At 33.0% G+C, this 144,179-nt stretch overlaps 3 protein-coding genes across 3 annotated transcripts; 1 reads left to right on the top strand and 2 right to left on the bottom strand.

The window, feature by feature from the left end:
- The first annotated feature begins 35,144 nt into the window (after positions 1-35,144).
- On the top strand, positions 35,145-119,129 carry dimm (basic helix-loop-helix family member dimmed). Its single transcript, XM_075295398.1, has 4 exons — positions 35,145-35,598; positions 83,164-83,449; positions 100,453-100,701; positions 117,651-119,129. The coding sequence occupies exons 2-4, from the start codon at positions 83,189-83,191 to the stop codon at positions 118,254-118,256; spliced, it is 1,116 nt and encodes a 371-aa protein (XP_075151513.1). The 5' UTR covers positions 35,145-35,598; positions 83,164-83,188; the 3' UTR covers positions 118,257-119,129.
- Positions 119,130-129,517: 10,388 nt separating this feature from the next.
- Positions 129,518-132,567, bottom strand: LOC142224697 (uncharacterized). The gene is made up of 2 exons (XM_075294482.1): positions 130,941-132,567; positions 129,518-130,890 (listed from the first exon to the last, which is right to left on the bottom strand). Exons 1-2 carry the CDS (start codon positions 132,565-132,567, stop codon positions 129,518-129,520), a joined length of 3,000 nt encoding a protein of 999 aa, XP_075150597.1.
- An 18-nt stretch (positions 132,568-132,585) lies between these two features.
- On the bottom strand, positions 132,586-134,508 carry LOC142224696 (uncharacterized). Its single transcript, XM_075294480.1, has 2 exons — positions 133,449-134,508; positions 132,586-133,328 (listed from the first exon to the last, which is right to left on the bottom strand). Exons 1-2 carry the CDS (start codon positions 134,506-134,508, stop codon positions 132,586-132,588), a joined length of 1,803 nt encoding a protein of 600 aa, XP_075150595.1.
- Between the last annotated feature and the right edge of the window lie 9,671 nt (positions 134,509-144,179).

The following is a 144,179-nucleotide window of genomic DNA, read 5'->3' as shown; positions in this document are numbered from 1 at the left end:
ATTCTGGATGACAGTGTTTAGAAGAAGTTTCTACGCAATCCATGATGGAGGGTACATAAGCTTCGGCCTGGCCGAACTTACGGCCGTATATACTTGTTTTTAATATATTTTTTATACCCTCCACCATAGGATGGGGGGTATATTAACTTTGCCATTCCGTTTGTAACACATCGAAATATTGCTCTAAGACCCCATAAAGTATATATATTCTGGGTCGTGGTGAAATTCTGAAATGATCTGAGCATGTCCGTCCGTCCGTCTGTTGAAATCACGCTAACTTGCGAACGAAACAAGCTATCGACTTGAAACTTGGCACAAGTAGTTGTTATTGATGTAGGTCGGATGGTATTGCAAATGGGCCAAATTTGGAAGCAAAATTCATCCGATCTGCTCGAAATTTGGTACGCGGTGATCGTATTTCATCCGAGTGAGTTGAAATTTGGTACATTGTGCTAGTATATGGTCGTTAACAACCATGACTAACTAGGTCCATATCGGTCTATAGTTATATATATCCCTCAGATAAATCGATTTCCAATCACACAAAAATTGGTCCATATCAAGTTCATAATTGTATATAGCCCCCATATGAGCGACCCCCATATTTCAATTCTGGCTCTTTAGGTACCGTGCAAAAAGTCCATATCGATTCGTAATTATTTGTAGACTTAACTATACATAACTGTTTTGTCTAATATATACCACGTATGGACTAACTCACAATTTAGAAAACGATGTTAAGAAGTTTTAATATACCACAACCCAAGTATTTCGATTGTGGATGACAGTCTTTCATAGAAGTTTCTACGCAATCCATGGTGGAGGGTACATAAGATTCGGCCTGGCCGAACTTACGGCCGTATATACTTGTTATTTACTTCAATTTGTTACAATTCATAAATTCTATGTTGCCCCAGCGCCCTAATGACTTTATAGGAGCTAACCTTATCAGTACCTATAGACGTGTTATGAATATTTACTTTTTATATAACAAATTCATTTACGATTAAAAATTGTTTTACATTAAAAATTCGAAATAATTTAGTTTAATTTACATGAAAACCATTTTTATATCAGAAGCATTTCCATATCACGTAATAAAAATGATTTTATTTCTCTTTTAAATGTAGAAATTCTTGATATATTCTTCAAAGTATCGGGAATTCGGTTAAATGCTACACATCCACTAGGCTCGATTCCCTGTTTAGACACTTCTAGACAACATCGTTTTACTTTTAAATTTGTATTATTTCTGGTATTGAATGCAGTTTGATTTATGAGAAATTGTATTGATCTCAGTCCGATATTATTAGTAGCCTTGAACATATATGTCAATAATTGAAATTTGTATACGTCATACACTGGTAAAATTGTTTTAGCAATATTGCTGTATAACTCCAAAGTAGGGTATAATATCGGTCAATTGAAAACAATTTTGAGTGCCTTATTCTGTGTTCTTTGCCATGATCTCAAATGAAAGTTATTTTTGTGAGCATATATTATTGCCAAGTTATTTAAATGGCTTTGAATCAAAGAATTATATAGTAAAAGTTTTGTCTTTACATTAAAAACATTACGAAATTTATGCATCATGCCAATAGCAAGCGACACTTTTTTCTTCAACTCTTCCATATGCATATTACACGCTAAGTTGTTTTGTAAATTAATACCAAGATATTTCATTGATTTACATTCAGAGATCCGTACACCTCCAATCGTTATATTAAATGTTTCCTCAACTGGCGGACATCGAGGTCGAAAACGCATTAATTTTGTCTTGTTCGGGTTAATTATAAGTTTGTTAATTCTGCAAAATTCCGAAATAATATTAGCATCATGTTCCATTTGTCCTTTCAATATAGCCTCATGGTTATACGGGTATAATGGTTAGGTTAGGTTATGTGGCAGCCCGATGTATCAGGCTCACTTAGACTATTCAGTCCATTGTGATACCACAGTGGTGAACTTCTCTCTTATCACTGAGTGCTGCCCGATTCCATGTTAAGCTCAATGACAAGGGACCTCCTTTTAATAGGCGAGTCCGAACGGCGTTCCACATTGCAGTGAGACCACTTAGAGAAGCTTTGAAACCCTCAGAAATGTCACCAGCATTACTGAGGTGGGATAATCCACCGCTGAAATACTTTTTGGTGTTTGGTCGTAGCAGGAATCGAATCCACGACCTTGTGTATGCAAGGCGGGCATGCTAACCATTGCACCACGGTGGCTCCCGGGTATAATAGAGCAATATCATCAGCATACATAATTAATTGGCCATTGAGATTTAAATTACAAATATCGTTAAGGTATACTGTAAACAACAGCGGTCCCAAAACACTTCCCTGTGGTACCCCATGTTCAACAGTTCCTGTGTCTCCTCTTGTTCCATTAATTTCGACATATTGTTTTCTGTGTACCACTGCCTTTTTTAAATCCAAATTGTTTAGGATATAATTGTCCAGTCAGTTCGAAATAAGTTGACAGTTGTTTATGTAATAACTTTTCATATATTTTATCAAATAATGGTAATAATGCTATTGGCATAAAATCAGGAGCTTTTTCGGCATTGGCAGATTTTGGTATTGGTACTATTTTAGCCAGCTTTAGTACTTCGGGATATGTAGATTTATTTATCATTCTATTGAATATATATGACAGATGCTCAGAAATAAAACTCCTTGACACATTCAATACCTTTCCCGAGATTCCATCATGACCTGGACTTTTAGCGCAGTTCATATTTCTAATTAAATCCATAATATCATTGATGCTTATCATTAAAAGAAAATCTTGACAAACATTGTTTTAGCGTTCCGAATTTGTTGACGTTGTCATCATCATCATAAACTATATTTTGTTTTAAAATTTTTGGAATATTTAATAAATATTCGTTAAAAATATTGCATTTCAGCTTATCATCCACTATTAATCCATTTGAATCAGTTTTTAATTTAATGGCTTAATTTTCATTTGCTTTACCCAGCAAAAAAAGCGTCGCCAAAAAAGTAATGGAAATATTCTTTTTGGATCCGGAAGTGGTGCAAAATTGACGCAGAAGCGATGAATTTAACATGGGCTTGTCATAGGACGGAAGTCCTCCATTTTAACAGCCGTTACAGTGAATTTGCATCACTTCTTTAGGTGTGATCCGAATTCAATGTTTTGGATGTAAATTGAACAATTCTGCGATATTTTGTCAAATAAATAATTTTTATTATTTTTTATAATTTTTAATGGATTCTAACGCTTGTCGGAAACGTTTGACCTCAAATATTTTCAAAAATTCACAATTTTTTCAGAATGGATTTAGCATTTTTTTGGACAAAATTTAAATGATTTGTACCATTTTATGAATTCTTACACTGTTTTTAACCAATTTGAAACAAAAATGTTTAAAATACCCATTAAATATATGAAAAAAACATGTTATAAAAAAATGAATGAAAAGAACTTCCTGTATAGTTAAAATAAAGAATATCATTGGGAGTACATCTTTTGGAAGTGCTTTTAAAGTTGTGCCTTTGGAAGAACTTCCAAATTTTTTTGCTGGGTACTAATAAATAATTTCTTTACAATAAAAATAAATTAAATTTAGCGTTAGTTTAACTACGGATTATAATGAAACATATTGTATAATGGAATTCATCTATTTAATTTCTCAAACTTATTTTCTATACAATTTGTATAGAACTAAAAATTGAAAGTTTGATATGGTGATACATTTACATGAATTCTGCAAGTGTATTTCTGTGGTTATTTTATTTGGGAAAAATTGCAAAAAAATAGGTCTTTTATAAGAAAAGATCGCACAATTTATAGGCATTGACATATAATGATATACGAAGTAACATAAAACAAGTGAAAAATTAATTGGTATTGTCAAAAATAGTATTTTACAATTTTATCAAAGAGTTACAGAAAGGTACATTCTACGCCCTCAAGAAATCGATAGCCGTAACCAATAATTCTTTATTTGAAGAGATGTGCATACATAGTGTTTGCACACGTGTTTCTCAAAGGAAAACCTTTCCGCCATTAAGTGAAACTAAATACATGTACAGAAATTCCGAGTTTTTGATTCCTTTCCACTGTCTTCCAAGTGTGATCTATTTTATTTCAAAATGTGTCGATTTAATTACAACCCAAAGCACGAAAATCCCGTAAAAGGGTTAATAAAAATGTTGTTTAGTAGAAGTTCGAACTACGAGTTCATATTTTGTTCTAACATATGAAGCAAAAATCATCAAATTTTTTGCCATACCTTTTCAGCAGCTATTATACACAAATCCCTTATTGGCTTGCAGGACACGATAGACTTACGTTTATTGGTTTTATTCTTTATACCAGTTGATCAACTTTTATAATTTATATGTAAATATAAGATGGACAGTTTTGTTAGAAAAATTCTAACATTTTTTTCTAATTTGTATTCATTTAGAGATTCAGGATAAATTTTGTTTCGCGGCAGGTGATAATCGTTGACAACTTATCTACGCGTAATAATTACATTACCATTTTTGAATAATAACCAATAAGATGTGATTACCCATGGTGAGTCAAAGATATTCTCGTGGAAGATTTTTGAATCTTAATTAATCGAATATTGTTATCCCATTTTCTTCTAATTATAGAATATAATTTTAATATACAAGATTTAATTTATAAATGCCAAAATGTTTACCATCAATTTTATGAAGGGCATCATTTTAAGACATGCAATTAATGACTACAATGTGACTACAATGCGAGCCTCATATGAGACATACTGTTTAACTCTAAAAATATTCGTCACATTGACGATCTAGTTTCGTTTATGAGACGAAATTATTTTCTTCCCGATTCAGGGAAAGTTAACCAAAATTAAGTAAGTATAAAAATTTTAAGTGTTTTATTTCCATGATGTATCAAGGATGCTAGTTTTCGTCAATGCGATGAAACAATCTTCAAATTGATGAAACACACTTTTCTCTGAAATATGTGTCGAAAAAATCTCAAATACTTAATAAAACGGTATACGGTATATATAGTATATGGATTATTGCAATTTATATGTTTCCATTAGTACTAAAGTGAAACACCTAAAAGTCGAATCAATCGTCAATGTGACGAAACAGTGTTCAATGCGATGATAAAATTCATACGTTCTGTACACACAAAAAATTATCACCAACATTTTTCAATTAAACACGTAATTCAATTTGGAAACGGATTCAATTAATTATTTCATCAAATCCGAATAAAAACCATTTAAAAAATGATTGATATTTGTTGACATAAGTTTCCAATTAAAATATTAAAATATTAAATTTATTAACATAAGTTTCCAATTAAAATATTAAATTTAATCAATTTGTTAATCAATTCGGAAATATTTTTCAATTACAAACGTGATTGAAAATTTTTTCGTTTCCAATTACACATATGATTGATCCAATCACCTTTGTGATTGAAATTGAATAATTTTGAGTGATGGAAAGAGCGAAAAGAGGACAAGGGAGTAGGTATTTATTCAACAACGTATGATGGAGAAATCAGTCTGTGGAAGTAACTCGTAGCGAACTGTTGGGTTTTTGTTTTTCGTGTAAATTGAAATAAATAAAGTGCACACAGAGAAGGGATTGGTTGGAAATCGGTTGTAATAATGAACATTCCGATTATACAACAAAATATCAAAATATCAACAAATATTCTGTATTTATCACATTGGTTCTATTAGACCATCTGGGAGCGATTACAAGAAAAATTTTTTTATGGAAATAGAAAAATGATTGAGTTAACCAAATGTATATACTGTGAATAATTTTATTGGAAATTGGTAGGTAGAACCTACTAAGAAAACATTTTGCAACTTTCATTCAATACTCATCATAATGATTCGGTTGCACAAAACGAATTTTATTTGAAATACTTTTAATTGTCAATTTAATTATTTGTCAAAGAAAAAAATTTATATGTATTTGGCATCGAGAAAAAATAAAACTTAAACGTAGTTCTTAAAATCAAACCAAAACTTTTTTATATACCATATTTGTTTTAATAATTTCGGGGTGAAACATTGCTGGAGGAACGACATTTTGAATTTGGAGGAAGTAATAGTCAAGATTTGGTTAAATAAGGCACATAGTATTGGTAAATTTGTATGACCAAACTGCTGCAAAATTCACTGATATTTATTCCTTTCCAGACTGCTTTCCTTTCCAGAATTGCAAAATTTTGAGTTTGATGCTTCCTCATAGCATATTGACAAAGAGATGCGCTAAACTTGGTCGGTGTAAATCGCCATTTTATTGACACACGTAAGAAATTTAAAGCGGAGTTTTACTTTTCAAACTCCACACTAATTTTCTACATGCAAAATTTCCTAAATGCGGGCTATTATGGTTTACCACTAAGTGCTCAACTGTGGACGACTTTGTTTACGAGTACATACACTGAAGAATGCAAAGTTACCAGTTACCGCCACCGTGGTGCAATGGTTACCATGCCCGCCTTTCATACACAAGGTCGTGGGTTCGATTCCTGCTACGACCGAACACCAAAAAGTTTTTCAGCGGTGGATTATCCCACCTCAGTAATGCTGGTGACATTTCTGAGGGTTTCAAAGCTTCTCTAAGTGGTTTCACTGGAATGTAGAACGCCGTTCGGACTCGGCTATAAAAAGGAGGTCCCTTGTCATTGATCTTAACATGGAATCGGGCAGCACTCAGTGATAAGAGAGAAGTTCACCACTGTGGTATCACAATGGACTGAATAGTCTAAGTAAGCCTGATACATCGGGCTGCCACATAACCTAACCTACCAGTTACCGCGTTGGCCGTTCATTCTACAATCAATGCTGATTGCTATGTGAGCTTCATCTAAAACCGTCTCAGATACATAAATGTTTAAAGGTATCATGTTTTGATTGCCATTAATGTATTGTATTTAGTTATAATAATTTTATTTATTTTTTATATATATATTTTATTCTATCAATATAACATATATAAGCATTTTTAAATAAAATACAATACTTTGCGAAAACGACATTAATTTGCAATTTGATTTTGGAAGCTGTTTAGGTTGGGTAATACAATCGAATTGAGAAGGGAGTAACGACCAATTTCATTGGTTGATACAACCATTTCCATATGTAGTATTAGTTGCATCTCCCATAATTCGATTGAGTTGACCGAATCAGTTGGGTGACATAACTACCAACAGATAGTTGCTGCAACTTCCAAAATGAGGTTGGCAATAAATTCGGTTATCACAACCAATCTGTATTTTCTGTGTGTGCAACAACAAATGGCCACGTGGTAAAGGTTTGAAAAAATATATGGCAGAACGCATTTGAAATTGCCTGTGTTTGTGGTATTGTAAAAACGGAAAACAATCTACGTTTATTGAAGGTAAGCAATTGTAAAATGTGAATACCATTTAAGCCTGTTTACATAAACGGACTAAAATAATATATTTTTATTCATTTCTTTTAGTAAGCAATTTTATTTCGTGAAATTGACCAATCAATCCCATCAACTCCATCATTTTACCAAATATATAAGAATATGCACGCAAAGAAAAAAATGTTTGGAAAACGTGTACCGAAAACGTTTTTTTTTGTTAGAGTTTTTTGAATTGCTTCGAAAAGTATACACTTTTATCAACAAAAAAATTTCGTTTGTAACAAAATGTTTATTTTTTTAATAAAAAAAATTATTTTTGAACCAACAACACAGTCCATTTCGTTTATATCAAACACTGTTCTTTTCCGACTTTAGGTTTTTAATAAGACACATTTTACAGTTCATAGTAAAAATTTAATATAGTAGAATGTAATGTTGAAAATTTTTTCGGAATCTTCCGACCATATCTGGAATATATGTAAAAAAAAAACTTTGGTCAAAGCAGGGATCGAACCCACGACCCTTGGCATGCAAGTCGGACGTAGCAACCACTGCTCCACGGTGCCAAACTAAATGTTTGTTTCTGTTAAATAAACTTTGTTTATTCGGTTCGTGGGCGCCGCAAGTTATGCTATATAAATATAACTTATATGGATAATTATCTATTGATGACCATAACAGGTACATAGCTCAGTGGATAGTGTGTTGGCTTACAAATTGCATGGTCCGCGGTTCGATTCTCCGTCCAGGCGAAAGGTAAAAAAAATTTTAAAAATTTATAAAATCGTATAATTTCTTCTACATTGTTTGTATTACAGAAAAAGGTGCTAAGAACTAAAAAACTTCGTGGAAGTGAGAAAGATGTGAGGGAAAGTGCAATTAGCCAGATAAAAAATTTTTGAGTTAGTCTTTATGAAATTGTTTTTACATCCTGGAAAAGAATAAACGTTTATCACAAAAAGTATATACTCTTCTTCCAAATACACTTCCTTTCAACGAAAAGCAAATGAGAAACGAACTTTGTTTGTCTAAAATTTCATTTGGGAGGAAAGAATATTTTTTTGCGTTTGTTGGCAATCAAAAGGTGGGTAACGTATTGATCTTTTAAAATTATAAATTTTTTTCACTCTTAGTTTTCTTAAAACCAGGAGCGGTATGGGTTTGTTGGAAGATTCACCTTGAAGTTGCAAAGTAGCGTTGGCATTAAATTGCAGTTTTGTTTTTTTTCGGACAATTTATTGTTTTACAAACATTTATATGTTATTTGTTTATGGAAGTATTTCTAAATTTACAGATAATTGCCGCAACATTTTTCGTTCCGTGAAAACTGAATATGGTTTTAAACTGAAATTAAAGGAGAAAGACGAATTGAATGAACAAAAAATTCAAAAGAAAAAGGGTGAATTAAATTTTGTTCAAAATTCTACTAGTATCGACAATATTTTACAATAACTCAAAATATCAATTTTTAAATTCTTCTTTATAAATTTTTTACTCCACATGCTGAACCCAAAAAACTTTTCATCCTTGCTATTAAGGTAACAGCATGTTTGTGTATTTTGATGGTCAATTTTTGTCGAAATCGGAAAAACATATATATGGAAGCTATATCTAAATCTGAACCGATTTCAACCAAATTTGTCACGCATAGCAACAATGCTAATTCTACTCCCTGTGCAAAATTTCAACTAAATCGGAGTTAAAAATTGGCCTCTGTGGTCATATGAGTGTAAATCGGGCGAACGGTATATATGGGAGCTATATATTAATCTGAAGCGATTTCAATAAAATTTGGCACACTTGACTATACTACTAATTGTACACCTAGTGCAAAATTTCAACCAAATTGGGGTAAAACTCTGGCTTCTGGGACCGTATTAGTCCATATCGGGCGATAGATATATATGGGATCTATATCTAAATCTGAGCTGATTTCAATAAAATTTGGCACACTTGACTATAGTACTAATTGTTCTTCTTGTGCAAAATTTTAAGGAAATTAGGGTAAAACTCTGGCTTCTGAGGCCATATAAGTCCATATCGGGCGAAATATATAAATGGGAGCTATATCTAAATCTGAACCGATTTCTTCCAAAATCAATATGGATCTATTCTGAGCCAAAACACATACTTGTGCCAAATTTGAAGTCGATTGGACTAAAACTGCGACCTAGACTTTGATTACAAAAATGTGTTCACGGACAGACGGACATCGCTATATCGGCTCAAGAGCCCACCCTGAGCATTTTTGCCAAAGACACCATGTGTCTATCTCGTATCCTTCTGGGTGTTGCACACATATGCACTAACTTATAATACCCTGTTCCACAGTGTGGCGCAGGGTATAAAAACAATATTTCTTATAACCTATTTATCAATTTAATGTAATCTATTCACCATATAAGTCAAATTTGTGATAAGGACGGAAATTATCTAGTGGACTTATATTCGTCCATTCAATAATATAAATTTCTCCTCATTACCACAAAATTGACTTATATTGATGAATATGGTACATCAAATTTATGAGCGGTTTACATCATATTAATGAATCGATTACATCAAATGGATGAATCGATTACATCATATTGATGAATGGATTACGTCAAATTTAGGAAAAGCATTCATCGCTGTGACGATCGCGTTTGTAGCGACGATGAAGGAGAATCGTACTTTTGAAAAATTTCATCATCGCATGGATGAAAGAGAATAATCGCAGAATTATTATGCTTCCAAACATTTAGTATTTTTTAGGCCAATGTGCTTCCAAACTTCACATAAAACAAACATCATAATGTTTCGGCAAAATTGATATACTATGCTACGCAAAAATTGAAATTGTAATTTAAAGGCATAAAATCTTTGTGCTTATGACAATATTTCTTCCAGTGTGGAGGCAATTCAGAAACTCTCCTCAATCACTAAGTTTCCACTAGGTAACCTATCGCTATCGGCGTATATGACTTAGAGGTATGCACGTGATTTTGCTTACGCTCACGCACACTCAAGACGGAGAAATCTTATTCACGCACGATATTTTTGGTAGGACTCACGCACGCTCACAAAAAGAAAATTTGTACTCACGCACGAAAATCTTTTAAATGTCGTGACTCACGAAAAACCCCGTCACTCACGAATAATTTTATGTAACTCGTAAGCATTTTATTATTTCAACTCGTAAGCATTTTATGTTCGTAAGCGGGATTATTTTCGTGAGCGTGTTTTTCCGAAATACTCACGCACACTCACGACGATATTAAATTTTCGTGAGTCACGACAATTTCGTGTCACGTGCACACCTCTAATATGACTTTAGTAAATAAATATGATGTCCTACACTAAAAAAACATGCCCGGTTCCAAAGATTTGTCTTTATACTAATGATTTTGGTATTGATTCCGAGCCAAAGAATCGGAGAATTCAGATAAGGATACGTTTAAAACAGATTTTTCTTTAAATTTATGTTTTGCGTACTTGATTCTAGGTAGAAAATTTTGCTTTATTCGGTTTTTCTACTTTTTCTGCATGTGCAATTAAAGTCCTTTAAAAACGTGTTAACAACAACAACTTAAATTTTCAAATTCAGATTCGATTATGCTATGTCTCAAGTAAAAGTCATCTTTAAAATAAAGTGTTTAAACGCATTTTTCTTTATATCAGAGAAATGCGTTTTTTGTGCTAAGCAAAAAACGTTTTCGTATTTTAAGGATATGCAATCTTTGGCCTCACGACAATAATTTTTTCTGTGTAATCGAAATAATATAGATCACTTTGTGGAAAAGTATTTCACAACATTTTCGGTTGAATCATGTCGTGGTTACTGGCATAGTGGAATGTGTTATTGAACACTTAATAACAAGTTGTGAAAAATCCTTATAATTTTATTGCGATGGCCAGAACATTTCTCATCCTGTTCATTATAGTCCAAAGTAAAGCCACATTAAAATGTCCCTTTGGGTAATATTTCCATGTGATAGTTACTTGGAATTATTTTTTTGAAATATCCTTTCAATCTCAAGGCAATGTAAGTTTGTTGTTTCATAATGTTCGAGTATTATGTCAATATCGACAGCTTAGCCCTGCATTGGCATCTTCCGCTTGGATGGGTCTCTAGCAGTGCAAAAGGCTGCTGTCTACTTCATTCACTTCCCTCATCAAATGCAGCTTTGTTAGTTGAAGAAGTTGAGAATAGGCTGTAGAGGGCATGTGGAGCAAGTGTGGTGGCAAACACAAAGTGAGGGTGAAAAATGTTTTGTTGGTGCCACACAGCAAATTGCAGGACACAATGTGCAAATATAATGAAATTCGAAACAAATGCCACAAAATGTAATATGCAACATTTATTATTGGGTTCCTTGGAATACATTCATTCCATGCTAGATCCATCCAATCCCATTCGCATGTTAGCCACCCACGAATATCGTCAGCAGTATCGTGTCGATGACAATTGCCATAGCCAGCAATCGTTCGTTCCATTGCTTGAAGAAGGCCATTATGTAAATATTTGCTGGTTAAGCTGCAGGATTTGCCCGATTCGAAGTTTCCTTAGCCACTCCATTGCATATTGTTTTGGGTTTGCTATGACTGTGAGTACTGCCTTAAGGAGTTATCAATGAAGGAAGATGGAGCTTGACATTGAATGGAAAACAATCATCTGCAAACATTCTATGCGCCAAGATGTGGGGCTTTAAGTATTTGATTTGATTGCCATAAAGCTGTTAGCCTCTTGTCTACAGGAATGTGGTAGAATCCTCCACAACCGATTGTTTGGTCTTGTATAACATATTAAACCGATCATTATTATCGACAACTTGTTGGAGAACTCGATTTGCAAATGATGTCATGTTAAGTACTGCTGGTCACAACTGAAGCCTGCGTCTTGTGGTAGCGTGCCACGGAATACAAGTGGCAATTGAATATAATACAATTTTTTTCTATCAACATTCACAAACAAATCTTAGAATAATAAAATTATGTTAACTTATGTTTATTGCAAAAAATATGTTTCATTTTGAAAAATTTGTTAAGTTTTTTTTATTTTTTAAGAAAATTTCCCAAGCCAAATGTAATTTTATTTATTCCACCTATGTCGCAACAATTTTATAAATAATCGTGCACGTACAGAAAAAAACATGTTTGGACATGCATTCAAAAAAAGTTTACTTGGATCCAAAGATTTTGACCTTCCCTTAAGCATTTTGGTATTGATTCCGAGATCCAGGACCAATAAAATTAAAATTAGGATACAGATCTCATCTATCAAATTTTCATTCTCTTTTCGCGGTTTAGTAATAAATGTACTCACGTACAAACAAATGCCAGTTTAAAAATCCAAATTATAGCGGATACTTCAAAGTAAAAAATGTTTTCTTAATTCCACAAAAAAACTTCAAACCAAAGACGCTAAATCCTCCAAATAAATCTTAGCCTATATTTAAAGCGTTTTATCTTAAATCTAAAGTTTCAATATTTCAGTTAATTTAAGGACAATTTCTTTAAATCACTAACACTAACACACTAACTTCCGAACGAAACAAGCTATCGACTTGAAACTTGGCACAAGCAGTTGTTATTGATGTAGGTCGGATGGTATTGCAAATGGTCCATATCGGTCCACTTTTACGTATAGCCCCCATATAAACGGACCCCCAAATTTGGCTTGCGATTGCTCTAAGAGAAGCAAATTTCATCCGATCCGGCTGAAATTTGGTACATGGTGTTAGTATATGATATCTAACAACCATGCAGAAATTGGTCCATATCGGTCCATAATTACATATAGCCCCCATATAAACCGATCCCCAGATTTGAACTCCGGTGCCTCTTAGAGGTGCAAAAGTCATCCGATCCGATTGAAATTTGGTACGTGGTGTTAGTATATTGTCTCTAACAATCACGCCAAAATTGGTCCATATCGGTCCATAATTATATATAGCCCCCATATAAGCCGATCCCCAGATTTGACCTCCGGAGCCTCTTAAAGGAGCAAAATTCATCCGATCCGGTTGAAATTTTGTACGTGGTGTTAGTATATGGTATCCAACAACCATGCAAAAATTGGTCCATATCGGTCCATAATTATATATAGCCCCCATATAAATCGATCCCCAGAGTTGGCTTGCGGAGCCTCTAAGAGAAGCAAATTGCATCCGATCCGGTTGAAATTTGGTACGTGGTGTCAGCATATGATATCGGTTCATAATCACCCCCCGGTTCTCGGGGGGTGAGAAATTCCAAGTCAGGGTGATGGTACTAAGTCAGTATAGTAAAACCCTGAAAGGGTTTGGCGTTCGTATGTGTCAGTTTTTTATGACCTTTTTAATTTTTTCCTTATCTTGATGTTTTTTCGCTTAGTTGTAACATTTTGGCAAAAACATAGTTTAACATAAATCGAGAACCACTTGTACGATTTTGATGAAACAAATTTAGAAAAAATAAGAATTACAATTTCTCTAATCTGTTTTTATACCGTTTTCCTATATGTGTAACACTTTCGAAGTTAAAAATGAATGTATGAGTAAGAAGAGTAAGCTTGTGCGGCAAGACAAGGATGATCTTGATGATAAAGAATTTTCAGGATATGCAGAAGGGCCAACTGATGATAGCGATGAATGCGATGCCACTAGTCCCGAACAACCACCATCGAAAAAGTCTAGACAATATTTATTGAAATAAATAAAAATAAAATATATAAAAAAGGCGATAAATGACACTTTTTTGAATAAAAACAAATATCAATATTCTTGTAAAAATGGGATACCTTCTTAATTGTAAATAAAAGCAGAACGCGTTAATCGATTTCTATGATCTATGTGGCATTTTGTTTATAGGTTATGTGACCTTACATGAAATTAATAACACTTGATCCTTTTTTGCCGTTTTGGATTTTTTTTTATGAATTAAAAAAAATTAATTTTTAGGCAAAAATGTATGTTTACCGGCTGTTGATTATAAAGAAAAACGGATTAAAGAAATTGTAATTCTAAATTTTTTTGAGTTTGTTTCATCAAAATCGTACAAGTGGTTCTCGAGTTATGTTAATCCTTCGTTGCATGATTTAATTTGAGCAAGGATAAAAATTATTTAGTATGTTAGAATTGTTGTATATGGAGTTATGATACCGTAAACCAATTTTCGTTCGATTCTGATCACTGAAGCAAAAGTTACGTAACATTGCATATATGCAATTTCATGCAGATAATCAATTTCTTTAGTCCACGTTGTTATCTCTATATATCACAGGTAGAGGAGAAAAGCGATGAGATCAAAAATGTTTTAAGTGAAAAATTTTATTGATGGATGGGGAAAATGGAACATTTTTACTAAAAAAATTGTTTTCTCGCCAAACATAAAATGTTTGCCATAATCAGATAGCATGGTTGCGTCAAACATGTTACATGTTCCCCATCGAAAACTAACATTTTACTTCTGAAACATGTTTGAGGTGATCATATTCCTCCTCTGGGTGCAATATGTTCCACGTAGAACAGTGCAATGGTCGGAGGGGCGACGAAACTTCTAACATAGGGAGTGACCCAAACAAGAAAAAGACTGGAGAACTACCATGCTTAAAGAAAAGAGGAACAGAAACGTCATATCAATCATTACCTGATACCTAGAGTTGGAGCCACATCTGTGCCGAGTAAGAGCAGCGGATGCTTGTGTATGTCGAAAAAGAGACTTTGGAACTCTGTTTATGTCAAATTCTACGCTTATGAATCGGATGATGGAACAAAGAAGTTGGAGCGTACCACATGCTGAAAACTGGTTTTGGTATATACCAGCCTCCCTCGAGGACCCTCGTTTTTACTTAGGGTAGGTATAATGGCGACTTTTCAGTTAATTATGATACCACAATATTGACCTTCTGTTTATCACTGAGTGTAGTTCGATTCAATATTAAGCTCTATAGTTCCGAGTTCGAACGGTCTTCCACCATGAGGAAGCTTTTAAACACCTAAAATTGTCACCAACATATTGACAGGGGATAGACCACCGCAAAAAAATGTTGAACCCATTTAACCTATCTATCACGATGATATACGTGTAACAATTACAACCCAGCAGCTTGTATGTTATACGATTCTCCAACGATGTAGGGCAAGGATCAACTCGAATCTTCTTCTACGACCTCGATTTATACCAAACTCGGTGTTTAAATCCCCATCATCATCAAAATACTCGTCTTTATATTCATATTCGTCGTTAAGTGTCCTAGTAGTAACAAAAATTGATTGAATGCATGACATTGCACATATGCAATTATATGGCATATATGCAATGACAGTTCATATCGGCTCAAACGCATGAAATTGCAGATATGATATCATTCATTGTAGAGCACTTGCAAATATAATTTGTATTATAAAACTATATACGTAGCGTTTAGAATAGAGTAAACTTTTCATTTTATATTTACATTTAAAACAATTTTAAGAAAGTTTCATAATATTAAAACAAATAAGTAAAATTTTTCGAGGTACTCAAAATGCTTATTTTAATTTCGCTTTATTTAAATGAAATTGTTACGATACTGGACAAAATCCTTATCAAATATAATCTAGGGTTTCCAAAATGAGAATAACAAAAAAAATTATGGTAAAGTATGTAAAAGAATAGGAGCTAGACAGGCAAGAAACTTGCATATATGCAATGTCATGCAACGAAGGGTTAAACTAAGTTTTTGCCAAAATGTTACAACTAAAGGTGGGTACTAAGTTCGAGATTAGCCGCTAAAATCTCTAAAGTGAAAACTAAATCAGTAAAAACAAGTGTATACGGCCGTAAGTTCGGCCAGGCCGAATCTTATGTACCCTCCACCATGGATTGCGTAGAAACTTCTACGAAAGACTGTCATCCACAATCGAAATACTTGGGTTGTGGTATCTTAAAACTTCTTAACATCGTTTTCTAAATTGTGAGTTAGTCCATACGTGGTATATATTAGACAAAAATGTAATGTATAGTTAAGTCTACAAATAATTACGAATCGATATGGACTTTTTGCACGGTACGTAGAGAGCCAGAATTGAAATATTGGGGTCGCTTATATGGGGGCTATATACAATTATGAGCTTGATATGGACCAATTTTTGTGTGAGGGATATATATAACTGTAGACCGATATGGCATGGTTCTTAACGACCATATACTAGCACAATGTACCAAATTTCAACTGACTCGGATGAAATTTGCTCCTCCAAGAGGCTCCAAAACCAAATCTCGGGATCGGTTTATATGGGGCTATATATAATTATGGACCGATGTCAACCAATTGTTGCATGGTTGTTAGAGACCACATACTAACACCATGTACCAAATTTCAGCCGGATCGGATGAAATTTGCTTCTCTTAGAGGTCTCGCAAGCCAAGTCGGGGGGATCGGTTTATATGGGGGCTATATATAATTATGAACCGATGTGGACCAATTTTTGCATGGTTATTAGAGACCACATACTAACACCATGTACCAAATTTCAGCCGGATCGGATGAAATTTGCTTCTCTTAGAGGTCTCGCAAGCCAAGTCGGGGGGATCGGTTTATATGGGGGCTATATATAATTATCAACCGATGTGGACCAATTTTTGCATGGTCGTTAGAGACCGTATACTGACACCATATACCAAATTTCAGCCGGATCGGATGAAATTTGCTTCTCTTAGAGGCCTCGCAAGCCAAATCGGGGGATCGGTTTATATGGAGGCTATATATAATTATGGACCGATTCGGACCAATTTTTGCATGGTTGTTAAAGACCACATACTAACACCATGTACCAAATTTCAGCCGGATCGGATGAAATTTGCTTCTCTTAGAGGCCTCGCAAACCAAATTTGGGGGTCCGTTTATATGGGGGCTATACGTAAAAGTGGACCGATATGGCCCATTTGCAATACCATCCGACCTACATCAATAACAACTACTTGTGCCAAGTTTCAAGTCGATAGCTTGTTTCGTTCGAAAGTTAGCGTGATTTCAACAGACGGACGGACATGCTCAGATCGACTCAGAATTTCACCACGACCCAGAATATATATACTTTATGGGGTCTTAGAGCAATATTTCGATGTGTTACAAACGGAATGACAAAGTTAATATACCCCCCATCCTATGGTGGAGGGTATAAAAAGGCATAAAATTATACATATTTGTTGCAAATTTTTTTATAACTTGATGGTGAAAAGCCCAAAGCAAATTTTCACAAAGTTTGTATTCCTTAAAATGGATTATTAAAGAAAAGTAATCATGAAAAAATGACGATTTTAGCGGCTAAACTCGAACTTAATACCCACCTTAAGCGAAAAAACATCAAGATAAGGAAAAAATTAAAAAGGTCATAAAAAAACTGACACATACGAACGCCAAACCCTTTGAGGGTTTTACTATACTGACCTAGTACCATCACCCTGACTTGGAATTTCCCACCACCCAGAAAAAGTCCCTCGATTTGTGGCACAGTGTTATTCAATTCTATTTTCATAAAAAAATGTACGCAAATCTTTTATATTTGCATTCGAGCCTTATTTATTTTTACTATTGTTTTTGTTAAATACTACAATTTACTAACATCAAATTCTAATCTGTTGTGAATAGCTAAATAATGGGAGTTGTTATCGTTGCGATAATGGTTTGTGATATCCATATAGATTGATAAAAACGATTTTGTTATCAACTCAAAACACAGTGGCGTAAATTGAAGTTTCCAAATTTCATATTTCACTGAAGTATATATAACATACATACATTTTCTAACATAATCTATCCAAAAATACCTGTATTGACAATAATTTATTTGACTATGTCCTACTTTTGAACAGACTTGACTCTTTCAGAAACTAATGCAGATAAAATTATTCACACATAAAATAATTCAATTATTCACACAAAAAAAAAATCAGATTCAATCACGAAATTAATTGATCCAATTAATTTGTTAATTGAAATGTATTCATATCGAAAATGATAGTATCAATCACAGTTTTAATTGGACATAAAAAAAATGCTTTGATTAAAAATTAATTGATTTTATTAGAAAGTTTCAATTCAATTAAAAAATTAATTGATGTTGATTGCAAACCTCAATTAATTTTTTAATTGATTCAATCAAAAGTTTAATTGATGTCGGTTGCAAAACTCAATTAATTTTTTAATTGATTCAATTAATTATTTAGTTAAACTTCAATCCAATTTACAATTAAATTTTTAATTGAATCAGTTTAAAAATTAATTGAACTTTTTTGATTAAATCAATTAATTTTTAATTGAATCAATTAAGAAATTAACTGGGTTTTGGCACTATTTTCAATTAAATTGTTAGCGTTTGCGGTTATTGAAGTAATTTAAAAAATTTAGAAGTTTTTTGATTTACTTAAAATTCCATATCTCAAAAACTGCTTGATATATTTGTAAAATTATTTTTTGACTTTAAAATTAAATTTTCAAATATTTTTCTTGTGTCGCTTTTTTATTTGTGCTTTTTTAACTTTCCAAAAAAACAATCGTAAAATTGTTAAAAATACAGCGAACAAAATTTAGAGAAGGTGGTGAATATTTTGAACAATTTGGTGAATAAATAAGGCCCATAACATGATAAGTATGAGGAATATGGAAATACTATAATTACATACAAAAATGTACATTTGATCTCGCAACTTTGTCATTGCGTAAATATACTATTTGTAGAACGGAGCTTTTTTTCTGTGTACACCCAGAAAAAAGTAACCCCTTCTTTAAGTTAAAATGAACTCATTGTGAAGAAAGTTGAACTTCGTATAGCGCCAAAGACATTTTTATTTCTTTGAACGATATGATTTTCATAGAAATTAGGTAGAATTTCATTCCATATATTAATTAACATTTTCCTATATTTATGTACCACTATATTACAGACTGAAAAAATTTAACTGAATTGAATTCATATATGGAATGATTTTATTGAACTTTTTCATTCATTTTGACAAATCTTACATATTTGTGGTAAACCATTTACTTCAGAATTAGAACTGCTTACCTTCGTTTTTAAATACAATTGTATGTATTTATATAAGCTATTTTTCTTCAATAAAAGACATGTTTTATTAATATATTAAATATATTTATTTAGAATCAACAGCATCGACTGGCTTGAAATATTAAAACACATTTTTTCTTCTTCTAGTACCTTTCACTTTTAAAAAGTTGCTGCCTACCGATTTTGTCCCCCTTTTACAATTTCAATACCTACAAATATAAACAAAAAAACCTAAACCAATTTTTTCAGAAAAGGATAGCGTCACTGAATATTAACTGATAACACATGGGAACAGTGATTCTGTTGATTATATATGCTCTTGGTTTTTTTTTCTATCAGCTCGATTTTTCGAAATATACCGTTATGTTCAAAATTAAGGCAAAATTAGGAATAAGTTGAAAACGGTTCAACATATTAAATTAAGAAAAATATCAGAAAATCCCTTACAATATTCTCTTTAAGCCGTCTTTACATTGTTTCAATTTTCTAAGCAGTTTTAGAGATATCGTTTAAGTTTTGAAAAAAAAAATTAAATTAAAAAAATTGTTTTTTAAAATTCCTAAAAAAATCAAAATGTGACAAAAATCACAGCTTTGGTCCAGAAACAGTTAGTTAAATATTTTTTTTTATATATTTTGAATAAAATGAGCTTTATTTCATTACATTCGGTGCAAAACTTTTGATTTTGTTCACGATTTACTGAATTGATATAAATAGCGATTTCCGTACAACAATAACATTTTCTAATGGGTAAGTGTTTATATGTAATAAGTTAGTTTTTTTATGGTTCTGTTGATTAAGAACTGAATATTGTTTTTAAGGTTGTTTTTTTTTTCTATCAGCTCGACTTTTCGAGATATATCGTTATGTTCCAAAGTAAGTTTTGAAAGGATTGAATAATTCTTAGTCTTTATGTTCCAAATTAAGTTTTGAAAGGATTGAATACTTCTTAGTACGAATGAACTAAAAAAATTTTCCATGCCAAGTGTTATTCGTATGTATGATAAGCTTTCTATAATAAAGGAAGTCAGAATTATCATTTTATAAGAAATTTTACTATATTTGAGGAAACTTGGGTTTAGTTCAGTTTTTGTTTGTTTTTACGAATGCTTTGTTATTAGTGAATAAAATTTTCTCGTTCAGTAGTAAATTCTTATACCCAGCGAAGAAAACAGTATTAGTAAAATTCCATGCTTTACTCTAGTTATTGAACTATTCCTAACTGCCTTCACTTTAGGATTTTTTTTTACTGAAATAACTAAATTTTACTATTTCACACAAAAATTTAACTTAATGGAAATAAAATGGCTAAACTAAATTGATGAACATCTTTTGCTTTAGTATCGAAGGATTTTTTCTGGGTGTATGTAATTTTATTCGATTGATAAACTTGAATTGAAGAGTATGGCGATTAAAAAAATCTTTAAAGATAAATGCTGTGGAGGGAGATACACATTTTCTGCGGAGGGTCTTGGCCCCCTTGCTGAGCCAATATAGACCGATCATCCAATTCTTGCATGACTCAAAGTGGCGGTTTCCATTCGGTTATTTAAGAACTGTTTTGATAAAGTCCCCACTACATATAACGTTCAAAGAACATTTTAAGTAAATCGGTATTTCTATTATATGTTACACTGATATATTTGCGTGGTATTAAAGATTACGCAACCTATTCTTAAGGATGCGCAATTTACAAAATATTTAAGACAAATTTCTTTAAAATAATGAAATTATTCTTAAAATAATGTTTAAAATCTTTGCTTCAATTTTTTGCTCCGATTTAGTTGAAATTTTGCATAGGGAGTAGAATTAGCATTGTAAGTATGCGTGCCAAATTTGGTTGAAATCGGTTCAGATTTAGATATATCTCCCATATATAGCTTTCGCCCAATTTACACTCATATGACCACAGAGGCCAATTTTTAACTCCGATTTAGTTGAAATTTTGCACAGGAAGTAGAATTAACATTGTAGCTAGCTATGCGTGCCAAATTTGGTTGACATCGGTTCAGATTTAGATATAGCTCCCATATATATGTTTTTCTGATTTCGACAAAAATGGTCAAAATACCAACATTAAAATCGCCACTGCTTAGTCGAAAAGTTGTAAAAATTACTCTAATTTTCCTAAATCATAAATAAACTTTTGCGAAGTTTCCTTAAAATTGCTTCAGACTTAAATGTTTCCAATATTATACCCTCCATCATAGGATGGGGGTATATTAACTTTGTCATTCTGTTTGTAACACATCGAAATATTGCTCTAAGACCCCATAAAGTATATATATTCTGGGTCGTGGTGAAATTCTGAGTCGATCTAAGCATGTCCGTCCGTCCGTCCGTCCGTCTGTTGAAATCACGCTAACTTCCGAACGAAACAAGCTATCGACTTGAAACTTGGCACAAGTAGTTGTTATCGATGTAGGTCGGATGGTATTGAAAATGGGCCATATCGGTCCACTTTTACGTATAGCTCCCATATAAAGGGACCCTCAGATTTGGCTTGTGGAGCCTCTAACAGAAGCATATTTCATCCGATCCGGCTGAAATTTGGTACATGGTGTTTTTATATGGTATCTAACAATCGGGCAAAAATTGGTCCACATCGGTCCATAATTATATATAGCCCCCATATAAACCGATCCCCAGATTTGGCTTGCGGAGCCTAAAAGAGAAGAAAATTTCATCCGATCCGCCTGAAATTTGGTACATGGTGTTGGTATATGGTCCCAAACAACCATGCAAAAATTGGTCCACATCGGTCCATAATTATATATAGCCCCCATATAAACCCATCCCCAGATTTGGCTTGTGAAGCCTCTAAGAGAAGCATATTTCATCCGATCCGGCTGAAATTTGGTACATGGTGTTGGTATATGGTCTCTAACAATCATACAAAAATTGGTCCACATCGGTCCATAATTATATATAGCCCCCATATAAACCGATCCCCAGATTTGGCTTGCGGAGCCTCAAAGTGAAGCAAATTTCATCCGATCCGGCTGAAATTTGGTACATGATGTTGGTATATGGTCTCTAACAACCATGCAAAAATTGGTCCACATCGGTCCATAATTATATATAGACCCCATATAAACCGATCTCCAGATTTGGCTTGCGAAGCCTCAAAGAGAAGCAAATTGCATCCGATCCGGCTGAAATTTGGTACATGGTATTGGTATATGATCTCTAGCAACCGTGCAAAAATTGGTCTACATCGGTCCATAATTATATATAGCGCCCATATAAACCGATCTCCAGATTTGGGTTACGGTGCGTCAAAGAGAAACAAATTTCATCCGATCCACCTGAAATTTGGTACATGATGTTTGTATATGGTCTCTAACAACCATGCAAAAATTGGTCCACATCGGTTCATTATTATATATAGCCCCCATATAAACCGATCCCCAGATTTGGCTTGCGAAGTCTCCAAGAGAAGAAAATTTCATCCAATCTGGTTGTAATTTGGAACATGGTGTTAGTATATGATCTTTAAAAACCGTGCCACAATTGGTCCATATCGGCCCATAATTATATATAGCCCCCATATAAAACGTTCTCCAGATTTGACCTCCGGATCCTCTTGGAGGAGCAAAATTCATCCGATCCGGTTAAAATTAGGAACGTCGTGTTAGTATATGGTCGCTGACAACCATGCCAAAATTGGTCCAATCACACAAAAATTGGTCCATATCGGTTCATAATCATGGTTGCCCTAGAGCCAAAAATAATCTACCAAAATTTTATTTCTATAGAAAATTTTGTCAAAATTTTATTTCTATAGAAAATTTTATTTCTAGAGAAAATTTTGTTAAAATTTTATTCGGTTCATAATAAAATTTTCATCATTGTCAAAATTTTATTTCTATAGAAAATTTTGTCAAAATTTTATTTCTATAGAAAATTTTGTTCAAATTTTATTCGGTTCATAATCATGGTTGCCACTCGAGCCAAAAATAATCTACCAAGATTTTATTTCTATAGGAAATTTTGTCAAAAGTTTATTTCTATAGAAAATTTTGTTAAAATTTTATTTCTGTAGAAATTTTTGTCAAAATTTTCTTTCTATAGAAAATTTTGTCAAAATTTTTATTTCTATAGAAAATTTTGTCAAAATTTTATTTCTATAGAAAATTTTGTTAAAATTTTATTTCTGTAGAAAATGTTGTCAAAATTGTATGTCTACTTTGTCAAACTGAATTATATACGTATTGGATCGATCTTTTTTGATTTAATGTATAACACGTATGGACTTACATACAATTTAGAAGATGGTGTTAGGAGGTTTTAAGATACCTTGCCATCGGAATTACTTAAGTTGCGTTACCGCAACTTAAGTAATTCGATTGTGGATGGCAATGTTTAGAAGAAGTTTCTACGCAATCCATGATGGAGGGTACACTGAAAAAACAGTGAACCCACCAGGAAAGATAACTTTCGATTAATTTTAGAAAATTTGGAACTTTTTTAGAAAATTTTAACTAAACGGTATTACAAGCGCTGGCATCACTCCGATATGGCAAAAAAAAGTAAATATTTTTCGACAAATTCAAGAAAATTTATTAGACATAACTAAATTTTTTCAGTAGTTAAAGAAAATTTTGTAGTTTTAAGAGAAATCTTGGAGTTCAAAATTGCAAGAATGTCTTTAGTGACATACGAAGTTCATGATGGACACATTTTTGGTAAAATTTACAAATTTAAAGAAATAATGTACTATTTTGTAAGAAATACGAAATTAGGAAATCTTTATGCTTTATTTGTCCATAACTTTTTCCCGTTTTTTAGTTCATTTAACTAAAATACGCAAAAAATTATTTGACTAAAATAAACTTTTTCCAAACATAATGATTCTATGAACTAATATAAAGTTAATACGGCTTTAGTGAAATAGAGAGTTCACTTTTTTTTGAGTGTACATAAGCTTCGGCCTGGCCGAACTTACGGCCGTATATACTTGTTTTTTTTTTACTAAAATTGTGTTCCTAGTGCATTAGCCAACTTAAATTTTGAGTCTATAGATTTTGTAAAAGTCTATCAAATTCTGTCCAAATCGAGTGATATTTAAATGTATGTACTTGGAACAAACCTTTATATATAGCACCCAACACATTTGACGGATGTGATATGGTATCGAAAATTTAGATCTACAAAGTGGTGCAGGGTATAATATAGTCGGCCTAGCCCGACTTTAGACTTTCCTTACTTGTTTTTATTAAATTTAGAACATAAATTTTGGAAATGTGCATCCCTCCGTTAAAGTCGTATGTCTTTGAACTAATGCACTAATTCCTTACAGTAAAGAAACACATTTTTGATTTAAAGAAATCGTCCTTAAATTAACTGAAATATTGAATCTTTAGGTTTAAGATAAAAACCCTTCAAATATAGGCTAAGACATATTTTGACGATTTAGCATCTGTGGTTAAAATTTTTTTTTTAAGTAAATTTTGTTGCTTTGAAGTACACTCAAAAAAAGTTTACTTGGATCCAAAGATTTTTACCTTCCTTCAAGGATTTTGGTATTGATTCCGAGCCAAAGTTGCGGGTTTTTTAAAATATTTTTTGCGACCTATCTGGCTTTCAATCTAGGATCTATACAGGTTAATCTGTAACCTCATTTATCGAATTTTCATTCCAATTTTCTAGTATATTAATGAAGCTATTCAGGTACAAACAAATGCCAGTTTAAAAATCGAAATTATGACGGATACTTCGAAGTAAAAAATATTTTCTTAATTCAAAAAAAAAAAAAAATTTAACCAAATTGATTCCGATCCAAAGATGCGGCTCCTTTAAAATCAAGACATTTTTTAGCTACCTATCTTGCATTAAATCTGGGATCAATAAAATAATATTAATGGGGATATATCTAGATTGAGTTTATGGTAGGACTAGTTGCAAATGTTTTGAACGGTTGTTACAAAGTAATTCATAAATTAAATTTAAATTCTTCTGTGAGACTGTATCTACACTGAAAAAAAAGCATGCCCGGTTCCATAGATTTTGTCTTTACTTTAAAAATTGGTATTGATTCCGAGCCAAAGAAGCGGAGAATACAAGTAAAGATACTTTTAAGACACAATTATCTTTTAAATTTGGGTTTTGTGTATTTGCTTTTCTAGGAAGAAAATTTTAATTTTTCGCTTTTTCAGCTTTTTTCTTCATATTTTATCAAAGTCCTTTAAAAACTAGTTAACGACAACTTTATTTTCAAAATTAAGACTCGACTTCCAGTAGTAATTATGTTATGTTACAAGTAAAAAGCGTCTTTAAAATGAAGTGTTGAAAAACTTTGAACGATTTTTTGCTTTGTAGTCAAGATGCAAAAAGACAACAAATTTAAAGACAATTTCATTAAATTTAAAGAATTTTTCTGAATTATTAAAGTCAAGTTGACCTTAGCCCTAACTTTTTTCTTTCATGTTATGATACCCATTTTTAAGTGAAATCACTTAATTATAAGGATAATACGACTTCATTGAAAAGTTTATCGACTTTTGGACAAGGAAAAAAACTTTATATTAGAGAAATGCGTCTTCTACGCTAAGCAAAATTTGCATTCGTATTTTAAAGACATGAAATCTTTGACCCCACGACAATATTTTTTTCAGTGTAAGTCATATTAACTCCGTTTGCGTACTCGCTACATTTCACACACAAACTTTTACTGGAAGTCCTTCGCTTACACCAAAAAGAACATATTTCCCAGTAAAAACTAGCAGGAGGTAGCACGCTACAAGCAGCTGGTTTTAATCATCAAAAAATCCAATATGCCATATATTGCACAATGTCATATAGAAGTGTATTACAAAATATCAATATGTTTCGTTTTAATTGTTTTAAAACCGCTGAATTAATGATAAATTGATGAAAGTGTACATTTTTTGCTAATTTTACCATGAGATTAAAACTCATTCTTACTGCCTTGCATGTTTATACTGAATAACTTTTATTGGAAAATTACGAAAACAAACTTATTTTTGTCCAATTGTTGTAAATGTAATTCCATTCCATTAACAATCTGCATATTTTTTGTTTTTAGCACACGTATAATAATGTATTGATCATATCAATATGATATTTTTTATTGTATATTTTGTTGTTAAAAAAATAATAGCACATTCAAAACTTTATTTCCTTCATTTTTTGGCATGTCCGCTTCCAAAGATTTTGTCTTTACGCTAATGATTTTGGTATTGATTCCGAGTCAAATTTGAATTTATTCATTTTTTTCAGCTTTTTCTTCTTTTTTAAACGCTTTTTTGCTTTGTGGTCAAGACACAAAAAGTTCACAAATTTAAAGACGATTTCATTAATTTTAAGAATTTTTTAGTCCAACAAAATTTTCTTTCATCTAAAGATACTCATTTTAAGTTCAATCACTTTACTACAAGAACAAAACGACTTCAGTGACAAGTTTGTAGACTTTTGGACAAAGAAAAAACTTTACATAAGAGAAATGCACAAATGCTATGCTAAGCAAATTCGTGTTCGTATTTTAAGGACATGAAATCTTTGGCCTAACGACAATATCAGTGTTTCAGTGTCACATCGCACATCTAATTTGTTAACTGAGCATTAAAATAATAACTTGCTAATATTATAATAACATAATAAGTACACCATAAACGAGTCAAAAACTTTACAAGAAGGTGTGAGCTATTTGCTGCAAAAATTCCCCGCACACTGAAAAAAAATATTTACGTGATATTAAAGATTACGGAACCTCAATTTTAGGATGCGCAATTTACACACTATTAAGGACAAATTTCTTTAAAATAATGAAATTTTAATTAAAAGAAAGTTTATAATCTTTGCTTCAAAAATTTTTTTCATTAAATTTAGGACACACATGAAAATTTGCGTCCCTTCGATAAAGTTGCATGACTTTAAACTAACGCAAATTTTCGTTAAAGTAAAGAAACACATTTTTGATTTAAAGTAACCGTCCCTAAATTAACTGAAATATTGAATCTTTAGATTTAAGATAAAAACGCTTCAAATGTAGGCTAAGACTTATTTTGAGGATTTAGCATCTTTGGTTTAAAGTTTTTTTTTTTGGAATTAAGAAAATATTTTTTACTTCGAAATATCTGTCACAATTTGGATTTTTAAACTGGCCTTTGTTTGTACGTGAATAGCTTTATTAATATACCGGAAAAATAGAATGAAAATTCGATAAATGAGATCTGTATCCTAATTTTAATTTTATAGATCCTAGATTTAAAGCCAGATAGGTCGCAAAAAATGTCCTTATTTTAAAGAACCCGCATCTTTGGCTCGGAATCAATACCAAAATCCTTAATGGAAGGTCAAAATCTTTGGATCCAAATAAACTTTTTTGAGTGCATAATGGCGGGAATCATTGTTAATGTTTCTATTAAGCTTTGAAAATTGTGGAAAAACATTATTCTGGCAGCAAGGCTTCGATAAAAACGCAGTTTTGTCCATATTTCAATAGTAACATGTCGAAATTAAAAAAGATAAAAATCGCTAAAAGGGCCATGAAAAAAGCTAAATGCATTTTTTCCTGCTAAACGACTTAAAAAAAAGATTTAGCGGGAAAATATCTAAATTAGCAACGCTGATATGAAGACTAAGCTCAGTGAGAGCTTCTCTCCTTCTGTATAAAATCTATGTGTATCCTTCGCTTCAGATACTACTACTTAACCCTGGAAAGACATTCTTAGTTTTTGTACACTAACGTCATCCTTCGTCATTGTGACTACGGCTTTTTTAAGACGCTATAATTTGTATCGTGAGCAAAAATGGAATCCAAAATTGAGTTTTTTTTTTATTATTCAATTTGTTTTTAATTAGTATAAACCAAAATTTCATAAAATGGTTGCATTAACATAGTATAACTTAAATTTATTATTTCCTAATCGACCAAAATTCATTTAAGATCGAAAATGAAATAACGCGTTGTCATTTTGACGAAGGATGACTGTCTAGGGTTAAAGCTACCAAAAATTTGAATTTGGATATGTTAATTGATTCAATTAATTATTTAATCAAATCCGAATAAAAACCAATTAAAAAATGGTTGATATTTGTTACGTTTCCTATTAAAATATTAATGATTCAATTAATTTGTTAATCAATTCGGAAATAAATTTCAACTAAAAACGTGATTGAAAATTGTTCCGTTTCCAATTACACGCATAATGGAGAGATCAGTCTGTGAAAGTAACTCGTAACGAACGGTTGGGTTTTTGTTTTTGCGAAATGCTTAGTACTAAGTTCGTTTCTGCGAAAAACGAATATCTTCATATATATCCATAAATAGGGCCTCAAACCCAGGGATGTTAACTTATTTTTGCGAAATAATATACCTTCCAATTTTTTCATGCGAAAAATCCAGGGTTGTATAAATATGTGTTTGAAAATGCTCAAAACAAAGATTTCGCATTTATTCCGCGCTAACGTTTTTTATATGGAGTATAATAGTTTTTCGTGCGAAAACGTGATCTTAGTACTAGGCTTAAATTGAAAAACATAATTGGCGACATTCTATCTGCTGCGTGCGAAATGTGTGCATAAATGCATTGAACGCAACAACAAATCATAGCAAAGGGTTGAAATAAATAAAGTGTGCAACAATAAATGGCCACGTGCACTGAAAAAAGCATGCCCGATTCCAAAGATTTAGTCTTTACTTTAAAAATTTTGGTATTGATTCCGAGCCAAAGAAGCGGAGAATACAAGTTAGGATACTTTTAAGACACAATAATCTTTAAAATTTGGGTTTTGTGTACTTGTTTCTAGTAAGCAAATTTTAATTTTTCGCTTTTTTGGCGTTTTTCTTCATATTCTATCAAAGTCCTTTAACCCTGGAAAGTCATCCTTATTTTTTTTACACTAACGTCATCCTTCGTCATTTTGACTACGGCCTATTTAAAGGCTCTATTAACTGCATCGTGGACAAAAATTATAACCAAAATTTAGTTTACTATGTCACTCAGTTTATTTTAAATTAATAATAAACAAAACTTCATAATTTGATTGAATTAGTCAAAGATTATCTGATTTCCCAAGATGTCTAAATTCTTCCCCTTTTTTTCTAATAGGCTCATGAGTTTAAGTTCATACATGTATGAGAGAGTTGAAAATAATGGGTATGATGTTACGAATCTAAAAAAGAAAAGAAAATGAAGAATTTTCAATTTGGTTAATAGGCCTGTTTCTGCACTCTTTTCATTCAACATTTATGCCAAAAGAAATTACTTCAAGTAAATTGTGTTTATTTTTATTTTGTTGTGTATTTATTGGTACCGTATCTTTACAAATTACATTGCCATATAAAGGCCGGTACTATGTTCATTCTTGCGAAAAATTTTTATGGAAACCATTTTTTCGCACATAGAAAGCGGCGTTTTTTTAGGTAGCTTGGAGCGCTATTTTACAGGGAGCGATATTGGATTAAGTTGGTGGTTGTTGCTTGTTTTTACAAAATAACACTTTATTTTTCCTTGGGCAATTGATCTGCTATTCCTTTGATCCTTTGTATAGTTTCGGAACAAAAATATGGTCCGTGTTTGATTTATAAACCCGCACAAATAGTTTTTAATAAATAAATTATTTCTTAATTCACATTGCAAATGGCGCCGTGCTATAAACGTCAGTTTTTCAACACGAAAAAACAAAGTATCACAAATGGAAAAAATTTCGCAAATTTTTCGCATTTTTTGGTTTTGTATGGAGTTTCAACGCGAAAACCGAACAGAGTACCGGCCTTAAGACATAATGACTAATATTGTTTATTTATAATTATATGACGATAAAAATGGCAATTTTAACGGCTAAACTGGAACTTAATACCCACCTTAAGTCATTAAATCATTAAGATATGTCTATTATGCTCCCTGGTGTTCTTTCTACGTTAAGTTTTCTACAGTTTTTCTGAGAAAATAGGAATTTTTACTTTACAGTTTTAATTTTGGAAACACGCCCGTAGTAGCGGTCAATTCAAAATGTTTCCCTCTTTTAACTTCTTTATTAGTCAATTGTTGTTTTTTTATCTCTTTTTGTTCGTGTTTTTGTCTAAACGAAAAATTGTAGAGTCACAAATTATTATACATTATTGGTCCCCCGAACACAGCTATTAAGACACATGATTGTTACGAATACAATTTTAAAGAGGAATTGGAGAAAATGTTGCAAAGAAACCTTCCAACAAGCAAAATAGATAACGAACGTGTGTGAACTTAAAGTCGTGCACTTTTATCTAATCAAGAACAAGAGGCAATTTGGACATCTTGTTATAATTACAAAGTCTTTGGAATTAGTATAATTAAATTTATCATTTTCCAAACGACCAAAACACACATTACGTCGAACATAAAATTTATCGTCGTCATTTTGACGAAGGATGACTGTCTAGGGTTAAAAACGAGTCAACGACAATCTTATTTTTCAAATTAAGACTCGACTTCCAGTAGAAATTATGCTATGTTTCACGTAAAAAACGTCTTTAAAATAAAGTGTTGAAAAACATGTCCTATATTTGAACGATTTTTTGCTTTGTAGTCAAGATGCAAAAAGACAACAAATTTAAAGACAATTTCATTAAAGTTAAAGAATTTTTCTGAATTATTAAAGTCAACGTGACCTTAGCCCAAACATTTTTTCTTTCATTTTATGATACACATTTTTAAGTCAAATCACTTAATTATAAGGACAGTACGACTTCATTGAAAAGTTTATCGGCTTTTGGATAAGGAAAAAGACTTTATATTAGAGAAATGCGTCTTCTATGTTAAGCAAAATTTGCATTCGTATTTTAAAGACATGAAATTTTTGACCTCATGACAATTTTTTTTTTCAGTGTGGTAAAGGTTATATATGGCAGAACGCATTTGAAATTACCTGTGTTTGTGGTATTGTAAAAATGTAAAACAATCTATGTTTATTGAAGGTAAGCAATTATGAAATGTGAATACCGTTTTCCATTGAAGCGTGTTTATATCATGTCTTTTAGTTCGTGAAATTGACCAATCAATCCCATCAACTCAATCACTTTATCAAATATATAGTAATATAAGAATATGTTTGCAATCACAATGTGGGTACCGTATTGATCTTTTAAAATTGTAAAAATGTTTCACTCCTAGTTTTCTTAAAACCAAGAGCGGTATGGGTTTGTTGGAAGATTCACCTTGAATTTGAAGTAGCGTTGGCATTAAACTGAATTTTTGTTTTACCTGCCTTTTTCAGTTTGAACCCAAGTAGAGAGCAGTATATCTGATATATAAACTAATGAGCTGAATTATGTAATGGTAAAAAAGTACTTTCTTTTGGATTTAAAAATATGAAAAATATTCGAAAATAATGCAAATATGTATTTCCCATTTATATTTTTTCTATTTCCAGAATTTGCAAAGTACCATCAATATAATACCAAATATTAATATTATTAAGAAAAATATAATTGTCCTCATCTAAAATGTTATTATATTGATAAAAAGAATTTTGTTTGAATGAAAAGACAATGGTCACGATTTAAAATGTTATGGTATTCATTAAAAATGTTTTTCTTCTAGTTAAAAGAACATGGTCACAACCTAAAATGTTTTGATCTTTATGAAAAACTTTTTTCGTCGTCGAAAAAAGGACGCCACTTGAGAAAAGAAAACACAAAATTAACTTTATTTATTTGTTTTTATTTATTTATAAACTAATTCATTGTTTATTTGTATTTATAATGCCGTTCAAACAAATCACATATTTTTACAAACTCTATTTTACACACTCTATTTAATTTTTTTCTTTTTGTTTTAAAAATATGAAAAATATTCGAAAATAATACAAATATGTATTTCCCATTTATTTTTTTTTTTCTATTTCCAGAATTTGCAAAGTACCATCAATATAACACCAAATATTACATTGTTTTGCCATTATTTTTGTCTTTGATTGGTTCAAAGTTTAATAGACGATTTCAATGTGTAGAAATTTTGGAAAGGAATTGTTACTAAAATTAAATTACCTTTTTATGCTAAACTCCTACAACTGCAAAAGAATAATATAAATCTACAACCTGGAACTAAGTATTGAGCTTGATATCCTATGCAGGTAATGTTTAACAAAATTAACTTTTAATTGAACAAAATTAAATTCGAATTATTTTGTTTTCTTTCAGAAAAACTAATTTAGCTTACAGGCTGCTGATTTATTGGAAATCTAGGCACATCTGCATCCCAGCAAAAAAAGCTTCGCCAAAAAAGTAATGAAAATGTTCTTTTTGGATCCGGAAGTGGTGCAAAATTGACGCAGAAGCGATGAATTTAACATGGACTTGTCATAGGACGGAAGTCGTCCATTTCAACAGCCGTTGCACTGAATTTGCATCACTTCTTTAGTTGTGATCCGAATTCAATGTTTTGGATGTAAATTAAAAATTTCTGTGATATTTTGTCAAAATAAATAATTTTTATAATTTTTTATAATTTTTAATGGATTCTAACGCTTATCTGAATCGTTTGACATCAAATATTTTCAAAAATTCGGAATTTTTCAGATTGGATTTAGCATTTTTTTTTTCAAAAAATTTTAAATAATTTGTACCATTTTATGAATTCTTACTCTGTTTTTAACCTATTTGAAACAAAAAAGTTGATATTACCCATTAAAAGTATGAAAAAAGCAAGTTATAAAAAATTGAATTAAAAGAACTTCCTGTGTAGTTAAAATAAAGAACATCATTGAGAGTACATCTTCTGGAAGTGATTTTAAAGTTGTTCCTCTGGAAGAACTTCCAAATTTTTTTGCTGGGATATTAGAAGGAATATGCTGACATGATTATTATGATAAGGAAGATAATGATTTATATAGTTTATTTTTTAACCCTTTAGTTGTTATTGATCATAATTCTAAGTTATTTTATTATTATTATTATATTTATTATTATTTTGTCTAAGGTATTTTAGAACAAACACACAAATAACAAAAATCAAATTCTTTAGTCTTTAGCATAATTCAGAAAAATAAAATATTGAAGATGTTTTATAAGAAACAAATATTTTCTTTTATTTCAAGTAAAACTAAATAAGATTTTGGGGGCGCAATATATACATTTTTTGATTGAAATTTATTGCCAATATCAATTATTAATTTAATTGAATAAATTAACCCTCTAATGCCCCAATTATTTTGCCAGCTGATTAAATTTTCAATGTTAAAGACACAAAAGCAAGAAAACTACGCAAGAAAAATGTATACGGTAAAATTCAGCATGTGTTGCAAAGCCTCTTGAATAGTTTCAAATAAGTTTTCTTTTTATTTTGCCCATTTTTGTTGTCTTAAGGTGTGTTTTACTAAAAGCTTCCTTGGGCATTAAAACTTCAATCACACAATTAATTGATTCCGTGACAAAATTCAATTAAATTTTTAATTGAAAATCGTATTGGTTTTCAATCAAAATGGGTGACTGATACTATCATTTTCGTGATTGAAGACATTTCAATTGATGTTTCAATAGAAAAATGTAATTTTTGGACTGGGAATGTTATGTTTGGCGAGAAAACAACATTTTTTTTTTGTCACAAAAATGTTCCATGTTCCCCGTCCAAACATAACATTTAGCTCTTGAAGCATGTTTGAGGTGAACATATTCCTTCTATGTGTGTACTTGACATTGTACAATATATCGCACATATGATTTGTTTATGACCAATAAAATTTTGTGACAGTGTTCAAAATTTATAGGGTACGCAAACGGAGCTAATATGATATTAATATTGTCATAGTATGACAAAGGTATTATTAAAAGTAATGTAATTTAATTAATATGCATATTATTGACATTGATTTGTTTTATAATACATTTTCTGAAACATTTAATAGATAGACTTAATTAAGATTCAATTATAATCTGTTCTCTCATGAGTACAAGCTCTGCTGTCGACTGTCATAATTTGATAAAAGAAAAAGGAGTTACACTAAGAACATCACTACCCTAATACACGGATTATTATTATCAATATCAAATGGAGAACTGTGTATATATGTGTATTGACATTACCCACATTTATTCTTTTATACTAGAATGTGCGTGCGTGTGAGCCAATATGTGTGGATATGTATTTTTACCCATAAAACATAAATAAAAATTCATCGAACAAAAATGCAACTACCCTACGTCCCAGTTATCATCAGCATGGCGTTGCTTTGCTCCAAACTGTGTTGTTGGTTAGATCAACGCATTTGTCAACCTACGATGACACCACAATTGCCACCTCCATCCATCGCTATCAGCCGCCTGCCATCAGCGTCATCGGGGTGGCCACCATGTGGGTGCTTCTTGTGCGATAAGAGGAATTGTTACCATCACTCAATTTAATCCTACTCAAGGCAAACAACGAATCACTCGCTACTTTGAGTTTTCACTCAGTCATGGAATTCGGTTAACCATTGCCTTGGGTAATTTCTGGACATGCGCGCTGCTGGGGAAAGCCTTTGAACACACTAATGTGGGTTGTTGGGACCAACCCATTTTGGCCTCAAATTTCGCTTCTCCGGTCCTGAGTGCGTAAGTCAACCAAGCTGAAGCAACAGTTGAGTAAGAACCACTCACACATACGGGACATTGGACTTGTTGCTCACACACGTTTATCTGTCGGCAAGGGCTCGTGTCATTTCGGCATTTTTCGTTCAGTATCATTTGTAAATCGTCACTTGTTGCTTACCGGCCTATTGCGATTTGCAATGGTTGGCAGTCCTGTGTTAATCTACAAGTGGCAGATGTTTACACTTCCGGTAATGTTGCCAGCCGTTTAGTTCGAATAGTCAGTTAGCGGAAGTTGGTTGTTTAATTTAACCCTCATTTTAAAATAAATTTTAAGTTTTCTGTTGTCTGCTAATATCAATGGTGAAAACGAAAAGAAAAAGAAAAACAAGGAAATAGTGTGAAATCAGTGATATCAAATACGTACTACAATTACAATAAATTTTAGAGAGAGAGAGAGAGAGAGAGAAAAAAATATATTTGGTAAAGAAATAAAACGAAAGTATTCGTTAAACAAAAAGTAAAAATATTTCAATTGCGTTAACCAAAAAGAAAAAATATTTCAATTTCAACCAACACTAGCACAAAATAATTAAATCTTTAATTGTTAAAATAAACATGTGGCACACCTCTTCCTAACCCTAAATAGGTGAAAATAGATCCCAAAATTATAATTTTTTCTCAACACCACGTAAGTAATATTAAATTATCAGATAAATTCAAGGTGAATTCATATTGAATTTTAAACTTCAGATGATTTTCAAGTGCAAAGATTCTTTGACGATTTCGACAAATAATTTTCGACATTTTTTTTTCATAGAAATTTATTTTGTATTTACTTAATCCCAAGCACGTCAATATTATTTATTCCTTGGATTAGAGAATAAAGTAAAATATTGTGATTTATTTAATTGTCTACTTTATACACGCAGAGAAGAAACATGATTGTCACAATCATATTCGAAGAGCAAAATAATATGATAGGAGCTATTTTTGCGACGACCATGTAACATTTTAACCTGCAACCATGTTGGCGCAGTGAACATGGTTCTAAAAAAAATATAATTGTCCTCATCTAAAATGTTATTATACTGATAAAAAGAATTTTGTTTGAATGAAAAGACAATGGTCACGATTTAAAATGTTATGGTATTCATGAAAAATGTTTTTCTTCTAGTTAAAAGAACATGGTCACAACCTAAAATGTTTTGATCTTTATGAAAAAACTTTTTTCATCGTCGAAAAAAGGACGCCACTTGAGAAAAGAAAACACAAAATTAACATTATTTATTTATTTATTTATAAACTAATTCAATGTTTATTTGTATTTATAATGCCGTTCAAACAAACCACATATTTTTACACACTCTATTTTATTTCAATTTCAACAATAAGTAATTATTTCATATTTACATCGTGCCCATCAAATGTACAAACGCAGACATCGCGTAACTGCAAATAAAAATAAATGATACCACATAGCAAACTGCAGAACAAAAAACAGGTACATTTTTCCAATTACACTTCCCTTTTTTGTGTTCATATAAAACCATATAAAACGTGCCACTTCTGAATAAATAAATGAACACAAAACACAGTAAATCCTTATTCTTCGTCCATTCCAAGAAACAATCAACACACGACTGACGCGCAAAATGAAAATCGTGTGTACCTGCTCAATGTTTTTATAAAATTCTTTTTGCTGCAAAAAAGTTAAAAAATTAAATGGTCACGAAAAAAATGTAAATGGTCTTTATAGCCATTTAATGGTTCTAGACATGTCTATACGTAACCTAAACAAATACTTTTTTTCCCTTCAAAAAAGTAAAAAAAAAAATTGAATGGTCAGGTACATGATTTTCCTGATCATGTAATGGTCTCAAATTCTATCATTTAAATAATAAAACCTGTTTGCGGCATCTGAGGACCATTTAAATGCTTATTGCCAACATATATTTTTTTTCTCCGCTCGAAAATTATTTTTACAAAGACAAAATACATGGTTTTCGCGACAATTACATACTCTAGATAAGCATTAAATGGATGCGCAATAATGTCCAAACATGGTTTTCCTGTGCGTGTACGGACGTGTCGACGAGGATTTTAGTTAATTGAATCGTGTATAAACATAAAATTTTTGTTTTTCGTTGATCGATCTCTGAAAAATGTTTTCTCTATAACAACGACTATTTAAATTACAAAGAAATTTTATTAAAAACATCGTTTACCATTTATTACAGCAATCATTACAATAGTATTTTACTTCAAGTAAAGTTAACTAAATAGACTCTAAAACGAAATTGAAATCTATCCAATGAATTTTGACTTACACTTAAAAATGTTGGTACTGCTTTTAAGTCAAAAAACAAAAAAATATTTTAATATTTGTACAATAATCAGGAAAATCGACTTACTCTTAAATATAAATGGACCCAACAAAAACTAGGTAACCACATCTCATTACAATTGACATTACCAGGAGTAAAGCTGTCATTACACGTTGCATTACATTGCGGCGAGTTATAATGACTAACTTGTAATGACAAAAATAAATACTTGTCTGTAATTTTCGAATATAATAATATAATTATTCACATAATCGAGTACTTACATAAAAAATCAAAAAGAATATGTAATGTAACGGTAATTCTGAAGATTTTTCCGTTAAGAATTTTTTATCACAAATATTTCATAATAATTGTATTTAATGACATTATCATATTATGTTTTAAATAAATGCTTTCTTATACCTCATTGACATTACACTTCCAAAATGCGCCTAAACTAAATTTCAAATGCCATTTGCCTTATAAAAAAGAGACTTAAAATTCACTTTTAGTAGATTTCGAACCATATGTGAATTGGCTATTGGATATATTATAACGTAATTCACGAATCCAACTCCCTTAAACAACCTACATTTATTTCTATTTTAAGTGTGAAATTAATTTGAGTGTAATCTTATTTAGATTATTTATTAGATTTTTTGTTTATTTATACAATATTCGTTTCTATTCAAGTAGTTCTCCTATTACAGCACCACTCGCCATATTTTGATCCATTGTAATCGGCAATAGAAATCAATATTTTCGAGATTTGGTTGCCTGAGACAATAAGTGGCAAAATAGCCACTCATATAATCACCTAATATGTAATGACTACGAATAAGCTATTACATATTAGGTGATTATATGCTTTAAATGCACTACTTATTTTATGGCCGAAAGTATGCCTGGGAGAAGTACTTTCCTCCTAGGACATGCGTATGTAAATGTAATCCGAAGCGTTGCCAATTAATAAGTGGTTATTAATTTTTAAATAGGCTTACCTACAAGATTACCGGGTAATGAGAGCTTTTGCTGGGGAGATTTCACTTATGGAAGTTTCAATTCATGTATCCAACTGAATATTGCATAGAATTTTAAAGAAGTATAAACGACATTAATTTATATTTTCGTAAGTACAACGATTTTTTGCCAATGCGAGTTTTACTTAACACAAAAGTCTCTTTTCTCATTGACCAAAAGTCGATAAACTTTTAATTCTAAGGACAAATCCGCTTTGTCCCTAGAATTAAGAGATTCTACTTACAAATGGGTATTTTCTCAAAAAAGAAAATTCTATACGCAGAGAAGAAACATCATAAACCAAGAGATAAATAGTATTATTGGAAGTGTTTGTGGCGACCATGTAATAGTTTACCGAAACATAGTACCAAGAAAAATAACATTGCCCTCATCTAAATTGTTATAAAAATGCAAGCCTAGAAAGAAAAGAAAAAACCAGCTTATAAATTTTATTTTTTCATCAATTCCTTGTTTATTTGTATTAATAATGTTATAGAAGCCGAATTTTAAATACCAACCACCAGTGTTACCGTTGGAATTTTTTAAAAAGTCGCATGTTCCAAAAAAGGTCGCGCAAAAAAAGTTGCATGATAAAAAAAAGTGGCTTACATTTGTGAGGCCTTTTATTACAAAAAATGTTCTATAAAACAACACAAAACAAAAACAATAAAGACACAGTCCATTTAACATAAAAAGGACATTTTTACCAACTTTTTAAAAATGTATTTTTCCTCTTTGCTAAAATTGGCACAATTGTACGCGAACGCCATCCAGTACCAATTTACCATCAGCCAATTTAAAGCTTTTAAATCAGTTAAAATAATAAAAATATTTATTTTTTATACTGCACTTCTAATTGACTCTGTGAAATATATTGCACGTATGATTTGTTTATGACAAACTCTTGCAAGTTTTTACTGGCAAAAAAGTCCCAATCAAAAACTTGCAACTTCTCTATTTCTCAAATGTCACATTTAATCTCTCTCTGACTCTTTGTTGCTGGCTTTTTGGAATAAACCAAAACAAAAAAATAAAATTATTTGGTACTAGAACGCATCTAGTAGCTGAAATGGTATACAATAAAACAAAGACTGAATAGCTTTTTATAGCCGAGTTCAAATGGCGTTTCACATTGCAGTGAAGTACTTAAAAAAACACTCAGCATCCACCGCTGAAACAGATTTGGCTATTTGGTTGAAACTGGGACTGAATCCATGACCAAGGGTGGCAACGGTGGCTCCTACGTAATGTGCACGGCGATGAATTCCCATTTATAAAAATTGCTTCAAATTGAAGCATGCGACTAAAGTCGCACATTTTGCATATTTTAAAAAAGTCGCATGACGTCAGAAAGGTTGCAAAATGCGACTAAAGTCGCACAATGGTAACACTGCCCACCACCACCATTCCTCGTCGTAGTATCCCGTATTTGATAATATATAGAATTTCAGGGGGTTTTATGACAAATATTCTCCCAAGCAGATCAGTTCAACCAGTACGCTTCCCGAAGATACATTTAAAAATTCCATCTATTACTACTAGATCAGATTCCGGATTTATAAGAACCATTTTTGTTTGAGTTTTAGAGGAATCATAATCATCACGTGTAAGTGTGGAAGCAAATGATTAATTAACGCCTTGATCTAAAATCTATAGATTTTTACCCCCCTTTAGGTTAGGTTAGGTGGCAGCCCGATGTATCAGGATCACTTAGACTATTCAGTCCATTGTGATACCACATTGGTGAACTTCTCTCTTATCACTGAGTGCTGCCCGATTCCATGTTAAGCTCAATGACAAGGGACCTCCTTTTTATAGCCGAGTCCGAACGGCGTTCCAAATTGCACTGAAACCACTTAGAGAAGCTTTGAAATGTCACCAGCAATACTGAGGTGGGATAATCCACCGCTGAAAACTTTTTGGTGTCCAGTCAAAGCAGTAATCGAACCCACGACCTTGTGTATGCAAGGCGGTCATGCTAACCATTGCACCACGGTGGCCCCCCTTTACTTAAATGATTACGAGAAGTAAAATCTGGAAATGTTACTTTCAGTTCCAAGAAATTTTCATGATCAGTGCACCTTCAGTATCGGTCTATATGGCGGTTCTAGAATCTAGACCCTAAATCGGCGGGCCGGTTTTTAAGGGGGCTATATCAAAACCCTTGGTATGCAAGGCGGACGTATTAACCATTGCTCCACGGTGTCCAACTAAATGTATGGTTAACAGAAACATACATTTAGTTGTTTTTAAAAGTTTGTTTAATCGTCTCGTGGGCGCCGAAAACGATGCTATATAAATATAACTGTTTGACTGTTGATGACATTAACAGCTACCTAGCCCAGTGGATAGTGTGTTGGCTTACAAGTTGTATGGTCCGCGGTTCGATTCTCCGTCCAGGCGAAAGGTAACATTTACAAATTTATAAAATCGAATAATTTATTCTACATTGTTTGTATTACAGAAAAATGTGCTAAGAACTAAAAAACCTCGTGGAAGTGATAAATATGTGAAGGAAAATGCAATTAGCCAGAAAATATTGTTTTTTTTTTTAGTTAGCCTTTATGAAATTGTTTTGATATCCTGGAAAAGAATAAACGTTTATCACAAAAAGTATATACATTTCTTCCAAATAAACTTCCTTACAGCGAAAAGCAAATGAGGAACGATCTTTGTTTGTCTAAAATTTTGTTTGCGTTTAAAACAACCAGTGAGTTAAATTCGTGAACCATTATTATGAAATACTTGGAAAATTTTTCGAAATCAAGATTATATTACATATTAGTTTTAATTTTTATGTAAATGCTGAATTATGTTGATATTTTTAGTTAATTATGCCATAATTAATTCCATTTTATTAAGTTATTATCGATCAACTGCATTACATCTTGAGAAGTATTTATTATTGTCATTGTAAGTTAGTCGTTATAACTCATCGCAATGTAATGCAACGTGTAATGCGAGTTTTAATTCTGGTAATGCAAATAGCAGTGAGTTGTGGTTACTTAGTTTTTGGGTATGGTGGATTAAAAATCGTCTAAATTACATCGCATGTTCTGACAACACAATCCTGAGTCCAATCCCAGACTCGATCGGACATCAACATTTTTCAGCGGTGGTTTTTATCCCCTCACAGTAATGCTGATGACATTTCTGAGTATTTCAAAGCTTTTCTGAGCGTGAAATGCTGTTCGGACTGGGCTATAAGAAGATCCTTTTTCATTGAGCTAAAAATAGAATCGGACAGCACTAATTGATAAGAGATATTTTCACCAGTGGTGAATCGCCACCTTTGGCATCACAATGACCCTAAAAATATCGGGCTGTTATTTTACCTAACTTTTCTTAACGTATATTTCGCCTTATGGAGGAATCTGAAAAAAATGGATTTTTACTACAAAAATATTTCCTTTGTTTTTATATATTGATTTTATTTATACGTTGATTTAACAAACTCTTGATGAGTCTACAAATAAATTGACAACAGTTTGATCACCCTAAACATGTTTAAAGAACAAAATGCTATTTTTGGACGGTAAACATGGAACATGTTTGTCGTAACCATGTTATTTTCTGGAAAATTATGTATCTGCTTTCATCAACCATGTACGAGGGCAGTTCGGAAACTTCTTAGCCTAGCACAAAAAGCGCGGTATAAACAGAAAAAAGTTGTGTTTTGGAAACTTCCATCTCTGTTATGAACACATGTTAAATTTTGTTTCGATCTGGCAACTCCTTCATATAGAAACAGGTGTTCAAAAAATACGCATCCGCAATTTTTTTACAATGGAAAAATTAGAAATGCGGGCTGTCATTAAATATTTACATAAAAAAGGTTTATCGGGACAAGAAATTCATAATGATATGGTGAATGTGTTAGGTGATGTGCTCCTTCATATGCAACAGTAAAAAATTGGGTTGCTGAATTTAAACGTGGTCGTACAAGCATTGAAGATGAACCACGTAGTGGACGTCCAAAAACAGCAACAACAACAGAAATTGTAGACAAAGTGCATGATATGGTATTAAATGATCGACAAATAAAAGTGCTTGAAATTGCTAATATCATGGGCATCGCAAATGACCGAGTCCATTTAATTTTGCATGAAGAACTACAGATGAAAAAGCTTTCTGCAAGATGGGTGCCGCATTTGTTAACAGTCGATCAAAAACGCATAAGAATGACCATTTCTCAAGCTTGATTGGATCGTTTTAAGCGAAATAAAATGGATTTTAAGAGTCGTTTCATAACTGTTGATGAGACATGGATCCACCACTACACGGTCGAAAAAGACTGTTTTTCATATGTTTGGGTATAAACATTATATGTTTGGAACTCAAATTTAAACACAATATTTTGCAACATCTGTGTGCAAACATATAATGTTCATAAACTAGCATAATATGTTTGGGACATATATGTTAATATGTTAGAACATATTATGTTTGGGTCATAAAATGTTTGTAAATATAATATGCTTGGATGCAAACATATATTAATTTAGAAATAGCCCATAAACATATATGTGTTTACAAAGAGAGACAAAGTGTATGCTGGAAGTAAAATAATGAAAGTAACCAATTGGCGCATTACAAATATATATACACAAAGAAAATTTCATTAAATATAGGAAAACTACTACGTGTGAATATAAACAAGTATAAATTTACATATTATGAGTAAACATATATATGTTGTCATATAAGAGTTCGCCAAAAATTGTATATGCTTAAGTAAAATATTAAAATGAGTATTCGGAGAGAAAATTCATTCGGAACCAAGATAAAATACATTTGAAAAAAGGAGCATGAGTTTTGTTTATCATTTTCGCATTACGTGCACAATTTTTTTGTTTCGTCAAAACAAATCGGAACGTAGGACGAGTAAGTCAAAATATTCAAACAAAGGTAATTAAAGGGATCTTCATAAAAACTAACGAAAGGGCACTATACACTGAACAAAAAGCATGTCCGGTTCCAAAGATTGTGTCTCCACTTTAACAATTTTGATATTGATTCCGAACCAAAGAAGCGGAGAATACAAGTAAGGATGCTTTTAAGACACAATTCTCTTTTAAATGGGGTTTTGTGTACTTGACTCTACGAAGCACATTTCAATTTTTTGCTTTTTCAGCTTTTCTTCATATGCTATAAAATGTCCGTTAAAAACAAGACTTCCAGTAGAAATTATGCTATGTTTCAAGTAAAAAATGTCTTTAAAATAAAGTATTGAAAAACATATCCTATTTTTTAATGATTTTTGCCTTGTAGTCAAGATGCAAAAATGCAACAAATTTAGAGATAGTTTCATTAATTTTAAAGAATTTTTCTGAATTATTAAAGTCAAGTTGACCTTAGTCCAAAAATTTGTTCTTTCATGTTATGATACCCATTTTTAAGTCAATTCACTTAATTATAACGACAACACGACTTCATTGAAAGTATCGACCTTTGAACATGGAAAAAACTTTATATTAGAGAAATGCGTCTTCTAAGCTAAGCAAAAGTTGTATTCTTATTTTAAGGACATGAACTCTTTGGCCTCACGACAATACTTTTTCAGTGCACTCTTTTTAGAGTTGTGAAAGTAAAATGAAAACAGTGAAAAATTAAACAGTAAGCTCTATAAAAACAAAGATTAGTTCCTCTTTATTAATGAGTAGTCCAAGAGGAGTTGACGGATTTTTTCGAAAATAAAAGCGGGTATTGCGTTCGAGTTGAGAATAACATTACAACTTTTTCCGGTAAATTGTATTATAACATGGTGGGGAAAGATCCAAAGCAACAATTGAATAAGTTTATTTTCTTTAAAAGAAATTATTAAAGAAAAGTAAAAGGGTAAACATGGCCATTTTAACGCGATAATACCAATTTATACCGGCCTTAAGAATTAAATTAAGTACAAAATTATTCGTTAATAACAATTCATATTTATTTGTATTTCTAAATTAATGGTGCTACATGCCAGCAAACAATTGTTCACACCAAAATAAATTTATGTGCTGTTGTAAAATTACTGTTTAGAATTTAAATATAATGTGCGTTTGAATGGTTATCGTTAACCTTAGGATTCGATGGAAAAATATTTTTATATACTCGAATTCTTCTTTTGTAAGAGTTTTTGAATTTCTTCGAAAATTTTAAACTTGTATACAAAAACCTTTATTTGTTACACAATTTTTATTTTTGCAATAAAAAAATAATATTTGATTTGAACTCAGTCCATTTCGTTTATATCAAGCATTTTTCTTTTCTGACTTTAAGTCTTTTATAAAACACACTTTACAATTTCGTAGTAAAAATTTAATATAATAGTATGTAATGCTGAACACCTTTTCGGGAACTTCCGAACGAATCTGGAATATATGTTAAAAAATATATTTAAAAAAAATGGTGTTGGTCGAAGCAGGGATCGAACCCAGGACCCTGTCACGCAAGGCGGACGAATGTTATTTTTGAACGGTAAACATGGAACATGTTTGTCGTAACTATGTTATTTTCTGGAAAATTATGTATATGCTTTCATCAACCACGTATATATTTGCTGAGAAAACAGCAACATTTTTGCAACAACAAGTTAAAAAATTTGCTAAAATAATAAATTACGTTTTGTTACGAATGCAAAATGAAAAGAGAAACCGAAAAATGTTCTCATGGAACGTGTATTACCAATCGTGTACTAATCTCTGGTTTTTTTGACGAAAAAGAATAACAAAAAGCCCATTTCACATCTTCCTATTCTATCGTCTTTGGTTATGGTTGTTGTTTTTTGATTTCAGCTCAAAACCATGCATTGACTAAACTACAAGTGTAGCTTAACCAACAGAGGAAAAGAATGTTTGTCAAATTTATTTGGGCAAAGCCCTATAGACTGCAAGATGTTTTATTTTGTGTATTTTGTTTTGCAGTTTTTCTGAATTACGTGGTTTCATTTTATTTGCATTGTTATGTGTGTATGCTTGTTCATTGATTACATATTTGACGTCAACATTTATGGAATATTTTTGAAGGTAAATCAATCACTCTATAAGTACTTAGGATTTTCTACGGCAAGATAAGTAAAAACAAATAAATGAAGAGTTAGTAGATAAACCAACACTATATTATGTTTTATGTGCGATCATTTTTACTGACACTTTCTATATACTCTCCTGAGGTAGTAAACGAAAATAAAGTTGCGTGTGATTAGAGTGGTCAAAACCGGTGGACCGGTTTTTCTTTTTGCACCGATTGTCGGTTTTGTATAAAATGCCATTTTCGGTGGACCGGTAGAACCGGTGTTTTTAATATAATAAAAACCAGGTTTCGGTTTTTTATTTTCAATGTAAACTGAAATAAGAAAACTTCCCGAATGTGTTTTTGTGAACTTCCAACTAAAACAAAATATGTTAGATTTCTAAAGAATTCCCAGAGATAATTCAATGAAATATAAACAATTCGTGCTTGTTCAATTGGGAGCGTATATTTTGTCAACAAAATCTATGATATTACTTGCGTAATTATTATTCGACTTAATTTGGTGTACTTTTATGTAGAAAATGAGCTCTGTTTGTGAATGTTTTAAAAAACCACAAAATGAGTTTAAGAAATTTTTTAGTCATCGGGGCTCTTCATTATTATAGAAAATATTTGAAAAAATTCAAAATTTTAATATTTATCGGTATTTTTACCGCAATTGAAGCCAAGAAATTGCTTTTTACATTAAAACATTTAAGTATTTTTGCCTTCATTTATATAAAAGCGTTTTTGCTACACCCAGAAAAAAATGCCTCCGAAATTGAAGGAAAAAATATTCATCAATTTAGTTTAGACATTTTATTTCCATTAAGGTAAATTTTTGTGTGAAATAATAAAATTTACTTGGTTCAGAAAAAAAAAATCCTAAACTGAAAGCTGTTAGTAATAGTTCATTAACTAGAATAAGGTATGGCATTTTACTAATACTGTTTTCTTCGCTGGGTATAAGAATTTACTACTGTGTATAAGAATTTACTTATTCACTGATAACAAAGCATTCGTAAAAATAAACAAAAACTGAACTAAACCCAAGCTTTCTCAAAAGTTGTAAAATTTCTCATAAAATGATAATTCTGCCTTCCTTTATAGAAAAATAATAAATATAAACATGTATATACGGCCGTAAGTTCGGACAGGCCGAAGCTTATGTACTGAAGACTGTCATCCACAATCGAACTACTTGGGTTGCGGTAGCACTTGCCGATGGCAAGGTATCTTAAAACTTCCTAACACCGTAATATATACCACATAGTCCATACGTGGTATATATTAAACTAAAAAAGGCCGATTAAATACGTATATAATTAAGTTTAAAGTTTCTATAGAAATAAAATTTTGACACAATAAAATTTTGACAACATTTTCTATAGAAGTAAAATTTGGAAAAATTTTGTATAGAAATAAAATTTAGAAAAAAATTTCTATAGAAATAAAATTTGGAAAAAATTTTCTATAGAAATAAAATTTTGACAAAATTTTCTGTAGAAATAAGATTTTGACAAATTTTTCTATAGAAATAACATTTTGACAATGTTTTCTATAAAAATAAAATGTTGGTAGATTATTTTTGGCTCGAGTGGCAACCATGATTATGAACCGATATGGACCAATTTTTGTGTGATTGGGGATCGGCTATATATAACTATAGACCGATATGGACCAATTATGGCATGTTTATAAGCGGCCTTATACTAACACCACGTTGCAAATTTTAACCGGATCGGATGAATATTGGCCCTCCAAGAGGCTCCGGAGATCAAATCTGGGGAACGGTTTATATGGGGGCTATATATAATTATGGACCGATATGGACCAATTCTTGCGTGTTTGTTAGAGACCATATTCTAGCACCATATTCCAAATTTCAACCGGATCGGATGAATTTAGCTCCTCCAAGAGGCTCCGGAGGACAAATCTGGGGTTCGATTTATATGGGGGCTATATATAATTCTGGACCGATATGGACCAATTCTTGCATGGTTGTTAGAGACCATATATTAACACCACGTACCAAATTTCAACCGGATCGGATGAAGTTTGCTCCTCTAAGAGGCTCCGGAGGTCAAATCTGGGGATCGGCTTTTATGGGGGCTATATATAATTATGGACCGATATGGACCACTTTTGGCATGGTTGTTAGAGACAATATACTAACACCACGTACCAAATTTCAATCGGATCGGATGACTTTTGCTCCTCTAAGACGCTCCGGAGGTCAAATCTGGGGATCGGTTTATATGGGGGCTATATATAATTATGGGCCGATGTAGACCAATTTTTGCATGTTCATTAGAGAACATATACCAACACGATGTACCAAATTTCAGCCGGATCGGATGAAATTTGCTTCTCTTAGAGCAATCGCAAACCAAATTTTGGGGGTCCGTTTATATGGGGGCAATATGTAAAAGTGGACCGATATGGCCCATTTGCAATACCATGCGACCAATATCAATAACAACTACTTGTTTCAAAGTTTCAAGTCGATAGCTTGTTTCGTTCGGAAGTTAGCGTGATTTCAACAGACGGACGGACGGACGGGCATGCTCAGATCGACTCAGAATTTCACCACGACCCAGAATATATATGTACTTTATGGGGTCTTAGAGCAATATTTCGATGTGTTACAAACCGAATGACATAGTTAATATACCTCTATGGGAGCCACCGTGGTGCAATGGTTAGCATGCCCGCCTTGCATACACAAGGTCGTGGGTTCGATTCCTGCTACGACCGAACACCAAAAAGTTTTTCGGCGGTGGATTATCCCACCTCAGTAATGCTGGTGACATTTCTGAGGGTTTCAAAGCTTCTCTAAGTGGTTTCACTGGAATGTGGAACGCCGTTCGGACTCGGCTATAAAAAAGAGGTCCCTTGTCATTGAGCTTAACATGGAATCGGGCAGCACTCAGTGATAAGAGAGAAGTTCACCACTGTGGTATCACAATGGACTGAATAGTCTAAGTGAGCCTGATACATCGGGCTGCCACATAACCTAACCTAACCTAACCTAATATACCCCCATCCTATGGTGGAGGGTATAAAAAAATATTTTACATGCATAGGGAGCCACCGTCGTGCAATGGTTAGCAAATCCGCCTTGCATACACAAGGTCGTGGGTTAGATTCCTGCTTCGACCGAACACCAAAAATTTTTTCAGCGGTGGATTATCCCACCTCAGTAATGCTGGTGACATTTCTGAGGGTTTCAAAGCTTCTCTAAGTGGTTTCACTGCAATGTGGAACGCCGTTCGGAGTGGCTTATAAAAAGGAATCGGGCAGCACTCAGTTATAAGAGAGAAGTTCACCAATGTGGTATCACAATGGACTGAATAGTCTAAGTGAGTCTGATACATCGGGCTGCCACCTAACCTAACCTATAGAAAAATATTTTGTTCATTCGTACTAAGAAGTATTCAATCCTTTCAAAACTTAAGGAAACACACTTGTTAGAATATAGTAAATTTTCCTATATTTCTTTTATCTACCTGTAATCGATACTTGTCATCGATGTGATCGATATGTTTGCGCGTGGGTTGGTTTTTTAGGTGCATTCTACCTAATTACTACGAAAATCACGTCATTCAAACAAATAAAAATGTCTTTTGCGCTATACGAAGTTCAACTTTATTCGCAATGAGTTCATTTGAATTTAAAGAAAGGGTCACTTTTTTCTGGGTGTACTTTTGGGAAAAACTGGGTTGTCCGGTTATGCCGGTTATTTATTTTTTAAAACATCGCCCACCGGTTTTAAACAATGGTCTGGTTTTTTATAACCGAGAAAAATCGACTTTCAAAAAAGCCGTTTTTTTGATCACTGTATGTGTGATTTTCTGTATAAGCACATGTCTCCGTGTGTGCATCTTGAAAAACAAACGGTTAAAAATTCCAACTAAAAAATTGTCTTTTGTGTTATACAATATTTACGTTCTTTTCGCTGAAGAGTGCACAGGCTCATTGCAGTTTCGTTGTGCATAACAAACGTATGTTAACATTAAACATATTCCACACTGAAAAAACAGTGAACCCTTTTCCATTGCAAAATGAACTAAACTGTAGTAATATTGACCATGATTTAGCCCTTAAGATTTTTTTCAACTTGTCTAGTTTATAATTCTCTTAAATTTTAGTTCATCTATAACATTGTATTTTAGTTGATTTTTACAACACCATAAGATTTATATACCCCTACCAAGTTAAAAAGTCAATATTAGTTTGGTTTACTTGCTTATTTTGTGGGAAACACGATAATAAAAATTGGTTAACAGTCTCTTTAAAATGTTAGCAACTAAACTATTTTTAAATCAATCCTTCCACAGTACAGAGAAATTAAATAATTAAAGGAACAACAAACCGATTTATTATTATGAAAATTTTCATACAATAAAATTAAACTTTCTTTAAGCAAAAGTACTTTATTATAAAAACTTATGATGAAAGTTTTTAATACAATGTTTTTGGTGAATAAAAATTATGATCACGTGGAACAGAGAGTAGTTCATTTGAACTCGCTGTTTGGACATTTTGACTTATCCTTTTTTTATTCATCGTAGGTATTTCTTTAACATATCTTGCTGGAAAAAATGGAAGCAATAATGAAAATTATTAAAAATGAACACCATGTAATGAAATATAATTTTTTAATTCTTCATTTTAGCTTGTAACTTACCATATTTGGGGGCATTTTATCAAATGGTGTCAGGAATTCAAATTTTCTTTGGAAAACGTATCTCATAAAATTTGTACCTGAAACAATTAGAGAAATAATGAAGTATTCTATATAAACTCATAAACCTGTGTTGTTATCGTTGTCAAGGATATAATAAAATAAATATTCTAGTTGAAAGAAAGACAAAGTTTTAATATAAAACTTACCAATTCTCTATTAAATTGTACGCTGAGGGGAAATATAAAAAGTTGTCCAAATTTATTAGTGTTACTCTGAAATTAAATATTTATTTTTTACATTAATTAAAATTATTAAATAGGTTTCCAAAGAATCTAATGAAAAAATAATAATATGCATAAAAATATTGTGGTTAACCCTAGAAAGTCATCATTCGTCAAAATGACGACACGTAATTTAATTTTCGATTTAAAATGAATTTTAGTCTAGTTAATGAATTTTATTGGGAAATGGTAAGTTTAAGTTATACTAATTCGACCGTTTTATGAATTTTTGTTTTATACTACTTAAAACCAAATTGAATAAGAAAATAAATTCAAGTTTGGTTCACTTTTTCGCTCACGATGAAAATTATAGCGTCTGGAAATGAGCCGTAGTAAAAATGACGAAGGATGACGTTAATGTACAAAAAATAAGGATGACTGTACAGGGTTAAAAGAAAGTTAAAGAATCCTTACCAATTCAGTTTTTACAATCAAAGGAGTACTAAAAATGTTTCCAAATTTTTAAGAGGTTATTCTGAATTTAAATATTTGTTTTTTACATCAAAAATATTACTTTGGTTTCCAAAAAAATTGGTTAAAGAAATACTAAAATAAGGTATTAAAAACCTGTAATTTTGATGATAAAAAGGTAATAAAAACGTAAATATTCTAGTTGAAAGAAAGCCAATTTTTAAAAGAAAACTTACCAATTCTCTATTTTTTAAATTTGTTCGAATCCATCTGTAGTTGCTCTGAAATTAAATATTGCTTTTACAACAAAGAAAAACATTAAACTGCTTTCCAAAAAATTAATTAACAAATAATAATATACATAAAAAATATTATTTTTAAAAGAAAGCCATATTAAAAAAATACTTACCAATTTATGACTAAACTATACGCTGAGATATAACAAAAATTTTCCAAATTCATCTGGAATTGAATATTAATTTTTTACATTGAATAATGAAAATTTCAATACACTTTCAATTTCAACATATTTTACTAAATATTCTTAATAACTTTTTTCTAAAATACCGATAAAATATTAATAACTTTCATTTAAAAGGTTTAATAAACAAACACCAATATATGTCTCAAAAATCCAAAATATTCCATGCCTTTATATTCCTTTGTTGCATACCTGCTTAAAAGATGCAACAACCCACGCCAACGCCAACTATACAACTGAAGCATGCCAAACAAAACCAAGCAAAGCCAAAACATTCCTACAACAACAAAAACACATGTGCCTTTATTGAAAACAACACCTCATCCAGCCAAATAAACCATCCACGAATAACAAACACACACACACACACACAAACCACTAAATGAACAAAAATAAAAACAACCCCACGCTCATGTATACACAACACAACTCAAGTAACATCATCTTTACATTAATCACATTCCACTATTCCGATAAAGATATCTGTAATATGCATTAGTTCATCGCATCTGCTGACAATTTACTCTAAGAATAATATTCGTAAAGGCACACCAGTTTATGAACGATGAAACGTTTAACTTAAAGTTTGCAAAATTTTCATGAAATGTTATCTACCATTTTTGAAGAAAATGTCTATAAATTTAATTACATGTGAACTAAAAATATTTCATTGGGTAATTTTTTACCAACAATTATTAACTATAGGAATTGTCAGTAAGAAATTGCTATCCACTTTCAAGTTCATTTTTCGTAAAAAAATATTTTCTCATACAAAAAAATCTTATAGTAAATTGCACTTATTATTTAGAAAGTACTTTACATTTCACAAGTAGTTTTATAGCATGACAAACGAATTTTTAACTACCAGTTAAGAAATTTTTTAAGGAAATTTCCATCGTATTTTGTAGGCCATGAACTAAACGATTGCTACTTAGAATTTGTAAAATTTCCTTTCGAGTAGTTAATTTTCGTTGAAGATACGAAAAATGAACTAAAACTCTGGAAAATTCTTGTAATAAATGATTGTAAAAATCTTCTTAAATTTACGAGACACTTTTTGTTCTGTGCACTTTACCGAGAAAGATCTCTGTACTATGCATTAGTTCATCGCATCTGTCCACAATTTACTCTAAAAACAATACTCTTAAATGCACATCAGTATAAGAACGATGAAACTTAAAATTAGCAAAAACTTCATGAAATGTTATCTACCGATTTTTGACGAAAATGTCTATAAATTTAATTACATGTGAACTAAAAATATTTCATTGAGAAATGTTGTACCAACTATTATTAACTATAGGAATTCCCAGCAAGAAATTGCTATCCGCTTTCAAGTTCAATTTTCGTAAAAAAATATTGTCTCATACAAAAACTCTTTATAGTAAATTCCACTTATTACTTAGAAAGTATTTTACATTTCATAAGTAGTTTTATAGTATGACGAAAGAAGTTTTAACTACCAGTTAAGAAAATTTTTAAGGAAATTTCCATTGTAGTTTGTGGGTCATGAACTAAACGATTGTTACTTAAAATTTGTAAAATTTCCTTTCGAGTAGTTAATTTTCGTTGAAGATACGAAAAATGAACTAAAATTCTGGAAAATTCTTGTAATAAATTATTGTAAAAATCTGCTTAAATTTACGAGACACTTTTTTCTGTGTAGACTCTTTAAAATATATATATATAATAATATAAAATTATGTTACAGCTCTTATTAGTCGAATTTTTATTATCTTTCTGTGATATATTAACACAGCTATGCATGTAGAAAAAAAGCTACTTTTTTTCTACAGGGATAAACAGACTGTTTTTCATATGTTTGGGTGTAAAAATTATATGTTTGGAACTCAAATCTTTTAACACAATATTTTTAAGTGCAAGCATATAATGTTCATAAACTAGCATAATATGTTTGGGACATATATGTTAATATGTTAGAACATATTATGTTTGGGACATAGAATGTTTGTAAATATAATATGCTTAGATGCAAACATATATTAATTTAGGAATAGCCTATAAACATATATGTGTTTAGAAAGAGAGACCTAGAGAGTATGCTGCAAGTAAAAGAATGGAAGTAACCAATTGGCGCCTTAAAAATATATCCACACAAAGAAAATTTCATTAAAATTTGTCTACCAGTGTTTGGGGTATATGATACAGAAGCGACTTTTTTTTGAGGGTGTATTTTAAGATCAAATTTAAACCAAAGGTATAAAAGCTTTTTATCTTTAATCCAAAGTTTCAACATCTCTGTTAATATAAAGGTTTCTTTTTTAAGTCAAAAATGGTCTTATTTACTTTAAGGAAAATTTGCCTTACTTCAAGGACATAAATAAATATGTAAATAAACGATTTTCTCAATCCAAATATTATTTTAAAAAAATTGCCAATAATATTGGGTAAATTGAAAATTTATTGTGTTTCAAAATCTTACATTTTAGGTCAATATTTTTTCAGTATACCCAAACATTGTAAGCACAAATAAAATAATGGAAACATCCAAAAAATATTTACAGGGAGAACCAATTCTTTTCACGGCTGACGTATAATTTGGCATAAAATATGTGCTAGTATTGTTTAAGCCAAATTTAAGTAGATATAACAATCGAAAAAATGAAATTCGATATGTTACTAAAATAGTGTCACATCTGAAAAAAATAATGCTATACAAGCCCATGGAAAATGTTCATTGTTTTTTGGATACACTCTTTTTTGTTAAGTGTTAGTTTCTGCGAAAAATGATCGCATTTATCACAGTGAAAGGGATCCCAAACACAGAGTTGTTAACTGATTTTTCAGAAATATTATGATTGCCTACTTTTCCGTGCGAAATTTTCAGAGTTGCATAACTTTCAAAACAAAAGTTTCGCAGATATTCCGCGCATACATTTTTTATATGGAGTTTACGGAGAATCGTACCAGACTCATTTTGGAAAGCACACATATGAAAAAAATATTGTCGTGAGGTCAAAAATTCCATGTCTTTAAAATACGAATGCAAATTCTGCTTCGCATAGAGACGCATTTCTCTAATATAAAGTTTTTTTTCCTTGTCCAAAAGTCGATAAACTTTTCAATGAAGTCGTATTGTCTTTATAATTAAGTGATTTCACTTAAAAATGGATATCATAACATGAAAGAAAAAATGTTCGGGCTAAGGTCAACTTGACTTTAAAAATTCTGCAAATTTAATGAAATTGTCTTTAAATTTGATGTCTTTTTGCATCTTGACTACAAAGCAAAAAATCGTTCAAATATGGGACATGTTTTTCAACACTTTAATTTAAAGACGTTTTTTAGTTGAAACATAGCAAAATTTCTACTGGAAGTCGAGTCCTAATTTGGAAAATAAAGTTGTCGTTAACTCGTTTTTAAAGGACTTTGATATGAAGAAAAAAGCTGAAAAAGCGAAAAACTAAAATTTACTTCATTGAAGCAAGTACACAAAACCCAAATTTAAAAGAGAATTGTGTCTTAAAAGTATCCTTACTTGAATTCTCGGAATCAATACCAAAATTTTTAAAGTAAAGCCAAAATCTTTAGAACCGGGCATGCTTTTTTCAGTGCAAAATGAAGAATAAACGAAGAAAATTGGGGAAAATCCAAATTCTCTTTGAGATTCGTTTTTACAGTTTTCCTATTTTATCCACAATTTGAAAATAAAAAGGAAAATTATACAAAGTATACATCACACATTGTACAAAAAAAATGATTGGATTGGATTGGATTACATGGTTGATATTACGTCATGGCTAGGACAATCTATTGACTTAAATACAATCAAAATGTTTGAAAAACAGTAAAGGATAAAATTGAATAAAAACCGAGATATAAGGATGAGTTATAGAAAAAATCAAAATCTGATGGGAATGTGTACCCTAAAAACGCTTGCCAAGTACAGCGGTGTAAAATTGTTGTTTTTTTAGTGTATATTTGTCACTTCATTTTATTTATTTTTGTTCAGTTTTGTTAAACTCGTCCATTTTTTTTTAGAATAAAATTAACACTTTCTTTTTTTGTTTTTTTAATTAATTAATTATGACAAATATGTTTATCAATAAAACGAAGTGAAATGCGAAAATATATGCCACATAGGGTGATCCTATTTTCCCATCATTACTCTGGCACCTGAGCAAATCTCGACGATGGTAAACACTCGAGCCATTAAGAAAGTTTTGAGTTAGGGACTTCAAGATTTGGTGAGAAATTTTCATTAACTTGGGGATTTTTTTCGAAATCAGTTCAGAATAATTAATCAAGTTGACAATAATGTTTTACATGAAATTCTTTTTATTTCTACGGATTTTATTTTGGAACTCAAGCGCTATTTTATAATTTTACTCATTTTTCTACAATTGTGAAATTATTTCGTGAGGACTTGCGTTTAAATGTTGTTTGGACAATATATCCCACAAATATAAAAGAGATTAATATGGTTCAAATTTTTAATAAATACTTTTCAAACTTTTATTGGGGATTTTTATGAGGAATTTTAATTTAAATTTGGGATTTTTTGGGTAGACGAATTCGTCTTAATTTGGGGATAAGATCCAGATTATGGCAAACACTGATTACATTTATCAAATGACCATGGTTGCGTATGAGCGTCTGTCGATCTGCAACCATTAAAATATATCATACGAGATGGTGCACGTATTCTTTCATACACGAAACAATATATGCCCACGATTGACTTGTGAACTCGTTAAAACTACATACACTTGGAAAGCCCAAAATAATTTTCCGCAAACATCAATTAATCATAGCAAATTTTTGTAATCACAAAATTATTGTAATAAAATTTCAATCACCAATATCAACCACAACAAGTATATAAGGCCGTAAGTTCGGCCAGGCCGAATCTTATGTACCCTCCACCATGGATTGCGTAGAAACTTCTACGAAAGACTGTCATCCACAATCGAATTAATTGGATTGTGGTATCTTAAAACTTCTTAACATCGTTTTCTAAATTGTGAGTTAGTCCATACGTGGTATATATTAGACACAAAAGGTATGTATAGGTAAGTCTACAAATAATTACGAATCGATCTATTTATCTGAGGGCTATATATAACTATAGACTGATATAGACCGATATGGACCTAGTTAGGCATGGTTGTTAACGGCCATATACTAGCACAATGTACCAAATTTCAACTCACTCGGATGAAATTTGCTCCTCCAAGTGGCTCCAAAACCAAATCTCGGGATCGGTTTATATGGGGGCTATATATGATTATGGACTGATATGGACCACTTTTGGCATGGTTGTTAAATATCATGTACTAAATTCACGTACCAAATTTCAACCGAATCGGATGAATTTTGCTCTTCCAAGGGGCTCCGGAGGTCAAATCTGTGGATCGGTTTATATGGGGGCTATATATAATTATGGACCGATTTCGACCAATTTTTGCATGGGTGTATGAGGCCATATATTAACACCACATACCAAATTTCAACCGAATCGGTTGAATTTTTCTCTTCCACGAGGCTCCAGAGGTCAAATCTGGGGATCGGTTTATATGGGGGCTATATATAATTATGGACCGATGTGGACCAATTTTTGCATGGTTGTTAGAGACCATATACGAACACCATGTACCAAATTTCAGCCGGATCGGATGAAATTTGTTTCTCTTAGAGGCTCCGAAAGCCAAATCGGGGGATCGGTTTATATGGGGGCTATATATAATTATGGACCGATGTGGACCAATTTTTGCGTGGTTATTAGAGACCATATACTAACACCATGTACCAAATTTCAGGCGGATCGTATGAAATTTGCTTCTCTTAGAGGGTCTGAAAGCCAAATTTGGGGGTCCGTTTATATGGGGGCTATACGTAAAAGTGGACCGATATGGCCCATTTGCAATACCATCCGACCTACATCAATAACAACTACTTGTGCCAAGTTTCAAGTCGATAGCTTGTTTCGTTCGGAAGTTAGCGTGATTTCAACAGACGGACGGACGGACATGCTCAGATCGACTCAGAATTTCACCACGACCCAGAATATATATACTTTATGGGGTCTTAGAGCAATATTTCGATGTGTTACAAACGGAATGACAAAGTTAATATACCCCCATCCTATGGTGGAGGGTATAAAAATGATGGTATGGACAAGAAATTTATCCACGAAGTGTACTGAATTATTCATAAACAGTTAAACTATCTGCTTAGATTTTATCTAAGATTCGAGTTTATCTAAGCCTGAGATCTTTAACTTCCAAAAAATCTATACCACAAGTTCGATGTCAACTGGTTGAGATTGTTTTCTCAATTGGAAGTTGGGCAACATACTGCTTAATCAGGCATACAAGTCACATATTCATAATATCTTTGCTTCTTTTACATAACCAATAATAGTTCCATCAAGCCCAATTTATTTTCTTTCAAAAGTGAACGTTTTGATGATGAACATATTCCTAAATTGAAAGTTTGCTTTAAATAATATGCCTATAAGATTATTCAAAACTACGCCACTGTCCAACTACCTCTAAAACAAAAAAATCAAGATATCAGCCATTATTTCAAATATACGAAAAAAAAATTACATATAACCTTGTAAGTTCAAATGAAACCATTTATATTTTGAAACCTTTTTCAAATCAAATGAATTCTTGTTCAAATAAAATGAAATCTTTTTCAAATCATATCAATAATTTTTCAAATCAAATGAAACCGCTTTCAAGTCGAATGACACCTTTTACAAATCAAATAAAACCTATTTCATTTCAAATGAATCTTTTGTATTTTTTAATGAAAATTGACTCAGATTTTTATTCGAATTCATTTTTTAGATCATTGATAATTAATGAATACATATGGGACGCCAAGAAGAAAACAAATGGCAAATACTTTAAGATTTATAACATATGAACAATTTCAATAAAAAAAAGTTTGGATTTGGATATAGGTTCCGTACAAAAAAATATTTTGGGTATGAATCCCAAACAAAATTTTAGAGAATCTAATATCATTTGTGATTTTCTTTTCGAGATGAAATTTTTTTTTTTGAGAAAATTTAGAAATTTTAGTTTTTTTGAGTGTGATTATATGATATATACGCAAAGAAAACGTTTGAAAAACATCTATCGAAAACGATGTTCTTATGTTACAGTTTTTTTGAATTTCTTCGAAAATTTCAAATTGTTATCATAAAAAAAGTTTTTGTTACATTTTTGTTTATTATTTAAAGAAATAATTTTTGTCTATTTCATTTGTATCAAGAACTGTTCTTTTCTGACTATAAGAAGTTTTTAATAAAACACATTTTGAAGCTTCATAGTAAAAATTTAATATAGTTGTATGTAATGCCAAACATCTTTTTGAAATCTTTTATTTTTAAGAAAATGCCTAAATAAATGGATTGTTTCTGTTAAATAAAGTTTCTCTACATTGGCTCGTGGGCGCCCAAAACTATGCTCCATAAACATAATTGTTTTACTGTATGCGTTGCCTATTGATGGCTATAGCGATAATTATCCGTTGGTGACAATAACAGCTCAATAGCTCAGAGGATAGTGTGTTGGCTTACAAATTGTATGGTCCGCTGTTCGATTATCCGTTCAGGCGAAAGGTAATATTTAAAAAATGTGTAAAATCGAATAATTCTTTCTATATTGTTTGTTTTACAGAAAAAGGCCTAAAAAATGTATGAATAACATTACGTAACTAAAAAGAATTTATATGCAATACGGCGGTTATTGCTATAATAATACTTGCATAGAAGCCGATAGCTTTATTACCTAGTGCTTAAATCTCCTTTTTTACTTATTGCAATTGTAATTATTTTAAATAAGCAAATAAATAAACAAAATAATACTTGGATTAGTAGTGGTACACGCACAGAAAAAACATGTTTGGACATGGTTGCCGCATCCATTTAATGCTTACATAGAGCATGTAATTGTCGCGAAAACCATATATTTTGTCTTTGTAAAAATAATTTTCGATCACAGAAAAATATATGCTGGCAATAAGCATTTAAATGGTTCTCAAATGCCGCAAACATGTTCTATTATTTAAATGATAGAATTTGAGACCATTACATGGTCGGGAAAATCATTCAATTTTTTTCCTTTTTTGCATAGAGAAAAGTATTTTTATAGGTTACGTATAGACATGTCTAGAACCATTACATGGTCATAAAGACCATGTACATTGTTTTCGTGACCATTTAATTTTTTTGCAGCGAAAAGAATTTTATAAAAACATTGAGTAGGTACACACGATTTTCATTTTGCGCGTCAGTCGTGTGTTGATTGTTGCTTCGAATGGAAGGAGAATACGGAATTACTGTGTTTTGTGTTAATTTATTTATTCAGAAGTGGCACGTGGTTTTATGTGAACCAGGGATCTGGAGCGGAGCGGAGCAAGCCCTTTTTTTGCCGGAGCGGCAGCGGAGCGGGAGCGGCATTTCTAAAATTCGGAGCGGAGCGGCTTTTCATTTGGAAACCGAAAAAATGAAAATATTACTTGAATGAAATGTGTAACTTTGAAATTACACTGTGTAGGTACCCTGTAGGAAATGTCAATAGTGAAACAGTACTGACTTACTATTGACTGTGTCGCCAGTACTACTGACCAAATATACCCCAGACAATGTAAAATTCTATTGACATTTAACATGTAATTGTCATTGAGAATGAACTACTGACACAAGAACTACTGACTAGGTGGTACTTTTGGAACCATATGGAGACATTGGAACCACTAAATCAGTAGTCCATTGTCACCATTTTGTCAACACTTTTTTACCAAATGAAAAGACGTAAAATTAGAAATTAAAATCTTACTTATTATGTATATTTAATTAAATTAAATTAATTATATATATTTAATTAAATAAATTAAACGTTTAGGCCTTCCTCCTGCAATATACTGAGCAGCTTCTCCAAACACTTTCTGGAAGGCGATGTTTCGATGTACCACTGCTTCAGTTTTTCCCTCAAATTCAGAGTTGGAGTGGACATATCAGCTAACTCAAAATCTTCAAAGGTTTCACAATTTTCTTCTTGCAGCACAAAATTAATGAAAGTGCTCTCTCTAGAAATTAACTCCTCTTCATCATTTGATTTACCCTTGTACAATTTTAATTGCTTTCTCACAAGTCTTTTGTAATTTCTTTTATTCATTTTTTAATTCACTTATAAACCTCACTTTTCTTTTTAAACTGTTGTCCAATTATTGCGATACCACGTGTTTTCACAACCAAAAAAGCGTAACAATGAAAAGGAAGAAGAAGCATTGACTCTCATTTGTCATAAATTTCTCTAAACATTAAAGCCAGAGAAATATTTGTAGACAAGCTGTAGACAAATTATCGACAATGTCACCATAATAGTTGACAAAAGTGGTGACATAGAGACACATGTCCCCAGACTTCCTACAGGGTAATTTCAAATATAGCTAGTACTTAGCGTAGTGTGAGTAAACGTTTAAAATGTACGATATGTATTTTTGTACGTACGTACATTGGGGAAAACACAACGTGTTTTTTTAGTAATTGTTTTCAAAAACGGCAAATGTCAAACTATATCTCTAGTATGTGTTGTAAAAGTAACAGCAGTACTTTCGATCAATTTAATCCCGTATTACTACAAAGATGTTTGTAATGAACGTCAAATAAATGCAATTAAACGATCTTATTTATATTTAATTTTTTAGTTTTCTGAAAAAAATATTGTCGTGAAGTCAAAGATTTCATGTCCTTAGAATAAGAATGCAAATTTTGCTTAGCATGGAAGACGCATTTCCCCAAAATAAAGTTTTTTCCTTGTCCAAATGTCAATAAACTTTTGAATGAAGTTGTAATGTCCTTATAATTAAGTGATTTTACTTAAAAATGTGTATCATAACATGAAAGATACAATTTTTGAGGTAAGGTCAACGTGACTTTAATAATTAAGAAAAATTCTTTAAAATTAATAAAATTGTCTTTAAATTTGTTTCCTTTTTGCATCTTGCCTACAAAGCAAAAAATCGTTAAAAAATAAGACATGTTTTTCAACACTTTATTTTAAAGACGCTTTTTACTTGAAACATAGCATAATTTCTACTGGAAGTCGAGTCTTAATATGGAAAAAAATAACTCGTTAACTCGTTTTTAAAGGATTTTGATAACAACTGACGAAAAAAATCTAAAAAAATTAAAAATTAACTTTTGCTTCCTAGAAGCAAGTACATAACGCCCCAAATTTAAAAGAAAATTGCGTCTCGGAATTAATACCCAAACTGTTAAAGTAAAGACAAAATCTTTGGAACCGGGCATGCTTTTTTTCAGTGTAAGGACATTCATATTTGCTTTACTATTGTACTATATCCTAACATTCTCTTATTTCTGATATTAGTTCTCGAAAATTTAATTAAAATTATGGATAGTTTCAATTTTGGTTGAAAAATGTGCGCATATACATTTATTTTAATTTTTTCTCACATTGAAAACTAATGACTTGATTTGTATTATTTTGTTATATACACAAATATAACAAAACCTCTTCTCTACGTCTGCTGCAAAACAAAAAAAAACTTTCGGAGAGTAGTTACTTCTACTCTGTGTATAGACTTTCAATTCCAATCAGCGTTGCCGTTTTGGTCCGATCGGACTAAAATTGGTCCAAAAGATTTCTAATTTTTAAATTTGGTCCGATTTGGTCCATTTTGGTCCATTTTCATAAATTTGGTATCTATCACATATTAAATAGTAGATAGTGCACCGCAAAGAATATTGTCGGGAGGCCAAATATTGCACATGCTTAAAATACGAATACTAATTTTGCTTAGAATAGAAGACGTATTTCTCTGAAATAAAGTTTTTTCCTTGTCTAAAAGTCTCTAAACTTTTCAATGAAGTCTGTTTGTCCTTATAGCTAAGTGATTCGACATAAAAATATGTATCCTAACATGGATGAAAATTTCGTTTTAATGAAGTCAAAATGGATTTAATATTTCTGAAAAAATCTTCAAAATTAATAAAATGTTTCAACACATTGTTTTAAAGTCATTATACCCTAAACCACATAGTGGTTAGGATATAATAAGTTTGATCTGCCAAAAAATGTGCCTACCAGAAATATTGATTTCAAACCATAAAATATATGCCGATCGACTCAGAATCACCTCCTGAGTCGATCTAGCGCTTGGTGTCCGTCCGTCCGTCCATGTATTTGTTGTTCACAGGATTCCGGTCGCAATTATTAACCGATTATGATGAAATTTGGTACAGGGAGTTTTTTGTGCACAAGGACGAACGCTATTGAATTTGGAAGAAATCGGATCAAATTTAGATATAGCTCCCATATATATGTATCGCCCGATTTCGGCAAATGGGGTCACGCTGTCCTTTTTTTCAAACGGATCGTCGCCAAATGTGGCAAAAGGTAATCTTTTTCATCGCCCTTCATGTCTGCAAAATTTCATCCAAATCATTTCTTAACTGATCTTTCTCAAATTTTGCACAAGGTAACCTTTTGTGGTATTAATTAAACAAGCAAAATATTCTGCAAATTGGTTCAGATTATATAATTATATAATATACTATAATTTTCTCGAGGAGGAGCGGAGCGTGGAGCGGAGCGTTTTCTTTTCTCCGGAGCGGGAGCGGAGCGGAGCGAAAAAAATGGACCGCTCCCGATCCCTGATGTGAACACAAAAAAGGAAATTGTAATTGAAAAAAATTTACCTGGTTTTTGTTATGCATTTTGCTTATGCTATAATTTATTTTTATTTGCAGTTACATGATGTCTGCATTTTTAAATTTGATGGGCACGAAGTAAATATGGAATGATTACTTATTGTTGAAATTGAACCAAAATAGAATGTGTAAAAATATGTGATGTTTGCTTGCGCGACATAGTAAATACAAATAAACAATGAATTAGTTTATAAATAAATAAAAACAAATAAATAAAGTTAATTTTGTGTTTTCTTTTCTCAAGTGGCGTCCTTTTTTCGACGACGAAAATGGTTTTTTCATAAAGATCAAAACATTTTAGGTTGTGACTGGAAGAAAAACATTTTTGACGAATACCATAACATTTTAGATCGTGACCATTGTCTTTTAATGGAAACAAAATTCTTTTTATCAATATAATAACATTTTAGATGAGGACAATTTTATTTTTCTTAGAACCATGTTCACTGAGCCAACATGGTTGCAGGTGAAAATGTTACATGGTTGCCGCAAAAATAGCTCCTATCATATTATTTTGCTCCTCGAATATGATTGTGACAATCATTCTTCTTCTCTGCGTGTAGAGTGTAAGAGCAACAATTCTTCAATTTTTCATCGCTTTTAGCGATATAGAAATTTATTCGATAATAATTTTATAGACTAATTATAAATTAATTTATTAGAAAGAATTCGTTTGATTTGATAGATTAATTTTTATTTTTTAATGCATTTGAATTGAAAATCCTTTATATGGAGCACACGAAATATTAAAAAAAACTGACTGCTGTGAAAAACAAATTGCCAAAACATATTAAATTTATGTTAATTTATTCCTTTATTTATTAATACAATTAACTATCGATAGATACTAAACTACAATGTGTAATACAACTTTTGCAAACGGAAATAATGTAGTTTTACATATATTTCAAAACATCTCCCAATTTACTAAATGTACTTTATTAAACTTTTACTACTATACGAGACGTATTTTACTATACGTCAAAAACGTCGTAAATCTTCGTAAAATACTTAGTTTTTGACAATATAGGAATCTGTATAGAATATTTTAATTATATTTTAAGCAATAATTTCTTACTTTTCTATATGTCTGCAAATTATGCAAACTGCTTTTGAGTAAAAATTTAAAAATATTGTTATTATAAAAAAATCTAAAATACTTCGCTTTGGCGTTTTAATGCCTTAGGATATTAAATTTAGTTTTTTTTTTTTTAAATATATAAGGATTCTGGAAGTATCTTTGACATTTACTACGTTTTTTACATTTTATACAGGTATATGACTTTTACAACCTTTTGACAGTAGAAATATTGCTAATCGGACCATCTCTCTTTTAATACCAAAAAATGTAGAGCAGGTATTGCACAGTAGGCACATTTGAATTTTATTTCAAATTGTTACGACTAAATTAAAAAAAAAAAAAAATAACAAAAAACGAAACTTATGCGATGCTTTCGAAAATAAAAACCACTTGCATTCATAGTGCTCCTCAAGAGCTTTCATTTGATAACAAAAAAAATGTAGAGCAGGTTTTGCACGGTGGGCGCAGTTAAATTTTATTTCAAGTTGGGCAAACTAACTTTTTAAATATAGCAGCAAAACTATAATTTGTGGGATGCTTTTGAAAATAAAAACCACTTGTATTTATAGTACTCTTCAATATCTTTCGTTTAATACCAAAATATATTGCGCAGGTGTAGTGAAAAGTGCTGATTTTTATTAAATATGTTATATCCCCTAATTGTAATTAACCCATTAAGTAGGTAGACAAAAACTACCTGGTTTGTGTATCGGCTAGTTAAATTTACAATTTATCTTCACGCACATCAATATTAAGGGCAAATTACTTTAAAATGAATAAATTTTAATTAAAACAAAGTTCATAATATTTGCTTTAGTCATTTCCTTCTTTAAATTTAGGAGACTATTCTTTGCAATTTGCGTCCCATCATTAATATGAATATGAAAAGAAATTAAGGAAAAAATCTTTAAATTAACTGAGATATTGAATCTTTGGGCTACAGATTAAAAGGCTTCAAAGGTAAGCTAATAATTATTTTGAGGATTTTGTGTCGGTTTAAAGTTTTTTTTCTTTTTTTAATTAATATAATATAATGAGATTTAATGAGGATTTGCGAGGAGTAAACCTATTGGCGCAGAGGAATGGCTTGTCCCTCAATGCGACGAAGTCCAAGTGTCTGGTAATCCAAAAGCGCGTCAATCGCCTGTTACTAACTCCCTACGTCCATATAAATGATGAACCTATTGAGATTGTCTGAAAGTATACACAGAGAATACAGATTGGTTATGACAATCGAATTTATTGCCAACCTTCTTTTGGCAGTTGTAGCAACTACCAGTTGGCAGTTGCGCCACCCGACTGATTCGGTCGACACAACCAATACCTCATATGGTGTTGGTTGGGTCTGCCGACGACAGTCGTTGTTAATATTATATTTTATTTTATTAAAATGTATGTATATAATAAATCTAAATACAAAGTAGGTGACATCGAAAGATGAAAATTGCACTAAATCAACTCATGTACCCTCTGCCATGAATTGGCGAAATCATCCTATACGGCAAGAAATCTTTACTAAAAATAAAATAAAAATTGATTAACAAATGGAATGGTATATGTTCGTGTTGAAATCAACTAAATAGGATAGGACACCGGCCGATGTTAATGGTGAAAATCGGTTACTAGCAGATTGCAAATAATTACAAACAACCCTATTTGTGAACATAAATTCACAATTCGCCAAATATCTTGGAGAGGTCCAGCCCAAAATTGTAAAAATGTCTCAAATATATCTACACATCTAATAAATGCTAGATATTAAGATTGTTGAGTTATTTTGAGTCCTCTAAAAAAATTTATTTGCAATACAAATCATTGTTTTGAATTTGTTGTCCCGAGAAAACATTTCTTTACGATTCATGCTGTACTGTGATCCCATTCATGGCGAAGAGATGTTAAAATTTTATGTTTTTGTTATCGTGGCCTCTATTTAAAATTTTGGAATAAAATTCTTTATTCTTCTTCCAAAAAAAAAAACAAACAAATGACATTTTATAAATATTTTAAATGATATTCGGCTATGAACCGGTAATTTCATCTAATTACGCCACATACATGTTATATCGGAGTGGGAATTCTTCATCCATGCGATTCATCTCTGGAACATGTTACACCGAAAAAAGTTAACTATTGTTTACGAAAAATGAACTAAACCATAGTAAGAATGACCATAATTTGGCACCAAAGATTTTTTTCGTTTAGATAAGTTCATGATTTTCTTATAAATTAGTTCATGCATTGCATCGTATTTAAGTTCACTATTACTACGCTATGGGAAGAATGTACTCACACTTATTCAAAATATTGCTGCTATCCAGAAAAATGAAAAATTTTTTAGGAAAACTATATTAAGAAATTGGTTTCAAATAAACTGATTGTCAGTATAATTTTCAAAAAAGTAGATAAATAAGAAATTTTTCGTACAAAACAAGTAAATTTTCTAAAATAAAAAATATCAAAAAATATTATCAAAATATCAAAAAATAATTACACAAAACTATGGCTTATGATATACAATAAAGGAAATATTTTTATTTGCACGTTGGATGCAGTTACTTGTCGGTTGTTAGTAATTGCTTCTTCAAAAGATTAATATTCTATATTAGTAGGACTAAACTAATTAATTTCAAATTCCATGTTTTCCATCCACTTGGCATAAGTTGCTATATTCATTGAATTGTTGTCCAATTTCCCAGATTTGACCAGTTTTTGATGTGTGGATTTGCTTTATGAGCATCTGATATTGCAAAGTTATACAAATTATAAAAAATATTATCAAATTTTATCATACATGTTGATTTTTAACTTTTCAACAGTATTTTATTAAAGCCAGTATGGATACCAGCTTAGTTAGCATCAAACAGTAAGAATATTAACCATTAGAACCTGTCTAGCTGCAAATGCAAATAATTAGTTTTAATAAGTTTAAATGTTGGTTTTATTACAAATGGACGAAATACCGTTTATGCACCCAAAAAAATGACCCCACCGTGGAATAAAATGTAGGTTTATTTTAGAAAATTTTAACTAAAATACACTCAAAAAAAAGTGAACTCTCTATTTCACTAAAGCCAATTTAACTTTATTTTAGTTCATGGAATTATTATGTTTGGAGAAAGTTTTCTTTACTATAATAATTTTTTGTGTACGTTAGTTAAATTAACTAAACCCGAGGAAAAAAATATACTCAACTGAAGCATAAAGATTAACTAAATTCGTGTCTTCCACAAAATAGTTCAATATTTCTTTAAATTTGCAAATTTTATTACAAATGCGTTCATCATGAACTTCGTATGTCACTAAAGACATTCTTTCAATTTTGAACTCCAAGTTTTTCCTTCAAACTACAAAATTTTCTTTAACAAGTGAAAAAACTTAATTATGTCTAATAAATTTTGTTGAATTTGTCGAAAAATATTTACTTATTTTTATGACATCGGCGTGATGCCAAAATTTTCTAAAATTAACCAAATTTTTCTTCCTGGTGGGTTCACTGTTTTTTCAGTGTAGTTTTCTAATTGCAACATGTTACAAATAAGTTAATACTTTTTGTCAAATTGAAGAAAATTTTATAAAAATGATTAATTTTTTCTGTTGCTTAAGAAAATTTCAAATGTTGGAAGAAAAAATTGGATTTAAAAATTGTTAAAATGTCTTTAGCGCTGTACGAAGTTCGAGACAGGTAAAATTTTAGTAAAATTTACTCATTTGAGAGACTTATGAACTCAATTTAAGCAACTTCTGCCATTTTAGGAAAATATGAACTATTTTATTTTTTAGTAAAATTGTGCACTATATTTGTATACAACTTTTTTTCTTATTTTTAGTTCACATCATTAAAGTTAGCAAAAAATTATTCGAATAAGGAACATTTACTCATATTGTGCAAAATTTAACTAAAATCAAATAATCTTCATGAACTAAAATAAAGTTCAGTTGGCATTAGAGCCCCTTTTTTCTGGGTGTAGAAAAACTTACCACATTGAAAAAATCCATCCAGTAGGTACATTAGTGGAATCATATCATAATGGGACATTTTTGAAATTCTTCTCAGAATATATTTGAAATAAAAATATTACAAAATTAGAAAAAAATCCATTGGCCATTATACCATTCAGTATTAAAGGTGGGTATTAACTTCTGGTTTAGTCGCTAAAATCGCCATTTTCACGATTACTTTTCTTTAATAATCCATTTTAAAGAATGTAAACTTTATAAAAGCTTGGCATCAAAGACGTATAATTTTATACTTTTATTACTGATTTATTTTTGATGTTAGCGACTAAACTCGAACTTAGCACTTACCTTTAGGAATTGTTGTAACATAAAAAATAGAGTTTCAAAAAAATGTTTTAATCTGCAACCTGTGATCCAGATGTAGAGTAAATAAAAATCAACCTATTACTACTCATGAAGTCGTTTATTTTTCATGTAAATCAATTTAAAATCAACAATAATTTTAAACCTTTAACAAAAATATTCTGTTCCTTAATCGGCGATTTGTGTTTTAGTTCTATATTTTTTATCAACATAAATTGTTTTTTTTTTTACATCACAACATTCACTGCTCATTTTCTAAAACGTTTCGAACTAAATGTATTTTCATTAACGAACACAAATACTTCACGCATTTTTTTGTTTTCAATAAAAAAAAACACGTGTTCACATCATAAATGCATCAACAGAACTGAATGCTAGAATAAAACTCGAAGACTCAAATAGTCATAAAAAAAGCATCAAGAAAAAAAACAACTCCACACACACGATCCCTTTCTGATCTCGATTTTGCAACAAAACAACTATCTCCACAAAAGAAACCAACAACACACAAGGAACATTCCAGAAATTCATCCACACTGTCTCTAGAATCAAAACAACCAACAACAGCATAAAAGACGCAATAACAAACCCAAACACTCATACGAGATGTACACAAAATGTCTCTACAAACCCCCTCACATGATGCAATGATTTCATTGCTCTCTTCTCACTTAATTTTCCAATAGCACATTTATTCATTAGTTGGAATTCTATCTATAAGATAAGATAAAATATATTCCAAATTTACGAGGAATCTATAAAAAATGATAACCACCCGTCAAGGCTTATTTTAACTACCCAGCAAAAAAATTTGGAAGTTCTTCCAAAGGCACAACTTTAAAAGCACTTCCAGAAGGTGCACTCCCAATGATGTTCTTTATTTTAACTACCCAGGAAGTTCTTTTAATTCAATTTTTTATAACTTGGTTTTTTCATACTTTTAATGGGTAATTTTAACTTTTTTTCCTTCAAATAGGTTAAAAACAGAGTAAGAATTCATAAAATGGTACAAATCATTTAAATTTTGTCGACAAAAATGCTAAATCCAATCTGAAAAAATTGTGAATTTTTGAAAATATTTGAGGTCAAACGTTTCCGACAAGCGTTAGAATCCATTAAAAATTATAAAAAATTATAAAAATTATTTATTTGACAAAATATCACAGAATTTTTTAATTTACATCCAAAACATTGAATTCGGATCACACCTAAAGAAGCGATGGAAATTTAGTGCAACGGATGTTGAAATGGAGGACTTCCATCCTATGATAAGCCCATGTTAAATTCATCGCTTCTGCGTCAATTTTGCACCACTTCCGGATCCAAAAAGGACATTTTCATTACTTTTTTGGCGACGCTTTTTTTGCTGGGTACTTTATCTAAAATTTTCAATATGGGGAAAAATACACAAATACAGACATCATTCGAATCGGCAATGTCATTAAGTTGATTTTTACTACAAAATTGCTTATACTGCCTATTTATTTTTATAATACAATCAACGATGCATTAACTACTGTGTTGGATTTAAGGAAAAATCATTCCCATTTCATAGTTAGCGAACTAAAAACATTTACTGAAATTTTATACGTTTTCCTTTAGATAAGTTAGTTTTCGTTGTGGTTACGAAAACTGAACTATATTACAGTAAATTTTTTGAACGATGTGGAATTTCAAATTGTCCTTAAATTTACAAGACACTTTTTTTCTGTGTACCACTAAATATAAAAACAATTACAAGCAGAGCACAATTCAAAAGCAAATTTTTATCTATTTTCTTTAATATTGACATCTTCAGCAATAATAGGTAATTTTCACCCAAAGAAATTTGTTAGTAGGGACAGCAGAAAAGTCTGCTGAAATAGCAAACATTTCCTGCTATTTTTTAAGCTCGATTACACTAAAACATGTTTTATTTTGGCTAAAACAAATAAAAATGTCAACTTAGGTGCTATCCTAACATAATTAAGACAATATTTTATGAATATCTATATTATTTGACCAAAAATCTGAATATTTATCGAATTGAGGCATAACAGCAAACAAAATGTTTGCCGATCGTATTTAGAAGCTTGTAAGTATATTACAGGGAAAAAATATACCAAAAACTACTTTTGGTTCTTAAATATGCTATAGGGAAAAATGTATAACCTAAATATTTTATAAATTGTTGTTCATTAGGCCCTGAAGTACAAAAATATAACAGCAGACATCGACTGCTGTTTTTAGCAGACTTTTTTCTATGAGTGTACGCTATCCATTCACTTCTTTTTATTGTAATTATCATAATTATACTGTATTTTAATTGGCAATAAGATTCATATAATCTCTAAAAACGTTTATTAATTGATCCTGTTTAAGTTAACATTCAACTTTGATCTTTTATTTATTCTTTTTATTTCTTTTTACCTCATTCATTTATCTTATTTAAACCATAATTTTTACATACCGTTTTAGTTTAATTAATGTTATTAAATTTTGTTATGATATAAATCTGTTCGCCTACAATCGAATGCCTGTACTATAGGACCTTGAGTCTTGTTGTGCAGGAACCAAACTCAATAAATACAAATACAATACAAGAATGCGGATTTTTTTTACTGACCTTTACTTATACATGAGAAAATTAATGAGAAAAAAGAGAATGAGAATTACATAAATGAGATCAGTATCTCAATTTTAATTTTATAGAGCCTAAATTTAAAGCTAGATATCTCCCTAAAAACTGTTCTTACTTTACAGAAGCTCCAACTTTGGCTCGGAATTAATACCGAAATTTTTAAGAGAAGTTCAAAATCTTTGAATCCAAATAAATTTTTTAAGTGTACTTGGATTTAGGAATACCGCACTTACTTTTGACACCGCTGTGACTTGATCCATGTAAACTTTTCTTTTTAATTTGTTTGGGTGTATCACTAATATAATGTAAAAGACCGTGTTGACATGGCCACAGGTGTCTGCTATAAAAGATGCATATCTTATGTCTGCAGTATTTTATGGAGCATTCACCCACATTCACTGTTGCGACAATTCATCCTCCTACACACATATCATTATGTGTTAACTGTTGCATGCTGTTGACGACGATGATGATGATGATGATGCACTTGGCGCCATTTGTGGAACACATGTTTGTTTTTCAAGCCGGCACTGAGCAATGGAACAATGGCTATTTAAGAAGTCGCCATGATATTGGGAAATGCACTCTCCTGGTACATGAGCATCAAAGACCATACATTAAAGTTGTAAAATGTTCATTAAAATGTTCCTGTCCCTGCAGTTGCTTCTGCTGAACCATTCCCATGGTGTGATGCTAAATTTACTGATTTCATATTTTGCTTTGTTGTTACTAGAGGTGTGCATGTGACACGAAATTGTCGTGACTCACGAAAATTTTCGTGACTGAGTCGTGAGTCACGCTCATGTGAACGGCGTGAGTGTGATTAACAAACCAAAGTGTCGTGCGTGAGCGTGAATCACGAAAACAATATCTTCGTGAGTGTGCGTGAGTAACGAATTACGCTCACGAAAATAATCCCGCTCTCCAACATAAAACGCTTAAAAGTTAAATTCATTTGCGATTTTAGTGACACCTAGGATGCTAAGAGTTTAATAACGCTCTCGATTTTAATCGTGCTCATTATTTCCGACGTGTCCCTCAGGTAAATTACTCATAAAATTATTCGTGAGTCACGACATATTTCGTTAGTCACAATATTTTTCGTGAGTCGCGGTATTTTTCGTGAGTCACCACATTTTCGTGCGTGAGTACACGTTTTCTTTTCGTGAGTGTGCGTGAGACCTACCAAACAATAGCGTGCGCGAGTGTGCCTGAGTATGATATTTCCGTCGTGAGTGTGCGTAAGCGTGAGTAAAATATTACTCACGTACACACCTCTAGTTGTTACTGACGACTGGGAGCTAAACAATGGAATAACTCTGAATGACATAGTAGTAAAGTACCAACGGAGGAGGAGAATTGTATCAACCTCGGCCAGTGGCAAAATGATTATTGTTAGGAGAGGACAATCCTTTTGGCGATTTTTTGCATTTGTTATGATTGTAACCCTATAACCTTATTCCTAAAACGATGGCACAAGCTTCCTGAAAACTAAGAAAACTCCAAGAAGGATACAAAAAGACCAACGACACCAAAGAATAGCGACAACTTAGCAAGCAAGGGGATACGAAATGCAATGGATGAAAATATCGCTAGGAACCCCCTACAATGTTTATTACTGTTGTATCAACACCACCACCACCACCAATAACAACACCAACCCATACAACAAAAAGAAACCTTTGTTGTTGTTACTACTACTACCACTCGCATAGTTTTTTTCAGTCGTTGTTAATGCGTTGTTAAGTAATAGCAGCGGTATTGTTTAATAATAACAAGAAAGAAGGACATCATCAACATTACAATCAATTGTCGAGCGGAAAGTGTGGCATTTCTCACCAGTAAAAGCAAAACAAGAAAGAAAAGTGCGACAAACTCTTAAAGCGCTGTTAAACAGGGCATTCTAAATGGAAATGCTCGTTCAGAAGCCCATTCAAATGGACTTTCAAATGTTGTGCCACCATAAACGAGTTGATTAGATGAGGACGAATTTAGGACTAAATTCATGCCGAAATCTCACGTATAAAATAAATTTTCACCTTGTAAAATTTACAAGAAGAAGAAAGCTCGTTTGAAATACACGTTGGCCTCAGAAGTTTCATTTGCTTAAAATAATGACAGCAAGGTTCATGCAGCTGCAATCGCAGCACAATCTGCACATGAAAATGACATTGTGTGCTCTGAGTGTGCTAGAAATTTTGCTATATAATATAAACTTGGTTTCTGAATCCGTAAAATAACACGTAAATGATAGGATCCACCATACATTTCGGGGAGTTTCGCCGATAACCACATATTAACTTTTTCATTTCTCCAAAGAATTATAGGACAGAGTTTCCATTTATGCAATTCAACCTTTTTCGATACATAATGAAATTGAAAATATCTTGAGACCTTTCATAAAGAAATTAATTTTTTAGCGACTAATGACACATCCAAAAATTCTTAACCTACATTTTTATACCCTTCACCACTACTGTGGTACAGGGTATAATAAGTTTGTGCATTTGTATGTAACGCCAAGAAGGAGTAATCATAGACCAACCTTTTAGTATACGGATCGGCTTAGAATTAAATTCTGAGTCGATTTAGCGATGTCCGTCTGTCTGTCTGTCCGTCTGTCTGTCCGTCTGTCTGTCTGTCTGTCTGTTGATGTATTTTTGTGTGCAAAGTACAGCTCGCAGTTTTAGTCCGATTGTCCTAAAATTTGGTATAGGGTCCTGTTTCGGCCCAAAGACGATCCCTATTGATTTTGGAAAAAATCGGTTCAGATTTAGATATAGCTACCATATATATTTTTCACCGATCTGGTCATAATTGGCGTGTATATCAACCGATCTTCCTCAAATTCCGTAGATCTGAATATTTTATGAGTCTCGAAAAACTTGCAAAATATCAGCAAAATCGGTTCAGATTTAGATATAGCTCCCATATATAGCTTTCGCCCGATTTACACTCATATGACCACAGAGGCCAATTTTTAACTCCGATTTAGTTGAAATTTTGCGCAGGGAGTAGAATTAGCATTGTAGCCATGCGTGCCAAATTTGGTTGAAATCGGTTCAGATTTAGATATATCTCCCATATATACCTTTCGCCCGATTTACACTCATATGACCACAGAGGCCAATTTTTAACTCCGATTTAGTTGAAATTTTGCACAGGGAGTAGAACTAGCATTGTTACTATGCGTGCCAAATTTGGTTGAAATCGGTTCAGATTTGGATATATCTCCCATATATAGCTTTCGCCCGATTTACACTCATATGACCACAGAGGCCAATTTTTAACTCCGATTTAGTTGAAATTTTGCACAGGGAGTCTAATTAGCATTGTAGCTATGCGTGCCAAATTTGGTTGAAATCGGTTCAGATTTAGATATATCTCCCATATATAGCTTTCGCCCGATTTACACTCATATGTCCACAGAGGCCAATTTTTAACTCCGATTTAGTTGAAATTTTGTACAGGGAGTAGAATTAGCATTGTTGCTATGCGTGCCAAATTTGGTTGAAATCGGTTCAGATTTAGATATATCTCCCATATATAGCTTTCGCCCGATTTACACTCATATGTCCACAGAGGCCAATTTTTAACTCCGATTTAGTTGAAATTTTGCACAGGGAAGAGAATAAGCATTGTTGCTATGCGTGCCAAATTTGGTTGAAATCGGTTCAGATTTAGATATAGCTTCCATATATATGTTTTTCTGATTTCGACAAAAATGGTCAAAATACCAACATTTTCCTTGTAAAATCGCCACTGCTTAGTCGAAAGTTTGTAAAAATGACTCTAATTTTCCTAAACTTCTAATACATATATATCGAACGATAAATCATAAATAAACTTTTTTGAAGTTTCCTTAAAATTGCTTCAGATTTAAACGTTTCCCATATTTTTTTTACTAACATTGTGTTCCACCCTAGTGCATTAGCCGACTTAAATTTTGAGTCTATAGATTTTGTAGAAGTCTATCAAATTCTTCCAGATCAAGTGATATTTAAATGTATGTATATGGGACAAACCTTTATATATAGCCCCCAACACATTTGACGGATGTGATATGGTATCGAAAATTTAGATCTACAAAGTGGTGCAGGGTATAATATAGTCGGCCCCGCCCGACTTTAGACTTTCCTTACTGGTTTTATACCTTATTGTTCCAAGAATATATAAAAAATATACAAACGTATATATATTTTTTTTCGAAAAAATATAATGCATTGAAAAAAAAATTGCGGAAATTTTCTGCATTTTTTGATTTCCAGAGGCTACAGCAAGCAAACGGCTCAATAAATTTCACGTTTTGAATTTTTTATTATTTGCTTGAGCATTTAGCTCAAAGATTGCGCTTTTAGATATTTCTTATATTTACTAATAAATTATTTAAAATTTTGTTTGTACGTATACCTTTAAAATTTTCGAAAATTGCCAAAATCCTGACTTCAACTGCGTTGAGCAACTTTTTGGCAAAAGTTTTTCAAAATCTTTTTTCACAGTTTTTATTACAATCATTGAGAGATTCTAAAATTGTAAGTGCTCATTAAAAAATTTGTGTTTTGAAAAATCTCATACATTTCCTGGACAGGTCTAGTATAGATATATCTAACACCATAACATCCCAGTTGTGCCTTTGGAACAACCTCCAGTTCCAAAGGCACAACATTAAAAGCACTTCCAAAAATGTCCTCCAAAGAATATTCTTTATTTTATCTTCTTAAAATTCAATTTTTTATTATACCCTCCACCATATGATGGGGGGTATATTAACTTTGTCATTCCGTTTGTAACACATCGAAATATTGCTCTCAGACCCCATAAAGTATATATATTCTGGGTCGTGGTGAAATTCTGAGTCGATCTGAGCATGTCCGTCCGTCCGTCCGTCTGTTGAAATCACGCTAACTTCCGAACGAAACAAGCTATCGACTTGAAACTTGGCACAAGTAGTTGTTATTGATGTAGGTCGGATGGTATTGCAAATGGGCCATATCGGTCCACTTTTACGTATAGCCCCCATATAAACGTACCCCCAAATTTGGCTTGCGAGGCCTATAAGAGAAGCAATTTTCATCCGATCCGACTGATCCACATCGGTCCATAATTATATATAGCCCCCATATAAACCGATCCCCCGATTTGGCTTGCGAGGCCTCTAAGAGAAGCAAATTTCATCCGATCCGGCTGAAATTTGGTACATGGTGTTAGTATATGGTCTCTAACAACCATGCAAAAATTGGTCCACATCGGTCCATAATCATATAGAGGCCCCATATAACCGATCCCCCGTTTTGGCTTGCGAGGCCTCTAAGAGAAGCAAATTTCATCCGATCCGGCTGAAATTTGGTACATGGTGTTAATATATGGTCTGTAACAACCATACAAAAACTGGTTTACATCGGTCCATAATTATATATAGCCCCCATATAAACCGATCCCCCATTTGGATGGCGAGGCCGCTAAGAGAAGCAAATTTCATCCGATCCGGCTGAAATTTGGTACATGGTGTTAGTATATGGTCTCTCACAACCATGAAAAAATTGGTCCATATCGGTTCATAATTATATATAGCCCCCATATAAACCGATCACCAGATTTGACCTCCGGAGCCTCTTGGAAGACCAAAATTCATCTGATTCAGTTGAAATTTGGTACGTGGTGTTAATATATGGCCTCAAACTCCCATGCAAAAATTGGTCGATATCGGTCCATAATTATATATAGCCCCCATATAAACCGATCCCCAGATTTGACCTCCAGAGCCCCTTGGAAGAGCAAAATTCTTCCCATTCGGTTGAAATTTGGTACGTGATGTTAGTATATGGTATCCAACAACAATGCAGGAATTGGTTCCTATCAGTCCATAATTATATATAGCTCCCATATAAACCGATCCCCAGATTTGACCTCCGGTGCCTTTTTGGAGAAGCAAAATTCATCCGATCTTCTTGAAATTTGGTACGTGGTGGAAGTATAGATATATAACAACCATGGCAAAAGTGGTCCATATCAGTCCATAATCATACATAGCCTCATATAAACCGATCCCGAGATTTGGTTTGGAGCCTCTTGGAGGAGCAAATTTCATCCGAGTGAGTTGAAATTTGGTACATTGTGCTAGTATATGGTCGTTAACAGCCATGCCTAACTAGGTCCATATCGGTCTATAGTTATATATGGCCCTCAGATAAATCGATCCCCAATCACACAAAAATTGGTCCATATCAAGTTCATAATTGTATATAGCCCCCATATAAGCGACCCCCATATTTCAATTCTGGCTCTCTACGTACCGTGCAAAAAGTCCATATCGATTCCTAATTATTTGTAGACTTAACTATACATAACTTTTTTGTCTAATATATACCACGTATGGACTAACTCACAATTTAGAAAACGATGTTAAGAAGTTTTAAGATACCACAACCCAAGTAATTCGATTGTGGATGTTAGTCTTTCATAGAAGTTTCTACGCAATCCATGGTGGAGGGTACATAAGATTCGGCCTGGCCGAACTTACGGCCGTATATACTTGTTGGTAACTTTGTTTTTTTTTTTAACAAGTTAAAAACTAACTTTTATTAAAATGGGTTAAAAACAGAATATAAGAGTTTATAAAATGGTAAAAATTATTTAAATTTTGTCGAAAAAAATTATTAATCCATTGTAAAAAAATTGCAAATATTTGAGATCAAATGTTTCAGAAAAGCGTTACAATAAATTTAAAGTCTTCAAAAAATTATCAAAAATATTTATATGACAAAATACCTCACAAGTTTTTTATATACATCCAAACACTGAATTTCGATCATACCTTAAGAAGTGGTGCAAATTCAGTGCAACGGCTGTTGAAATGGAGGACAACCATCCTATGACAAACCCGTGTTAAATTCATCCGCTGCGCCAATTTTGTACCACAACCGGATTCAAAAAGTACATTTCACTACTTTTTCGCCGAGGCTTTGTTTGCTGCGATGGCTCAAAAGGACCATGTATATTTTTGATCTTGATCTTTTAATTTTTAAACTTGCTTGTGGCAAAAAATAAAATTATACAAATTTCAAGTATATACGAGTACACACTATTTGCAATTTGCGCGTCAGTCAATTGTTGGTTATTGCATATGTTGTTGGACGAACCATGTTGTCTAAACTACCTTCCGCTCATTTATTATTATTATTACTTTTGGAATTGGAACTTTTGGAATTGGTACTTTGGATCATTCCCTTTTCATGTTATAATAAAATGTGCTACAAATAACAGGTTGGCTGATAAGTCCCCGGTCTGACACATAGATGGCGTCGCTATTATTAAATGCATATTATTTTTATATAGTACCAACCTTCAAATGATTCGTGTCAAAATTTGTCTGTAAGTCAATTAGTTTGTGAGATAGAGCGTCTCTTGTGAAGCAACTTTTGTTATTGTGAAAAAATGGAAAAAAGGAATTTCGTGTTTTGATAAAATACTGTTTTCTGAAGGGAAAAAATACAGTGGAAGCAAAAACTTGGCTTACTAATGAGTTTCCGGACTCTGCCCCAGGGAAATTAACAATAATTGATTGGTATGCAAAGTTCAAGCGTGGTGAAATGAGCACGGAGGTCGGTGAACGCAGTGGACGCCCGAAAGGGGTGGTTACCGACGAAAACATCAAAAAAATCCACAAAATGATTTTGAATGACCGTAAAATAAAGTTGATCGAGATAGCAGAGGCCTTAAAGATATCAAAGGAACGTGTTGGTCATATCATTAATCAATATTTAGATATGCGGAAGCTCTGTGCAAAAAGGGTGCCGCGCGAGCTCACATTTGACCAAAAACAACAACGTGTTGATGATTCTGAGCGGTGTTTGCAGCTGTTAACTCGTAATACACCCGAGTTTTCCGTCGATATGTGACAATGGATGAAACATGGCCCCATCACAACACTCCTGAGTCCAATCGACAGTTGAGTGAGTGGACAGCGACCGGTGAACAGTCTCCGAAGTGTGGAAAGACTCAAAAGTCCGCTGGCAAAATAATGGCCTCTGTTTTTTGGGATGCGCATGGAATAATTTTTATCGATTATCTTGAGAAGGGAAAAACCATAAACAGTGACTTTTATATGGCGTTATTGGAGCGTTTGAAGGTCGAAATCGCGGCAAAACGGCCCCATATGAAGAAGAAAAAAGTGTTGTTCCACCAAGACAACGCACCGTGCCAGAAGTCATTGAGAACGATGGCAAAAATTCATGAATTGGGCTTCGAATTGCTTCCCCACCCACCGTATTCTCCAGATATGGCACCCAGCGACTTTTTCTTGTTCTCAGACCTCAAAAGGATGCTCGCAGGGAAAAAATTTGGCTGCAATGAAGAGGTGATCGCCGAAACTGAGGCCTATTTTGAGGCAAAACCGAAGGAGTACTACCAAAATGGTATCAAAAAATTGGAAGGTCGTTATAATCATTGTATCGCTCTTGAAGGGAACTATGTTGAATAATAAAAACGACTTTTGACAAAAAAAATGTGTTTTTCTTTGTTAGACCGGGGACTTACCAGCCAACCTGTTAAATATCCTTAATTTCTTATGTCGCCTTCAGATCTTTTCTAATTGTCCCCTTTCTTCCTTTCCTTCCTTTTTGTTTAGGTGTTAAAATTTTATTTCCCCGTCGAAAACTAACGATGTTTTTCGAAATATTGGAAAAATTAGTTTAAAAAAAGAATGTTTTTAAAAGCACCTCAAGGCGAAATAAAAAATAATCAAAACTATGTAATTTTATTCTGCTTTCACTGATTAATATTTGATTTTAGCGGTTAAGCTCCATCTATAAGGAGCAGAGAGCTCTCCGGATGACTGAGAAATGGGCGAAAGATAATGGTCTTGGTGTTAATCCAGCAAAGACAGCACTAGTCATGTACTGCAAAGATCGCAAAACTCCCACGGTTAGGCCCATTTCCTTAGGGGGTACTGAAATTCCCTTTGGGGAGTGTGCAAAATACCTTGGCGTTATTTTGGACAGGAAGCTGAACTTTAGGCTTAATATTGAAGAGAGGGCGAGAAAAGCTACGGTAGCTTTGTACTCGTGCAAAAAGGCAATAGGGAAAAGTGGGGACTAAGACCAAAAATTGTGCATTGGCTATACACGGCAGTAGTTAGACCTATAATGCTATATGGTGTTGTAGTCTGGTGGCCGGCACTTCAGAAACCGACTTGTTTAGATAAAGTTCAGCGTATGGCGAGCTTATGTATCTCAGGCGCATTTAGTAAGACAGGAACAGACTCCCTTAATGTCATGCTACATCTATTGCCTTTAGACATTTTGGCCAAACAGTCAGCTGCAACAACGGCTGTGCGGTTGCGCGAGCTATCGCTGTGGTCGGAAAAAATGTACGGTCATAGTTCGGTCCTCAAAGTAATGCCAAATGTGCCTAACGTAGTGGATTACACCCTGGCAAAACCACTTTTCGACAAAAAGTTTGAAACTCTAATTCCCAACAGTGAGGCGTGGTATACACAGACCCCGGGGAATAAAAGATATATAGATTTCTATACTGATGGCTCCAAATTGAATGGACAAGTGGAGTTCGGAGTATATTCTAAAGATCTGGAAATTCGAATAGCGAAAAGATTACTTAATCACTGTAGTGTTTTTCAGGCTGAAATATTGGCAATAAGAGAGGTGGTGAATTGGCTGAGAAGTAATGTTCCAACAAATATTGGCATTAATATATACTCAGACAGTCAACCTGCAATAAAATCCTTGGACTCTGTGTTCCTTAACTCAAAAACGGCCATAGACTGCCGCAAATCTCTCAACGAGATGGCTGAGCAGTACAATATTCACCTAATATGGGTGCCTGGCCATAGGAACATACCGGGTAACTGCGAAGCAGATGTGTTAGCAAGGCTAATAACTACCTTACATATTCTAGGGGAACTAGAATCTGTTGGTATGCCTCTGGCCATCTGCAAGCTCTTACTGCGTGAGAAGGCTGTTATGATGGCCAATATTCGATGGGAAAATTGCAAGGGTTGTAACGACACCAAGCAAATATGGCCCCATTTAAACTTAAACCGCACATTAGATATACTAGTGTTCTCAAGGCGTCAGATAGCACTCCTAATATCTGCTATAACGGGTCGCTGCCTGATAGGCGAATTTGCAAAAACTATAGGTGTGAAGTATAATGACTACTGTATGAGCTGTCATCATGCGGAGGAAAAGGAATCAATTAAACACCTCTTGTGTGAGTGTCCTGCTTTTTGTGTAAGGCGTAAGCGAATTTTAGGAGCATATAGCTTTAGATTACTGGCTGACCTGGAAAACGTTAACTTAAGCAGTTTGTTAATGGTTTTGGAGCAATCTGGTTGGTTCCACAAAAGTAAATAATAGAGAAGGTTCAGTGGTTAAGACTAGAAGTGCCCATATGTAATAGGTACTTTTAGTCAAATGTGGTATCACAATGGACTGAATAGTCTAAGTGAGCCTGAAAATTAATCAGGCTGCCACTTTAACCTAACCTAACCTAACCTCTATAAGGAAAACTACTACACTGCACAAAGAGTTTTCTTTCCTGAGGAACAAAATTTCAGACTTTAAAAACAAATGAACAGCAGAGAACAAATATTATTAAATTTTTCTGATATAAATCAATATTTTAGATTAATTGGCGGCTAAATTTGAGTCGAGATGAGTCGACACATTCGGCGGCGGCGTCGACTGCTAAAAACGGGTCGGCGACGGCTAAAATCGGCGGCGCGACTCGGCGGCTTAATTCTCTGATGAACAGTTTAGAGACAATTGTTGAACCACTTATCATAAATTCGGACATATTTTCTTTAAAAGGAAATACTTTATAAGAAAGGGGAATTTTTTTCTCTGGTCCTAGATATGGCAACCTAGTGCACATATGTCGCTGTGCTTCAGTCCCGGATTCAACTCCTAGCTCTTTCTCCTTATTCTCACATTTTTGTATAGAAATTAAGTAGACTGCAAAAATATCCTTACAGTTAAATGATTCGAGTTACAAGAAAACAAAATTTGTGGAACTAAAGCCAACATGGCTTTAATAATACTGAAAAATCCTTCAAAATCTATTGAAATCGTCTTCTTCTTTATTTATTTATTGACTTTTTGTATCTTGACCACAAATCTAAAATGCGTTTATAAATAGGAGTTGTCGTTAACATGTTTTTTAAAGACTCTGATGGCACATGAAAAAAAAATAAAATAAAATAAAAACTTGTAGAGATTACTACATATCTATCGACCGATAAATCGTAAAGACTCGTTTCCCCATATTTGTTTACTAATATTGTGCTCCGCCTCAGGGCATTAGCAGACGTAAACTTGAAGTCTTTCTTACACCGAAACAAAAGTGAACTGTTTTTTAGGAAGAATGAACTACCACGCACGAAAATTGAACTAAATTTTACTCCACATTTTGAGATTTCCACAAAGCGTTGTTAAAACCAGGAAATTTTAATTCCCTATCGTACATTTTAACTGCAGTTCACGAAATTACACCCTCTCATAGAAGAAAAAATGAACTAAAAGTAAAGAAGAAAATCATTGGCGCCAAATCATGACCATTTTAACCATACATTAGTTCATTCTTACTATTTTTGGGAATCGTACGAAAATTTTCATTTGTTTTAGTTCATATTGAACTTATTTGTACGGTCATTGAACTTTATACTCACGTGTAGTTCATAAAATTTTTGAGACATACTTAAAAAAAAGTAAGATTTCATTAAGCTGTGGAAAATTTCGATAGAAATAATAAAATTTAACTACAAGCAAATAATTTTTTCCAATAAAAGTAAGTTACATTTAGCGTTAGTTTAACTACGGAAATTTTTTTCTGTGTAGTAGTCTACAACCATTTGTGCTACTCGGTTCAGATTTAAATAAAATTCCCATATTCCCAGAAACCTTTATATAACTCCCAACAAATTTTAAGGATTTGAGATGGAATCGAGAAAGTAGATCTACAATGTGGTGCAGATTATAATATAGGCTACCCCTTCCCTCACTTGTTTTAAATCAAACATGGTTGCAGCTGAAACTGTTACGTGGTCGCCGCACAAAACTCTGCTATCATGTTATTTTGATCTTCGAATATGGTCATGACAATCATGTTTCTTTTGTTGCGTGTATATAAGACATCCTTGGAAATTGAAAATATTCGAAAATAATCTTGGCCAGTCATCTTTTAATCTTAAAAAGAAATCTAGGCAAGACTTTTTCTTATTTATTCTTATTTTCTTGTTTTTTTTTTCACAAATATATTTCATTATGAATATTCTCCACAACATGTGTTTTAAATCTTTCAGATAAACCCGCCCATACTACTTTACAATGAATCATGAATTGATGTGTAAACTTAACATGCACGACAATCAGGTGATGGACTTGATGGGTAGCCATGATTTCGTGCATTTACAACAGCAACAGCAGCAACAACAAAATATTCAACAGCAACAACAACAGCAAATGCTCAATTATCCTTTGACAGAATCGCAGACACAAACGACACCGCCAAGTGTACCACATTCAGATAATCCGGATAACAGTAGATCTTCGAGGCCAATAAGGCGAGCAAGTCGTAGGACTCCACAGGTATTTATGTTCATAATAGACAACTTATGTTTTTATACCCTCCACCATAGGATGGGGGTATATTAACTTTGTCATTCCGTTTGTAACACATCGAAATATTGCTCTAAGACCCCATAAAGTATATATATTCTGGGTCGTGGTGAAATTCTGAGTCGATCTAAGCATGTCCGTCCGTCCGTCCGTCTGTCCGTCTGTCCGGCTGTCCGTCCGTCTGTGGAAATCACGCTAACTTCCGAACGAAACTAGCAATCGACTTGAAACTTGGCACAAGTAGTTGTTATTGATGTAGGTCGGATGGTATTGAAAATGGGCCATATCGGCCCACGTTTACGTATAGCCCCCATATAAACCGATCCCCAAATTTGGCTTGCGGAGCCTTCCGGAGCAGCAAAATTTATCCGATCCGGTTGAAATTTGGTACGTGGTCTAAGTATACGGTCGCTAACAACCATGCAAAAATTGGTCCATATCGGTCCATAATTATATATAGCCCCCATATAAACCGATCCCCAGATTTGACCTCCGGAGCCTCTTGGAGGGGAAAAATTCATCCGATCCGGTTGAAATTTGGTACGTGGTCTAAGTATACAGTCTCTAACAACCATGCAAAAATTGGTCCATATCGGTCCATAAATATATATAGCTCCCATATAAACCGATCCCCAGATTTGACCTCCGGAGCCTCTTGGAGGAGCAAACTTCATCCTACCCGATTGAAATTTGGTACGTGGTGTTAGTATATGGTCTCTAACAACCATGCAAAAACTGGTCCATATCGGTCCATAATTATATATAGCTCCCATATAAACCGATCCCCAGATTTGACCTCCGGAGCCTCTTGGAGGGGCAAAATTCATCCGATCCGTTTGAAATTGGGTACCTGATGTTAGTATACGGTCTCTAACAAGCATGCAAAAATTGGTCCATATCGGTCCATAATTATATATAGCTCCCATATAAACCGATCCCCAGATTTGAACTCTGGAGCCTCTTGGATGAGCAAAATTCATCCGATCCAATTGAAATTTAGTACGTGGTGTTAGTATATTGTCTCTAACAACCATGCAAAAATTGGTCCATATCGGTCCATAATTATATATAGCTCCCATATAAACCGATCCCCAGATTTGACCTCCGGAGCCTCTTGGAGGAGCAAAAGTCATCCGATGCGGTTGAAATTTGGTACATTTCGTTAGTATATGGCCTCTAACAGCCATGTAAAAATTGTCAAATTTTATTACTATAGAAAGTTTTGTCAAAATTTCATTTCTATAGAAAGTTTTGTAAAAAGTTTATTTCTATAGCAATGTTTGTCAACATTTTATTTCCATAGAAAATTTTGTCAAAATTTTATTTCTATAGAAAATTTTGTAAAAAATTTATTTCTGTAGAAAATTTTGTCAACATTTTATTTCTATAGAACATTTTGTCAACATTTTATTTCTATAGGAAATTTTGTCAACATTTTATTTCTATAGAAAATTTTGTCAAAATTTTATTGCTATAGAAAATTTTGTCAACATTTTACTTCCATAGAAAATTTTGTCAACATTTTATTTCTTTAGAAAATTTTGTCAGGTTTTTATTTCTATAGAAAATTTTGTCAAAATTTTATTTCTATAGAAAATTTTGTCAAACTGAATTATATACGTATTTAATCGGCCTTTTTTTTATTTAATATATACCCCTTATGGACTAACTTACAATTTAGAAGACAGTGTTAAAAAGTTTTACGATACCTTGCCATCGGCAAGTGTAATCGCAACCCAAGTAATTCGATTGTGGATGACAGCCTTTAGTAGAAGTTCCTACGCAATCCATGGTGGAGGGTACATAAGATTCGGCCTGGCCGAACTTACGGCCGTATATACTTGTTCAACTTATGTTCCTCATATATTTACTTCGTCCTCTTTGCATAAACGAGAACAAATATGTTCTAGTACGTTTCAAATCCTTCTCATATAAATATAAAAAAATAAATTTAAACACCGTTAAGAAAATGTTTTTGTTCTTTGTTCAGCTCGGGGTGATATAGGAGTCGATCTACACCCAAAGAAAAGTAGATTTCTAAAATCAAGTTTCAAATTCTTGTTTTTAGCCTGAATTCGTACTTAAAATTTTAAGTACGCAAATACTAAGTTATACTCATATTAAGTACAGAATATGCTTATTTGTGCAATTCAAGTACCTAAAGTTTGATTTAATCTTATTTTGAGTTAAAACAAGAAAATTGTTACACACAAAAAAAATTTTTCTGATTCAATCACGAAATTAATTGATCCAATTAATTTTTTAATTGAAATGTCTTCAATCACGAAAATGATAGTATCAATCACAGTTTTAATTGGGCATAGAAAAAATTCTTGATTAAAAAATTAATTGATTTCATTGCCATATTTCAATTCATTTTTTAATTGATTCAATTAAAAATTTAATTGATGTTGATTGCAAAACTCAATTAATTTATTAATTAAAAAAAGGTAACTATTTTCAATTAAATTCTGAATTGGCTTAGAATTTTTATTTGGATTAACAATTGATTGTTTGAAAAAAAAAATTAATTAAAAATTTAAAAAAAAGTTCATCATCATCATAGACTGACTTAGTCTTCCGAATTTGATTAAAAGTTAATTATATCAATTAACTTTTTAATTAAAAATTTTAAAATTTTCAATCATTGACTTAATTAACTTAATGTTTCTATCTTGATTAAAAAGTTAATTGTACCAATTAATTTATTAATTGAAAAAAATTTCAAATTCAATTAACTTTTTAATTGGAAATATTTTGGTGATATTTTTTTCTGTGTACTTAATTCATCTGTGAGAGTTAGGTACTGAGATCACAAAATAGAGTTTTTTCTCCTCGATGCTCTCATCGAACCCCCGAGCATCGTATGTGTTTGTGCTTACTGTTTGGCTTGCACTTGATTTGCAATCTTAAGCCGACTTTGGCTTAAAATAAGAAAAATTTTACTTGATATTCATTCATGAGCCAATTGGACTGCAAAATAAAGTGTTGCTCTCCTTGTTCTCTCACAGATGTTTAACCTCCAAAAACTGGGTTTTTGATTGCATTTTGAGCGTCATTGGATTTGGCCGCCATAGTTGAATTTTATGTATTTTTCTTTTCATTACAAATGTATATATTGATACACCCTCAAAAAAAAATCGCTTCTTTAACATAAGTTCCAAACACATTTTGCAGGAAGCACATATATTATTGGATACTGCCGAAACATTAATATGTTTGTTTTATGTGAACATATTATATGTTTGGAAGCATTTTGAGCCCAAAAATATTATATGCTTGGAAGAATTTTTCCCAAAGACGATTGTGCTCATTCCCTAACATACTCGTAATTTTCACTTCCACGAAATATTTTAGTTATTGGCACCTTTCTCTGTAATACAAATAATGTTGAAGAAATTATTCACGTTTATAAATTTTTTAAATTTTACTTTTCGCCTGCACGGAGAATCGAACCGAGGACCATACAGTTTGTAAGCCAACACACTATCACCAGTAGATAATTATCGTTATAAGTTACATTTATATAGCATAGTTTGCAGCGCCCACGAGCCCATGCAAACATAACATTATTTAAAAGAAACATAAAGGGTGATTTGTTAAGAGCTTGATAACTTTTTTTTTTAAAAAAAACGCATAAAATTTGCAAAATCTCATCGGTTCTTTATTTGAAACGTTAGATTGGTCCATGACATTTACTTTTTGAAGATAATTTCATTTAAATGTTGACCGCGGCTGCGTCTTAGGTGGTCCATTCGGAAAGTCCAATTTTGGGCAACTTTTTCGAGCATTTCGGCCGGAATAGCCCGAATTTCTTCGGAAATGTTGTCTTCCAAAGCTGGAATAGTTGCTGGCTTATTTCTGTAGACTTTAGACTTGACGTAGCCCCACAAAAAATAGTCTAAAGGCGTCAAATCGCATGATCTTGGTGGCCAACTTACCGGTCCATTTCTTGAGATGAATTGTTCTCCGAAGTTTTCCCTCAAAATGGCCATAGAATCGCGAGCTGTGTGGCATGTAGCGCCATCTTGTTGAAACCACATGTCAACCAAGTTCAGTTCTTCCATTTTTGGCAACAAAAAGTTTGTTAACATCGAACGTAGCGATCGCCATTCACCGTAACGTTGCGTCCAACAGCATCTTTGAAAAAATACGGTCCAATGATTCCACCAGCGTACAAACCACACCAAACAGTGCATTTTTCGGGATGCATGGGCAGTTCTTGAACGGCTTCTGGTTGCTCTTCACTCCAAATGCGGCAATTTTGCTTATTTACGTAGCCATTCAACCAGAAATGAGCCTCATCGCTGAACAAAATTTGTCGATAAAAAAGCGGATTTTCTGCCAACTTTTCTAGGGCCCATTCACTGAAAATTCGACGTTGTGGCTCGTTAGTAAGTCTATTCATGATGAAATGTCAAAGCATACTGAGCATCTTTCTCTTTGACACCATGTCTGAAATCCCACGTGATCTGTCAAATACTAATGCATGAAAATCCTAACCTCAAAAGAATCACCCTTTACATTTGTTTGCCACGTGGAGCAATGGTTAGCATGTCTGCCTTGCATGCAAAGGGTCGTGGGTTCAATCCCTGCTCGGACCGAACACTTTTTTTATTTACACATTTATATTTATACTATATTAAATTTTTATAATGAAACTTCGAAATGTGGGTTATTAGAGATTTATAGTCAGTAACAGTGCTTGATATAAACGAAATTGACTGATTTTTGGATAAAATATTATTTTTTTTATTGCAAAAATACCAATTTTGTAACAAAAAACTGTGTTTGGTACAAAACTTTAAAATTTGGAAGGAATTCAAAAACTCTAACAAAAGAAGAACGTGGAGTCGAGTATAAACATACATAAATAATTTTATAATATAAACATAAATTTATTTAGGCGTGAACAGTTTTTTACTAGCATTTAACACCATCGCTCTAAAATGTCTTTTATTTTTCTTTAATAATTCATTTTAAAGAAAATAAACTTCTTAAATTGTTTTAGCTGCACAACTCGAACTTAAAGGTGTCCGTCAACTCCTCGTGGACTACTTATTAATAAAGAGGAACTAAACTTTGTTTTTATACAATTTACTGTGTAATTTTTCACTATTTCTTCCTTATTTCATATTACTGTCCCAACTCTAAAAAGAGTATAGTGCCCTTTCGTTATTTTTATGAAGACCCCTGATTTCTTTTAACGAACCAAGAAAAAATTGTGCCCATAATGCCAAAATGATAAACAAAACATATTTTCACACATACATAAAATGCTGCTCTCAAGGCGAAAACATATGCTGTTTATTTTTCAAATGTCTATTCTCTTGGTTCCGAATGTCTATTCTCTTTATTCAAATTAAATAATATTTAGACTTAAGCATATCAAATTTTTGGCCTTATCATAAAACAGTTTTCCGAAACAACATACAAGCGGTTTCACAGAAATTGTTCTCTTTTGATTCTTTCGCTGTGTTATGTTGATATCTTTTGTCAACTCTCCCGGTTTCCATCTCTATTTCTTTCTCTATATGTTACTCTCTCTGTCGCTTTGAATAAAATATCACAACATATGTATGTTTAGTCGAAATTTGTAAATTTATATATGTTTGCATTCACACATATGATTTTTATGAAACATTCATGCCCCAAACATAATATATTCTAACATATTAACATAGATGTCCCAAACATTTATTGTTAGTTTAGGAACATTACATGTTTGCACTTAAATATATTGTGTTTTAAAATTGTGCCCGAAACACATATTTTTCTAACAGTGAAAAAAAAGAATAATAAAAAATATTTTAAAAATATATGAAACTATTATTTTATGGGAATTAAGCACACATTGCGATTAAAACAAGTACAAATTACAATAAAATCAAGCCCATAGGTTAGGTTAGGTTAGGTTAGGTTAGGTTAGGTGGCAGCCCGACGTATCAGGCTCACTTAGACTATTCAGTCCATTGTGATACCACATTGGTGAACTTCTCTCTTATCACTGAGTGCTGCCCGATTCCATGTTAAGCTCAACGACAAGGGACCTCCTTTTTATAGCCGAGTCCGAACGGCGTTCCACATTGCAGTGAAACCACTTAGAGAAGCTTTGAAACCCTCAGAAATGTCACCAGCATTACTGAGGTGGGTGGGATCCACCGCTGAAAAACTTTTTGGTGTTCGGTCGAAGCAGGAATCGAACCCACGAACTTGTGTATGCAAGGCGGGCATGCTAACCATTGCACCACGGTGGCTCCCAAGCGCATATAAAATAATATTGAATACGATTCGGGATTAAGTCAAGAACAGATTGTTCTTGAAACAAGCACATTATATTCAAGAATAAACAAGTATAAACGGCCGTAAGTTCGGCCAGGCCGAAGCTTATGTACCCTCCATCATGGATTGCGTAGAAAATTCTTCTAAACACTGCCATCCACAAGCGAATTACTTAAGTTGCGGTAACGCTTGCCGATGGCAAGGTATCTTAAAACCTCCTAACACCATCTTCTAAATTGTATGTAAGTCCATACGTGGTATATATTAAATCAAAAACATCGATCCAATACGTATATAATTCAGTTTAACAAAGTAAAGAGATAAAATTTTGTTAAAATTATTTTATATATATTATTTTTGGCTCGAGTGGCAACCATGATTATGAACCGAATAAAATTTGAACAACATTTTCTATAGAAATAAAATTTTGACAATGATGAAAATTTTATTATGAACCGAATAAAATTTTAACAAAATTTTCTCTAGAAATAAAATTTTGACAAAATTTTCTATAGAAATAAAATTTTGACAAAATTTTCTATAGAAATAAAATTTTGACAAAATTTTTTATAGAAATAAAATTTTGATAGACTATTTTTGGCTCTAGTGGCAACCATGATTATGAACCGATATGGACCAATTTTTGTGTGATTGGACCAATTTTGGTATGGTTGTTAGCGACCATATACTAACACCACGTTCCCAATTTGAACCGGATCGGATGAATTTTGCTCCTCCAAGAGGCTCCGGAGGTCAAATCTGGAGAACGTTTTATATGGGGGCTATATATAATTATGGACCGATATGGACCAATTCTGGCACGCTTGTTAAAGATCATATATTAACACCATGTTCCAAATTACAACCGGATTGGGTGAAATTTGCTTCTCTTTGAGGCTTCGCAAGCCAAATCTGGAGATCGGTTTATATGGGTCTATATATAATTATGGACCGATGTGGACCAATTTTTGCATGGTTGTTAGAGACCATATACCAACATCATGTACCGAATTTCAGCCGGATCGGATGAAATTTGCTTCTCTTTGAGGCTCCGCAAGCCAAATCTGGGGATCGGTTTATATGGGGGCTATATATAATTATGGACCGATGTGGACCAATTTTTGCATAATTGTTAGAGACCATATACCAACACCATGTACCAAATTTCAGCCGGATCGGATGAACTATGCTTCTCTTAGAGGCTCCACAAGCCAAATCTGGGGATCGGTTTATATGGGGGCTATATATAATTAAGGACCGATATGGACCAATTTTTGCATGGTTGTTAGAGACCATATACCAACATCATGTACCAAATTTCAGCCGGATCGGATGAAATTTTCTTCTCTTTGAGGCTCCGCAAGCCAAATCTGGGGATCGGTTTATATGGGGGCTATATATAATTATGGACCGATGTGGACCAATTTTTGCATGGTTGTTAGAGACCATATACTAACACTATGTACCAAATTTCAGCCGGATCGGATGAAATTTGCTTCTCTTTTAGGCTCCGCAAGCCAAATCTGGGGATCGGTTTATATGGGGGCTATATATAATTATGGACCGATGTGGACCAATTTTAGCATGGTTGTTAGAGACCATATACCAACACCATGTACCAAATTTCAGCCGGATCGGATGAAATATGCTTCTGTTAGAGGCTCCACAAGCCAAATCTGAGGGTCCCTTTATATGGGGGCTATACGTAAAAGTGGACCGATATGGCCCATTTTCAATACCATCCGACCTACATCGATAACAACTACTTGTGCCAAGTTTCAAGTCGATAGCTTGTTTCGTTCGGAAGTTAGCGTGATTTCAACAGACGGACGGACGGACGGACATGCTTAGATCGACTCAGAATTTCACCACGACCCAGAATATATATACTTTATGGGGTCTTAGAGCAATATTTCGATGTGTTACAAACGGAATGACAAAGTTAATATACCCCCATCCTATGATGGAGGGTATAAAAATATTGATCCAAGCCCTGATTCCGCTTAAAAAACGGCTCAAGTTAAGTTTAAATGCGGATTGAATCAATTACAGATAAGGATTAAATAGAGCTTAACTAGACTTGAATCAAGCACTTCCCGTACTTAAAGGAAGCACAAACACGATTGAAATTTTCTGAAATTAAGAAATCTGAACTTAATATTTTCGGGATAAAATTAAAAATTTTCTTCTTGGATTGAGAAACCCCGTACTTACAGTACTTTTGACACCGCTACGGCTTGAATCAAGTAAACTTTTCTCTATTATTTTTTTGGGTGTAGCGTTGTTGAAATCACGCTAACTACCGAGCGAAATAAGCCATCGACTTGAAGCTTGGTACAAATAGTCCTTCATGATATAGTTCCTCACAAAAACAGATCTCTAATATTTTATATAATATAGACTCCATACGGACTAACTTATGAATGAGAAGACAATGTTAATAAGAAACAGCTTATAGGATAAAATCTGCCCAATGAGAAGGCAATATAAAACTTATTGTTTCTGATCCATTTTCAAAAGCATAAAAATGGCTTCTGGGCGAGGGTCAATTCGATATATACACTGTTAGAAAAATATGTTTTTCATATGTTCCGATATAAACAAAATGTGTTTCGGGCACGATTTTAAACCACAATATATTTAAGTGCGAACATGTAATTTTCCTAAACTAACACTAAATGTTTGGGACATCTATGTTAATATGTTAGAATATATTATGTTTGGGGCATGAATGTTTCATAAAAATCATATGTGTGAATACAAACATATATAAATTTACAAATTTCAACTAAACATACATATATTGTGATATATTATTCAAAGCGACAGAGAGAGTATAGAGAGAAATAGAGATGGAAACCGGGAGAGTTGACGAAAGATATCAATATAACACAGCAAAAGAGTCAAAAGAGAACATTTTCTGTGAAACCGCTTGTATGTTGTTTCGGAAAACTGTTTTATGATAAGGCCAAAAATTTGATATGTTTAAGTCTAAATATTATTTAATTTGAATAAAGAGAATATAAATTCTGAACCAAGAGAATAGACATTTGAAAAACAAACAGCTTATGTTTTCGCCTTGAGAGCAGCATATTATGTATGTGTGGACATGTGTTTTGTTTATAATTTTGGCATTATGGGCACAATTTTCTTGGTTCGTTAAAAGAAATCAGGGGTCTTCATAAAAATAACGAAAGGGCACTATACTCTTTTTAGAGTTGGGACGGTAAAATGAAATAAGGAGGAAATAGTGAAAAATTACACAGTAAAATGTAAAAAAAAACAAAGTTTAGTTTCTCTTCATTAAAAAGTAGTCCACGAGGAGTTGACGGACACTATCAAATATAAAAGCGGGCATTAAGTTCGACTTTTACAGCTAAAACAATTTAAAAAGTTTATTTTCTTTAAAATGAATTATTAAAGAAAAATAAAAGGAATTTTAGAGCGATGGTGTTAAATGCTAGTAAAAAACTGTTCACTCCTAAATAAATTTATGTTTATATTATAAAATTATGTATGTATGTTTATACTCGACTCCACGTTCTTCTTTTGTTAGTTTTTGAATTCCCTCCAAATTTTAAAGTTTTGTACAAAAACAGTTTTTTATTACAAGATTGTTATTTTTGCAATAAAAAATAATATTTTATCCAAAAATCATTCAATTTCGTTTATATCAAGCACTGTTACTGACTATAAATCTTTAATAACGCACATTTCGATGTTTCATTTAAAAAAATTAATATAGTATAAATATAAATGTGTAAATTAAAAAAAAAAAAAAACAAAACAAAAAAAATGTTCGGTCGGAGCAGGGATTGAACCCACGACCCTTTGCATGCAAGGCAGACATGCTAACCACTGCTCCACGTGGCAAACAAATGTATGTTTCTGTTAAATAATGTTATGTTTGCATGGGCTCGTGGGCGCTGCAAACTATGCTATATAAATGTAACTTAAAACGATAATTATCTACTGGTGACTATAACAGCTACGTAGCCCAGTGGATAGTGTGTTGGCTTACAAACTGTATGGTCCTCGGTTCGATTCTCCGTGCAGGCGAAAGGTAAAATTTAAAAAATTTATAAAAGTGAATAATTTCTTCAACATTATTTGTAATGTTGCCAATAACTAAAAAATTTCGTGGAAGTGAAAATTACGAGTATGTTAGGGAATGAGCACAATCGTGTTTGGGAAAAATTCTTCCAAGCATATAATATTTTTGGCTCAAAATGCTTCCAAACATATAATATGTTCACATAAAACAAACATATTAATGTTTCGGCAGTATGCAATAATATATGTGCTTCCTGCAAAATATGTTTGGAACATATGTTAAAGAAGCAATTTTTTTTGAGGGTGTAAACATACGCATTATTTTGTAGGATTTTACGAGTTCTGTCTATTGACTATTATCACTGAATGAAAACTTCTTTAATATATATTTGTAAATTCTTAGTCCCCAAGTTAGTTAATGGCGTTTTCTTTTCAATGGTTCTATTAACCATGTTCCTTAATCTATATCTGTCCATAAAGCTCGAAAAATAATTGTATAATTAGATATAATGCATTTGGACGTCAATTGCCTGTTTCGGTATCAGGCTAACATGAAATATACTAATTTTAATTTTATTTTGAGTAATTAAAGAAAATGTAATTTTGTCTTTGTAATTATATCACAAGAAGTGAAACACAAAATGTAATATAACGTACACTGAAAAAAATATTGTCGTGAGGCCAAAGATTGCATGTGCTTAAAATACAAATGCAAATTTTGTTTAACATAGAAGACGCATTTCTTTAATCTAAAGTTTCTTTCCTTGTCCAAAAGTCGATAAACATTTCAATGAAGTCGTATTGTCCTTATAATTAAGTGATTTCACTTAAAAATGGGTATCATAACATGAAAGAAAAAAATTTTGGGCTAAGGTCAACTTGACTTTAATGTTTCAGAAAAATTACTTACAATAATGAAATTGTTTTTAAATTTGTTGTCTTTTTGCATCTTGACTACAAAGCAAAAAATCGTTCACAAATAGGACATGGTTTTCAACACTTTCTTTTAAAGACGTTTTTAAAGACGTTTTGAAACATAGCATAATTTCTACTGGAAGTCGACTATGAATTTGGAAAATAAAGTTGTCATTAACTTGTTTTTAAAAGACTTTTATCGCATATGAAGAAAAAAAATCTGAAAAAACGAAAAATTGAAATTAGCTTCCTAGAAGCAAGTACACACAATCCAAATTTAAAAGAGAAGTATGTCTTAAAAGTATCCTTACTTGTATTCTCCGCTACTTTGGCTCGGAATCAATACCAACATTTTTAAAGTAAAGACAAAATCTTTGGGAAGGAGCATGCTTTTTTTCAGTGTGAGAACAGTCAAAGTATAATTATTAAATTGTATTTTAATTATCTACATAAATGTTACTTACAGACAAGGTATAAGCAATTTAAAGGTAGCATTAATTCATCAGGTGACTTTCGAGGGGTCAGTAAAATTCAAAACCTATTAGTATATATCTGCTATGTAAAAGTAGTAGTACACGGACGAAAAATTCTGTTTTTCATATGTTTCGGTATAAAAATTGTATGTTTGGATCTCAAATTTTAACAGATTATTTTTTAGTGCAAGCGTATGATGTTCATAAACTAGTATAACATGTTTGGGACATACGAGTACACTTATCAAACAATTGTTCATACATTAAACTGTTGATAATATATTTCAGGCGACCGGACATATCGCCCAAAATAATTTTTGGGCCTTATGACCTCCATTGGGGCGGTCACATCGCCCAATTGTTGTTTGGGCTTTATGTCCTCCTCATCGCGGTCATACGCCCCATAAAAAAATTGGGTGTTGTGACCGTTTTAATATAATTGAATATAAAGAATATCTTAAAACAACAAATTTTTTTTAAATATTTCAAAAGCTATATATGATTACTTCATCTATCCATTAATTATTTTTAAATATTTAATAGATAGATATGCCTCTTATTGACAAATATCGAATCCTGTTTATGTTTCATATGCTGGAGAAGTAAAACGAGCATATCTTCATCGTTTGTTTTAATTGGTTTTGGCTGAATCCGAATTTTTGACCATTTCTCTTTTTAGCGTGCGACAGAAATGGAAAAGCGGCTAAAGTGGCACTACGAAGACCTATTTCGCTCGTGAAATAGGCCCGTTTAAACTGAAAGACATTTGAATTTATATATTGAAACATAAAAATTCGGAAAATGTTTTTTTTTTTTTTTTTTTTTTTTAACCAGAATTGAAAATTATGTATTTTAAACTGAAAATTGGAACGAGATGAGACGATCGATGGCTTCTGATAGGTACGTGAAAAAATCGCGCGCGCGATTTATTTCAAGTACCCATCAGCAGCACATCGATCAGCACGTCGATCATCTCATCTCTTTCCAATTTTAATGTTTAGAACAAGATAATAAAATGAAAATTGCTAGGATTTGAAGACGAACTGAATGTGATGAATTCCTCAAGTTCTTGCGTCTTTCGCTTTATTAACTTGTTTTAAAAAATTAATACAGTTATACTGACGTGTCGTTCGTAACCTTCGAAAATATTAGTAATTTCTTGTACCCATAAGATGAAATGGAACGACCATTGATCAATTCATCAATAAAATAATAGCATCTCCATCATCCATATTATTTATTATTTCAGTTACTTGGGTGGAACACAAAGAGACTGTATGCCAAATCGGCTTCCATAATAGTGGTTTGCTAAAATATCTTTTCGGGCACACTTTCTTTTCACTCATATGTTCCGATTTGGCAAATAGTGCTATGAGTTCTTGGGGGTTTTGTGGAGCGTTTGGCACTATTTTCTCCTTAATTGTCTTAGCATTTTCTTATAGATCACGAGATCTGCACTGTCTTTCTAGTTACGGCATTTTGAATTAAATACCGTACGTATTTAGTTAACCAAAATTATGGATCAAACTACTTCATTTAGGACAGTTTTTGATTTGTATTCCGACATTCATTTCCCCATAAAATATTGGGCGTTTTGACCGCCTATTTTTTGGGACATATGACTGCGATGAGGGAGGACATAAAGCCCAAACTAAAATTGGGCGATGTGACCGGCCCAATGGAGGTCATAACGCCCAAAAATCATTTTGGGCGATATGTCCGTTGGGGGATATGTCCGGTCGCCTATTCGGCAGAGAAGAAACATGATTGTCACAATCATATTCGAAGAGCAAAATAATATGATAGGAGCTATTTTTGCGGCGACCATGTAACATTTTCACCTGCAACCATGTTGGCTCAGTGAACATGGTTCTAAGAAAAATAAAATTATCCTCATTTAAAATGTTTTTATATTGATAATAAAAAAATTGTTTCCATTAAAAGACAACGGTCAGGATCTAAAATATTATGGTATTCCTCAAAAATGTTTTTCTTCCAGTTAAAAGAACATGGTCACAACCTAAAATGTTTTGATCTTTATGAAAAGACTTTTTTCGTCGTCGAAAAAAGACGCCACTTGAGAAAAGAAAACACAAAATTAACTATATTTATTTGCTTTTATTTATTTATAAACTAATTCATTGTTTATTTGTATTTATAATGTCGTGCAAGTAAACATCACATATTTTTAAACACTCCATTTTGGTTCAATTTCAACAATAAGTAATCATTCCATTTACTTCGTGTCCATCAAATGTACCAACGCAGACATCATGTAACTGCAAATAAAAATAAATTATACCATATATCAAAAAGCAGAACAAAAACCAGATACATTTTTGTTGCAATTACACTTCCCTTTTTTGTGTTCACATAAAACCACGTGTCACTTCTGAATAAATAAATTAACACAAAACACGTAATTCCGTATTCTCCGTCCATTCCAAGCAACAATCAACACATGACTGACGCGCAAAATGAAAATCGTGTGTACCTGCTCAATGCTTTTATAAAATTCTTTTCGCTGCAAAAAAGTTAAAAAAATAAATGGTCACGAAAAAAATGTACATGTTCTTTATGGTCATGTAATGGTTCTAGACATGTCTATACGTAACCCATAAAAATACTTTTTTCCCTGCAAAAAAGTAAAAAAAAATTGGATGGTCAGGTACATGATTTTCCCGACCATGTAACATAATGGTCTCAAATTCTATCATTTAAATAATAGAACATGTTTGCGGCATTTGAAAACCATTTAAATGCTTATAAATGCAACATATATTTTTCTCCGCACGAACATTATTTTTACAAAGACAAAATACATGGCAACCATGTCCAAACATGTTTTTTCTGTGCGTGCTGTTTAATTCATTTTGCGTGTGAAAATTTGCGAAAGAATTTGAAACACGTTAGTTTTTGGAAGCGTAGAGAAATATTGTATTAATTCCATCAATTGTTGATATTACTGTTTAATCATTCATATTGTAACATTTAAACAACGAACACGGGTTGTTCAATTTAGCAAAATGGAAGAAGTAAGTATTAAGTGTTATTTTTGTGATTTAGTGTTTATTTTACTACTAGTTTCTGTTACTATTGTTATTGTTAATATATTATAAATGTTAATCTCATTCACAGGTTGACGACTTGAATTCGAGATGGAATAATTTTGAGTAAAAACTATGAAGTCCTAATTCCAGCGTTTATTTCTTAATTTTGTTTGTATAAATTATTTCTAAATAAAAATAATAAACCTTTTCTTTTTGTGTGAAAGTGTTTTCTCTTGTTTTGTACAACATTTGTTATGTTATATATTGATAAACAAACGATGATATTTTTATCATATAACGGATATATTCTTTAATTACAATTATTAAAAAACGATAAAAATCTTACGCAATTTTTATCGATTTGAGGTCGGGGAATACGTTACGATATTTTTTATCAAATTGTGGAATTTTTAGCAACTTAATGTTGATAAATCGATTACGATATTTTTATCAAATTATAAATTTTTTACGGATATTAAAATTATAAATCTACTACAACATAATTGTTGATTAGTGGATTTCTTTATAGGTTTTTTAAGTGATAAAATGCTTACGACATTTTTGTAGAATAGTGGATTTTTTTTTAACATTTATAAAACATGTTGGAGAGCACCAGCCCATGATTAGCATTAATTTGGATTTATTTATGTTTAAAGAAATGTCTAACAACAAAATAAAACTAAAACAAGTATATACAGCAGTAAGTTCGGCCGGGCCGAATCTTAAATACCCACCACCATGAACCAAATATTAGGGGTTTCTTTGAAATTTCAGGAGGGCTTGAGGACTTGAGGACACTTCCCGAAGATACATTTAAAGATTTCACCTATGAGGACTATATCAGATTCTGGATTTATAAGAACCATTTTTGTTTGAGTTTTAGAGGAATCATTAACATCTCTTGTAAGTGTGCAAGAAAATTATAAGTCGGTCTATATGGAGGCATTACCAAATGGACCGATAAAAATTTAATCCGATACACGTTTTTGTGAGCCTAAAATACCAGAATATTTACAATTTCAGGTAAATTGAATAAAAACTGCGGTTTCTTAAGCCCAAGAAGTAAAATCGGGAGATCGGTCTATATGGGGGCTATACCAAAACATGGACCGATACTCACCATTTCTGGCACACCTCTTTATGGTCCTAAAATACCTCTAGATTTCAAATTTCAGGCAAATTGGATAAAAACTACGATTTCCATAAGCCCAAGACCCCAAATCGGGAGGTCAGTTTATATGGGGACCATACCAAAACATGGACCGATGCTCACCATTTTTGGCACACATCTTTACGGTTCTAAAGTACCTCACGATTTCCAATTTCAGGTAAATTTGATAAAAACTGCGGTTTCTATAAGCCCAAGAAGTAAAATCGGGAGATCGGTCTATATGGGGGCTTAACCAAAACATTGACCGATACTCACCATTTTTGGCACACTTCCTTATGGTCATAAAATACTTCTAGATGTCAAATTTCAGGCAAATTGGATAAAAACTACGATTTCTATAAGCCCAAGACCCCAAATCGGGAGGTCGGTTTATATGGGGACTATATCAAAACCTGGACCGATATAGTCCATCTTCGAACTTGACCTGCCTGCAGACAAAAGACGAGTTTGTGCAAAATTTCAGCACGATTGCTTCAATATTGAAGACTGTAGCGCGATTACAACAGACAGACGGACATCGTTATATCGTCTTAGAATTTCTCCCTGATCAAGAATATATACTTTACATAGTCGGAAATCGATATTTCGATGTGTTACAAACGGAATGACAAACTTATTATACCCCCATCACCATTCTATGGTGGTGGGTATAATGATCTATAATTTTTATTCGATGTAACGAATAAATTTTCTTGTGTAGCCTACGTTTATATTTCCAAAATATTTCAAGATCAGATTTTGCTTTTAGTGAAATATATTTTTTACTACTGCATTTCTTGATAAATTGTACTGCGATTTATTTTAGTCTTCTTTGTCTTGCTTATCGCCAGTGCAATAAAGGATTTCTGCTATTTTTAGACCATCTTATTTAAAACGCCCACAAATCGCAAAGATTTTTCATTCATACGCTTTTCTTCATCTTTTTATCCTCTTTTCGTATTTTCTTCTTCTTCATACATGTGCTGGAAAATTGCTGATTTGCGGTTTCTTTGACGACGCTTTTGTGTGTGTGTGTGTGTATGCGAACAGTTAAGCAATAATTATGATATGGATGTGACAGACTCAAGTTCACAAAGCGATGACACCAGTGGAGGTGGTGGCAGCAGCAATGGCGGTGGCAGTGGTGCCCGACCTTCGAGCAGTGGTAGAAATTCATCTGGAGCAAATCCAAATCGCCGCAGAAAGGGGACTCTCAATGCAAAGGAGCGTAACTTGCGACGTCTGGAATCCAATGAAAGGGAGCGCATGCGAATGCACAGCCTAAATGACGCATTTCAGGTATGTTATTCGTTGCATTCTAAGTAGCATTTTAAATAAATTGTCAATATTTAACCGCCATGGAATTCTTCTTGTGTTCTTATTGTAAGACATTCGTTTAAAGTGTTTATGAAAGAATTTTGAATTTGTTTCGTGGACACATCATATTCTCCAAGGCTTTTGAAAGTTCATACATTTAGAATTCTCGTCTTCAGACTCTTGATAAGACTTTGGTTCCAATCTCCAAGAAATTTGGTGTGGCCGACATGAGCAATTTATGAATCACATCATTATTTCAGGAAGCACCACAATAAAACCATGACAACCTGTATGATAAGCGAGCATGCTAACTATTTTATCCGGGAGGATCTCTTTTATAAGCAAACCGGTAAAGGGATTTACCAAATTCCATAAGTACTATTTGGCTTCAAAAGGTACTTTTTCGAAGCTCATTCAGTAAAATTTAATGAATGCTATTTATCATCCCTAGTGCTGCCCGATTCTAAGCTCAAAACAGGTGAACCCACCAGGAAGGACAATTTAGGTTAATTTGATTAGATCTAATGAGAGAAAAAAATTCGACAAACCCAAGAAAATTCATAGTTTGCAGGAAAAATTTGAGTTCAAAGATGTCAATCAGGAAATCTTGAATTATGTTGTGAGAAATTTTTTAATTCATTTAACTACCACAAAAATTTCTAAAATCAAGAAAATTTTCTCATATTGAAAAATTTTTTACTAAAACGTAATAAATTCCATGAACTAAAATAAAGTTCGTTTTGTTTGTTCTTGTTAGTTTACTCTTCAATAAAATAAAAATGAATATCCGTGAGGATAAAATGATAATTAATGATAGCTGGTTTAAGTGGGGTAATGGAAACGTTCTTGTCTGCGACGGTAGTGACGGAATAAATAAATTGGTAAAACTATATGGGGATGCTGCACGAAATATTAATATAAATTTTGAAAATCTGAGAACCTACCCAAATTCAAAAAACTAGTAAGGGCCAAAAAATCCGGAGCAGATGCCAGCATGATAAATGAGACTATGATTACAATATTATGTTATAATGTAAATGGTTTGCAAAATAAATACCTTTACCCTTCCTTTTTTGATTATGTAAGAAGTTTTGATATTTTCATATTATTGGAAACTCATCTAGAAGATCAAAAAACAGAAAGAACAAGGGCGTTTTTTAGCGGATTTCACCTAATCTTTGTACCAGCAATACGGATTTGTCGTTTTGGGAGAGCTAGTGGAGGAAAAGTATATGGAATCAGCAAAAAATTAGAAGATATATGAAGTGAAGGAAAGTTCTGAGGGTCAAATTTTAAATATAAATACCAAAACATATTGTTTCACATTAATACCGACATACTTGCGACCGGATTCTTGGCCAACTGACTTCAATAAACTAAAAAAATTATTTTCTGATCAAGATATTAGAAATGGAATAGTTATAGGAGATCTAAACGTTCGTATTGGAGAATCGAAACAAGATATCGTTGAAATGTATAAGGAAACTTTTGCCGCTGGATATGATGTTAGAAAATCAAAAGATAAGATAGTTAATAATAAAGGAAAACAGTTTTTGCATTTTTGCAACGATTTTAATTTACTTATCTTAAACGGAATTACTCGTGGCGACGAAGAAGGCAATGTAACGTATGTCAACTCTATTGGGCAATCAGTAAATGACTTATGCTCCGTGTCTCAGGATTTGCTAGGAATTGTCAGAGAGTTTATGGTCGGAGATGCAAGCTGGTCAGATCACTTTCCCATCGTTTTAAAACTTAACTGTCACACATCATTAGAAATTGGAAAAAGGATGGAATTACTTCCAAAGTTAATGTGGAAGAATGAAGAAAAAAATAGTTACCAGAGACATCTCAATGATTCTCTATATAGACACAATTTAACGTCGAGTGAATTAGGACTGAAAACAATTTGCGGATTGATAGTGAAATCCTGGCCTAAGTCGTCCAACAGAAACCAATCATATCAACCAAAAAATAGATGGTATAACGCAGCCTGCAATGAAGCACGATTAAAGAGTTTTCAACTTTTGGCAAAATATCGGAAATCGAACACTTTGGAAGACAAAAACGTATACCTAAAGGCACAATATACCTACAAGTATATTTGCAACATTAGCAAAACCAATTATTATTCGAATATCGCAACAAAATTGAATGACATAAAAAACGCTAAAGAATGGTGGAAGATGGCCAGAGAAATGCGAAACCATCAAAGCAAAATCGGGCCGAACATTACTCCCTTCTCATTCAAACAATTCTACGAGCGACTGTTAAATCCACCACAAATTATGAACACGATATATTACGCCCCAATGTTACACCAGGATTCAATTCTCGATGAGCCTATAACTTTAATAGAGCTAAAACAAATGCTTCAGAGCGTCAAATTAAATAAGGCTCCGGGTGAAGACGGAATACCATATGAATTTTTCATAAACGCTACCGAGCAATTCCACCTCCAACTTTTAAGAAGTTACAATGAAATATACAATAATTGCACCATTGACGATACGTTCAAAAGGACAATTATCTATCCAATTCATAAAAAGGGCGATTTAGACGACCCATCAAATTATAGAGGCATATCATTCATGAATTGTGCAGCCAAAATATTTATGGGTATTTTGAACAATCGAATTTAGAACATTACAATATACTAACAGAATATCAAGCAGGATTTAGGAGGTATTATTCTACCATTGATAACATTTATAACCTGGCAGCCATAGTTAGCTTGAAATTAGCTGAAAAAAAGAAAGTGTATGCATTTTTCATCGATTTTAAGGCAGCCTTTGATAATATATCACGACAAGCTTTAATCTACAAGTTACACCAAATAGGGCTATCGACTAAAATGGTCCGGTTAATAGAAAGGATATACGAGAACACAGTTTCAGCCGTTTGGACGGGACAAGGGATGTCCGAATACTTCGCAACAACTAGGGGAGTAAAGCAGGGGTGCTTATTGTCACCCATACTATTTGCCCTCTATGTAAACGATTTACATGAACATCTAGAAGACGGATTAGATGTAGATGATCTAAACATTCGGTTGTTATTATACGCCGATGATATAGTTATACTAACGGATGATATAAAAAAGATGCAGAATATGATACACAAACTCGAAGATTATTGTAAAATGTGGAATCTGGATGTAAATCTTGAAAAATCTGAAATAATGGTTTTTCGAAATGGAGGAAGATTGAGCAGAACTGAAACATGGACTTTTAATGGAAGAAAAGTAAAAATAACAAATGAGTTTAAATACCTGGGAGTTATACTGACACCAACTATGCAATTTGGAAAACATATTAAAAACCGCAACATTATGGCAAAAAATGCAATCAATTCAACCTGGGAGAGTTTTCTGGGCCGCAATGATATAAATATGAATGCCAAATGGAAATTATTCCTCTCTGTTTGTAGGTCAGTGCAAACATATGCGGCTCAAGTCTGGGGTTTTACTCATTTCAGTGAAGTAAATTCATTGCTAATATATTTCATAAAGAAGTTATTGCGACTACCAAGCTTTACACCAACATATATCCTATTGCTGGAAACGGATGTGGAAGACAGTCAAATATACTCTTTAGGATTACACCTTAAGTATATTTGTAGAGCTATGTTCCAGTATCACCGCGATATACTCCCTAAGCAGCTAACAACTCTATTGATACGTAAAAATGTGTTTTGGGTGAGAGAAATAAGATCACTTTCGCAGAATATTAGTGTACAATGGCCAGCAGCAATAAATAACATGGAATCGTGGAATATGTTTTCAACAGAGCTCCTGTGTTCATTAAAGCTGGCACTGAAACATAAAAGAATCCAATGTAAATCAGAAAGTCGTACACGAGATTACAAATTTTTGAATCCATCAAGAGCGCAATTATATTTGAATGAAAATTATACATCTGACGAAATTACTTGGATTTTTAAAGCACGAAGTGGAATGCTACATTTAAATTATAACAGCTTCACAACAAATGAATCGGAGAGAGAATGTAAATTGTGCAATATGCAAGAAGAAGAAACAAATCTACACTTCTTCGGCAGATGCCCAATTTTAAACGAATTTAGACGAGCAGCTTTCAGAAAGTCAACTTTAAACTATGAAGAAGTTTTGAACATTTTGAATGGAAAAAATGAGGAGGATTGGAGGAACCTGATTAAATATTTAAAAACAGCCTACAATTATACACCGAAAAAAAAGTTTACTATTTTTTATGAAAAATGAACTAACCCATAGTAAGAATGACCATGATTTGGCGCCAAAGATTTTTTTCATCTAGATAAGTTCATGATTTTCTTATAAATTAGTTCATGTATTGTATCGTATTTTAGTTCATTATTACTATGCTGTGGGAAGAATATAGTTAAACTCATTCAAAATATTCCTGCTATCCGGAAAAATTAACAATTTTTTGGGAACCTGTATTAAGAAATTGGTTTGAAATAAACTGTTTGTCGGTATAATTTTCAAAAAAAGTAGAGAAATTGAGGAATCAAAGGTACAACAAGCCTGTAAACAACTAAGAAATTTTTCGTACAAAACAAGTCAATTTTCTATAACCACCAGTATTTTATTTCAAAAAATTATTATTATATTACACAAAATTATGGGTTATGATATACAATAAAGGAAATATTTTTATTAGTATTGTCGGTAGTTAGTAATTGCTTCTTCAAAAGAGTAATATTCTATGTTATTTATATTTTTATATTTATATTATATTTTGGCTAACTTTTGTTGGGCGGATTTGTCTTATAAGCATCTGAATTTGCAAAGTTATACAAAATATAAGAAAAATATTATCAAATTCATATTGATTTTTAACTTACGGTTTTCAAGAGTATATCCTAGAGCCAATAAGGATATCAGCTTAATTAGCATTAAACTGTTAGAATATTAAAAAAAATTACCAGACCTGGCTACCTGCAAGTGAAAATAATTATTTTTAATAAATTGAAATTTTGGTTTTATTAAACGAACAAAATGCCGTTTATAGAAAAACTTACCACATTGAAAAATCCATCCAGTAGGTATATTATTGGAATCATATCAATGGACTAATGGGACGTTTTTGAAATTATTCTCAGAATATATTTGAAATAAAAAATATTATAAAAGTAGACATAATTGTAATAGAATTGAACAGATACAAAGAAGGTTTTTGCTCTTAGGTCAATTAATTTCTCTACTCCTGAACCATCTTATTTGGACAAATGCAGGCTTATATCACTTAAAACACTTGAGAATAGAAGAATGCTTCAGTCACAAATGTTTCTGTATAAAATTATAAATGGTCTAGTAGATTGTTCTGATTTGCTTAAACTTTTGCATTTGAATGTGCCTCCAAGGCTTCTGCGTCATAATAAGTTCTTTTACGTTCCATTACATAGAACGAATTATTCTTGTAACGAGCCCATAACAAGGGCTTTAAAATAGTTCAACAGAATCAATGAATACAATTTGGATTTAATGTTTAATATTGAAAAATTCGCTAATTTATTAGATATTATAAATTTTTAGTTTTAAGTCCTAGTCTGTAAGGAATTTTTGTTATTCCATAGACTGAAATAAATAAATAAATAAAAAAATGCCACTTGTCAGTATAGCATTTAGTATTTAAAGTGGATATTAAGTTCGAGTAGAGGCTAAAATCGCTATTTTTCTTTAATAATCCATTACAAAAAAAATCTTTATAAAAAACTTGGTTTGGGCTATTCTCCATCAAGTTATATTTAAATTTGTATCGAAGACGTATAATTTTATACTTTTCTTAGTGATTTATTTTTAATTTTAGCGGCTAAACTCGAACTTAGTACTCACCTGTAGGAATTGCTGCAACATGCAAATATAGATTCAAACAAGTATATACGGCCGTAAGTTCGGCCAGGCCGAATCTTATGTACCCTCCACCATGGATTGCGTAGGAACTTCTACTAAAGGCTGTCATCCACAATCGAATTACTTGGGTTGCGATAACACTTGCCGATGGCAAGGTATCGTAAAACTTTTTAACACTGTCTTCTAAATTGTAAGTTAGTCCATAAGGGGTATATATTAAACAAAAAAAAAAGGCCGATTAAATACGTATATAATTCAGTTTGACAAAATTTTCTATAGAAATAAAATTTTGACAAAATTTTCTATAGAAATAAAAACTTGACAAAATTTTCTATAGAAATAAAATGTTGACAAAATTTTCTATGGAAGTAAAATGTTGACAAAATTTTCTATAGCAATAAAATTTTGACAAAATTTTCTATAGAAATAAAATGTTGACAAAATTTTCTATAGAAATAAAATGTTGACAAAATGTTCTATAGAAATAAAATGTTGACAAAATTGTCTATAGAAATAAAATGTTGACAAAATTTTCTACAGAAATAAATTTTTTACAAAATTTTCTATAGAAATAAAATTTTGACAAAATTTTCTATGGAAATAAAATGTTGACAAACATTGCTATAGAAATAAACTTTTTACAAAACTTTCTATAGAAATGAAATTTTGACAAAACTTTCTATAGTAATAAAATTTGACAATTTTTACATGGCTGTTAGAGGCCATATACTAACGAAATGTACCAAATTTCAACCGCATCTGATGACTTTTGCTCCTCCAAGAGGCTCCGGAGGTCAAATCTGGGGATCGGTTTATATGGGAGCTATATATAATTATGGACCGATACGGATCAATTTTTGCATGGTTGTTAGAGACCATATACTAACACCACGTACTAAATTTCAATTGGATCGGATGAATTTTGCTCATCCAAGAGGCTCCAGAGTTCAAATCTGGGGATCGGTTTATATGGGAGCTATATATAATTATGGACCGATATGGACCAATTTTTGCATGCTTGTTAGAGACCATATACTAACATCAGGTACCCAATTTCAAACGGATCGGATGAATTTTGCCCCTCCAAGAGGCTCCGGAGGTCAAATCTGGGGATCGGTTTATATGGGAGCTATATATAATTATGGACCGATATGGACCAGTTTTTGCATGGTTGTTAGGGACCATATACTAACACCACGTACCAAATTTCAATCGGGTAGGATGAAGTTTGCTCTTCCAAGAGGCTCCGGAGGTCAAATCTGGATATCGGTTTATATGGGAGCTATATATATTTATGGACCGATATGGACCAATTTTTGCATGGTTGTTAGAGACCATATACTAACATCAGGTACCAAATTTTAACCGGATCGGATGAATTTTGCCCCTCCAAGAGGCTCCGGAGGTCAAATCTGGGGATCGGTTTATATGGGGGCTATATATAATTATGGATCGATGTGGACCAATTTTTGCATGGTTGTTAGAGACCATATTCTTACATCATGTCCGTTTATATGGGGGCTATACGTAAACGTGGGCCGATATGGCCCATTTTCAATACCAACCGACCTACATCAATAACAACTACTTGTGCCAAGTTTCAAGTCGATAGCTAGTTTCGTTCGGAAGTTAGCGTGATTTCCACAGACGGACGGACAGCCGGACAGACGGACGGACATGCTTAGTTCGACTCAGAATTTCACCACGACCCAGAATATATATACTTTATGGGGTCTTAGAGCAATATTTCGATGTGTTACAAACGGAATGACAAAGTTAATATACCCCCATCCTATGGTGGAGGGTATAAAAAATGGTTGCATCTCCAACCTGTGATTCAGATGTAGAAAAAATATAGATCATCCTATAAACACTCATGTTGAACATTTTTTATGTAAATCAATTAAAAATCCGCACTAATTTTAAACTATTAACAAAAATATACAGTTCCTAAATCTGTTATTTGTTTTTTTTTATCAATAAAAAGCGTTTTTGATTTTTTTGATTTCTCTAACATCACACCATTCACTTCTCAGTTTCTAAAATGTTTCGAAATAAATGTATTTTCATTAATAAACACCAATACCGCACGTGCAATTTTGCAAAATTAAATCCACGTGTGCACTTCATAAATACATCAACAGAACTGAATGCAGCAATGAAACTCAAAGACACAAATAGTCATAAAGGATACATACCTACCGTAAAGAAAAACAACTCCACACACACACGATCCCTTTCTGATCTCGCTATTGCAAGAAAACAACTCTCACCACAAAAGATACCAACAACACACAAGGAACATTCCATTGTCTCTAGAATCAAAACAACCAACAACAGCATAAATGACGCAATAACAAACACAAACAATTATACGAGATATACACAAAATGTCTCTAAAAACTCCCTCACATGATGCACTCACATTTTCCAGTAGCACGTTTATTGATTAGTTGGAATTCTATCTATAAGTTAAGGTAAAATATATACCAAATCTATGAGGAATCTATACAAAATTATATACACCCGTCAAGGATTATATTAACTACTTTTTATTCTACTTTATCTAAAATTGTCAATGTGAGTAAAAACACTCCAACATATAATAAAAAGGGAAATAATCTATAGGTAGCCATCGTACGAATCGGTAAAGTCGTTAAGTTAATTTTTACTACAAAAAAATTTTTTCCATACAAAATTTTTTCTTAGTAAATTGTCTACATTTCGTAGTAAGATTTTTATATTGCCCATGTATTTTTACAATAGAATCAACGATGCATTAACTACTGTGTTGGAAATTTATTTAAGGAAAAATCCTTCCCATTTCGTAGTTAGTGAACTAAAAAACATTTACTGAATTTTTATTAGTTTTCCTTTAGCTAAGTTAATTTTCGTTGTGGTTACGAAAAATGAACTATATTACAGTAAATTTGTTGAACTATGTGAAAGTTAAAATGGTCCTTAAATTTACAAGACACCTTTTTTTCTGTGTAGAGCTTTTTTATTAGCGCATTTTCAGTGAGCTCAATCAACTTGAACATGTTAAACTAGATCAAGCGGCAGACGTGAAATACATTGCCGCAATAATTGTATTTAATTCTAAATAATAATTGTTGAAGTTTATACAATTCTATACTTACCTTAATGAATTTACATATTTTGTATAATTTAAAAAAAAAAAAAACAAAAAGCGTTATCAAATAAAGAATACTACTACTACTACTACTACTAAAAATTGGCTTTAGTGCACTGGAGGGTTTATTGGTTTTTGAGTGTATATTTCAATGACAAGAGACCACGTTTTTATAGTCGAGTTCGAACGACGTTGCACATTACGGTGAAACTAGAAAGAGAGCTATAAAACACTCAAAGTATCACCAGCAATACTGAGAGGGGATAATTCACCGCTGAAAAAATGTTTGGTCTTTGATAGAAAGTGGGATTGAACCAATGACCCTTTGTATGAAACGAGGGCATGTATTAATTTTTTTATTTTATAAAGGGTGGTTAAAATTTCAAGGGCCGATGTTGATTTTGAATAAAACACAAACTATTTAGGAAATTATTGTAATTTTTTTATTATAATATATTGGTATTACTCAATTATGTATGGAACAAAATATCGGCCAAATGGGCGCCGCTACCTCGGTGGCACACCTTCATCCGATGGTCCAAATTTTCGATGACGCTGAGGCATAAAGGAGGTTCTATGCCGTTAATGTGCCGAATTATCTCATCCTTTAGCTCTTGAATTGTTGCTGGCTTATCGACGTACACCTTTTCTTTCAAATAATCCCAAAGAAAAGAGTCCAACGGTTTCAAATCACATGATCTTGGCGGCCAATTGACATCGCCATTACGTGAGATAACACGGCCATTGAATTTGTTGCGCAAAAGAGCCATTGTTTCGTTAGCTGTGTGGCAAGTGGCACCGTCCTGCTGAAACCACATATGGTCCACATCCATATCTTCCAATTCGGGCCATAAAAAGTTATCGTCTCACGATAGCGAACACCATTCACAGTAACTGCCTGACCGGCCTCATTTTGGAAAAAATACGGCCCGATGATGCCGCCAGCCCATAAACCGCACCAAACAGTCACTCTTTGTGGGTGCATTGGTTTTTCGACAATCACTCTTGGATTTTGGATATTGACGAATCCACTGAGATGAAAATGTGCCCCATCACTGAAGATGATTTTCTTCGAAAATTTATCATCCACTGTTGCCATTTCATGGAATCATTTAAAACGTTGTTGGATTGTGTATCTCTCCATGGTTCAAATTGAGTAAGTCTGAAATAGAGAAATGTCAAATAAAATTCGGAAAAAAAACTTGGCGTTTAGGTGTGGTTCACATTCAACATCGGCCATTACAATTTAACAATTTCTCTCATGGTGAGTTCACTTTTTTTGGGTGTAGTTAATGTCTAACGAATATTTTAACCTAATTTTATTTTAACTGTATTGCATTATTTTATAGTTTGGCTGCATTATAAATTCAAATTTATTTCGGAGGACATCTCCGCAGTCATATCCCCTTGTTCTGATTTTCGAATTCGCAAAACGCAAAATTTTCCTCAAGCGCTAGTTTCCGAACCCCAATCACTAATAGAAAAAATTGTTTTCTACAATCGTGAACGAACGGTGACAAAATGAAACGGAAACGGTCACAAAAAATCAAAACGGAATGTTCACGATTTCGTCCACGGGCGTTCACGATTTCATGAACGGCATTCGTTTTTCTTTGGCCATGAAAAGTCTTAAAATAATCGTTAGACGTTGATATGGAAACTCCGCCGAGGGTGCAATGTGCTAAGGCGTCTGTTAACGCGTATAGTGCAGACAACACAGGTTCGAGTCACGGTAGCGGAAATCTTTTTATAATTTTGTTTATAAACTCGTAACCATTACGTTGTCAGACCATGAACGCTGGTTGTTGGTTTGACAACGCATGTTGTCATTTTAACGTTGTCAGATTGACCCCGTCTGTTCTCAATTTGACAACACTTTCATGCACGGATCGTTTTGAAATGACAACTCCGTTCATGATTTTTTCTATGGGTGATGATATATAATACGAAATTTGTACATACTGTTCTCATGCATAAGGAAATTAAATGGAAGAAATTTGTTGGCAAAATATGAAATGGTTCAGAAGTCAATGCAATAACTATCAATACAGTTATTTTTATACCCACCACCCAAGGCAGATTTAGTAAGGTAGTTTTAGTATTACAAAAACAAAAATGTCAGTCGCCATATTGAAACTTTGATTGTCAGTCAAATTGAATTAAATTTCTCACTTGTTGAACAATATGTTCAACAAGTTGGAAATTTAAAATAGAGAAAATCTGGAAATGATCGATGTATGCTTCGAAATATGATACGGTCTATACGAATAATTGAAGTAATTCTTACCATCAATTATGAGGATAATTTATTTCGATACTTTTCTGTCATAAATTTAAAGCAAATTGAAAATTCAAAATTTTTGGTATAAAATAATTTTATTTTGAATTTTTATTTTTATTTGTCACAATTGTCTATTAAATATTGGCGTAGCTAGCAACATTTTCGTAGGGGGTAAAAGCTACTCATTGTGAAGATACCTCAAAAAGAGAAAAAATAAATTATTATAGATGGGAAGAAACCATAATATTTAATTCAATGATATATAATTATGATTTGAAGAAATACTGAATGGTATTTGGTAGGGGGAGATGAAAAACCCATAAAACCCCCTTAGCTACGCCTATGCCATTAAGCAGATACCGACAATAAAAGTTCTGCTCAAATGAAAAAATTGTAATCATCTGATAGCTTGAAACTACCTTCCTAAATACCTTGCCCACCACCATAGAATGGTGACGGGGGTATAATAAGTTTGCCATTCCGTTTGTAACACATCGAAATATCGATATCCGACTATATAAAGTATATATATTCTTGATCAAGGAGAAATTCTAAGACGATATAACCATGTCCGTCTGTCTGTCTGTTGTAATCACGCTACAGTCTTCAATAATGAAGCAATCGTGCTGAAATTGTGCACAAACTCGTCTTTTGTCTGCAGGCAGGTCAAGTTTGAAGATGGGCTATATCGGTCTAGGTTTTGATATAGTCCCCATATAAAACCACCTCCCAATTTTGGGTCTTGGGCTTATAGAAATCGTAGTTTTTATCCAATTTGCCTGAAATTTGAAATCTAGAGGTATTTTATGACCATAAATGGGTGTGCCAAAAATGGTGAGTATCGGTCCCTGTTTTGGTATAGACCCCATACCGACCGATCTCCCGATTTTACTTCTTGGGCTTATAGAAACCGTAGTTTTTATCCAATTTGCCTGAAATTGGAAATCTAGAGGTATTTTCGGACCCTAAAGAGGTGTGCCAAAAATTGTGAGTCTCGATCCATGTTTTGGTATAGCCCCCATATAGCCCCATATACCGATTTCCCGATTTTACTTCTTGGGCTTCTAGAATCCGAAGTTTTTATTCAATTTACCTGAAATTGGAAATGTAGAGGTATTTTAGAACCATAAAGAGGTGACTCAAAAATGGTGAGCATCGGTCCATATTTTGGTATGGTCTCCGTATAAACCGACCTCCCGATTTGGGGTCTTGGGCTTATAGAAACCGTAGTTTTTATCCAATTTGCCTGAAATTGAAAATCTAGAGGTATTTTCGGGCCATAAAGAGGTGTGCCGAAAACGGTGAGTATCGGTCCATATTTTAGTATAGCCCCATAAGAACGATCTCCCGATTTAATTCCTTAGGTTTGTAGAAACCGTAGTTTTTATCCGATTTGCCTGAAATTGTAAATATTCTGGTATTTAAGGCTCACAAAAACGTGTATCGAATTAAGTTTTTATCCATTCCATCCATTTGGTAATGCCTCCATATAGACCGATTTCACTTCTTGAGGGTATATGTTTGAAGGCGCACTGATCATGGAAATTGCTTGAAAATCAATGTAAAATTTCCAGATTTTACTTTTTGGGGGAAAATCTACAGATTTAAGATTTCAATTCAAGACGTTATTTCTTACACACTTACCAGAGATGTTAATGATTCCTCTAAAACTCAAACAAAAATGGTTCTTATAAATCCAGAATCTGATATAGTCGTCATAGGTAAAATCTTTAAATTTATCTTCGTGAAGTGTACTGGTTGAACTGGTCTGCTTGATATGTCCTCAAACCTCAATGAAATTTCCAAGGAAATCCTAATATTTGATTCATGGTGGTGGGTATTTAAGATTCGGCCCGGCCGAACTTGTTTGTAATTTGCCTTTTTCTAATGTTTACCAGTAGGTTGTTGAAACCTTTTACAGTTAGTGGACGCATGAAGCTTTCTAGAAAAGAAATCGGCTTAGTAATTGGTGATTTGCCAAATCAGATTTTTTAATAAAATGTTTTCTCTTTTAAAAAATTACGATTTTTTGAGGAGAAGAACTCATATACTAGTTGACCAAAATGGTCGATAAAAGCTTAAAACATATCCCTATTTGGTGTTCTATAAGATACAAGCACACAAACTTGAGAGAAGTCATGAAACCAAATGTTATGACATAAAGAATGTCGGTGCCTTTTCCGGAAAAATTGGCCAAAATTCGGTATTGTTTGAAATTCCAAATTGTGGTGTCTAAAACTTGTAATCTAAAGCACATACACAGCCTTACACTAGTTTACATACCCCTGAGTTTTTAAACTTCTAAGAAAAGAAAAGAAAAAATCCGCTCAGAAATGGACTTTCTAGCTTCAAAATACTGACCCCACTTTGTTAACATTTTGCAAATATCTCGCAAACTGTAAAGGGTATTCGCACACGATTTTTTTGGAGGCTTTTTTTCTTTTGACGTAGTATCACTCTTTCCCAGTGTGCCAGTAGATCTCGCTATAAAAACCATAGTAGATAGATGGGACGAAATAAGTTTACATACGAACATGACAAAGAATTTATTTCTCAAAGTACTGAAATTTTGTATAACGGATAATAGATACTTCCAATATGACGGCAAAATATACAAACAGAAAAGAGAGTTACCTATTGGATCACCAGCTTCCCCCATCGTGGCAGACATACTGATGGAAAAACTACTGGACGAAAGTTTGAGAAAACTTACACAAAAACCGAAAATAATAACGAAATATGTAGACGACTTATTTGCTATCATTAAGGAAACGGAAATTGAAAGAACCCTGACAACACTCAACAACTTTCACAGCAGCATGCGATTTACCATGGAACTGGAAGAAAACGGAAAATTACCATATTTGGACATATTAATACTTAGAAACAAGAAAAATATAAATTTGGACTGGTATCAGAAAAATACGGCGTCAGGCAGAATTATGAATTTTTATTCAAAACATCCAAAGAGGATAATTATTAATACAGCCCAAAATCTAATTGACAGAGTTCTTTCCATCAGTGAGAAACGATTCCATCAAGACAACAAGAAAATACTACAAAAGAAACTAGAAGAGAATAATTTCCCTAAAAACCTAATTAAGAATTTAATAACATCCTTTAAGCCATGCACGGAAAAACGAGACATTGAAAAACCGGAAAAAAATTTCAAATCTTTAATATATATACCAGGAATATCGGAAAGAATAACAAAAGCCAACATTTTTGACAAGAATAAATATGACTTAGCACATAAATCTAATAATACGGTTAAAAAATTGTTTACCACCATCAAGGACAAAATTCCAAAAACGGAAACACCAAACGTGGTTTATGAAATTCCATGCGAAGGAAATTCAGTAGAAAAGTGTAAAATGGTGTATATTGGAACCACAAAAAACAAATTATAAACAAGAATATCAGGTCACAAATCCGATATAAAAACTCGCAGCAATTCTAGACTACAAAAAACCGCGTTGACAGCCCACTGTGCAACAACCAAACATCAACCGAACTTCAATAATGTCCGCATCAGAGAACGGCTGCGATCTACCGCAACCGACCAGTGTATTTTGTAAACACTAATATTTGCAATCTTAAAACACCAATTGGTAAAAAAAATTTCAACCACCAATATCTAATGCCATCGACGACTGTCGGTGTTTGTTAGTATGAGTGTTGGTCTCTCGAAAACACAGTACTAAAGCAATCACACAAATTGGTTATTTGGTACTCTCTCAATTCTCTTGAGCTAATGCCAACTGCTGGCAATTGTTGTTGTTGAGTGCAATCACACTTAAGTGCCACACTCGTTTTTTGTTTATCGAGCGTTGTTACGATGTCGATTGGTTTAAGATTGCAAGACACTGCATACGAACATTGTTATATACTAATGGTGTTTTTATTCTCGCATTTGTATCAATGTGAAAGATCGCATGGTAATTGGTGTCTTACTCACTGCCACCGACATTTTGTGGGTAAGATTGCAATACGGAAAAAAGCCACCGGTTGCAGTTCTCTGGTCCGCATATTACAGCAAGAAAACAATACCAACAAAAGACACACATTAGAAATGCTGCACATCAATAATGTACCAACAAATAGAAGAATGAATTACAAAACAGACACAGACATTGTTAGCTCAAAAATTATAATATTATTTTGCGTGTGGATCTCAAATAACTCAAAATTCAAAATTTCTGACAAATTTTATGAAAATTTTAGACTGGGTTTATATGTGGTGCTATATCACAAAATTCTCCGGTATGACCCATCTTCGAACTCGATATGCCTGCCAAAAAATGAAATTTCATCCATATAAATACACTTTGAATGGCCTGAAATCCATTACTTCGTTTTTCGTTGTTCGATTAAAAATCCTAATGAAATCTAATTTGTCGATATATTTCTTTAGTTACAAAGATAGGAAGTGTTTTTCAAAGTTTGTTTCGCCGGAGTCGGAGTCGAGCAAAATTTCTACGACTCCGACTCCAGCAATATCTTCAGACTCCGACTCCACAGCCCTGATTTTTACAATTTGAAAAACTTTTTCGCTCCGACCAGGGATTGAACCTGGGTTTGCTGGCACCATAACAGAACGCCTTAGCACACTCAAACTCAAACGCCATTAAACATAAAGCGTCGAAAGGTCAATTCAAATGTTTGTGATATGATCGTAACACGACACCAAGGAATAACATTCTAATTGCTTCTCGAGATGTTCTTTATTAGTATGAACGAAAAAATAAGAAACGCAGGTTCAAATCTCACCAGCGGCAATTTTTTTTATCAAATATTTTTATAAAAAATTATTTTTTTTATGTTATGCAACGTTTTTATTTTTTATTTTCGGCATATATTTTCGTATAAATATATAATTTTTCCACTAAAAATCAACAAAAAAAATTAAAAATTCTCGTAATTTGCAAAACCTTCTCAAAAGAACTTCCATGGAAGCGAAAAAGTCAAACGGCACAAGTTCAAATCCCAGCGGGGATGATTTTTTTTATTATTATTATTTTACTTTTTTATTAATTTTCTATTTTTTTTTTATTTTTTATTAGTTTTCTATTTTTTTGTAAAATTTAATTGTCCAAAATTTGCACTTAAAATAGCCTTTCTAATACTTGTTCATAACACACAAACAAATATTTTTTGTTTTCAATCACGAAATTAATTGATCCAATTAATTTTTAATTGAAATGTCTTCAATCACAGTAATTATAGTATCAATTAAAAAATTAATTGAGAGTCAATTAAATAATTAATTGATCCAATTAAAAAATTAATTGATATTATTAATTTTTGTGATTGATTTTTGTTTCAATTAAAAAATTTTTTGAATCAATTAAATTTTTAATTGAATATTTTTTAAAAATCAATTAAGCTTTTAATTGGAAAAATTTTCGTGAAATTTTTTTTCTGTGAAGGACTGCATCGGAAGTAGAAAAAATCATTGGGGAATCCCAAGATGCGCTTTAGAAGAAATGTTTGTGGACTTGTCCAAAAGGACTGCATCGGAAGTTGAAAAAACTCGATGGGGGATTCTGCTTTAAAAGAAATGTTTGTGGAACAACTTCCAATTTTTTTTGCTGGGTTTCTATAGATTTTTTTATTGTATAGCTCAAAAGAAGTACTAAAGTTTCTTTGTGTTCTCTTTACAGTCATTGCGAGAGGTTATTCCTCACGTGGAAATGGAACGTCGACTGTCGAAAATTGAAACTCTCACATTGGCCAAAAATTATATCATCAATTTGACGCACATAATATTGGCAAAACGCAATGAGGAATCAGCACTGGAATTCAATGGTGTGCTCATGAACGGCAATGGTACCGTAGACGCCACTGTGGTCAATAATGGTGTAGATGCCGACGTTAGCGTTCTCGGCCTGAATGGTAATGTAGGAACCAATACCAATGGATTGATTTCCTTGCCAGGCAATTGCTACGACGATACAACACTGACTAATGGCACCACCTACAATTGTACTCTTCTTGCGGAACACCATCAGAACGTCACGCCACAAACATTGACAACGGCGACAACTACGATTCAAATTCAAAACCAACCTCTCAATCACATGCATCACCAATCCCATCACATCATGATATCGAATCACAATCAGATCCTAATGCCCCAACAACAAACAACAGCTGTCTCAGCCCCACCACCGCCACAACAACAACAAAATTCTATTATTATGAATGGCTATGGGGACACTACGGGCGACAACAACAATTTTGATGAACCTTTCCGAGAGTTTATGTAAGATGGAAGTAGATCGATTATCGCACAGAGAATGAAGCAGAGCCCTTAATGTCGGCGGAAGATGACACTAAATTTTTGCCACGAGCAGTGCCAACTTGATGGCCGATTTGCTTAGTCATCGTGGTACACGTATCCATTGTAGATTGGTGTTTTTGGATTTTTTATAGAAAATAAATCGATATTTGAAAAAATCTGATAACATGATTAATCGGAGTGATTTTTAGACAATATTCCGATTAAATTAAAAACAGATAATTTTTAAGTTGTTAAACATTTTTTGATTATGCACCGTCTACAACTTTTGCGGACCTAATGAGCGCCGTTATTGACTGGAGAAAAATAGACAACGGAGTAGCATGGCTGCTTCATTCTCTGCCGCAGCATGGGGGACCTAAATCCCCTCGAATGAAGGATATCAACGAATATTGTTCTAAGTTAGGTCCTGAAGGACTTGTCTCATTTCCAGATTCACCGAGTGGTTACAAATATTGCAACAAATTAGCAAATAATTATAAAAGTTATACACAATTTAATTTATAATAATTTAATTGAAAGAAATCATGTAACTATTATTAATACTATTGATTAGATTTGTAGTAGGATTAGAACACGCTTAAATCGTCCCATAATAGTTCGAACGCATTGAAGTGCAACTAGGTCAACACATCAATGGATTCAATTATGTTACCAAAGGAAAAATAAACAAAAAGAAAAAATACATTTTGGAAAAATGTTTTCAAATTTCAATTGCAATCAAAGTCATAAGTTCGCAGATTATCCTTGTAAAAAAAAGGAAAGAAAGGATATGAACATAAAAAGGATATTTCAATACATGGTTTTGAACTTTATATCCAAATAACAAACGAAAAATATATATTGAGCTGTAATTTATTTTTGAAGGTATATGTAAAATATGGGTAAGTAGAGTTAAAACAAAAGAATCCACAGGTTGCATACACGCAGAGAAGAAACATGATTGTCTCAATCCTATTTGAAGAGCAAAATAATATGATAGGAGCTATTTTTGCGGCGACCATGTAACATTTTCACCTGCAATCATGTTGGCTCAGTGAACATGGTTCTAACAAAAATATAATTGTCCTCATCTAAAATGTTATTATATTGATAAAAAGAATTTTGTTTGAATAAAAAGACAACGGTCACGATTTAAAATGTTATGGTATTCATTCAAAATGTTTTTCTTCTACACTGTTAGAAAAATATGTTTTTAATGTGTTCCCATATAAACAAAATGTGTTTCGGGCAGAATTTTTAAACACAATATATTTAAGAGCAAACATGTAATGTTCCTAAACTAACACTAAATGTTTGGGACACATATGTTAAAATGTTACAATATATTATATTTGGGGCATGAATGTTTCATAAAAATAATATGTGTGAATGTAAACATATATAAATTTACAAATTTCGAGTAAACATATATATGTTGTGATATTTTATTCAGAGAGCGACAGAGAGAGAGAGAGAGTATAGAGTATAAAGAAATAGAGATAGAAACCGTGAGGGTTGACGAAAGATATCAAATTAACACAGCGAGAGAATCAAAAGAGAGCAATTTCTGTGAAACCGCTTATATGTTGTTTCGGAAACTGCTTTATGATAAGGCCAAAAATTTTATATGCCTAAGTCTAAATATTATTTAATTTGAATATTAGAATGAGTATTCAGAATAAAGAGAATAGACATTCGGAACTAAGAGAATAGACATTTGAAAAAAAAAACAGCATGTGTTTTCGCCTTGAGAGCAGCATTTTATGTATGTGTGGACATGTATTTTGTTTATAATTTAGGCATTATGGGCACATTTTTTTCTTGGTTCGTTAAAAGAAATCGGAACATACGAGGAGTAAGTCAAATTATTCAGGCACCGGAAATTAAAAAAAAACGGTGGAAAATATACAAAAATTACAAAGGGATCTTCATAAAAATAACAAAAGGGCTCTATACTCTTTTTAGAGTTGGGACAGTAAAATGAAAAAAGGAGGAAGCAGTTAAAAATTAACAGGAAAATGTATAAAAACAAAGTTTAGTTCCTCTTTGTTAATAAGTAGTCCAAGAGAAGTCGACGGACACCTTCAAATATAAAAGCGGGCATTAAGTTCGAGTTATGCAGCTAAAACAATTGAAAAAGTTTATTTTCATTAAAATGAATTATTAAAGAAAATTAAAAGGCAAACCAGGGTCATTTTAGAGCGATAATGCCAACTTAATACCGACCTTAAAGGTAAAAATAAAATTAAGTACAAAGCACAATAAGTTTTAACCCTTATATTATGTTGGGGTCATTTGATGACCAATATGGTATTTTTCATCAGCGTATTTCTTACTGCTGGAATATAAATAAAAGTTCTTACTAGTCAGTGCGTGAATTGTTGATATGTACTGAATTCTTGCTGAGTAGTAAGAACTTTTAATTATATTCCAACAGTAAGAAATACGCTGATCAAAAATACCATATGGGTCATCTAATGACCCCAAACATAATATAAGGGTTAAATGCATTTAAAATAAATTTATGTGTATATTATAAAATTATTTATGTATGTTTATACTCGACTCCACGTTCTTCTTTTGTTAGAGTTTTTGAATTCCTTCCAAAATTTCAAACTTTTATACCAAAAACATTTTTTTTTTACAAAATTGTTATTTTTGCAGTAAAAAATAATATTTTATCCAAAAGCTCAGTCCATTTCGTTAATATCAAGAACTTTTTCTGACAGTAAATCTTTAATAACCCACATTTCGAAGTTTCATTACAAAAATGTAATATAGTATAAATATAAATATGTAAATTAAAAATAAAAAAATTGTGTTCTCGTCGGAGCAGGGATTGAACCCACGACCCTTTGAATGCACGGCAGACATGCCAACCACTGCTCCACGTTGCCAACAAATGTATGTTTTTGTTAAATAATGTTATGTTTGCATGGGATCGTGGGCGTTGCAAACTATGCTATATAAATGTAACTTATTATAACGATAATTGTCTACTGGTGACTATAACAGCTACGTAGCCCAGTGAATAGTATGTTGGAAAACAGTGAATAGTGTGTTGGCTTACAAACTGTATGGCCGTCGGTTCGATTCTCCGTCCAGGCGAAAGGTAAAATTTATAAAATTGAATAATTTCTTCAACATTATTTGTATTACAGCAAAAGGTGCAAAGAACTAAACAATTTCGTGGAAGTTAAAATTATGTGAGGGAATGAGTACAATCTTCTTTGGGGAAAATTCTTCGAAGCATATAATATTTTTGGGCTCAAAATGCTTCCAAACTTATAATATGTTCACATAAAACAAACATATTAATTCGGCAGTATCCAATAATATATGTGCTTCCTGCAAAATATGTTTGGAACATATGTTAGAGAAGCGATTTTTTTTTAGGGTGTAGTTAAAAGAACATGGTAACAACCTTAAATGTTTTGATCTTTATGAAAAAACTTTTTTCATCGTCGAAAAAAGGACGCCATTTGAGAAAAGAAAACACAAAATTAACTTTATTTATTTGTTTTTATTTATTTGTAAACTAGTTCATTGTTTATTTGTATTTATAATGCCGTTCAAGCAAACATCATATATTTTTACACACTCTATTTTATTTCAATTTCAACAATAAGTAATTATTCCATATTTACATCGTGCCCATCAAATGTACCAACGCAGTTACATGATGAACTGCAAATAAAAATAAATGATATCATATAGCAAAATGCAGAACAAAAAACAGGTACATTTTTCCAATTACACTTTTCTTTTTTGTGTTCACATAAAACCACGTGGCACTTCTGAATAAATAAATGAACACAAAACACAGTAAATCCGTATTCTTCGTCTATTCCATGAAACAATCAACACACGACTGACGCGTAAAATGAAAATCGTGTGTACCTGCGCAATGTTTTTATAAAATTCTTTTCGCTGCAAAAAAGTTAAAAAATTAAATGGTCACGAAAAAAATGTAAATTGTCTTTATGGCCATGTAATGGTTCTAGACATGTCTATACTTAACCTATAAAAATACTTTTTCCCCTGTAAAAGAGTAAACAAATTGAATGGTCAGGTACATGATTTTCCCGACCATTTGATGGTCTCAATTTCTATCATTTAATTGAAAGAACATGTTTACGGTATTTGAGGACCATTCAAATGCTTATTGCCACCATACATTTTTCTCTGCTCGACAACTATTTTTACAAAGACAATATACATGGTTTTCGCGGCAATTACATGCTCTATATAAGCATTAAATGGATGCGGCAACCATGTCTAAACATGGTTTTTCTGTGCGTGATTATATCATTACGTTAAATATACCACTATACACTAGTTTATTTCTTACAATAGTCTCGAATGCACATGAGACAGATGATAAATTCATTGTAAATTTGGTGCATACAGCTAAACCCTTTGACTACCGAAGTCCACTACACGTAGTGAAGAAATGTGATAACTTCCTAGTTATTTTTGGGGAGAAAACAAAATTTTTTGCCGTAAAATTGTTTTTTTTTTCTCGCCAAACATAACATTTTGCTTTAGGAGGTGATCATATTCCTTCTCTAGGTGTACAGAGGACATTCGAAAACGACACCAAACTCAAGCTTCCCACTTAGCTTCGATTTTATTTCTCGATGTTAGTTTAAAGTAGAGGCTGTAATCTAAATGCGCTCTAAATATTTCCCATATTGGACGAAAAAGACTGTTTTTCATATGTTTCAGTATAAAAATTATATGTTTGAAACTCAAATTTTTAGCACATTATTTTTAAGTGCAAGCACATAATGTTCATAAATTAGCATATATGCTAATATGTTAGAACATATTATGTTTGGGACATAACATTTTTTTAAATAAAGGGTGATTCTTTTGAGGTTAGGAGTTTCATGCATTAGTATTTGACAGATCACGTGGGATTTCAGACATGGTGTCAAAGAGAAAGATGCTCAGTATGCTTTGACATTTCATCATGAATAGACTTACGATCTGCCACAACGTCGAATTTTCAGTGAATGGGCCCTAGAAAAGTTGGCAGAAAATCCGCTTTTTTATCGACAAATTTTGTTCAGCGATGAGGCTCATTTCTGGTTGAATGGCTACGTAAATAAGCAAAATTGCCGCATTTGGAGTGAAGAGCAACCAGAAGCCGTTCAAGAACTGCCCATGCATCCCGAAAAATGCACTGTTTGGTGTGGTTTGTACGCTGGTGGAATCATTGGACCGTATCTTTTCAAAGATGCTGTTGGACGCAATGTTACGGTGAATGGCGATCGCTATCGTTCGATGCTAACAAACTTTTTGTTGCCAAAAATGGAAGAACTGAACTTGGTTGACATGTGGTTTCAACAAGATGGCGCTACATGCCACACAGCTCGCGATTCTATGGCCATTTTGAGGGAAAACTTCGGAGAACAATTCATCTCAAGAAATGGACCGGTAAGTTGGCCACCAAGATCATGCGATTTGACGCCTTTAGACTATTTTTTGTGGGGCTACGTCAAGTCTAAAGTCTACAGAAATAAGCCAGCAACTATTCCAGCTTTGGAAGACAACATTTCCGAAGAAATTCGGGCTATTTCGGCCGAAATGCTCGAAAAAGTTGCCCAAAATTGGACTTTCCGAATGGACCACATAAGACGCAGCCGCGGTCAACATTTAAATGAAATTATCTACAAAAAGTAAATGTCATGGACCAATCTAACGTTTCAAATAAAGAACCGATGAGATTTTGCAAATTTTATGCGTTTTTTTTAAAAAAAAAGTTATCAAGCTCTTAACAAATCACCCTTTATAATGTGTGTGGATACAAACATATATTAATTTAGAAATTGTCTATAAACATATATGTATGTGTTTTTTTTTTCTAAACAGAGGGCGAGAGAGTACGCTGCAAGTAAAGAATGGAAGTAACCAATTGGCACCTTAAAAATATATACACACAAAGAAAATTTCATTAAAAGTTTTTTTTTTCTACCGGTACATGCCCAATGTGAAACATAATATGTTTGAACAATACAAAAAATAATTTGTTTGGACAAATCTTGAAAATATGTATGTTTGAAGCAGAATGTGTTTGGGAGTATATGAATCGATTTTTTAGGGTGTAGTAAATGGACATTCATACAAAAAGTATAGCTGATATTACTTTACATTCTTTTTTGTACTTTTCTCATACTTGGACAACCATTTGGTCACAATTCAAAAATCAATTTTTCAGAACAAACGCATATAGCTTTTTAACTAATTGAGGTAAGACTTCAAAATTAAACAATTATTTATACAGTAAAAAAAATAAAAAAATTTAATATTTTAACATTAAATTTAATTCGGTAGTGAAAGGCCCAGCAAAAAAAATTGTTAAAGGAGTGCTTATACGAAGGAAAATCTAAAAAGCCGTAAAATATGCAAAATAAACGAGGATTTCACCCCAAAGAGGTAATTAAGCGGGAAATTCTCCACTTGTATTGTATTAACGACAATCGATTGTAACTTCTTACGAAAGCCTTCTTAATTGAAGCATACATCAGATGCAACAAGGTTAGGTTAGGTTAGGTGTAGTGGCTCACTACACAAAAAAAAAAAAAATTATCTCAATCACGAAAATCGCGGATTCAATAATTTTTTTAATTGAAATGTCTTCAATCACGAAAATGATAGTATCAATCCCCTATTTTGATTGAAAACCAACACGATTTTCAATTAAAAATGTAATTGACTTTTGTCACGGAATCAATTAATTGTGTGATTGAATCAATTAAAAACGTGATTGATTTCTAACATAAAATTCAATCACAGTTTTAATTGAATCAATTAAAATTTTAATTAATTTCGCGACAAAAATCAATCAACTATTTGATTCATTCAATTAAATAATTAATTGAAATTGGCTATAAATTTCAATCATAAAATGTATATATTGCGACCCAAAAAATCGTATTTAATTTTATTTGAAATAAAAGAAAATATGTGTTTCTTATAAAACATATTTAATATTTTATTATTTTTTGAATTATGCAATAGACAAATAAATTTGGTTCTTGTCATTTGTGGTTTGTTCTAACATAACTTACAAATACAATTACATAAATTATATAAATCATTATCTTCCTTATAATAATAACCATGTTAGCATGGTCCTTCTAATATGTAGATGCGCCTAGATTTCCAATAAATCAGCAGCCTGTAAGCTAAATTAGTTTTTCTGAAAGTAAACAGAATAATTCGAATTTAATTTTGTTCAATTAAAAGTTAATTTTGTTAAACATTACCTGCATAGAATATGAAGTTCAATTCTTAGTTCCAGGTTGCAGATTTATAATCTTTTTTTACAGTTGTAGTCTTTTAGCATAAAAAGGTGTATTAAGGAGCTCAGTAATTTAATTTTAGTAACAATTCCTTTCCAAAATTTCCACACATTGAAATCGTCTATTAAAATTTGAACCAATCAAAGACAAAAATAATGGGAAAGCAATGTAATATTTGGTATTATATTGATGATACTTTGCAAATTCTGGTAATAGAAAAAAATATAAATGGAAAATGCATATTTTTATTATTTTCTGATAAATTTAATATTTTTAAATCCAAAAGAAAGAACTTTTTTTACCATTCAGCTCATTAGTTTATATATCAGATAAACTTCTCTCTACTTGGATTCAAACTGAAGAAGGCAGGTAAAACAAAAATTCCATTAATGCCAAATCATCCAACAAACCCATACCGCTCTTGGTTTTAAGAAAACTAGGAGTGAAAAAATATAATTTTAAAAGATCAATACGGTACCCATCTTTTTATTGCAAACATATTCTTATATATTTGATAAAATGATGGAGTTGATGGGATTGATTGGTCAATTTCACGAAATAAAATTGCTCACTAAAAGAAATGAATAAAAAATATATTATCTTAGTCCGTTTAATGTACACAGGCTTCAATGGAAAACGGTATTCACATTTCACAATTTCTTACCTTCAATAAACGTATATTGTTTTAAATTTTTACAATACCACAAAACACAAACACAGGTAATTTCACATGCGTTCTTTGCCACGTGGCCATTTGTTGCTACACACTTCATTTATTTCAACCCTTTGCTATGGTTTGTTGTTGCGTTCAAAATAACATATTTTTGCACACATTTTGAATGCAGCAGACAGAATGTTGCCAATCATGTTTTTCAATTTACGCGAAAAACAAAAACCCAACCGTTCGTTACGAGTTACTTCCACAAACTGATCTCTATTTCATAAATTTTTTAATCAATAGTCATTCTCTTGTTCTCTTTTCGCTCTTTCCATTGCTCAAAATTATTCAATTTTAATCACAAAAGTGATTGGATCAATCACATGTGTAATTGGAAACGGAAAAATTTTCAATCACGTTTGTAATTGAAAATTATTTCCGAATTGATTAACAAATTGATTGAATCAATTAATATTTTAATTGGAAACGTAACAAATATCAATCATTTTTTAATTCGTTTTTATTCGAATTTGATAAAATAATTAATTGAATCAATTAACATATTAATTGAATCCGTTTCCAAATTCAATTAAGTGTTTAATTGAAAAAAAATTTGGTGATAATTTTATGTGTGTAAGTGCTGCCCGATTCTATGTTAAGCTCAATGACAAGGGACCTTTTTTTATAGCTGAGACCGAACGGCGTTCCACATTACAGTGAAACCACTTAAAGAAACTTTTGAAACACTCGGAAATGTCACCAGCATTGCTGAGTTGGGATAATCCACCGCTGAAAAACTTTTTGGTGTTTGGTCGATACTGGGTTTGAACCCACGACCCTGTATATACAAAGCGGGCATGCTAACCATTGCACCTCGATGGATCCAATAAGAATATACGCTAGAAAGTCCGACCTAATCTAACATATATATCCTGCACCATGGATCTGTTTATTGTTACTAATCGAAATGAACCAATTATTCCAAAATATTTACAGTGTATAGTAGAGAACGGATACAAGAAACTCGGATAAAGATACAATTTTTGTTTCATATATGTGTTATTTCTTATATGCAGTTAAAAACGAAAGCATGCGCCCAAAAAAAGCGAACCCTCTATTTCACTAAAGCCAATTTAATTATACCCTGCGCCACACTGTGGAACAGGGTATTATAAGTTAGTGCATATGTTTGCAACACCCAGAAGGAGACGAGATAGACACAGGGTGTCTTTGGCAATAATGCTCAGGGTGGGTCCCTGAGTCGATATAATCATGCCCGTCTGTCCGTCCGTCCGTCTGTCTGTGAACACATTTTTGTGATCAAAGTCTACGTCGCAATTTAAGTCCAATCGCCTTCAAATTTGGCACATGTTCCTAACTTGGGTCAGAATAGAACCCTATTGATTTTGAAAGAAATCGGTTCAGATTTAGATATAGCTCCCATATATATCTTTCGCCCGATATGCAGTAATATGGACCCAGAGGCCAGAGTTTTATACCGATTTGCTTGAAATTTTGTACAAACATAACACTTAGTCGTATAGTTAAGTGTGCAAAATTTGATTGAAATCGGTTCAGATTTAGATATAGCTCCCATATATATCTTTCGCCCGACATGGACTTATATGGCCCCAGAAGCCAGATTTTTGTCCAAATTTGGTTGAAATTTTGCACTAGGAGTACAATTGGTAGTATAGTGAAATGTGCAAAATTTTATTGAAATCGGTTCAGATTTAGATATAGCTCCCATATATATCTTTCGCCCGATATGGACTAATACGGTCCCAGAAGCCAGAGTTTTACCCCAATTTGGTTAAAATTTTGCACAGGGAGTAGAATTAGCATTGTAGCTATGCGTGCCAAATTTGGTTGAAATCGGTTCAGATTTAGATATAACTCTCATATATAGCTTTCGCCCGATTTACACTCATATGACCACAGAGGCCAATTCTTTCCTCCGATTTAGTTGAAATTTTGCACAGGGAGTAGAATTAGCATTGTAGTTATGCGTGCCAAATTTGGTTGAAATCGGTGCAGATTTAGATATAGCTTCCATATATAGTTTTCGGCCGATTTACGCTCATATGACCACAGAGGCCAATTTTTAACTCCGATTTAGTTGAAATTTTGCACAGGGAGTAGAATTAGCATTGTTGCTATGCGTTCCAAATTTGGTTGGAATTGGTTCTGATTTAGATATAGTTCCCATATATATGTTTTTCTGATTTCGACAAAAATGGTCAAAATACCAACATTTTCCTTGTTAAATCACCACTGCTTAGTCGAAAAGTTGTAAAAATGACTCTAATTTTCCTAAACTCCTAATACATATATATCGAGCGATAAATCATGAATAAACTTTTGCGAAGTTTCCTTAAAATTGCTTCAGATTTAAATGCTTCCCATATTTTTTTTACTAAAATTGCGTTCCACCCTAGTGCATTAGCCGACTTAAATTTTGAGTCTATAGATTTTGTAGAAGTCTATCAAATTCTGTCCAGATCGAGTGATATTTAAATGTATGTGTTTGGGACAAACCTTTATATATAGCCCCCAACACATTTGACGGATATGATATGGTATCGAAAATTTAGATCTACAAAGTGGTGCAGGGTATAATATAGTCGGCCCCGCCCGACTTTAGACTTTCCTTACTTGTTTTATTTCAATTTGTTATCACGTTGTTTTACGGATAAATAAAAATCTTTAGTTCTACTTTTTACAAAATTTTATTGGTGTTCCAGATTGCGTAACACTACTTGCAGCTACAGAGGACTGACGACAACAACTCTCACACATCTCATTTATCGCCTTAATATAGACAAAATTTAACGTTCGTTATTTTTCTTATAACTAAGCTTTCAGCAATGATTATTATCGTAATACTAAGAATCATAAACACTACATAACAACACATACTATATCGACCGTTACATTTAAATAATTTTAACCATAAGTTTCAATTTAAAGAAAATATATAAAACAGTATAAAATTCCAAACATGCCGGCGCCCTTGATGTATCTATAAATACATCAAATCTCTTTCGGTAGTGGGGCTAGTTTCTGGATCGCTCTTCGTATTTCTCTTTGCTTCGTTTTGACGTCATCTACTCGCACTGAACCCCTTTCATCTTTAATAACGTTGATTACCCTCCCCATAAGCCACGTCTTGGGTGGTAAGTTATCTTCTGCGACTAAAACCATGTCACCTTCCATTAAGTTGTTTTTGACTTCTGTCCATTTGACCTTTTGCTGGAGTTCGTGCAGATATTCGGAAGATCACCTCTTCCAGAAATGCTGTTTTATTGCAGAAATTCGTAACAATCTTTCTAAGTGAGACCATTCTTTGCTGTCTGTTGTCGACTCAAATATTACAACCAAAGGTCCTCCAACCAAAAAATGCGCTGGAGTTAAAACTTGCTCGTCATTTGGATTGTTGGATATTACGGTCAACGGTCGTGAATTGAGCACCGCCTCAACTTCCGCCACCACTGTTGACAGTTCTTCAAAAGTTAGGAAAGCGTTTCCTAAGATTCTGCTGAGGTGGTATTTGGCCGACTTCACCGCGGCCTCCCATAGACCTCCAAAGTGTGGTGACCTTGGGGGTATGTGGTGAAAGTTGATATTATTCGCCGCACAATATTTGGAGATTTTACCTTGCACTTGTTCATCAAAAAATCGTTTTTTCATTTCTTCTAATTCTCTCCGAGTACCCACAAAATTTGTGGCGTTATCGCAAAACAATCTTGAACACAACCCACGCCGTGCTACAAACCTCTTCAACGATGCTAGGAATGCTTTTGCTGTCAAATCTGAAACCACCTCCATGTGCACCGCTTTTGTCGCAAAGCAAATAAACACGGCGATGTAGCTTTTAGTAGTGCGGCAACCACGTAGCTTGTATGTTGTTGTCACTGGGCCACAGAAATCTACACCAGTGCTTGCGAACGGTTTAGCCACAGACACTCTAGCAGCTGGTAAATCCACCTTGACCTGCTGGCTTAGTTTTGGTCGACATCGAAAACACCGAACACAACTTCGAGTAACCGAACGCACCAATCCTCGGGAGCGGACGATCCAAAATCGTTGCCTGAGTATGGCCATAAGTGCTTGTGTGCCCACATGCAGGTTTTTATAGTGAAGAAAGCGAACCAATGCTGACTGTTTCGGTAACAAGATTTGGTGCTTAGCATCATACGGCAAGTCAGATTGAGCCAATCTACCACCAACTCGCAGAAATGGTACACCACTTCCTTTTTCTACAAAAAGACTTAAGCTTTTGTATTTGCTTGTTGCAGGTAATGTTTTATGATTTAACAGCAGCTCTAACTCATCTCGAAAATAAAATTGTTGTAGACAAAAACAAATGCGAATCAATGCTTCTTCTCTTTCTTCACATGGTGTTTTCGCTTGCCGCCGAGTACCAAGTAATTTCACGACAACACGTTGCAGTTTCTCGAAATCACTGTATTTTTCCATCCAGATCAACATTTCTGATTTCTCAGTAGGAATCAATGAAGTATTTCCTAAACTTTGTTTGTCGTTATACATATCAACAAATAGAACTGCTTGTTGGCTTCTCTCAATATCAATTATAGGGTTCCGCTTTCTGATCTTATTTTGAGTCCACTCGCCAAAGGGTTTTTTAGGAACTGTGGACCTGTGAACCAAATGGAGTTAATTAATTCATCACCATACGCACCTCGAGAAATAATATCCGCAGGGTTATCTTTAGTTGGTACGTGACCCCACACACAACTTTTCGTTTCCTCTTGGATGAAAGAAACTCTATTGGCTACGAATACATTCCACTGTGAAGGGTGTTCGCTCAACCAGGCCAAAACTATTTCCGAATCGGTCCACAAGTAAGTAGCGTCTAAATCGACTGGGAAATTGTGCTTAGATTTTATCACCAACTTTGTTAAGAGTTCAGCCCCTAGTAGCTCTAGTCTAGGTAGTGATTGTGTCTTTAGAGGTGAAACTTTGGACTTTGCTGTCCACAAATGGACACTAACCACGTTGTCTTCGGAAATTGACCTTATGTAGATACAGCAGCCATAAGCTCTTTTTGATGCATCCGAAAATCCATGCATTTCAATTCGAACCGCTTTATTTTTGGCTACAACAGATCTCGGAATTTTAACTTTTTCGACTTCCTTTAGCCGTTCTCGAAAATCGGCCCATTGAGTATGCAGATTTACGGGAAGTGATTCGTCCCAGTCGACTTTCAAAATCCATAAATCCTGCATAAATATTTTTGCTTTTACTATAATTGGGTTAATGAGACCAAGTGGGTCAAAAAGCGTCGACAATTCTGCTAAGACGATGCGTTTTGTAATGCCTCTCGAGCTATCTAATTTTGACCACACGTAATGAAAGGAGTCGCTTAATGGCGCCCAGACAATGCCAAGTGTCTTTATGATTTCCTCATCATTCAACCGTATTGTTTTTTCTCTGTCCGCATCCGGTACAAATTTATTGAAAACTTTACTATTGGAAAACCATTTTCTCAGTGTAAACTTAGCTGACTCCATTACAGCCGCGACTTGCCTATAAATTTCAACAAGCTCATTTTCATCATTTGCTCCACTTATAAAATCATCCATATAGAAGTCGGACAAAATCTTTGCTGATGCGAGAGGAAATTGGTTTCTACAATCTTCACCCAACTTTTGTAAACATTTTGTTGCTAGATATGGTGCGGCTGTAGTGCCGTATGTAATCGTTTGTAACTTGTAGACTTGTATTTTTTCATTTGGTGCAGCTCTCCACAAAATTGCTTGATAATATGAGTCCTCCTCAGTAACCCAAGCCTGCCTGTACATTTTGGTCACATCGGCAGTTAGAGCAAACTTATAGCACCGAAAACGTAGTATTATAGATAGCAAATCGTCTTGCACACGTGGCCCTTTCATCATAACTTCATTTAATGACCACCCACTATCTGTTTTACAACTACAATCAAACACCACTCGCAGCTTGGTGCTGGTGGAATCGGGACGCAACACAATCTGGTGGGGAGCATAATATTTTATTTTGTTTCTCTCACTCTCTTCTACTCGAGACATATGCCCCAAAGCTAAATACTCTTCCATAAATTGGTTATAGGCTCTCTTTGTCTCGTCATCATTTATTAATTTTTGCTCAAGGCTTACAAATCGGCGTTCGGCAGCACTGTAGGACGAACCCAATTCACTTACCGATGATTTGAACGGAATTTTTGTTATGAATCTGCCATTGTTATCTCTCTTTATATTTTCGTTGAAAATCTGTTCACATTGCAATTCTTCTTCAGTCAGGAAAACGGTATTATTTGGAATTTGCTCCATTTGCCAAAATTTTTCCACCTAAGTATTTACATAATCAGTGTCCATCTGTACTTTGTTCACAGACACATTTCCTATTTTCGGCAAACTGGTGACGTTTTCTTTGCTTTTGCCAGCGACGATCCATCCCAGTAACGTTTTATGCAGTCGTGGTAAGCCGTCACGAAGATGAATTCTTCCAACACATAGCATGTCAAAGAATATTTCTGCACCGATCAACAAATCGACACGAGATGGTTTGTTAAACGTCGGATCTGCTAATTGAATGTTTTTAGGTATGTTCCAGGAAGCGATGTCGTAAAACGCCGACGGTTTATTGCTTGTAATTTTTGGCAATACATAAAATTCTAAGCTGGCTTCAAATTCATTAAAACATGATTTAATGCTGGTGATTGGCTCTCTCTTGAAACACGTTGGCACTTCCCCCGCTAAGCTGGCTTCAATGTTACAGACCTTCTTTTTTAGAAGCAGCTTCTGAGCAAGGTTTTCGCACATTAAATTAACCTGAGCTCCAGCATCTAACACAGCTCGAGCACGGTGATATTTTCCACAATTATCTCTAACCAACACAACAGCAGTAGCCAGAAGCACCTCCGGTTTGGCCACAAGATTCAATACTGCATTTCTAGGTTCTACTTGCGTTATGGCCGTTGCTTGAGTCGACGTAGAAGGCGCATATTCACTCGTATTTGAAGCCGATACTTCGGGTGCATCTTTGTGTAACAGAGGATGATGCGGGCTATTACACCTTCCGCAGTTTGAAGCTGTGCAATCCCGAAAAGAATGCCCCTTCTTTAAGCATTTGTAACATAGATTTGACTTCTTTATGACATTACTACGCTCTTATATGGTTAATGCCTTAAATCGATAGCATTGGGGCAAACTGTGCCCATTGCCACCACATTGTACACACGAAGATTTTGTCACAGCAAGAGTAGTTGGATTGTAACGTTTGCCACCGTGGACCTTATGACTATTTGCCTGCTTTTTGTCGTCCTGTTTAAGCTTCGATTCACGGGCCTCAAGGTTCTCACAACGCCTTGTTAAAATGGAGGAGCATTCCTCCCACGTAGAAAGCTTACTATAATCTACATTTTCTTCCCATTTCACTTGTGTATCCGCATCGTCACATTCCATGGCGATGTGTATTACCATCGCATTCGCTATGGCTGTGTAATCACCTAGTGACAACATTGCGCTTAAATGTGCATTAACCGAGTTAAACACATATCTCAAATGAGCCGAGGATGTTTTCGATGACTTTGATAAAGAAAATAAAGCTGAAATATGTTCCTCGAACATTAGTGCCTTTTTGTCGAAACACTCCTTTAGTCGAGCGAGAGCTTTCGAATAATTTTCTTCGGTCACATCGAAGTCATCTATAGCCGACAGCGGTTTAGATCCCAAGTGCTCTTTAAGTATTAAAAATCGCTCACAGTTGTTGAAAGATTCATCCTGGTGTATAAGTTTGGTGAAAAGAGAAATAAAATTAGGAAAATCGGAATACTTCCCTTCAAATTTCGGAAGTTTCACTTCTCGTCGCGGTCTAGCTACCGTCCCAGCTGCGGTTGTATTCAGAACGCTCACATCGTCTACTACCGGTCGCCTCTTGAACAGCAAACCCATATGTTTCGTTTTGGTGGCCACATACAAATCCTCTGTTTCGATGGTGAACATTTCGTTTGCCTCAGCCTCTTCGTCCACACACATCTGATCAATCCCATCTTGCACAGTTTTTATTTTCTTAAATAATTCTTCTAACATATCCAATCTGCAGTTTAGCTCAGCCGTGGCCAATGTAACACTCTTTTTGGCAATCAGCTTTTGAATTCTTAACATACTATTTTTTGTTGTTGTCCGCAATGCTTTCAATTGCTCCATTTTTTGCTGTGGCCTTGCAACCCCATTCGTTTCACTTTCACTTGTTCCATCTGGTGGAGCCATCTTATTTGTATTTAACTTACAATGATCTATACCACAATTCAATTAGCTTTTCTCTCAAAAGCAATGATTTTGTTTACATCTGTTAAATACTTCTAACTTCTTTATAATTTTTGTTTTGTTTTGACTCTCGTTTATGTGCTCATACGTCAACTCAATTGACACATGCCATAAATAATTAACAGATGATTAAGAGATGTGTTGAGTGCAATTATCAGCGATAACAGTGGTTTACGTCTGTGCTAATAGATAATCTTTGCATTACATGGATGTCAACTTTACAGCATGTACTAGTATATGCGTACATTAGCCACAAACTGTTTTACATGCACATAATTTTTATCCAATTAACTTTTCTTGTTTGGAGGAAATATCATTCTTCCCGGGTTTCGGCACCAAAATGTTATCACATTGTTGTACGGATGAATAAAAATCTTTAGTTCTACTTTTAACAAAATTTTATTGGTGTTCCAGATTGCGTAACACTACTTGCAGCTACAGAGGACTGACGAAAACAACTCTCACACATCTCATTTATCGCCTTAATATAGAGAAAATTTAACGTTCGTTCTTTTTCTTATAACTAAGCTTTCAGCAATGATTATTATCGTAATACTAAGAATCATAAACACTACATAACAACACATACTATATCGACCGTTACATTTAAATAATTTTAACCATAAGTTTCAATTTAAAGAAAATATATAAAACAGTATAAAATTCCAAACACAATTCATGGTATTATTATGTTTGGAGAAAGTTTGCTTTACTCTAAAAAAATTTTGCGTACGTTAGTTAAATGAACTAAAAAATGCAAATGAAGCAAACCCATTTACTAAATTCCTACTTCTCCCAAAATAGTTTATTATTTCTTCAAATTTGTAAATTTTTCTACAAAAGCTCCCATCTTGAACTTCGTATGGCACTAAAGACATTCTTGCAATCTTCAACTCCAATTTTTTCCTTCAAACTATAAAATTTTCTTTAACAAAAAAATAATATGTCTAATAATTTTACTTATTAGAGATGTGCTTATATCCGTTACCTACTGCAAATCAACAACATCGCATACTCGAATACAATCGGATCGGGTAAAATTAGCTTTTCCAAAAAACCCAAGAAGTCTAATCTGGAGATCGGTTTATATGGGGCCTATACCTAAAAGTGGTGCGATATGGCCACCTACGTCAATAATAACAACTTGTGCCAAGTTTCAAGGCGATAGCTTATTTTTTTCTAAAGCTGCTAGATCAACTCAGAATTTCCGCACTATCAAAAATATATACTTTATGGAGTCTGAGACCAATTTTTTCGATGCGCAGATTATAGATCTACACTGAAAAAAAAATTACGTGATTTTAAAGATTACGCATGAATACCCGATGGCGTCGAACAAGTACAGCTATATATTTCGAAAGTTCTTAACGCCAATTACGTGGTGCAATGGTTAGTATGCCCGCCTTGCATACACAAGGTCGTGGGTTCGATTCCTGCTTCGACCGAAAAACAAAAAGTTTTTCAGCGGTGGATTATCTCACCTCAGTAATGCTGGTGACATTTCTGAGAGTTTCAAAACCTCTCTAAATGGTTTCACTGCAATGTGGAACGCCGTTCGGACTCGGCTATAAAAAGGAGGTCCCTTGTCATTGAGCTTAACATGGAATCGGGCAGCACTCAGTGATAAGAGAGAAGTTCACTAATGTGGTATCACAATGGACTGAATAGTCTAAGTGAGCCTGATACATCGGGCTGCCACCTAACCTAACCTAACCTAGGGTATAATGAGTACTCGGAGAGAATATACATTCGAAACCAAGAGAATAGACATTTGAAAAAAGAGCATGTGTTTTTTTTTATCATTTTTGCATTATGGGCACAATTTTTTTTCTTGGTTCGTCAAAACAAATCGGAACATAAATAACGACGAGTAAGTCAAAATATTCAAACAAAGGAAATAAAAAACATAATCTATAACACTAATAATCTATAACACTAATTTTGTTATAATTTTTTTTTACATTAGTATATATCTTAAACAGTATTGCATATTTAATATTTATTTTTTTGAATCTTCTACGACTTTTTATCATAAGCAAAAGTGGGGTAACTGCATCTTTGATAAATGCTTTAATATGCGTTACAACATTAAATCAAATCGTTCATATGACACACATTGGTGACATAGGTTTAAGTTCCACAGAAGGCACAGCCAATATGATAAAGATTCTATGTAAACAGCATAGAGGTATAAAAATTTGCCATCTGAATGCCCAAAGCTTGAGGAACAAAATGGATGAATTTCGTATAATGTTTGAAACCTCGGACGTGGACTTTGTTTGTATTTCTGAGACATGGCTGAATTCAGATCTTAGCGACCTTTTGGTATCACTTAAGGGATATCGGGTTTTTAGAGCCGATAGAGGGAGACGTGGGGGAGGTGTTGCCATTTATGCCAGGCATGGGATAAAATGTAGATTTATTAGTAATTCTATGGAGATGGATGATGTCGAGTATATATTTCTTGAGGTGACGAATGGTTCCTCCAATTTACTGGTTGGATGTGTGTATAGGCCAAACAATAGTGTACCCTTAGAGGATTTTATGACTACACTTGACTCACTTACTGTTCGCTATGAGAATATAGTTATTGCTGGTGATTTTAATAGTAATGCCCTCATTGAATTCAGATTTGTCGATGCTATGCTATCACTAGGACTCTTTTCTGTTAATAATACTACACCCACACATTATACTTCCACTAACGCGACTTTACTGGACCTTTTCTTAGTTAATGATTTATCGAATATACTTTTGTATGATCAACTTTCAGTACCTTGCTTTTCACGTCATGACCATATTTTCTTGACATATGACTATCGCCTGGATGTCAGGAAACATTCTGTCAAGTTTCGTGATTTTAAGAATATTAATTACGATCTTCTGAATGTTGAGTTCGAGTGCATTGACTGGGGTTTGATTTATGGTATTGCGTCTATCGATGACCAACTGACTTTTCTTGAGGAAAATATAGTTAAGCTTTACGATATAGCGGTGCCATTGAGGAGTAAGACTATATGCCCAAAAAATCGTCCTTGGTTTACGCATCAGGTTGCAAATGCCTTAAGAGTGAGGGATGTTGCCTACAGGAGGTGGAAGAGATATAGGACCCCTGAACTACGCGGTGAGTACTGTGATGCTAGGAGGAAGGCTCAGGATGAGATAAAGAAGGCTAAGTCTGAGTACTATATGTCCAAATTTGGTGATGCTGTTGGATCAAGGCGAATATGGGGTTTGGTACGCGAGCTTGATGTCGGTAGAAAGGATAGTTATGTGGATGATGAATCAATTGATGTTGACGATATTAACGCGAAGTTTTTAGACATTCCCATGCGGGACGCTGATTCCCCCTTCTATGATATGACAACCGTTGCTTTTGATGATCGTTTTGAGTTCATTGGAGTGGAGGAGATGCATGTTCTGGAAAGTATCATGTCGATAAGATCGAACTCTATAGGTGCTGATGGTGTAGACCCTAGGTTTATCAGGATCATATTGCGTGAACTCCTCCCCTTTATTACCTTCATATTTAATAGGATAATAACCAATAGTTATTATCCAAGTAGGTGGAAGGTAGCACGGATAGTTCCTGTACCGAAGACAGGCGGAGATTACAGACCCGTAACGATTCTGCCTTTTCTATCAAAGGCACTTGAGCGTGTGTTGAGGGATCAAATGGATGAGTACTTGCGTACGAATGCCTTGTTAACGGACTCACAGTCTGGATTTCGACGGAAGAATAGTTGTATTACAGCCCTTGTTGACGTGTCGGAGGATATCAGGCGCTTTATGGATGAAAGGAAATATGTGTTGCTAGTGCTTTTAGATCATTCTAAAGCATTTGACACCGTAGACCACGATTTACTTTGTGCTAAATTACGCAATTTCTTTGGGTTTTCAAACACGTCGGTAAGATTAATTTCATCATACCTCTCGGATAGGTATCAATATGTCAGGGTTGGGGACAGGCAATCACAGGTGCGGTTGGTAGACAGAGGTGTTCCGCAAGGTTCAATATTAGGACCCTTGCTCTTCTCCCTATACTCTAATGATCTACCTACGCAGGTGAGACATTGTCGGATGCGAATGTATGCTGATGATGTTCAGTTATATATAGGGTGCGAACCGCCATCAATTGGTAGTTGTGAGGCTCTATTGAATGAGGATCTTGGGAGGATATCAATGTGGGCACAGGCCAATGGTCTTACTATTAACCCAATGAAATCTAAGTGTTTGGTGAATAAAGGGCGAACAGTGAGGTCTAGAGTTAATGTTGACGTAAGGATAGATAATCAGACGATTGGGATAGTGGAGCGTGCCAGAAATCTTGGGGTGATGTTCAACAGCACTCTGACGTGGTCTGACCATATTACCGCTATGTGTGGCCGTGTATATTCAATACTTCGGACACTATGGCAGTCACAACGTTGTACTCCGTTAAGAATAAGGGTTATCTTAGCCAAGTCATTCTTGATGTCCATTATGCTTTACGGATGTGAACTTTTTGCTAAGTGCGATGCCCTAAGTATGCAGAGAATGAATAGGACGTTCAATAGCATTACCCGCTACGTATATGGTATACGAAGATATGACAGTGTTTCGGCTTTCTCAGTATGCTTGTATGACATGACATTTCACAATCTACTTAAGTTAAGAGTCCTTGTTTTCTTGCATAGGATTATTTATAGTGGTCACCCGGTACATTTATTTCAACGCCTGCGTTTTTCAAGATTTAATAGAGGAAAAAGATTAATTTTGCTTCGTCATAGCTGTTTGGTCTCTGAGTGGCAATTTTTTATTAACTCCATCCGTCTGTGGAACTCACTTACTTATAATATCCACTTATACATTGAATGCAGATGCCTTTAAGAAAAATGTTATCTCGTTTTTGAGTAATAATTAAACAAGATTCTTTATCATTTGTTTTATTTTACTCTAAACTGTTTGCTAGCTAGTTTTAATTCTTAAAATTTGTTTTCGTTTTCATGCAATATGTACCCTTATTTTTGTGCAATATGTACTTTTATTTATAACTTTCTTTTATTTGTTATAAAATTTTCGTTCAATTTTTTGTTTTTGTTTTTCTTTTTCATATTTTCAATTTTAATATTCTTTATCCATTATCTGTAATTATAAATTTTATTTTAATTGTTGTTATTTTTCTCCTCTTTTTACAATTGTCAAACTTAAATTCTAATAATGTTTTTTTTCAGTCTGTAATCAGTTTTTCAATATAAAATATTAAGGTTATTTGCTTATAGATCTATTTTGATTAATTTTTTAAATTTAAAAATTTTTTTTTTTCATGAAACCTAATATTGTAATTATATTATATTTATTTGATTGTACATTATGTATACATTATTTTAAACTTCTCATGCTGAAATATGAGACTCAAGTGGTCTTGTGCATGGGAAAGCAAATAAAGAAAAGAAAGAAAGAAAAACAAGTAAGGAAAGTCTAAAGTCGGGCGGGGCCGACTATATTATACCCTGCACCACTTTGTAGATCTAAATTTTCGATACCATATCACATCCGTCAAATGTGTTGGGGGCTATATATAAAGGTTTGTCCCAAATACATACATTTAAGTATCACTCGATCTGGACAGAATTTGATAGACTTCTACAAAATTTATAGACTCAAAATTTAAGTCTGCTAAAGGGTGATACGGTCAAAATTTGGTCAAGGGAAAACGCGTGTAAATCGGTGAAATCGTTTATTTAAAAAATCAAATTAAATTTCTTTTTCAAGTTCAATTAGTATAAAATTCAGGAAAAATATTCAGTTAGGCTTTCGCTTTTCCAAATCCTAATTGCCGGGCCTCACGCTTGACACCTGCCATCAGATTTCGTATAGCCACCTTGTCCACCTTCTTCGCCGCAGAAAGCCAGTTTGCCTTGAACTGCTGCTCGGCCTTAGCAGTTTTTTTGGTCATCTTTAGGTTCCGCTTGACAATAGCCCAGTATTTCTCAATTGGGCGGAGCTCTGGCGTGTTGGGAGGGTTCTTGTCCTTGGGAACCACCTGCACGTTGTTGGCGGCGTACCTCTCCATGGCCTTTTTACCGTAATGGCAAGATGCCAAATCCGGCCAAAACAGTACGGAACAACCGTGTTTCTTCAGGAAAGGCAGCAGACGTTTATTCAAACACTCTTTCACGTAAATTTCTTGGTTGACAGTCCCGGAAGCTATGAAAATGCTGCTTTTCAAGCCACAGGTACAGATGGCTTGCCAAACCAGATATTTCTTTGCGAACTTTGACAGTTTTATGTGCTTGAAAATATCTGCTACCTTTCCCCTTCCTTTTGCCGTATAAAACTCCTGTCCCGGAAGCTGCTTGTAGTCGGCTTTGACGTAGGTTTCGTCGTCCATTACCACGCAGTCAAACTTCGTCAGCATCGTCGTGTACAGCCTCCGGGATCGCGCTTTGGCCGTCGTATTTTGTTTATCATCACGATTTGGAGTCACTACCTTCTTGTAAGTCGATAGTCCGGCTCGTTTTTTGGCTCGATGCACGGTTGTAGACGATACACCCAGCTTATTTGCGGCATCTCGGAGAGAGAGGTTAGGGTATCGCTTGAAACTACCGGCAACTCTCTTTGTAGTTTCAGCGGCTTCCGGTTTTCGATTTCCCCCGATCCAGACTTCCTGGCTGTCGACAAACGTTTCCCAAACACTTTAATTACATTTGTAACGGTTGGTTTGGCAACTTTTAGCGATTTTGCCAGCTTTGCGTGCGAGTAGCAAAATTTTGATACGCTGCTCTTCTTGCTTGGACGGCATTTTGACAACTGAAGAGTGAATTCCAAAATCAAAATAGGAGCAACATTCTACACATACACACCTTCAAAATGAGGGGTGTTCAGGTTTTTTAAATGCAAAATTGAAAGAAATACGTCAAGTTTATATTGACCAAATTTTGACCGTATCACCCTTTAATGCACTAGGATGGAACACAATGTTAGTAAAAAAATATGGGAAACATTAAAAATCTGAAGCAATTTTAAGGAAACTTCGCAAAAATTTATTTATGATTTATCACTCGATATATATTTATTAGAAGTTTAGGAAAATTAGAGTCATTTCTACAACTTTTCGACTAAGAAGTGGCGATTTTACAAGGAAAATATTGGTATTTTGACCATTTTTGTCGAAATCAGAAAAACATATATATGGGAACTATATCTAAATCAGAACCAATTCCAACCAAATTTGGAACGCATAGCAACAATGCTAATTCTACTCCCTGTGCAAAATTTCAACAAAATCGGAGTTAAAAATTGGCCTCTGTGGTCATATGAGCGTAAATCGGCCGAAAACTATATATGGGAGCTATATCTAAATCTGAACCGATTTCAACCAAATTTGGCACGCATAACTACAATGCTAATTCTACTCCCTGTGCAAAATTTCAACTAAATCGGAGGAAAGAATTGGCCTCTGTGGTCATATGAGTGTAAATCGGGCGAAAGCTATATATGGGAGTTATATCTAAATCTGAACCAATTTCAACCAAATTTGGCACGCATAGCTACAATGCTAATTCTACTCCCTGTGCAAAATTTTAACCAAATTGGGGTAAAACTCTGGCTTCTGGGACCGTATTAGTCCATATCGGGCGAAAGATATATATGGGAGCTATATCTAAATCTGAACCGATTTCAATAAAATTTTGCACATTTGACTATACTACCAATTGTACTCCTAGTGCAAAATTTCAACCAAATTGGGGTAATACTCAGGCTTCTAGGGCCGTATAAGTGCATATCGGGCGAAATATATATATGGGAGCTATATCTAAATCTGAACCGATTTCTTCCAAAATCAATAGGGTTCTATTTTGACCCAAAACACATACTTGTGCCAAATTCGAAGTCGATTGGGCTTAAATTACTACCTAATCCCTTGGTTACAAAAATGTGTTCACGGACAGACGGGGATGGCTATATCGACTCAAGAGCCCACCCTAAGCATTTTTGTCAAAGACACCATATGTCTATCTCGTCTCCTTCTGGGTGTTGCAAACATATGCACTAACTTATAATACCCTGTTCCACAGTGTGGCGCAGGGTATAAACAGTAGAAAATATAAAAATTACAAAGGGATCTTCATAAAAAATTTTCTGATTCTGATTTTTTTCTGATTTTTCGAAATTAAATGTTTAATAGTATGTTTTTTAAAATTTAATTAAAATTTTAATTGGAAAATTTTTCGTGACAGTGCACTATAATCTTTTTAAATTAAACAGTAATGTTATAAAAACAATGTTTAGTTCCTCTTTATTAATAAATAGTCCAAGAGGAGTTGACGGATACTTTTAAAAATAAAAGCGGGCATTAAGTTCGAGTTTTGCCGCTTAAATTATTTTTTAAACTCGAATCGGTAACACCAGAATAACATTATAACTTTTTTGGGCAATTGTGTTATAACTTGGTGGGGAGTGAACCAAAGCAACAATTGAATAAGTTTATTTTCTTTAAAATAAATTATTAAAGAAAAGTAACCGTGAAAACATGGCCATTTTAACGCGATAATGCCAACCTTAAAGGTAAAAATGAAATTAAGTACAAAGTCATTCATTAATAAAAATTCATATATATATTTGTATTTCGAAATAAATGGTGTTATATGCTAGCAAACAATTGTTCACACCTAAATAAATTTATGTGTTGATTGTAAAATTATTGTTTAGAATTTAAATATAATGTGCTTTTGAATGGTTATCGTTAACTTTAGGATTCGATGGAAAAATATTTATATATATACTCGACTTCACGTTCTTCTTTTGTAAGAGTTTTTGAATTTATTCGGAAATTTCAAACTTTTATACCAAAAACGTTTTTTGTTACAAAATTTTTATTTTTGCAATAAAAAAATAATATTTGATTGAACTCAGTCAATTTCGTTAATATCAAGCACCGTTCTTTTTTGAATTTAAGTCTTTTATAAGACACATTTTACAGTTTCATAGTAAAAATTTTATATAGTAGTATGTAATGTTGAACACCTTTTCGGGATCTTCCGAACATATCTGGAATATATTTAAAAAATATGTGTAAAAAATAAAAAAAAAACCTTTTTGGTGTTCGGTCGAAGCAGGGATCGAACCCTGGACCCTTGGTATGCAAGGCGGACGTACCAACCACTGCTCCACGTCGCCAATAAATGTATGTTTCTGTTAAACAATGTTATGTTTGCATAGGCTCGTGGACGCCACAAACTATGCTATATAAATATAACTTATAACGATAATTGTCTATGGATGACAATAACAGGTACGTAGCCCAGTGGATAGTTGGTTAGCTTACAAACTGGGTGGTCCGCGGTTGGAATCCCCGTCCGGCAAATGGTAAAATTTATAAAATTGAATTATTTCTTCTACAATGTTTGTATTACAGAAAAAGGTGCTAAGAACTAAAAAACCTCGTGGAAGTGAGAAAGATGTGAGGAAATATACAATTAGGCAGAAAAAAAATTTGAGCACAATCTTCTTTGGGAGAAAGTTCTTCTAAGCATATAATATTTTTGGGCTCAAACTGCTTCCAAACATATTATATGTTCCAATAAAACAAACATAATAATATTTCGCCAATATCCAATAATAATGTTTCG

This window comes from Haematobia irritans, chromosome 2 (genome assembly GCF_050003625.1).
Source record: "Haematobia irritans isolate KBUSLIRL chromosome 2, ASM5000362v1, whole genome shotgun sequence".
NCBI lineage: Eukaryota > Metazoa > Arthropoda > Insecta > Diptera > Muscidae > Haematobia > Haematobia irritans.
Note: the sequence above shows the minus strand (reverse complement) of the source record. Positions and strands in the feature narration are given on the sequence as shown.

Excerpts from the sequence above, each read along its gene's own strand:
- LOC142224696 (XM_075294480.1), bottom strand. The coding sequence starts at position 134,508 with ATGGCTCCACCAGATGGAACAAGTGAAAGTGAAACGAATGGGGTTGCA. Across the intron at positions 133,329-133,448 it reads ATGTGGTGGCAATGGGCACA|CTTCAAACTGCGGAAGGTGT; the intron begins GTTTGCCCCAAT and ends GGGATTGCACAG.
- LOC142224697 (XM_075294482.1), bottom strand. The coding sequence starts at position 132,567 with ATGGAGCAAATTCCAAATAATACCGTTTTCCTGACTGAAGAAGAATTG. Across the intron at positions 130,891-130,940 it reads TGCGGATATTATTTCTCGAG|TTCCTAAAAAACCCTTTGGC; the intron begins GTGCGTATGGTG and ends ACAGGTCCACAG.
- dimm (XM_075295398.1), top strand. The coding sequence starts at position 83,189 with ATGAATCATGAATTGATGTGTAAACTTAACATGCACGACAATCAGGTG. Across the intron at positions 83,450-100,452 it reads CAAGTCGTAGGACTCCACAG|TTAAGCAATAATTATGATAT; the intron begins GTATTTATGTTC and ends GTATGCGAACAG. Across the intron at positions 100,702-117,650 it reads GCCTAAATGACGCATTTCAG|TCATTGCGAGAGGTTATTCC; the intron begins GTATGTTATTCG and ends TTCTCTTTACAG.